Below are 121,896 nucleotides of genomic sequence, written 5' to 3' on the forward strand. Positions count from 1 at the left end.
TATGAACACACTGTCATACATCCCTGCAATGAGTCATTGAAGAGAAGTGAGACATGAAGTCCCATGTACTGACCACTGAGAAAATGGAGGAGAGGCACACAGCAGAGAACCTAAAAAACGTAATTTACTACCCTCGTTGCTGAGTGGGTGGGGGATAGTAATAAGGTAGCCGTATGGTAGCCAAGACTGCGGTAGATTGAACTGAATGGCCCCCTAGTGGTCATATGCAGCACCATATCTGCATTTGGAATTCACATGTAATTTTTTTGTTGTTATCGTTTAAACTGTAAAAAAAATTGCAGTTTAAACATTAAGAACATTTTTACATTTGTCACATCCCTAGTGTGCATGTGTGTGATGTATGATGCTGTGTGTGCTGACAGCACCTGGGGATGTATAACCCTGTACAAACACATGTGCACAACTAACATGGGAGTGAAATTCAATATGTCCACTTCGGCCTATGAGGTGAGTGATATGACACTGCATGAACACGTTAACATGTAAACACAGCTGGCACAAACACGGAATTAAACATGCCCAACTTGACCTGTGACCTGTGCCCTTTGCTTTGACCCAGGTGGCTTGTGAGTCCTTCATAGCTTTCCCATGTGTGTAATGCCATTGATGAAGGCACACAGGCTTGAAACATGCCCCCTCAGTAACCTCACACCTCTAGGTCTCTGCACTCTCCTTTCTTCTGCAGGAAGCACAGAGATCTGCCCCATCGTTTGATATTCAAGTAGGTCTATACTTAGAAAAAAAGGTGCTTCCTAGAACCATAAAGGGTTCTTGGACTGTCCCTGTAGGGAGAGCCCTGTTTGGTTCCAGGTAGAACTCTTTTTGGTTCCAAGTAGAACCTTTTATTTTAGGTTTCTTGACTGGGTGAAAGGGTTCTACATGGAACCAAAAAAGTGTTCTCCAACAAGGACAGTTTTCCTACAGGAACAGCCGTAGAACCCGTTATGAATCGTTTGTTTTTTAAGAATGTATGGCTCAAACAGCCAGCGTGCTTTAAGCATCCATCAGTGTACATTAATGTTTCTCTCAGTGTTGTACATCCTGAGAGTGAAGTGTCATTAATTACAAGGCCCACGCAAACCTCAGCAGCTTTTATAAATGTATGTCTAAGTTATTAATGAATACTCTGCTGGAGGATGGTGGCGATGAGCACATTTACTGTAAGCAGAACGGATACAGGGAAGCTGCAGATTGCAAGCAAAGGCACACACACACAAAGACACAGTAGGCACGCACATACACACGTGTACACACAGATGCGCGTGCACATACACACGCACACACAGTTAAGCACAAACACACATGCACACACACGCAAGGAGTTCATTTTGGCAGTAAAGGCGGGCCAGAGATAACAGACTCCTGAGCTGTAATTCTAAAGCCATAACTACGACTGTGTGTGTGTGGGTCTTTGTTTATGCACGCTATGATTTATAGTCCTTTGCAATGGGGAGGAAATTAATATGGCAAGTGAGAAATGAAAATGGAAATGAAGGGCGTAGAGAGATACTGTCCTACAGGGCTAATATTCCAATGTTCTACTGAAACAATATCAGCTTTTTTGGCCTTGCGTTTGGCCTTGGACTGGGTTGGGCCCTCTTGCTTGTTTCAAATTAGATTGATTTGTAACAAATCAAATCTGTGTCACAGACCAACATCTATGCGATGACCAAGATGGCTACTACGTCACGCACATACTGTAAATGTGTTTCAAAGTGACCTTCCTGCCAGCTGTCCCTTAGTGCCTTGAGTGTGTGTGTGTGTGTGTGTGTGTGTGTGTGTGTGTGTGTGTGTGTGTGTGTGTGTGTGTGTGTGTGTGTTTTTATGGGGTAAGGAGGGCTACAGAGGCCTCCTAAAGCCCATCTCTTAGTTTATCAATCGCTCCCTCTCTCACTCCTACCTCTTGACAACATATCTCCATGTCTCAAAACATGGCTCAGGTTCATATATAATTACATATAGAATCCCTATAAGCCTCCAGCTTATATGGCGTTTCCTGAGCAGTGTACTGCTTGTCTAATGAGTGTGTAAGGACTGTGTAATGATGTTAACAGTGACAGTATAGGAGAATGCCATGGAAACAGGCTGGTGCCACCCTCTGGTTACTGACAAGCCATTCAGTCTGACATTCTATCTTGGTGACATCCGGGACATGCCTATCTAGTCTATCCCATGCTCTACCTTACCTTGCCTCTATCTAGTCACCATCAGGCACCACTGTAATACCCCACCTTCTACTCTTCATACTAGTAACGCGTCTTAGTCATTCATTTGCGTGAGCATGCAATGGGGCTTCGTCAGTGAGCCATTTTATGCTGTGTCCAAAAAAGTCGTTACCACACATAAAAAGGAAATTGAACCCCTCTGACTGACTTTTCAATAAGTATAAAATGTATCCTCTGTGAAATGAAAGGAGCGCCATTGTGCCAATAAGATCAGCCACAATAAATATGTAACCCATTCTATTTAAAAACGATAGAGAATGGAGGCACATTTTCCAGAGGCTCAAAGGGTTTCCAGGGCTACTCCAGGACCCGGCTGGAAACTTTCCCATGCGGACTGACACCTGGTGGTGAATACGGATACTGCAGTCTGAAGGCTTTTGGGAGGGATGGAGAAAAGGGTCCACCGACACACTACAGGCCCCTGTCTAGATGCCTGAGATGTTTGGAGACAAATAAGACACATGCTGTACCACAGTGTGTAATGATAGACAGCCTGTTTTGTTTTTGTGATTCTACTGATGGAGGCCCTCGGGCATGGCTTCAACCCAAAGTCCCTCAGTGACTGAGGCAGTACCAATGCGTGTGAATGGTGGATTATTTATTACACTGACTGAAGAGACATTCTTTCACTCTGTTTACAGCACAGTGAACACACTCTGAGAGGAACAGAGAGGACTTATGACTCATCCAGTCATCAATACGCAGTCAGTGCAGAATCACACGGCCCTATGAATCAAATGGCTCTTTCCCACATTAAAATCTGCTCTCTGTGTGTGCGTGTGTGTGTATGCGCACGGCACCGTGACTTTGACAGCTTTAGATCATAGCAGCTCTGTTATGAATAATAGACAGCCACTCAGTAGGGATGTTAGCCGGGTAAGTAAAGCCTTACCCCAGGAGGGCTCTGTCAAAAACAGACACCATTCACACACATTGCAGCTCTGAACACAACAAGGCCGTCAAAGTGTGCAAGTACCATGGCACCAGATGTTGTAATACATTTTTGCATTTTTTTTTTTTATGTGTCATGAATATGTGTCAACAGTGTCAACATATCTATTCATGACTCCTGTCTGAGGTGAAATCATTGAATGATTTCCTTCAGCCCTCCAAAATCAAAGCTAGTATATCTAGCAGTGTTGGATGGCGTTCAAAACACGTATTGTATTGTAATCCACAGTGAATTCTCTGGCCGGGGTATACACTAGTTCTACCAAGGCTGTACACTGTGAATGGTGAATCTTCCCTTAACCACTGGGTGGCTGTCCTGAGTCTCTTCCTCTCCCTTGACCTTTGGTGTGAGTGACTGAAAAGCAGGGACACCGCTCTGGAGTTCAGGTCCCAGGGGACACATTAAGGATGACACACGTTCTTCTGCCCTGGCGCTTACACGACCTTTCACCTCCCTGTTCCCTAGTTTGACCTCACTTTCACCCTTTTCAAGAACACTGGTACGGGAGCTGAGAAGAACTCCCTCTGGGAGAATTGAGTTGAACTTAACAAGAGCCTTTTGACACTGGAGTGTAAATGAGACAGATTGAGCCATTCCCAACTGTTCCAAGTGTGCCAAAGGAGAGTGTTATATGACAAATAGCCATACCCCACACGTCACTGCTAGGTGATGCAGCTTCGTGGCATTTCATTAATAACCGAACACATGAAGGAGGAGCCCAACAACTCTCCCGCTCCTCTGAGCCAGAGAGCTCCCGTAAGTGATTCAAATCAGCCTCCATGAAGTAATTAGATACATAGTAGTACATTTTAAAAACCTGTCTGTCTAAGACTCAGAGGTTAGTGGATACATGTGTTTAAGAGAGAACTACGTGCAGGAGGCACCGTTCTCCGGGTTCCTGCCAGGATGCACATACACACCTGCCTCTAGGGAACACTGCTGCACTCAGAGCAAAGCCAGCTAATTAACGCCTGTCCCACACAGCACAGGAGGTTGGTGGCACCTTCATTGGGGAGGACGGGCTCGTGGTAACGACTGGAGCGGAATGGGCGGAATGGTATCAAATACATCAAACACATGGTTCCCATACACCTGTGACTGACAAACATGACTGATGTGGGTCCCAATTCTCCACACTTTCCCCAAAGTGAGCGTTAAGCACTAACTACCATCGTTAAATCCATGCTATGGAATGTGCAAGTGCACACTTTGGGAGAAGTATAGCAAATTCGGATGCACCCCAGCAAAGGATTCCCACATAATGTATACACATCCAAGTACCTGTGCAGTGCACACACAGATGCAGCCGCAGAGGCAGTCCACTTGCCATTTGAAATGTGCACACCACAGACCTATCTTAATGCCCCGGCTGGCTGTTGGAGAGCTGACGGCTGAGATATATGCATGATTCCCCGTACTGTCAGGGTTTATAGCCTACTCTGGGCAGCATGTCAGCAGAGAATAGAACAAAGGCTGCCCCATGTGTGCTGACACAGCCCCACCAGGTCCTATGACAGAGGAAGAGCATTGGAGATAGGAGACAACCCTCCCCCCCAAAAAAATCATACAGTATATAATGAAAAATATTAGGCTATTACTTAGACTTATTTTCAATCTCAGCAGTTGCAATGGATGTGTTTAGGCCTCAAAGCCTTCCTCTGCAAATGCTGGGTAGATCTAACCTTACTTTAACCAGAGAGGAGACCAGCAAAACACAGAATAGTTTCATTGAAATTAGCTAGATGTCGATAATGATCCTGATGTATTAATGTTGTTTGTGTTTGATGTCAAAAATGTTATAGTGGAGCAAAGGCACATTTTCACATGGTGTGTGGACAATGACGTTGTTCTTATTCTAATCATGCTACAGAATGAGGGGAAGGAACATGAATTTCCTCCAAGCTTCTAATGAAGACTATTTGTAATGAGGAGGGGTGATTTTAGCACTGTTAATTGCGACCAGATATGGGACTCAGGGGAAGGTGCTCACTCCAACGTGCACCTGAGGTCGTAAACTCACACTCCATTTTGCCATGGCAACACAATGGTGAAATGTAATCTGATTGGGCCCTTGATGCCAGGCCAATTTACTTACACGCGTGTCCATTACACTGCAATCAGGGACTTCAATAGTACAGACAGACTGAGTGAATATGGCGTCAGTATACGTTAGGGAATCTACAACCGTCCCCACGGTAGGATGTTCTCGACTACCAGTTGAGTGATGCAGTTGTCACAAATATGTAAAATAGATGATTTAATGTCTCTGAAACTGTTCTGTTTTCTCGCTGCACAACCACCCAACGAATTACAGTGTTATGGGTGGAGCAGCTAATAAGAAGGCAACACCAACGTTACGTGCTCCAACTATCTAAATAAATCATGTGAATTAGATATCTCTCTATTGATTGAGCCCTGTAAGGACAATCCCACCTAACACTTGGCTATAGCCCCACACTCTGTGGACGCACACATCCTGTTCAGTTGGTGAAACTTAGTCCAAAGGCACCTGCCCAACACAGCACTCGTACGCACACGCACACGCGCACGCACACGCACACGCACACACACACCCACACACACACACACACACACACACACACTGCCAATGAAAACAGTCAACAAAATTCTACAGAAATCAACTACTTCAATGGCTGGTATGATAAACACACTCATACACAGGACGTGTCATTCGCCCCATTCAGACAAAGCTAGTTCAGACCCAATTTTCTAGCATGAGGCCTGTTGGGAACAGTAGCATAGCAAAGTAGCATGTGTGAGAGGTGGCAGGAGGAGTGTCGCGGGGCTGCAGACAGCAGACTGCCTACCTGCGATGCGGATGACGGCCCTCTCAGCCGGGTCCAGGACGTCCCCAGCGCCTGAGGCAGACTTAGAGCGTTTGACCCTCTGGTGTTTAGCCAGGTTCCAGGGGAGTGTGTCCCCAGGGCAGGGGGCAGGGAAGCTCCTCTCTCCATAGCTGTCTAGCAGGGCCCTCTCCCTCTCCCTCTGCCGGTCCCTGTCCTTCTGTCTGTCCTTACGCCCCGACGCCATCACCTACAGTACAGTACTGTACAACGACATGGAGGAGAGCAGCAGTAAGACATGGCACGTGTATAGGCCTATGTATATTAGAAACATACAGTACCAGTCAAAAGTTTGGACAGACCTACTCATTCAAGGGTTTTACTTTATTTGTACTATTTTCTACATTGTAGAAAAATAGAGAAGACATCAAAACGACTGTATGTAATAACACATATGGAATCATATAGTAACCAAAAAAGTGTGTTAAACATATCAAAATATATTTTAGATTTGTCAAAGCAGCCACCCTTTTCCTTGATGACAGCTTTGCACACTCTTGGCATTCTCTCAACCAGCTTCATGAGGTAGTCACCATGAACGCATTTCAATTAACAGGTGTGCCTTGTTAAAAGTTAATTTGTGGAATATCTTTCCTTCTTAATGAATTTGAGCCAATCAGTTGTGTTGTGACAAGGTAGGGGTCCATATTATGACAAGAACAGCTCAAATAAGCAGAGAAACGACAGTCCATCAATACTTTAAGACATGAAGGTCAGTCAATGTGTAACATTTCAAGAACTTCGAAAGTTTCTTCAAGTGCAGTCGCTATGATGAAACTGGCTCTCATGAGGACCACCAGAGGAATGGAGGACCCAGAGTTACCTCTGCTGCAGAGGATAAGATCATTAGAGTTTCCAGCCTCAAAAATTGCAGCCCAAAAAAATGCTTCACAGAGTTCAAGTAACAGACACATCTCAACATCAACTGTTCATGGGGGCCTGCGTGAATCAGGCCTTTGTGGTCGAATTGCTGCAAAGAAACCACTACTAAAGGACACCAATAAGAAAAAGAGACTTGCTTGGGCCAAGAAACATGTGCAATGGACATTAGACCGGTGGAAATCTGCCCTTTGATCTGCTAAACAACACCAAATGTGAGATTCTTGGTTCCAACCGCTGTGTCTTTGTGAGACGCACTGTAGGTAAACGGATGAGCTCCACATGTGTGATTCCCACCGTGAAGCATGGAGGAGGTGTGATGGTGCTTTGCTGGTGACACTGTCTGTGATTTATTTAGAATTCAAGGCACACTTAACTAGCATGGCTCCCACAGCATTCTGCAGCGATTCGCCATCCCATCTGGTTTGTGCTTAGTGGGACTATCATTTGTTTTTCAACAAGACAATGACCAAACACACAGTGCCATCCGTTTTGTCACCAAAGCACCATACACTACCTACCATTGCAACCTGTACGCTCTCGTTGGTTGGCCCTCGCTTCATACTCATCACCAAACCCACTAGCTACAGGTTATCTACAAGTCTCTGCTAGGTAAAGCCCCGCCTTATCTCAGCTCACTGGTCACCATAGCAGCACCCACTCGTAGCACGCGCTCCAGCAGGTATATCTCACTGGTCACCCCCAAAGCCAATTCCTCCTTTGGTCATCTTTCCTTCCAGTTCTCTGCTGCCAATGACTGGAACGAACTGCAAAAATCTCTGAAGCTGGAGATTCATATCTCCCTCACTAACTTTAAGCATCAGCTGTCAGAGCAGCTCACAGATCACTGCACCTGTACATAGCCCATCTGTAAACAGCCCATCTATCTACCTATCTACCTACCTCATCCCTATACTGTATTTATGTATTTATCTTGCTCCTTTGAACCCCAGTATCCCAACTTGCACATTCATCTTCTGCACATCTACCATTCCAGTGTTTAATTGCTATATTGTAATTACTTCGCCACCATGGCCTATTTATTGCCTTAACTCCCTTATCCTACCTCATTTGCACTCACTGTATATAGACTTTTTGTTTTCTTCTGTTCTACTGTATTATTGACTGTATGTTTTGTTTATTCCAAGTGTAACTCTGTGTTGTTGTATGTGTCGAATTGCTATGCTTTATCTTGGCCAGGTCGCAGTTGCAAATGAGAACTTGTTCTCAACTAGCCTACCTGGTTAAATAAAGGTGGAATATATTTTTTTTTAAAGGGCTATTTGACCAATAAGGAGAGGGATGGAGTGCTGCATTAGATGACCTGGCCTCCACAATCACCCAACCCAATTGAGATGGTTTGGGATGAGTTGGACCGCAGAGTGAAGGAAAAGCAGCCAACAAGTGCGCATCATATGTGGGAACTCCTTCAAGACTGTTGGAAAAGCATTCCAGGTGAAGCTGGTTCAGAGAATGCCAAGAGTGTGCAAAGCTGTCACCAAGGCAAAGGGTGGCTACTTTGAAGAATATAGAATATATTTTGATTTGTTTCACACTGAATGCTATTTCAAAGTTTTGATGTCTTCACTATTATTCCACAATGCAGAAAATAGTAAAATAAAGAAAAACCCTTAAATGAGCAGGTGTGTCCAAACTTTTGACTAGTACTGTACATTGTTCATATTTGAACACTTTGAGCTCCACAATTGAATACTGGATACAGTCCACGGGATACAAATATACACCGCCACAGGTACACACACTGGCAATGTCTATAACATGTTCAGTTGGAAGCCTTGCCTAACATGGGTCAAGTGGATACACTGGAACTAATGTTGTTTTACAGTACATCTCTCTGGAATCGCCTGGCATGTCAGGCGGCATCGAAAAAATAGTTCACCAATGACAGAGCATGCATCCATGCTAGTTCAAAAGATAGTCCAGACTGGTATTCAGATATCAGTAGGATAATGACTACAACATTCTATGATCTACTTGCCACATGATGAATGGCAAGCCTTAGCCAACACAGTAGGATATCAACCAGCTGCTGCCAGCCAAGGTGTCTAATAAAACACCCAACATGTATAGCTCAGTTAGGGTCAGGCAGGCAATTCTCACGTGTTAAAGGAGGGACACTTTCGCTGTGACCCAACTCCCAGTTGATGATTAACCACCATGAAAATATGCAGCCCAGATAAATGTTAAGAAAAATATTTCCATATTACAGTCATACAGTGGAACAAAGTGCAAACTACCATTTGCATCCCTTACCGTCCGTAGACTTGGGCACTTGATAGGAAAAGGAGACGAGGCTGACTATGAACTATTGAGTTTCCTGGAAAAAGTCTGACTAAGTGGCCACTATCGGTAAGTGATGGACCTTCATCTCTGATCGGAACGCAAAAAACCCGCTCTGCTAATGTTACCCAATAACAATGCACTAATGTCTTTGTTTTTGGGGGGTAAAACATGTAAGCGGTACCAAATCTGTTAATATTTGGAATCAAATGAGTTGATTATACTGTAACTAGATGAAGACAAAAGCATAAGGCATTGTGCATCGATTTTTGGATGATACATTGGTCACACTTTCTTTGGATAGTCTGTAGATGCTCTACAGATGGTCATACTATCCGCAAACTATCTGTTGATAAGCAACTGCGTGCTAAGGTTACGGTTAGGGTTAGGTTTAGAATAAGGGTTAGGGTAACGGTTAGCATAAGGGTTAGCATCTAGAAATGGACTATCCACATAAAGTGTCCCCGATACATATGTTTGTTGTAAAGTAAATAAGAAACTAGCGTGATGTAAAGACTCTCGTCTTGAAGTTGTGTTGTTCTGACAACCAGGCTACGTGGGAGCACGTTTTGCGGCTTCAATTTATGATGTTTACAGGAAAACATAACTAATACACTATCTCTGCACTACACTATCTCTGCCTTGTGCATGGTAAGGATTTGTTTTAATTAACAGTCCCTGAAGTTATGACTTCCTGTTTTGTTGGGTGTGTTTATTTTGGTGGAACTAAAGTCATTCAACTTTCTTGTTTATGTCTAATACATTGTCACTGAGCCGACATTGTCTAGCAGTTCATCAAAGAAAAATGGCCATAATCTCAGCTCCCAACACCAAATCTCACATCTTTCAAAATCCAAAATCGATATGTATATGGTGAAACACAGAGCAAAGAAACCAGCCACATATACGCAAAGTCGTTAGGCTGTACGTTCCAATTAGCATTTTGAAGCTAGCCGTAAGGCAAACTGCCACACCATGAAGGCATGTGATGAACACACAGCGCATGAAATAGGTAGTTTCAGAATACTAGAGCAAATGTTCCTATCTCTTTACCAATCACCTTCAGTGCATAGTTTTATCAACTTGTTCAGATTTCGACCCCTCCTGACATATTTACTTGCCACGTAATCCTTGGTTGGCATGGTGACAGACAGAGAGGCTCCCTGGCAGTGGAATGTAGGTCTGACTGATACCAAACTCAAAGTCCTCCTGACTTCTGGAAAAGGCTGGAAAGGCTATTTTGATGTTGTCAGCACGATGTGTTGATAATGAAGGCGGATGTGCTTTTACTGGTTGGTTCTCTTCTGTGTCGTTCTCACTCAAACACTGCACAGCCCCAGAGCCATGCCCCCTTCAATTACAACTGTTGAATTTTCACATGCAAACAACCCCCCCAGAAAGAAAAAAAAACATTGGAGATAACCAATCAATGTGGCCACTCAATTGCTGAGCAAATATTGCATTAGCAAACGACCTCCTTTCCAGACCAGTGAGTCACAGCTCTTCCTCACTGTGTGGTCACTAGTAAAATGTCACACCATGCAACACATGATGTCATACCCAGCTAGACTAGACCCCTCCCCATCAGCCCCTAACCCTAACCCCCCACGCACACAGATGCACACACCCTCACATACTATGCATGCGCACACACACACACACACACAGTGTGGCTACTAGCTAGTATTGAAGACATGTTATGCCATTCCCACACACACACACACACTGGCGATACAGTGAAGCCAGTAAAATATATAGGGGTACAGTGAAATGAACCTCAGCTATGAGGATGTGGGTCAGACTAGGCCTCATTATAGCCAATGGAGCGAGAGTTATTTCTATTTATTCAACTGTGTTTCCTGAAAGGGTTACCAAAGAGATGGATAGGATGATAAGTTCACTAGTGTCTCATTGTCACCTAATGAAACGTGGCAATCAGCAATGTGGTGTGAGGTCAATGCCACAACTAAGACCAACTGTAGCTGATGTAGAGAAGAACCGTGGTATCTTAACAGGCATGCATATTGCATATTGCATATTTGAGTTGCAAATGATTGGTACCAATGGCACAGTGACACGCCTACTGTGACACATAGCACATGGGTGTAAAGCAGTCCTGTGGCTCCAAGGTCCTAGACAGTGAAGGACTATCCCAGAGACATGCTACTGTGATGTGTCAACCTGGACTGAGTGCAAATGAGTCCTTCATAGAGACACAGTGCATCTGGTGGCAGTAGATAGCCCAGGTGTTAGAAAAGCAGACCAGTAGCTGGAAGGTTGCTGGTTTAAGTTCCTCTGTACCATCTCTGGCCGTTAAGCCCTCGAGAAAGGAACTTAACACCTACATATCTCCAGGGGCACTGCACTGCGGATGCCCTGTGCTCCATTCAACGTGTGTTGTGTGTTGTCTGGTGGGCAGTTGGGGACAGAGTAGAAGAATTCCCATTTCTGATGGACTAATAAAGCACAATTCTATTCTTCTGTTCTATTCCATTCAGCCCAGTATGTCTAGGTTTCCTTGAGAAATATATACATTACTGTCACCTTCTTACTGTACCTTTGACACCTGGAAATGAGCATGGACAATGTACTGTACAGATGTTGGATCTAAATTTGACCCCTTTCGTCACAGTAGGAAAATAATCCTGCAGCAGGAGGATTTGAATATCTGGATAAATATTTAGAATCACCGCCAGGAGGGCAGCTGGAAGCGGTGTTTGTATACCATGCAGTACCGTACCTACATTGTAGGCTACCTTATGCAGGCATTTCTAGTACCTACACTATGTTGGCTGTGATGTTAGATAATATGGTGACAACGATGTAGACTGTGTGTAGCGGTTAGCGGTGAGCAGGAGCTCACCAGAGCTGAGTACTGGCACCTCAAGTTTTCTACTGCTTGAGCTCCTGTTCCGCTTATAGAATATTAGCTCAAAAGTATTGTGGAGCTCCTGTACCTAAATAGAATCAGTACCAGCACCCAAAATGAGTACTGGCACCTTTTTCAGTCAAGCACTGGCGGTTAGGGTATGTAGGTTTGGTTTGGAAAGTTTTTTTTTGCCATGTCACAGCTGTTGTGTTGTGCACCGAAGTCCACTAGCGAAGGGAAAAGGTGAGTGGAGTAGAGCGCGTAGATGCAAGAAGGAATTATACAACGAGCAAAGTGATGATGCTGTACAGTATGTGGCTGCTATGAAAGTGAACTGTGTGTGCGGGTGATCAGGGTGTTACGTTCGTTGAGGGAAGAATTAGACCAAGGTGCAGCGTGGTAAGCGTACATCTTTCTTTATTAGATGAAGACCGAAACAAAACCAAAATAAATACAAAACGAAAACATAACGTTCAGTAGGGCATACAGCACAGTACCAAAAACAAGATCCCACAAACAAAGGTGGGAAAAAAGGCTGCCTAAGTATGATCCCCAATCAGAGACAACGATAGATGTAACCGATGTGAAATGGCTAGTTAGTTAGCGGTGGTGCGCGCTAATGACATTTCAATCGGTGACGTCACTCGCTCTGAGACTTGAAGTAGGGTTTCCCCTTGCGTTGCAAGGGCCGTGGCTTTTGTGGCGCGATGGGTAACGATGCTTCGTGCGGTGTCAGTTGTTGATGTGTGCAAGGGTCCCTGGTTCGAGCCCGGGTTGGGGCGAAGAGAGGGACGGAACCTACACTGTTACATTGATGCTGTTGACCCGGATCATTGGTTGCTGCGGAAAAGGAGGAGGTCAAAGGGGGGGTGAGTGTAACCGATGTGAAATGGCTAGTTAGTTAGCGGTGGTGCGCGCTAATGACATTTCAATCGGTGACGTCACTCGCTCTGAGACTTGAAGTAGGGTTTCCCCTTGCGTTGCAAGGGTCGTGGCTTTTGTGGCGCGATGGGTAACGATGCTTCGTGGGGTGTCAGTTGTTGATGTGTGCAAGGGTCCCTGGTTCGAGCCCAGGTTGGGGCGAAGAGAGGGACGGAACCTACACTGTTACATAGACAGCTGCCTCTGATTGAGAACCATACCCGGGCCAACAAAGAAATAGAAAACATAGATTTCCCACCCTAGTCACACCCTGACCTAACCAAATAGAGAATAAAAGGGATCTCTAAGGTCAGGGGTGTATTAATTCCGCCGATTCTGTAGAAAAAAGTTTCTTAAAAGGAAGCAAACAGAACGATGCGGTCATGAATCTACCTGAATTTGTCCAATAGAAACTCCCATTTGGACTAATGATTACACCCTAGATCAGCTAGATGCAGACAAGAGTGCGCAAGGCGGTATTGAATGTGTCACTATTTGCCACCTCCAACTTGTCTCTCGACCTGTGCACCTACGTTATGAACTTTTATTCATAGGCTAGGTTGTAGCATGACGGGTGTAGGGAAAATGTGTGTACTATGTAGTGGTCTAAACCTATCGATGTTACATTGAGCTGGGTGAATGGAATATGAATGACAGTCCTCCAATATGCTTTAATAGAAATAAGGCCCCGCACCTTTAGGCCTAAGCTTCAAATTCTTGTGTTTATTTCATAGTGACTGAACATCTCATGGAACTACCACTTTACTATTGAAGAAAGTCAATGGTGTTGCATAATGAAAGTATTAAGCACCTGCTGCAAATGGAGCCCATAATTCCCCCCAGTGGATAAATCAATCGACCATGGAACCTACAGTATTGATAAGCTCTGTAGTCTAGGCTACTCGACATTGCATTAAATAGTGATACACAAACTGAATGTTAAAGTACAGTACTGTGTAGTTGTTGTGAGTGACGAAATAGCCTTACCGTAGCCTATTGTTGGTTCAGCTTGCTGCTTTACGGGCTCCTGTCAAATAGCCATGAATGCGGGTGTCCATACGACTTCGCTGCGATGGCTATGGCTGCAACAGAAACAAATAAACTTGCTCCCTGTCAACGACCGTGCTTGAATGTGTAACGTTTCAATAGCCACTCCTTTTCAGGAGGCAGGGTTTGAGAGACGAGCCGAATTGCAGAATCTGCAGTCCTCTAACGGTACTATGTACCCTCGGCGCATTTGTGAACGTGAACGTCTCCTTCGCTGTCTCACTCACCATCCCCTACCGCGTCTGTAGTTGGATCTAAACGTTAACCGATAGAGAACATTACAAATATTTAGCGATGGAGGCAGAAGATCAGACTTCATTGCGTGGTACAACACGCTCGGGAGCAATTGACTGTAACGGGCTGGGTCTGCTGGGAGAATCTGATGCAGTGAATTTAACCCGGAGCACGTGCTTCGTTGTTCGATTAGTTATCCTGGTCCTGAGGAGAGCTAGAGCCCAGTCGAGGTTAGAGAGATGCTCTTGACGCATGTTTCTGAAATCAGAAGACTAACCTGAAATACGGATTCATCTAATAGAGCGATAGCCCATTTGTCTTCGTCATTTACCATCATCATCTTCCTCAGCATCAGTAGCATGCCTGTTATTGCATGGCTGTTATTTTTATGTTATAAATTATTACATGCGAATGACGATCCCATATAATACTTACTTTTTATTTTTCTAATTCCAAAAAACAATTATTGTGGGGTAGGCTATGATTTAGAAGATTCGGGTGGAAACCATTCATAATGGAATGATTAATTTCTCTCTATTTCTGTGCTCAGGTCCTCTGCCATGGAAACACAGGAAAGTGAAAGTAGTGTACAGAAGAGAGCGTCGCTGCAAGAGCTGAGCCCACAAGCATCAACCACTAGGTCCCCCAAGCACATGTATCCTAATAGCCCCCTGCACAGCTGTGTAATGGAGAATAAATCTAGTGAACATGCCATCCTTTTAATGAAGCCGCTTGCCACTTCCCTTATTTGCACACACTGTTTATAGACTTTTTTTTCTATTGTGTTATTGACTGTATGTTTGTTTATTTCATGTGTAGCTCTGTGTTGTTGTATGTGTCGAAACTGCTTTGCTTTATCTTGGCCAGGTCGCAGTTGTAAATGAGAACTTTTTCTCATCTAGCCTACTTGGTTAAATAAAGGTGAACTAAAAATCAAATTAAAAATCAAATTCACATTTTTACTGTACCTAAAGTACAGTATTAAACTGGGAAAACCATAGGTCTGCAGTAGCATTTCACTGAATCCATGGCTGTGTTCTCATAGAGAAATTGAGACACGGGGGAGGAGAAGTCTGATGCTGCACTGCAGTGACGAATAGGTAGGCTCTGTGGGTAATAGGAGTGCTTGACAAAGCCGGATGTCTTCTGCCACTGAGTCATCCAGAGATAATGTAGAATGTATTGCTGACTAAATTATCTTGCTATCAAGGTGTTGGAGAGCTCTGAATTATTCCTCAAGAAAGCACCCTTTTAAACACACAGCCCGACCAGATTATACATCACTGTCACACACTGGCACAAACTTCACAAATCATTCTGTCTAACGAACAGGACAAAATGTGCTAGGCTACAACCTAGCCTAAGATGTACTGTTAAAGGGTCCAATGCAGCCATTTTTATCTCAATATCAAATCATTTCTGAGTAACAATTATGTACCGTACTGTGATTGTTTTCAATTAAAATGGCCAACAAGAAACAAAAACAGCTTCTCAAGCAAGCAATTTTGCTCGGATTGTCTGTGGGGAGTGGGAAATGCTAGCTGTTATTGGCAGAGAGGTTTGGAACTCTCTTTCTTATTTGTCTATTAACTCATTTACGACTGGTGGTGTCACCAAAACAGGCAGAAATTTCAGGCGGCCTTTTCAAACAGCTCTTCCACTAAAAAAGGCATTATCACATTTTTCACAATTTCACAGTATTATTCCAACCTCATTTTGTGTAAATATATACAAGACAAAGAAAAATCAAAATTTTCACTGCACTGGGCCTTTAAGAGACAATTTATGATTGATCCGAAAGGCTTTGTATGGGGAGGCCAAATTTAGCTCCGTTACGTATCGCCGTTTATAACAATGCCGAGGGCTCTGTATAGCTCAGCATTTACATGATTGACACGCTTGGTTGATGGTAGGTGGGGGCAGGAGGTCCTGTATAAACACAAAATCACTTCAGCTCTGCGCTTCTCCGCGAAGTTCTGGCTTCTGGATACGCCTTATCACGGTAAATGCTGCACGGCCAACGCAGATGTCGGATTGACCATGCAGGTCCTTTAAAGGAGTCTAGGCTAGCCAACAGATAGCTAATTAGAACAGGTCAATCAACAGGTCATCTCTCTCTTCTGTAAACAAGCTGTAACATGGAAATATGGCTGTGTCGAATCATGTTTAAAGGGTGTGTAATGATTGTACCTTTTTGTTTTATGAAATGTATTTCTCGATCATAAGAAAATACATTTCGAAATGTTTCCAAAACCTATCGCAAGCAAGCATTATTAACATGTAGACAGAGCGTTGGGACTGTTGTAAACATTCCTGTGCCTTCATTTATGCTTCAGCTGAGAACCAAAGACAAAGCCCACTTTGGTGAGCGAGAGCTAGGCTATACCCAACGAGACTGCACTTGATTTTCACTCACACTAACTCTCCGACACTGACAGGGTTGACTTTCTTTGTGTCTGACTATTATCACGTTGATTGACATTTTGTTTGACTCACTGCAATTGATATGATCCAAACTCACTCATAAACAGTGCACAGACATGATTCTGTCTTCTTAATAGACTTGGACACTTTTTTGTCACTTGGCCGGCTCACCTCTGCTTGACAAGAGGACAACTCGATTATGTTACATTTCCGTAGGCAGGATTTGCACCACTGTTTGGCCCAAATGTACAGTCATTTTTGTTTCCACTTCTACAGTATTGTAGCGACCCTGTGTATATAACCGCTTGATCTACTCATCCACATGAGCAGGCTTTTGTGGCACAGTCTATGGCACACTGGGCTACGGGCCAGAATGTTGGGGGTTCAAATACCGCTGTGGACGAGCACGCTTCCTAGCCTGGCTGACGCAACCCATGTGACTCAAAGCACAGGGAGAGTTGTGACCACACTGGTCTGTAAAGGAGGCTGTTAATGCTGTATTCGCTCCGAAATTCGTTGATTGGTTCTCTGTATTTGAAAATCCAACCGTTATAATGGCTCGGGGGCTGTGCGTATGAGTGTTTGAGTGAGAAAGACACGTCATTTAAATAAGAATTTGTTGTTGACTGACTTGCCTAGTTAAATAAAGGATAAATAAAAAGAGGTTCAGGCCCTCAAAGTTGTCATGTGTAGTGATGGGAAGCTTGATACCGGAGCTGCGATGCTCAGATGCAGTTTTCAAAGTACTACTGATCCGACACAATGTACCGATGAGCATTGTGACGCTAGCGGCATTAAGGTCAAATGATCATATGACTAATAAAAAATAAAAAAGTAAAAGTCCCCCTGAAATGTTTTTATTTGACCGTTACTGGATGTTTTTCTATTTAAAAATCACCAAAATTATAGTTTAAAGTTACTTATATTTAAGTAATATTTTTTTTTAACTGCCTAATGATGAAAATCATCATGATATGACAATGGATCTTATCAGTAGAGTGTCTGAGGATCCAACCCCTTCACTGGTGATAACTTCTATAGTTCAAATGGTACAGTGGCAAATACGTGTAGAGAGCTGTAAATAAGGCCTTTATTGAGAATGTCAATTATTGTCAGTGGTGACAGTTTTCTTAAAACGATACCAACAGGAGATTGCATGCCAGTGATTTAGCTGATCTTACGTTCATACCAGACAGCTGCAACTTTCACCGTCTAGGTTCTCTTTTCCCGGCCTCAATTAAATAACAATCTATCAAGAGCATAAGATACCATAAGGCTGATGTATGTAAAATAGTTATTATAAGAACCGTAGTAGGGCTATACTTCATTCAAACATTTCATCATAAATGTCAAAATATGTGCCATTTGAAAAAACTTTGATAATGATCATAGACATTCTGACAGATTAGTTCTGGACAAGAAAGGCCCTTGGCAACCTTTATACATTAAATCAAAAACAAAATCCTTATTAGTAGGATGTTTTTATTTGATAAGGATTCGGAGAACAATGACTTATGCGATAAGGATAACACAGCAACAATGAATGCCTGATGCAGATGTTTCCTGTAATAGAGGGGTTATGAAGAGGTGCAGCCTGTCATCCTGAAATGAAACTCACCCAGAGATATAATTATCTATGGCTGATGTTAATGATACTTATAGAGCCAGAGAGATTTCTGGGAACAACTAGTAATTAAAACAGGAAGTGAAAACAAGTTGAGTTTGCTCCTTGAAAAGATGAGCCCTGCTGGCTTCCAGCACTTGGCTTATGATGATGAAGATTTCATTGTGGCAAAAACACAACATAAATTATCTTGCATTTTAAAGCCTAAATTAATTGATTGCCTCTGATATCCTGACCGTGGTATACAAAAAGACTGCAAAGAACTAGCTGTGTTTCTGTGGGACTGAATTATAACCTTATCTCTGCGCTAAGGATCGGCCTTATATTTTTCTAAAGGAGGATGCCTTCTTTTTCAAACTAAAATTTGTGCAGTGTGGGTTGGTTGAAATCGCTCCACAGGACCATTTCTGGTATTTTCTATATTTCTAAGATGAGCGTAAGCTATTAGCCAGGGGCCTCAGTGGAACCCTATCACAAGTTACTGCAATAAATATATTTTGCCCATGTTTTAAAGATGAGGTGTTCTGTTGATAACCTCAGTTTTCCAATGATCTCTTCTCTGCCTTCTGCCCTATTGATTTGGAGTGAAACTGAGCGTTTGAGAGATCAAATAATGTACCTCTCAACCGATGTTTCATCACTATAGCTCCATGAAGCACAGCTTTTTGATCGGCTCTTGGATAATGTATCTTAGGGCAATGGTTTCAATAGTAACAGATTGCATGTATGCCATCATTCAGAGCAGATCTCAATGGAGCCCGTCCAGGCTAAAGTCATGGCAATCTGACTATATCCTCAGTAATTTCCACCAAACGTCTCTCTTTCTTTGGGCTAATCTAACATTCAGCTCACTCAGTCCTCTCATCAGTCTCTCTGAAGTCTTTGTATGGATCCAAACCATCACTATAAAACCCCTAGATTTGGCCATGCAGCCAAAAGCATCAGAATGACTGAACAAAGCTGTGCTCTGTGAGCGGTTAGGCTGCTGCCCTTCTGCTTGTGTGGTGGTGCTGCTATTGAGACAGTTCATTCAGAAGCACAGACCCTGTGTAACGGATTGTCTGGAGCCTCACTCATCCAGCCCTCTCACCCCACTCTGGCTGGGCTCTTCAGTGTGGGCTTCAGAGAAACAGCACTGACGCTAACTCTCTGTACCTAAGACCAATCTAGAAATAGCCCACTTGTCAGGAGTCCAAGCAGGCCCACTTTCACAGGGAGCTGAGTCATCGTAAAGTGCTTGGCTTGTCCAGCAAGGCTGCCCCAAGAGCCAAGAGGAGTCAGTCCAGTCCACAAGTCCCCAGACCTGGCCTAAATCCCCTCCATACCACTCTGAAATAGGTTGACTATTCAATATTCACTGAACATCATATTATGTAATTACTTAGCTAATCATTTGACATGGGTGTTTGATCTCATGCTTTTTTTCATTCACATATACTGTAATATTGATAGTTGTCTCTCACATATTTCCATAGGATATTTACATTTCGTAATCAAAAGTATAACATCAAATTTTGAGGAGACATTTTAGTGGTCAGGACAGGAGTGGTCATTTTCTTGGAGAGGGAAGGGTTAAGGCAGTGGGATACACACAAAGGAACTTGGGAACCAGCGGGGAGATGATCGCAGACCCATGGACATTGTTATTATCAGACTTACGCTGTCCTCCAGAGGACAGAAGAGGAAATACGTTACACAGAGCTATTCTGTGCTCTCTCGTCTATTTAATTGTCTAATATTCCACCTGTGTATCAAGTAATGATAACACATATGATAAATGTGATTGGACAAAGAGCTGTGACACCCTTGTTGTGGTCGTATTTTAGTCACGAAGATGGAGCCAAAAAGTGGCAGCAGTGGATGGTCATGGCCACAAGATAAAGCGGTAATGCGGCATTTTGCTCTAACATTCCCAAAGTCATCCCCAATCACAATTTACACATCAGCCAGAGCATTTTGAAATGAGATCTGTTTGACAAGTAGCACACTCTCAAGGCATTTACTTCCATAGCCAATACCTAATGTCAACCTTGCTTCTCAAAGTCCTTTTTATATTTAAAACATTATGAGTGCGTGTTGAAATATACTTATTGTAGCTTCAGAGAGTAATCCCGCCAACACGACCACATTATACATAATGCACGGATGGAAACCTGGCAAAATGGGGAAAAGAAGTGTTTTGGAATGGATAGTAACACTGATATGATAGGGTACATTAGCATGTGGGCCCTGGAGGGCAGCAGAGTGCTTTATTTTGATTCTATTCACTGAGAGGAATGTTTAGTTGGAGATACCCCTCCCACAATCACACACACATACTGTATACGTACACGCATAGAAAAAAAAGGTGTTATCTGGAACCTTCAAGGGTTCTTCGGCTGTTCCCATAGGATAACCGTTTGAATACACTTTTTTGTTTGCAGGTAGAACCTTTTGTGGTTCCATGTAGAACCCTTCCTACGGAGGGTTCTACTTGGAACCCAAAAGGGTCCTACCTAGAACCAAAAAGGGTTATCCTATGGAGACAGCCGAAGAACCCTTTTGGAATCCTTTTTACACAAACACACACATACACACACACACACACACACACACCAGAAACATCCTCCCTCTGTGTTGCAGATCCAGACACCGTGTGCCAGTGCACCTCACACAGGGAGCCACAGGCAGCAGGGGCAATAGCAGCAACAGATGGGCACCAGCTGTATGTATCAGAGCCCTAAGTACACAGCTACTGAATGACACACACACACACACACACACACACACACACACACACACACACACACACACACACACACACACACACACACACACACAAACACACGCATGCACACACACGTATATACGCACACACACATACGCATGCATCCCCCAACACACACAAACTTTTGTGAGCATAGTCCAGGGGTCCTGGAGGGCCAAAGTTCCGGTTCTTTATACCTTGTTAATTGATTGGCCAGAGAGTCCACTTACCTGGTGTCTCAGGTCTGAATCAGACCCTGATTAGATGGAATGAATGAAAGCCAGATAAGAAGTGTGTCTGCCCTCTAGGCCTGAAGTTGAATACCCCTTCGCACAAAAGTAGGTGTTCCCGTGTCACACTCACTGTGTACTAGCCACTGCTTTTGAGCTTATTTCCATCCAGGGGGATGAACTGATTACATACTATAGTACACTGACCAGAACAGGTCTCAGTTGGGATATCGTTAGATTTACCATACTTACTGTAAGTCACAGCTTAGGAAATTGATTTGTAATGACTAGTATAACTCTGTCTGGTGAAGAACGGTCAGCAAATACATTTTCACAGGTTTCCTCTCTAACCAAGGGCCTAGAGTACATCCCCTGATCCCTCAAACAACCCAGGCTTAGTGAGGGGGATGGATTCCGGAGGTGTTTTTCCCGGAGGTGTTTTTCTTGACTTGCCTTCACCAACCCTGTACTTTCTGATCCAACCAAAGCAGTCGACTTATCTACAATGTATCAGCTGAACTGGGTCCTTAACATATTTCTAAAACATGACCTTGTGAAAACCAATGCCCTCCTTTTCGTCTTCCTGCTAATGCCCCAAATTCTGCTGTGTCCCCCTGAATGTCATTAGCTCTGTGTCTCAGTTACACTGCCGTTCCTTCTTATTAGATTGACTTTGAACACAGTCTGTCTCGTTAAGTAGATATACGGCATTGTGTAAAGTACACTTAGGGTGCAATTCATCAGCGCTTAAGGTTCTGCTGTGACCACTGTGTCCTTCATCCCTGTGGGCTGCTCCGTTGCAATAAAACCTGACATTAAGGACGACAGGACGTCATGGGTTCTGACTGGTTGATGTCAACGTCATGGGTCCTACGGTTGCCTTGCGGTCGCAAGTGGTAAAGAGGACTGAGCACGAGTGGGAGGAAAAAAGAACAAAATGGAAACGGTATTGTGAGCGTGGCTGCCACGGTCGTCCTATGATTTCACCCCTCAGCCCCTGATGTGGTGGGCCCAGTGTGGGTTTAGAGGGTACTCTTCTGGAGCAGGAGTTTCATTGGGCCTGCCTCTCTGTGGTCACACAGGATGCCTTGTTGACCACAGTGTATTTGAACTGTCACATCTCACCATGTTACAGGTCAACCCGACTCACTGGCACATGCGCAACATGAAAAGGAATGTGCAGAGTTAAATGAGGAAAATATGAAAGCTTGAAATTAAATCCGGGAAATGTAGTCGCTGTTAAAAAGACCAACTGTCTAACAATAACAATAAAGAATGCCTTTAGTTGTATATTCTTAAACCTGGTTTAATTTCCAGACACAGGGATGAGGCCTTCCTAAATGTTATATCTAAATTTAGAGGCATCTAATCTAGAGAACCTTTCTCATCATACGGTAACTTTGATGTGACCTCAGACAAAGGTTATGGACCAAACAATAGTAACAGTTTATTCCTGTGGTACCTGTCTATATAAGGTCCCACAGTTTACAATGCATGTCAGAGCAAAAACCAAGCCATGAGGTTCGAAGGAATTTTCCGTAGAGCTCAGAGACAGGATTGTGTCAAGGCACAGATCTGGGGAAGGGTACCAACAAATGTCTGCAGCATTGAATGTCCCCGTTTTGTGTGCTGTTTGTTCTATACAAGACCAAGGTAATGTTGTTTAGAATTGTCTTTACTTAAGCATCGCTCGGTAGCATGCATACAGCTCCATTCAGTGCATAGTAAATAATGCCTAACTTGGCTAGCTAGTCCCAAAGAACACAGTGACCTCCATCATTCTTAAATGGAAGAAGTTTGGAACGACCAAGACTCTTACTAGAACTTGCCACCCGGCCAAACTGAGCAATCGCTGGAGAAGGGCCTTGGTCATGAGGTGACCAAGAACCCAGTGGTCATTCTGACAGAGCTCCAGAGTTCCTCAGTGGAGATGGGAGAACCTTCCAGAAGGACATCCCTACGGTGAAGCATGGTGGTGGCAGTATCATGCTGGGGGGGATGTTTTTCATGGACTGGGAGACTAGTCAGGATCGAGGGAAAGATGAACGGATGAAAGTACAGAGAGATCCTTGATGATAATCTGCTCTAGAGTCCTCAGGACCTCAGACTGGGGGCGAAGGTTCACCGTCCAACTGGACAACGACCGTAAGCATACAGCCAAGACAACACAGGAGTGGCTTCTGGACAAGTCCTAGAGTGGCCCAGCCAGAGCCCGGACTTGAACCCGATTGAACATCTCTGGAGACAGCTGTGAAGCGACGCTCCCCATTGAACCTGACAGAGCTTGAGAGGATCTGCAGAGAAGAATTGGAGAAACTCCACAAATACAGGTGTACCAAGCTTGTAGCATCATACCCAAGATGACTCAAGTCTGTAATCGCTGCCAACGGTGCTTCAACAAAGTACTTATGTAAATGTCATATTTCATTTTTTATTTGCAATAAATTAGCAAAAATGTCTAAACACCTGTTTTTGCTCTGTCATTATGGGGTATTGTGTGTAGATTGATGAGGGGAAAAAAACATTTTAATCAATTTTAGAATAATGCATGAACGTAACAAAATGTGGAAAAAGCCAAGGGGTCTCAATACTTTCCGAATGCACTGTAAATTCACATTTGTAGAGCATGAGGTTACCTACTACAGTATGTCCACAAGATGGGGTCACTGGTATGAGCATGTATGAGCATGAACCATAATGCCTGACTCTCGTGGCAGCCAGAAACAGAAAACAATATGACCCCATTATGTGGTGATGGTTCAGTGACCGCAAGTGTTGATATGGCACATACTGTTTCTATTTCTCCGAATTGTTGTTCAAGACCATGCGTTAGGAAACTCAAACCATTTTCTACCCATGTTTGATCTAGTGGGCTCTTGTGAAACTGGAAATGAACGGTGAATAGGTATGATTAACTACAGGGTGTACATGTGAAATGTTGAGTGCCAAAGAACAATTGTTCTCTCAATTGATATTACTGGTGATTACAACGTATTTCTAGGATATATACCAAACATTAGAAACACCTTCCTAATATTGAGTTGCACCCCCCCACCCCCCCCAACACAGCCTCAAACCCAGCAGCGTTGCAGTTCTTGACACAAACCGGGGGCGCCCGGCACCTACTACCATACCCTGTTCAAAGGAAATGAAATATTTTGTTATCCCCATTCACCCTCTGAATGGCACACAACCACAATAGATGTCTCAATTGTCTCAAGGCTTAAAAATCCTTCTTTAACCTGTCTCCTCATCGCTCTCACCTGGATTCACCTGGACAGTCTATGTCATGGAAAGAGCAGATGTTCCTAATGTTTTGTATACTCAGTGGATATGTTTCCATGTTGAAAGTATAGATGTTTTCAAGCACTTTGTGTATGTTGCGACGTCCACCGTGGGCCAAGGTGTATGCAGTCACATTACACAACGTTCTATTCTCTTACTGACAAATTCATGGCCATTTAGTACCTCTAACTTCCCAGTCTCCGTGGTGATGTGCGTTGCAGTGGGAGATTGCATTCTGGTGAGTGTTAGAGGGATATGGCTGTGATTAAAGCAGGCACTAAAGCAAAGGTGGTAATTGAGACCATAAACACTCACTTTCCATTCACCCCTCTAATGAAGCGTTCATGTTTATTTTGAGCGCGCAAATTCATCAAAAATACTGCTGCCACTTAAGTTCTCTTTAAGATTTTTTTTTTTACCACCAATAAGATTTGATCAGTGGAACTCGTAACACCTCTCACCTTACCGTTCCTGAACAGTTGCACACACACGCACATGCCAGGATGCGAATCACACACAATTCCCCCGTGCATGCAGGCAAACACATGCATGCAGGCACGCACGCACACACACACACACACACACACACAGAGTGTGAGAAGCAGACGAAGAAACACTGGGACCTAGATCAAAACATCTGCTGGCTGGGACTGCTCCTGAGTTTTTCACATGGGAAATTGAGACCATAAAACAGAGGTCTTTACAGCAGTGAGGATGAGATACAGTAGCACTGTGGCTCAGAAGGCACGAGGGGTCAAACCCCGGCCATAACTCCTCGGCATAGCACTCATTTTCACCCTTTTTCTCTCCTAACATCCAGAATGACTCTCTGTTTTCTCTCTCACTCTCTAGTTCTTCTCTGTCTTCTCTCTGTTGGAGGAGGACGGCAGCGTAGCTAACAGACGATGGAGCTGTCAAGTGTGACAGTGCAGAGTTAGTTTACTGCAGATGTGGGGCCTGGCTGGCCTTCTTGACACCCTGAGTGTGTAGCTGAGACACAGCCATTGGGGGAGATATAGGGCCTCTGGACAGACCAGGAACTGGGAGCTCATAATCATAAATATTAGGAGGATATTTACTTTGTTGCTTTTCTCATCAGTGCAGAAGTGCTTTCCATCAAGACAGAAGAGTAAAAGCCATAGCTTGTTCTATTGAGGCATTACACGGAAAGCTGTTGGATGGAGCCATAGTCACTGTCACTTTGCGTGATATTTACTTTAATAACGTACGTGTATTCCCGTCGCAGAATCAAGACATCCAAGATGTCAGAGAGGCTGAGTTAGGGACTTAGCTCGTCAACAAGAGTTTATGTTCACTGTTTTGACAGAAGCTTTATTATCATTGGACTTCTTTAACTAAATATCACTTTTGCCTCCTGGCTGATTGAAATCTATAAAACATGGTCTTTGCTTTACCCTTCACCGCAACATATATCTATTATGGATCATCTGCTGTTGAAGTTCAACTGAAAAAGTCAACCTGGCTTTTCCATTTTAACGTGATTCCTTTTGGACTTTACCGTGCGCCCAGAATCTAGGCACGTTAATTCATGGTAATCCTTTGAAGCTTCGACCTGGAGGAAGCTCACTCACAGTGTTCCCCTCGCTGTTCCAACTCTAAATGCTTTGTGGCATGTTTGACATTGGGAATGAAACAAATAACGCAGGTTGTCAGGTAGGAAGGAGCTGGGCGGCTACGAGGCCACAGCAATTAGGAAAACTCTGTCCTGCATTAGGCACGACTTCAATAAAATACCTCCAGCACCGCTTTTAAAAGCATTAGTCCAAGGCAAATTAAAAAGTAGAGGGCAATTAAAAGAAATCACTGTATAAATGTTAGCATGTGGAAGTTTTTATTTTCCTTTCTCTTCTCTTCTCTTTAGTGAAAAACAAAGAATGCCCTGGAGGCAGGGTTGCGCAGCTGTTGAATATTACTACGTACATGTGTATTAAATAAGGCGCCGTTATAATCAAAACATAAAGTTCATGTATTTGTGTTGATTTTTTAGTAGTTCATTGAATAACTTCCAGGAAAACAGCTTCAGCTGCAATCGTAAGTACAAGGTAATGTATATTCTACAGTACATAAAGGGTGACATTTTGTGAGCCTTATTCTTATCTGGGGACAGATGATTCTTGCACTTGAGTGCGCCTTGTTTTTGTGCTCAGTTTTCGCAGTTTAGATAGACCTTTTCCTAATCAAACCTTGAGATTTCAGAACATCATGTAACAAACAATTGGCAATAACATACTATGGAGAAAAGAAAACAATCCTGTGTTGGAAAGTGATCCCCACATGAGAAGTTCTTACAGAGGCTCTTATCCAGAACGGCTTTCTATCAGTAAATTCAACTTAAGTCTAGAAGTAGGGCCTTATTAAATCCAAACAGGTAACCAGATATACACTACATGGCCAAAAGTATGTGGATACCTGCTCGTCGAACATCTCACTCCAAAATCATGGGCATTAATATGGAGTTGGTCCACCCTTTGCTGCTATAACAGCCTCCACTCTTCTGGGAAGGCTTTCAAATAGATGTTTGAACATTGCTGCGGGGACTTGCTTCCATTCAGCCACAAGAGCGTTAGTGAGGTTGGGCACTGATGTTGGGCGATTAGGTCTGGCTCGCAGTCGGTGTTCCAATTCATCCCAAAGGGGTTCGATGGGGTTGAGGTCAAGGCTCTGTGCAGGCCATGCAGGCCATGTTCTTCCACACCAATCTCGGCAAACCATTTGTCATGCTGAAACAAGAAATGGCCTTGCCCAAACTGTTGCCACAAAGTTGGAAGCACAGAATCGTCTAGAATGTCAGTATGCTATAGAGTTAAGATTTCCCTTGACTGGAACTAAGGGACCTAGCCCGAACCATGAAAAACAGCTCCAGACCATTATTCCTCCTCCACCAAACTTTACAGTTGGCACTATGCATTCGGGCAGGTAGCATTCTCATGGCATCTGCCAAACCCAGAATCGTCCTTCCAACTGCCAGATGGTGAAGCGTGATTCATCACTCCAGAGAACTCGTTTTCACTGCTCCAGAGTCCAATGGCGGCGAGCTTTACACCACTGCAGCCAACGTTTGGCATTGCGCATAGTGATCAAGCTTGTGTGTGGCTGCTCGGCCATGGAAACCCATTTCATGAAGTTCCCGACGAACAGTTATTGTGCTGACGTTGCTTCCAGAGGCAGTTTGGAACTCTGTAGTGGGTGTTGCAACCGAGGACAGACAATTTTTACATGCTACGCGCTTCGGCACTCAGCGGTCCCATTCTGTGAGCTTGTGTGGCCTACCACTTCGTGGCTGAGCCCTTGTTGCTCCTAGACGTTTCCACTTCACAATAACAGCACTTACAGGTGACCGGGGCACCTCTAGCAGGGCAGAAATTTGACAAACTGACTTGTTGGAACGGTGGAATTCTATGAAGGTGCCACGTTGAAAGTCACTAAGCTCTTCAGTACGGGCCATTCTACTGCCAATGTTTGTCTATCGATTTTATACACCTGTCAGCAATGGTGCGGCTGAAATTAGCCAAATCCACTAATTTGAAGGGCTGTCCACATACTTTTGGCAATGTAGTGTAAATAGAACATTACATTTCACATCTGCATTCTTACAGTGTACAGATTTTAATCCCAGGAACTCAGGGTTTGATTAAATAAAGACCAGTATAGAGGGCAATACGCTTAGAAGATGCACATCAGAGCAGGACAGTGTACAATGCTGAAGGCTGTGAAAAGGCGAGCCACTCAAACCTTCCTCTCAAACCAATGTCTCCAGCTCCCTCTATGGCCTCTGACCCAGACCCTATATTACCAGACCTCAGAAGAACCTTCATTTAAGTGACATAACTCCGTGCTTGCCCGAATATGCTCTCCTCTCCCTAAAGTCACTGGGTGTCGCCTCACATCAGAGAGAGACGAGAGTCGGAACAGATGAGTTTCCACATGAAGAATGAAACTGTCTGGCCAAATCCACTTTTCCCCCATATTAAAATGGATATTTCCGAGCTGTCAGAGGGTCTGGGTTTTGAGAGTGTCTCTCCAGTGAAAGAGGACTTCGTTTCCCTATCGGTTCTCTCTATTCCTCGAAACTTCCTCCCTCTCATAACATGTGGGCAGCGGGTTCCCCACGGATCACAAACCAGCGCGGCGCTTGGCTGGCAAGCGGCTCACTTTTCACTTAACTGCACGCACTAATTTACTGAGACCCGACACTGCTCCGGGTCCGCGGTGCGATTCCCACGTTCCAGCTGAGAAAATATATCATTAGTCCCTTACCATGTAATACTTGCCACATTACGTTATAAAAGCTGGGTGTAAAGCAACATAGATAAAAAAGGAGCGATTTCCAATGTGCCTCATTTTGACAGCATGCTGGAAGAAATGGTGGGTGAGAAAACAACGAAAGGAGAACATAACGTGGTGTTGAAAAAGCCATTTTGCTTACTAAATAGTCCTGGGTGGCTACAAGACTAAGCATTTCCATTGCGAATGTCTCCATAATGTAATACAAGTGCTAGTGTATGTCTTTACGAGTATGTTTTCAGAGTTACTTCGCAAGCAAATTAAGATTTCAGGCTAATTGTAGTCTAGTCTAGTAGGTAGGCTAGGCTTACAAGTAGTAAGCTAATGAGATGTAGACATAGGATGGAGATTACACAACAAGCTATTTCCACCACTGGAGAGACATTGAATGATGTTAATTGGCTTGCCTGAGATTTAGCTTCTCACTTTACAGAACTGTTTTGTAGACATGGTTTTTAGGCACTTTAGTAGTGAAAAGGTTTAATACTTGTGTTCATTGACAGCTAAAATAAGAACAGGTTTGTGTGTAATTCCCTTGGGGTGATAGATAGCTGAACAAACTTGAGGGCTGCTCTGGCTTCACTTAGCTGACATCCATGGGACCTATGATGACTGACTGTGACCTGTGGATTAGTTTCGCTCTTTCATTACGCCCTACTATGTGTGTGAAGACCCTTTTCGGCATGAGCACCACAGCTCTGAGATGTTTTCACTTCACAAACATTTTTACAACTTCAACTGTAATCTACAACCGAGAAGGCCACGGCGCACAGCAACCTCCTCTAAACAACCACCCCGCGGTGCCACAGTAGACGGCTAAATATATCTGCCTCCATCAAGAAAGGAAGATGTAAAACAGTTGAGCCTGACGACAGTACAGGACCAGTGTTGGGGAAGCTACTCTCAAAATATAGTTTACAAGCTACCAATTACTTCACACTGAAAGAAGTGAAGCTATGGTAAAGCTACCCATAATAAAAATGCAGTTTACTTAACTAAAGCTACTTTTATCAAGTAGTTCACTACATCCAAACTACTTCATGAAAAATAATCATAGAAATCAGAAATGTCATAGAATACAATTTGCAAGAACAGATCACTATGTCGTCAGATGATAATATAATGTGTCATTTCTCCCATTAAACACAAAAACAATGTTTCAAGTGAGAATTAGGCAGGTCTGATGCCGAAAAGGAAAGGAATTTCAGTCCTACTTCACTCATATTTTATTTTATGTTTGCAAAAAAAGTAGTGTTGTTCCAGTAGCATGGTAAAAAGAAAATATGAACTACTGAAAACACTACCAATATTTGAATGTAGTTCAACTACCTCCAAGCTACTGCAAAATGTAGTTAAATTACTAGTTGAACTACATGTAGTTCACTACTCCCAACTACTACTACTACTACTACTACTACTACTACTACCACTACTCCCAACACTGCACAGGACATAGTAAATAAGAGACCAACACAACTTGAGTAACTGGATGGATCCATATGGTGGCCATGATGTGATCAGCTCCTCTCACATCCCTCACCCTCCCTCTACCACGCTCAGAGCCCCTTGCTTAGATGATTGTGTTGTGTCTACACACTGTTCATCCCTCAAGCTTGGATTGTGTAGATGCTAAAGATACGTTCAAGTTTGGCCGTGTCCCTTTAAGGCTCAATTATGCACCATAGGAACCTATTTTCAACCTTTTTCTTCCTTCGTTTCCCAATCACAAGTGCAGAAGGCGTTCATGTGGCAGCAATTTGGCCGGCTGACACCCAGTGGAGAGCGAGCCTGACCCCCTCTCTGCCCCCTCCAAACCCCCCGACACCCTCTGAAAAGCCACATCTATAGGGCAGGAACCAGCAAAGCACTAACTGGCAGCCCCAGCCCATTAAAGGAGGGCCGTCTGGTGTGTGCGCAGGTCCTAACCAGAGGCTCTGGGCAAGCTGTTCCTAACCAGTACAGCCGTCTCCTCAGTAATGAGCATGGCAGCCTATTGTAACAGTATTAAACCAGAAACATGTCACCCTGCTCAGTACCTCAGTAACTCTATAAACCACTGTTCATACAGTTTCTCATGGCTGTTTTAATGGATGCTCCAAACAAGCATCCATGTTACTTTGCACATAATTAAAAAACAGAATCAAATCAGCATGCTCTCCTTATGTAATCCCCCGTGCACGTTTGTTCATATATCTTTTATCGGGGTTAATGCGATCATAAAAAAAGGTCTTGAATTAAAACAAAATCCATACACTCATTTTTATTACATCCTCATATTATTAAAAAAAAAGGAGAGCAGTTCCACATTTTGCTTCCTCGGTAGTAGAAAACCGGTTTTGTTAGCGCAAGTGCTCCCGTTAACTAGTTTCATTGCCACCGAATGAGAGAGCCCTTTGACTCGGAGCAGAAGACATCATCCGCTTACAAGGTCTCACAATAAAAGGCATGCGTGCAGCAATAAGCTCTGCTTTGTTTCCAATACATCCGCGTTAAAACATTTATTAGGCTAATTACACCGGTCTCCCATAGAATTTTCTTCCTGTGTTACAGTTGCCTTGGCAGAGTTCCCATGTCACAATGTATTTTTATTCGTTTTGCTGTGGACATTGCCAGAGGAAGGAGGGAAAGAAGCACATTAGCCTAAATGTGAATTATGGAGCGACGTTTGCCCTGGTTGCCCTTTGTTCACCTTCACTCTGATGTGACGTCACCTGCCATAAGTGACATACCGTAGCAATTTTTTTTTAAATTTAACTAGGCAAGTCAGTTAAGAACAAATTCTTATATCCAATGACAGCCTAGGAACAGTGGGTTAACTGCCTTGTTCAGGGGCAGAACGACAGATTTTTACCTTGTCAGCTCAGGGATTCGATCTAGCAACCTTTCAGTTACTGGCCCAACGCTCTAACCACTAGGCTACCTGCCACCCCAGATAGGTCAGCTTGGGTGTCACTATATATATTAAATGTCACTATATTTGAGGAAATATAGTATGCCATACGTGCGTGTATGCATGCATGTGTGTGAGTGAGAGAGTGACCATTGTAACAAGGAAGAAGGCTCAGTGTTGCCAACTCCTCAGTAAGGAAAGCAGCTATTGGCTGTCCTAAAAGTTGCTAGAAGTTGCTAAATGACGTTGTCGCCTAATTTGCATAATTGGCCATGTGCATGTAATTGTGATGGACGCTGTAGGAGAGAGGAATAACGTTGTGGGAGAGACAGAAAGTGAGTAAAAAAAACACCTAAATATGTTTACAACTACAAATGAGCACGCTGCAGAGAGTGGCACACACAGCGAATAAGAACCAGATATTTGAGGCCGTACTCCTCCTTCAGCACTTTATGGACCCCATTGTTAATCCCCGTCATAACAGAGGCATTGTCAGTCCCTATCCCCAGGAGTTTCTCTTTTTTAAGACAACACTTCTTGAGGAAAGGCCACAACAGCACGGGATATAGATTTGGCATCTCCTCCCTCCAACTCAACAAGCCCCAGAAATGTTGATACAATTGTCTGCTTGGTGTCACTAAAGTACCTTATCACAACCCCCAGGTACTTAGAAACACTTACATCCATGGACTCATCGAGGAGGAGGCTGAAACGCTGGTCACCCACATCTGCGACCAAGTTTTTCAGAAAGTATGGTGCTAGAACACCATTAATAATTTCTGTGCAGTTTGTCCTGTGCGTTTTGAACTAGGTAGCAGCAGTGGGGTCTGAGAAAGCAGCTCTACATGCTTCTCCAATGTGATCACATGCCAGCATGGAACAGTGTTCGGCGATAGCTAATGCCATGTTGGCCTCAGCCTTTTTTGCAGAGTCAATTTTTTTAACCATAAATGGCAGCTTGTTCTGGGTGGAACTGTTATAAGGCTTTGCCTTTTGAGTATGTTTTTGAGTTGTCATGTGTTTTTTTACATCACTAAGTTTGGCGTAGAAATCAGCCTTACAATACAGGCAGTATGCCCGTGTATCATCTCCAGTAAACGGCTTCAACCGGCCTTTGAATTCAGGGTTTGATTCCCACTCCTTTCTGTATTTTTGAGTGTACAATTTAGACTGAGACATGATGAGCTAGCCAGCTAGATGTTTAGCTTATGTCACAGAGAGGCACACACACAGTGGACAAGGTGAGTAAGTGACTGAGGTTGTGTGAGTCAAATGCAGTGATTTATTTTTGTGCAGTGATTTATTTTAGACAAAGAACATTTTACATTTCCCGCCCTGGCTTACATTCAGGGCAGGATCAGCCAGCGGCGGCTTCCCGCACTTGGATGGAAGACCATTTGCAGTCTGGACGCGGAAGGGTGAACATCTCCTGCTCTGACTGCAGCTGGGAGGGACTGCTGCGCGAGGACTGGGCCGCCTGCGAGTGCTTTGGGACGAGGGTGGGGCCCACGGCAGCACCCGCTGCTCGTTGAGAAGAGTAAGAACGATACGTGCTTTCATGTCAGAGTCTCCAAAAGTCTCCAATAACACCAGAAAAAATCGCTAGATTTGTCGCTAGTCGATTTTTTGAAAATGTGTCGCCAGAGGGGTCTGAATACTCGTGTCACATCCTGACCATAGAGTAGGTATGTCCTGACCATGGTAGAGTAGGTCAGGGCGTGACAGGGGTTTTTGTCTAGTTTACATTTTCTATGTTGGGTGGTTCTAGTTTCTGTATTTCTATGTTGATGTTTTTTGGGATGATCTCCAATTAGAGGCAGCTGGTCATCGTTGTCTCTAATTGGGGATCATATTTAAATTGTTGTTTTTCCCACTAGATTTTGTGGGAGATTATTTTGAGTTAGTGTATGTTGCACCTCTTCGTCACGGTTTGTTGTTTTGTTTATTAGTTTATTTGTATGTCTTGCATAGTTTCACAGTTATAATAAAATGTGGAACGATACACACGCTGCGCCTTGGTCCCATTCTTCAGAAGAACGTGAGAACTCGCTAAATATAGCGACAAAGTTGCTAAGTTAGCAACACTGAGAAGGCTGCTTCAGCCAAGAAAAAACATAGATGAGAGCGAAATAACCATGCCCCCTCTTCCAAGATTACTTTGACTTGCACATCCTCTAATGCAGGAATCATCAACTATATGTAGATTCAGTCGCGGGCCAATTTTTCTCTTGATCGGATGGTTGGGGGGGGGCGGATCATAATTACAAATAATATAATTTATAGACTAAGAAGTTGTTGACTAAAATTATTTCAAATCATTTCAAACCTTGCTTACATTTGTAAACGATCACTTGTCTCTATATTATGCGTGGGAATAGAGATTTCCAAAAATGTTATCACTTGAATCGGATTTTTACAGTCTTTTATGTTCAACAATGAAAATGATAAATCATTTTTAACAAATATTTTTTGGGGGGGCTCAGAAAACTTGGGGGCCGTATAAAACCATCCGTGGGCCAAATTTGTCCCTTGTGCTGCCAGTTGGGGAGCCCTGCCCTAATGGTTAGCAGTTTGCAAATTCTCCAAAAAACGAAATAATCCCTGGAGATATGTATTCCTGGTAGCAAGACCTCATGCCTCAAGATTACATATTCTAATGAGACCATGTTGGATGTGAGGAGTAACTGTCACAGGTGTGACTGATGGCCCCTTTTCATTCAGCTAATGCAGCAAACATTGTCATTGGACAATTGAACTGATTATGTGACTTGTGTATTTAAACCATACTCTTTTTATGTTCTAGATGCCTGTCCACAGGAAGTGAATGCAGTCCGCAGGTATGGCAGGTCCTTGTGTGCTGAGAGCTAATGGCGGGTCCTTGTGTGCAGAGAGGTAATTGCGGGTCCTTGTGTGCAGAGAGCTAATTGCGGGTCCTTGTGTGCAGAGAGCTAATGGCGGTTCCTTGTGTGCAGAGAGCTAATGGCGGTTCCTTGTGTGCAGAGAGCTAATGACGGTTCCTTGTGTGCAGAGAGCTAATGACGGTTCCTTGTGTGCAGAGAGCTAATGGCGGTTCCTCGTGTGCAGAGAGCTAATGGCAGTTCCTTGTGTGTAGAGAGCTAATGACGGTTCCTTGTGTGCAGAGAGCTAATGGCGGTTCCTTGTGTGCAGAGAGCTAATGGCGTCATTTGTTTAGTGCACATGGATAATGGAGTTGTTTGAGCTATGGAGAACTTGGAAATTGGATGCCTGCCTCCTGGGCTGCATCCCTTCCTGTGCCCCTTTGTGTTTGGTTTGTTTTCGGTATTTTAAACTATGTATTGGCTAAAAGCAAAACTGTGGAATGACACGTGAGATGTACCCTACCTGAGCCACATGTTCTATTAAATATTCAGTGTTTTTTTTGTTGTTGGTATATTTCATTTTTACATTGTTAGGTCTCTACTTCACTCTGCCTGCTCAACCCAGATCCAAAAGAACCTGTCACTTTTCTACCACTTGACATACCTTCAGTCAGCTGTTTGTCTAGAACTCATTACTGGTGGACTCAGGTCTGGAAACGGTAGACAGTTTGAGCTGTGTTACCCAGCTGTGTTGTGCCTATAACCATGAGTTAATTCAGCCCTGCATTGACCTAGTGCTTTGTCGAATCTCTTAATAGCCTGTTGGTGACTTACCGTATCAACCATCGTCAATGATTTGCTCCTACCTTCTAGAACCATTTTGAGTTGTTTCAGGGAGAAAAACTTTTAGTCGTTGTGGGAATTGAATGGTTGTGTTTTTTTTTTTTACCAGGACATCAAATGAAATTGTATTGGTCACATGCACATATTTAGCAGATGTTACTGCGGGTGTAGCGAAATGCTTGTGTTCCTAGCTCCAACAGTGCAGTAGTATCTAACAATTCACAACAATACACACAAATCTAAAAGTAAAAGAATGGAATTAAGAAAATAAAATAATTATTTAATAATATAAATATTATGACGAGCAATGTTAAAGTGGCAGGATGTAAACATTATTAAAGTGACTAGTTAAAGTGGCCAGTGATTCCATGTCTGTGTATATAGGGCAGCAGCCTCTATGGTACAGGGTTGAGTAACCGGGTGGTAGCCGGCTAGTGACGGCTATTTAACGGTCTGATGGCCTTGAGATAGAAGATGTTTTTCAGTCTCTCGTTCCCAGCTTTGATGCACCTGTACTGACCTGGCATTCTGGAGGATACCGGGGTGAACAGGCAGTGGCCTTGATGATCATTTTGGCCTTCCTGTGACATTGGGTGCTGAAGGTGTCCTGGAGGGGTTAACACTCCAATATTTGTGGTCAAGTTGCATGTAAATGTTTGTTGTTCATACTATCCTTCTGACCTCTTGTCAGGTCAGCCTTTACCAAAGAGGTTTCTAACCTCGGGTCTTTCCTGGTTAAATATAGGTTCAAGAATGATCACAGGGAAACAGAACCTGTACAAAACAGTTAAGACTTTGAGCCTACCTCTTTCCAGCCTAGAATTTCCACTAGCGTACCACACCGGGGAATGGAGAGCCACATAGGAAAAACCTTGTCTACTGGCTCAACAAACAGGGGCAACTTGATTTTCCTAGGGTGGTCTTCCATCCAAGTGCTAACCAAGCACAGCCCCACTCTGCTTCATTTCTTCACCAACAGTGGAGGTGTGGCTGTTGGCCAGGGTGGCATGTGTGCTATTGTATTATGTTAAGCGTGGATGGATCGCACCTCGCCGTTATAAATGACCACTAAGTTTGTTAATGGCACCGTGTTAATTGAGTGTGAAAAAATGTATAGAAAAACACAGACTGAGATTCGGTGGCATGGCCACACGGACGGATGCGTTGGAACGGACGTAGGCCAGAGAGGTCAAGGCATTGTGTGCTCACACATTGTAATCTGCTGTCAGTTGCTGTGGCATATGTGTGATCTGTCTGATTGTGAGTGGATGTCAATGGTGTATGTGTGTGGGCACTAGTAAACCCATGGTCTCCAATAAGCCTGTTAGATTGGGGCTTTAACCCCACCACAGAGACTGGAGCCTGCCTGCTAGACTCCCACAGAGACTGGAGCCTGCCTGCTAGACCTCCGAGCAGCCAACCATTGCAGGGGGTTGAGGAGTACACTGCCATGCTTCGCGCCCAGACAAATGCCCGCTGTACACCCCCGTACCAGCACAAAACCGCTGCCAAGCCGAGCCACACAGGGAGACAGACAATGAAGGCAGAGAGCTAGGTCCGGCAGCTGTCTCGCGCACACACACACACACACACACACACACACACACACACACACACACACACACACACACACACACACACACACACACACACACACACACACACACACACACACACACACACACACACACACACACACACACACACACACACGGGAATGCACAAACAGGCATGCACGCAGACACACACAGCCCATGTGGTTTATTTTACTTCACACAATGCATACAAGCCAGGCAGGCAACAGCAATTAAATGTCTGTCTCATTGGTTTGCTCCGGTATACTGGCTCTATAAATCTTCACTGTAGTGTTTTAAAGTGAAGACATTTCCACGCAGGGCGGTAAAACTGAGGATCCCACAGGATGCTACCATTGTTGGTCATTTGATTAGCAGACACTCTTCGCTGGATGCTTTACAAAACAGTTAAGACTTAAATGCTACTGGGGGTCCCGCTGAAGTACTTTAGTGAGGATTTGATAGTACAGCCTGAATACGGCGTTACTGTATATTCTCTGCTCCAATGGCTTAACTGCTTACTCCTCGGCTCTCCCAGCTAATAAGTACATGCTATGGATATATATCCCAGAACGTCTACTGTATGTTTGTTTGGTAATGTGAGACTTGGTAGGAGGTGGATTTGTTCAGCCTACTGTAAAAACAAATCGCGGTGATAATGAGACAACCACCTTAAAACGCACACACACACACGCACACACATTAACACATACACACACACACACACACCCCAGAGGGAAGTAGCTTGTGCATGTACTGAATCATTGCCTGTTTCCGTTTACACACACACACACACTTATAGATTAAAGTTTTACAAGCATCTGCAATCTTTCACTGTTCTGGAAGCAGAGGAACGACAGTGCCTTGAGATAACCGATGCCTTGAGATAATTGTTAGCATTTCATTTAAACTGATTGTTGTGGATAATGTGCAGCTATATGGATTGCCCTGTCTGTCAGGCTACCTCCCATTAGTCATGACTTTCTTACAATTGATCACTTTTACCAACGAAGAGTCCTGAGTGTGAACTAGTGGCTGAACCACAGATCACACTTCACACCAAGGCCTGGGAACCATTGACATGAGGTCACGACCTCCCCTATGGTTAGTTGATTAAACCCATTTCTGAGACACACCGCACAATGCAGCCAATAAAAGCTGGCGCTGGCTGCTGAGGAGGAATGACGGGCAGGCGGGAGTCTGATGGAGTGGAAGGTGTTCTATGGCTGGCTCCATGGCTCCAGACAACAGAGGAGTCAGGAGAGACAGCAGCCATGACACCCTGCTGCAGCCTGGCTCGGCTCCAGCCCAGCCCAGACCCACACCTACCACCTCTAAGACGAGACCGCCATCGCTGTCTGGAAGCAGGAAACAACAGGCTCCTTATTGTGGTGTAGATTATGTGTGGTGTGTGTGTGTTTGTGTGCGCACACGCGCGTGCGTATGTGTGTGCATGCGTGCATGTGTGTGAGTGTGTGTGTGTGTGTGTGTTGTGTGTGTCTGGATGAAGATTTCCACTCAAGACCCTCCAAGTCGAGGCAGAGGTTGACTATGAAGCATGGCGCTGCATAATCCCCCCCTCAATGAAGACATGGGGGAAGGTGAGGTGAACATTCCAGGACAATGAGACCCTCTTACCCCCTACTTTCCTTATACCTTCCTAACCACCCTTACCCCCCCCCCATGAATGCAGGACTCTTGGCTCTAATGCCTAAATGGCCCCCCCTGGAACCTGTGCTCCCCTACATGATAGCGGACAGCTCCTTCTTCAGGGGCCACTTGAGCCAGCTCCATGGAACAGATATGGCCCTTTTGGGGCCTTTGCTGGTCACATTATATCCAACACGAGTGGTCTTAATATGGTTTAATAAGAGCTGTTTTTGATTAATTCTCCCTTGAAACCAGTGGTAATGTGGCTACTAGGCACATATGAAAAGTCAATGAATGGAGAAGGGCTGCCAAAAAAGGGGGGAAAATAGTAGTCTTGGTGGACGTCCTTACCAGCTGGCTCCCGAGGTAAATACAGTTATGCCCATGGCTCTATGTCTGCCAGTAAGGGGAATTGTTTGCTCCGCTAGGTAATCACTAATGTTTTTTAAGTGCTCAGTATGATTCAGCTGGGGTCATAAAGACCATGTGTGTCACATCCTGAATGGAAGGACAGGGTCCCTGTGCTTATTTCCCTCAGGTGGGGGTAAGGGACAATGCTTGTGTGTTTTCATTGTTTGGGCCTCACTGTTGATTTATTGAACCTGAGAAAAAAGCAGCACTGTCTCCGGGGTGCTGCTGGTGGTGGTTCGCCATCAGTAAAATGAGTCATTGGAAAGGAGAAGAGGAATGTTAGGTGAAACAGACCCGAAAACGACTGCCAAGCCCCTAAGGAAACCTCATACCAGGTCAGGAATATAATATAGATTTTCCCTTCTGGGTAGTGTACTATGGAACCGCATGGCCCCATTTCTGCACCTGTTGAAATGTAACCAAAGAAACACAGCCCAAGGAAATGAGTCATAAATGTCCCCCTGCTTGACAAAGTCGAAGGCTGGACATCATAAATGTCCCCCTGCTTGACAAAGTCGAAGGCTGGACATTTGAAAGAATCGAACAGAGCATGATGATGGCAATGTAAACAGGAAACAATTGACTTCAGTAAGAGTCATTAGGTTGGTGCATCTCTCTCCAGCAGGTGGGACAGATGTATAAGAGGTCAGACGGCTATAATCACGAGCACTGCCTAAGATAGCCACCTTCAAAGCCTCACTTCAGCTGCACTCAGGCAGAACACACCAGCATTAGCTATGGAGTCCCATTACCGGGCCTGGTCCCTTTCAATTTCCCGTCCGATTTGTCTCCCAAGAACGCAGAGAGGGTCACAGACAATTACCTTTTATTGACGTATTTATTTATGCCTGTAATAAACGTGTTACTTAGCAACTTTTTCTTAATGAAGCCAATCTGCTTTTCAAAAGGAAGTGGATACCGGATACCATTTTGCAATTATGAGGGAATTTGTCCGAATTTGGTGGATGAAAGACATGGTGTTTATGCCTCCACTCAGTACCCCTGCATATGATAGCTGACATATGGTAAACTTGTAGAAAGTCTTAGACTGGTTTCATTGTACCTACTCTGTGCTGCCTGCAATAGGCCGTGCCAAGCGTCATCATAACCCATGTGAATGCTAATAGTTCCAGATTTCCTTCAGCTCAAAGGGCAACCAATGCCCAATTATATAGTTATTAAACACAGCAAATGATTTCAACGTTTATTTTCCCGGGCAATGTTATTAACCCGCCAATGTCATAACTTCCACTTCTGCCATCTGGGGTTGGAACGAATGTGTCACTCACAAAGTGCAGCACATTTGAAGTAGCTGAAGAGAGGGACTGCAATATATGTATGCTGAAAACCTTAACATGATTTGGGCATTTTGGTAACCTGTCAAAACTGGATGTTAGTATACAATTTAGGTGAACTATCCCTTTAGCAGTACTTCACTGTGCTCCTCCTGTATTACAGTATGGATCTCTAGTGTGCAGAGGCCACTGGGACATTTCCTGTTTGTGGTTTCACTTGTTGGGCCTTTGAAGTGGGCTTTAATAATAGGACGAAACTGAACTAATGAAAATGCACCCAGTCACATTAAAAGGGAGCGTCAGCCTCAACCACCTAACTATGTCCTTCAACCATATAAAGTACACACACACACACACACACACACACACGCACGCACGCACGCACGCACGCACGCACGCACGCACGCACGCACACACACACACACACACACACACACGGTGAGAAACACAGACGCTTCCTTTAAGCTGCCTCGAAGTTTACAGAAGTGGTTTCACTAATAAAAGGGGATTAGCAGGGCTACCTTCTGATGTCTGGGTGAACGTTGATGCCCTAACCAACATTAAAGAAACCCTGAATGCAGTTTCTCACCGACGACCCAAATACACCCAGAATGGATGACAGACAGAGGAATAAGGTAAGGGAAACAAGACATTTAGAATGATGTATTGTGGGGATTCTCCAGTGTGCACTTGGGTTTCCCCCCCACTAGACATTGTGTAGTGTTTCAGTGGTGTTGGTGGTCTTCTCCTTAATGAATCCACTTCGGTGCAGTTAATTCCCAGTCTGAAGCAGTGACAGTCTGGCCCTGGGGATGACATCTGTAAACCGTTCATTAACTTTTAACCAGCAGCAGATGTCTTTTAAAACACTTAGTACTTTTACATTTCCATTCACTCTTCACTCACTGTTCTGCACTCTAGGCTTTATGGATATCTCTAATTGCTATAAGGCGCATCAAAGAGGATATTCCCCTTTCATGACAATGAGTACTGGTACATTTCATCAAGGGGAAAGGTTAAGGGAAGTGTTAAGCTGTAAAAATGAAGAGTACGTCAAGCATCCTTCTCCGTGATCCTTTCCAACACCTGTGAAAGACCTTACTGTACGTTGAGCCATTCGCCGTTCCTAGCGGGGGCTACTGTTTCGCTGTAAGAGGTTGGTTTCACTCCTTTTCAGAGAAGGCTACATGGACAAACCGGGTATTATGGGTTATTTGAGCATCAACACCGTCGCCTCTTTCCCTCTGGAAATATCATGTGTGACTTCAGAGGATTACTAGGAACAGGAAGCCTGCGGTCGGTGTCTCCCAGGATGATATAGGACACAACGTTGATTCATTCGCTACTGTGTGTCCATAAGCTGTCTGGCAGATACGGCCTCACATTTTCTAACGGGCAATGATTATACAGTATGCATCACTAGGTTAATTAGCCGTGACTGGCGTTAAACCTTTCTTGGCAAGCCAGCACATTTTGGATTTATATATTTATTTATCTGATGTTTTGAAACCCACGAAAATGAAAGAGATCTGATGAGTGCTCAAATAAAGAGGGGGTGAATGGGTGTCTGTATATGTGCATGCTCGTGGTGTGTGTGTGTGTGTGTGTGTGTGTGTGTGTGTGTGTGTGTGTGTGTGTGTGTGTGTGTGTGTATGAAGGAAGCACAGTAGGCAGTTGTATGGCCAAATCATGTGTAAGATAATGAGGATGGAAATGAATGATACGGGGGTGACATCGCAATGTGGCATTGCACCATCCGTGAGGACACGTCAAGTCAAGATGACTTACAGGCCGTTCACAGTGACGTCATGGTCAACTGACCACATCGAATCTCCCTGGCTCGAAGGCAGCTTGTGTCATGCAGTGCACAGTTCATGATTGATATCACAAATGTTTTTCAAATGACATAATTGTATACTAAGGTGGGAGGGACAAGCTAAAGCTAGCGCTCTCAGCTGTTCATGAACAATGATACTGAAAAGCTACATCGACAGTCACATGAAATGTATTTTAATAAAACAATGTACAGATGTCGTCCCATGACCATATATTTGTTGAATCCTGAATATCAAACCTAAAGAAAGTCAAACAAAGTACGCATTTTATTTTGCCGTTTTTGAAACATTGAAATCAGTAGATGAGACCAAATGAATACGATACAACACTCAAACTGTTTCGCATGACCAGACACAAACAAGAGGCTCTTTTAAAGATATCTGTATTGCGGGATTCAAATCATATTTCAGCACAGAGGAGTAACAGTACGAGACAAAAATTGTCACCGAACACAAAAGTACAAAATAGAATCAATAAATAAATCAAATATATACCATATAAATGTAATAGCTATGTGGTGGCTATGTTTATTATTTCGTTTTCAATCTTTTTGAAACTGTAACTTGATATTACAACCTTTTCACTAAAACATTTAGTACGCTGAAGGAGTCAATACTGAAAATACAGTAATAGGTTTTATAATTAGATAAACTCATCAACTATGTACAGATGAGTTTTTTTGCCATGCTAAGTCAAACAACTACATTTATTTATCCACACCATACAGTTAGAGCGTTAAAGCGGTTCTGGACGTAAACATTTTGTGCCGAGAATAAAATACATTGCAACTATGCATGGTATTTCTTAACATGACTCTCAAAAATGTACATAATGAACAAACAGGCCGTACATGGAACACACTGCCTCCAATGGGGGAAAATAAGAGTTTGCTTTAAAATAAATACAAAAAAAGTCTCAATTATTTCAAGATGTCACTTATAGCCGTCACCCTCGTTGCTCCTGCCAAATCTCTCCTCTTCTCTTGATCATCCTCTCATTCTATCTCTTTGCACGTTCTTCCTCTCTCCGTCAGAATCATCGTCGTGACGTCTTCCATTGCCCCCCCTCAGCTGGACCGTCATCACTATTATCAACATCCGTCTCATTCCTCATTCTCCTTCTGCTCTTTCGCGTCCTCAGTCTGTCAGTCTGTGTGTGTCGGTCGCCCCTCGTTGGTTTGTTCTAACCAGACGTACATGACGTGTGAGCAAAGGGAACAAATGTTTCTATGAGTTCTATGATGTCACAGTGGGCTCAAAGGGGGAAGCTGATTGGCTGAACTGTCAGCGGTACACTACGATGCGGTACTCTACGGTACGAGGGAAGCAGCAGAAGGCAGAGAGAGACAGGGACAGAGGGCATATGTGTACTTTACTACAACCATAGACATGTGTAGGGTCATTAATAGGGTGTAGTGTGACTGTATGCTGGGGTAGGGGGGTGGGTTAACGGGGGGGGAGATTTGTGGAGCAGCAGCTAGCAGCTTTGTGTTGTTTAGGTTCCAAGGGGTGGGGGGGGGGGACTCAGTCCTCTACTGGCTGGAGCTCATGGAGGCCAGGTGGTCACTGTGCTGGTTCTGGGCCTGGAACCGGAGCCTCTGCTTGTTGGACTTCTTCTTTGGTTCTTTGGGTCGGTGCTTCCCTGATTCTCCTGAAACAGAAAGACAAGAAGGAAAAGAGAGCCTGTTAGAAAAGCAGTGCATCAATGTCAAAAAGGAACACATCCCTTAGGGGTCCTTGTTTTCTCAGAACAAGAATAGACTGACGAGTTTCAGAAGAAAGTCTTTTGTTTCTGGCCATTTTGAGCCTGTAATCAAACCCACAAATGCTGATGCTCCAGATACTCAACTAGTCTAAAGAAGGACAGTTTTATTGAGTCTTTAATCAGAACGACAGTTTTCAGCTGTGCTAACATAATTGCAAAAGGGTTCTCTAATGATCAATTAGCCTTTTAAAATGATAAACTTGGATTAGCTAACACAACATGCCATTGGAACACAGGAGTGATGGTTGCTGATAATGGGCCTCTGTACACCTATGTAGATATTCCATAAAAAATATGCCATTTCCAGCTACAATAGTCATTCACTAACGGTAGTGTATATACCATATATCTTGGTCCCCTCTTTACCCACTCAAAACCAGTAGAGCTATGTCACTGGGCAGAGGGGTTGGCAGCAAGATCTTGCCTTTATTCAGCCTCATCACTTCTCCCTCTCTCTTTATTTCTCTCTCTCTTTCTTTCTTTCTCTCTCTCCATCACTTCCACTCACTCTGCTAGGGTACACAGAGGGGAGAGAAACTGGGGAAATTGCATAACACTCTTTCCGAACTGGAAAGGTCCTCGTTCGCAAGCCCAGGATTAATGTATCCCAGGTGCCATTGGTGTGGGCAAAGCATGTTGGCAACCTGCGCTATTGGAACCGTGTGTTGCGATACCTCGGTACCCATGGTTCACTATGACAGAGGCTACTGAACCAAAAGGCAACAGTTTGGCTGCCAAAAGACACAAATAATATAACGAGGTGTTTGTGTGTGAGAAAGACAGACAGAGAGAGAAATAAAGAGAGAGAGAAGTGATGGGGCTGGATAAAGGTTGGCTTTGGGTGGTGGTGGGGGGGGGGCACAATCCTGCTGCCAACCCCTCTGCCCAGTGGCATAGCTCTGCTGGTTTTGAGTGGGTAAGTGATCTGAGAAAAAAATTAAATCTGATGGGGGGGGTAAACTAGAGTCAGGCTTGGATGATGAGATGCTATCTGGATCCTGATTTGGCACAGCAAGAAACAAGGCATGCTATGGTTCGCCGAGGGGGGAAAAATACTGAAAAATGCTACATAAATGGATGTCTCAACGGTAGGTTTGCAAAACCTGGCTCCGTGTCCTATTATTGCACTTGTTCATGCCATTTCACTCAGGAAAATAAGGCTAAAGTGTGTAATATGTGGCAGAATTACCTCTAATTACCTTCTCATATGGCCTGGCCAAACGCCGGCCATTTAAAGCCACCCCAAAAAAGTCTGGTTCAATTGAACATCTCAGCACCACACTGTAAAATATATTAGAAAATATTATTTCCAAGAAATGGGGACGTATAAAATTCGGAAAAAAATTCTGTTTTCGCTCTGTTAACGAGAGTAATGTTACAGTTGCACAAATATCAAACAATTTCACTTCCACATTTCAGAGCCATTTCCTGCAATTAATTCAATCTAGCTAGCTATTTTTGGTCATATTGGCCATTCCGAGGGCGAAAAATGTTGCCTGCACGCAATATCTTATTAAAAAAATCCCCTCTTCAGAGCATAAAGGCTTTAAAATCACATCTCATGAGGAAAACATACATCTTGCTCTAAACTTTCCATGACCTCCAATTGAAAAACATTAACAGCAAAGTTGTTATGCTTGTTTAGTAAATGTCGCTTTCGATTCTTTGGGTAAGTTACTGTATGGTTAGTTAGTACAGGCATAACGCTCAAGTCAATTTGGACCACAGCCTTCAATACGATCAACTCCAGACGAATTACATTTGGTGGCTATAAAGCACACCTTGCTGTATTAAAAATACCTCTGTAGCTGGGCTAGGCCCATACGGGCCATTCCTTGGAGCCATTAGGCTGTTTGCGTGTCGTGCAAATAAATGCGTGAGAGCTCACTTAAAGACCTACAGTATAGCTTTCCTGGATAGTTACGAACACAGAAAGGCTATAATCCACATGGCTTTATGATGTTTGTGAACTGCATAACACTTGTCTTACACCACACACAAACATGATTACAGAATGTTCTTGGAAAAACAAGGCGCTACACATCTCCATGGCATTATATAGACCGTGATTCGATGTCACAGTACTGCTCATCTCATAAGATGTAAGTAAGTTGTGTGAGTAAGTCAAGGCTGCCTGCAGACATGGGTGAAATATACACACTTTGTCAAACCCTTTCGAAAGCTTGAGCTGTGCATCATTTGGTTTTCCCCAGTCCAACGTAACCAATGGATTAAAACGTATCACCTTGACATATTATGTATTTGTCCCAGGTCTGAGGTCTGTTTGCCCCACGTCATTATTACGCTTCTCATATCTCAAAATATCTCATTTATTCCAGGACAATGTGAAGTGTAAAAACCAAAACGTCCGGGAATGTCATCAGAGCTGTCCAAGTGAGCTGATGAACTGTTTGACCACTGTGTCCATGAAAACAATGACTACGCTGGGTTATATTTCATAACCAGACAGAGTTCTCTAGGCTGACAGCTAGAGGGCAACCAATACCAAGAGAACTTAGATCTTCCCCCCTGTGCATCTGATTTAAGGCTCGTGAGATGGTACATCATATCAGGGTCTGTCTCGTTCATTTTTAGCATTTACCAGGGCGTAACACAGAGTGAATACACAACGCTTTTATGATGTCATATTTACAACCAATGTAATCACTGAAGATGATTATACAAGCCAGAGTTTCCATAAGAAAAACAAATGTTTAATTTACCAGGAAATAAATCATTAAGAAGTCAAGTCGATTACTTTCCAAACAAGGAACAAATTCATAAATCTTAGAGCGAGTAAAGATAATTTGTCTTGGAAGTTAAATAAATCTTCCATTTTTTTTTGCTATTTTTATTTTACCCCACACTGACCCCGAATTTAAACTTGCTGCCAAAATTGAAGAATGGCTTGCATTTCAGAAAATACTTCTACAAATGTTTCCCCATTTTCTTTTCAGTTTTGGTCACAATCCTTAATTGCATAACGTTTGTTTGTTTTTTGTAGATTCAATCTGCCAACTAAAGCTTTGTATGTGGACGAGTTCGTAGTCAGAGTAAATTGAACAAACAAACAAAACATTTATAAGCAAATCAAAATGTTTTGTAGTTTTGAATCAAAAGCAGAAGCTGCTGTGGTGGCAGAGGATGACCCCACCATTATCACTGTGTGTGTGTGTATTATAGACATGGTGTGTGTGTGTGTGTGTGTGTGTGTGTGTGTGTGTGTGTGTGTGTGTGTGTGTGTGTGTGTGTGTGTGTGTGTGTGTGTGTGTGTGTGTGTACATTAGTATTTGTGCCTGTGTGTGAGTAAGCCCAATCTTGGTCTCACTGCATGAGACAGGTCTGGTTCTGGTAAAGTTCTTGCTACCTGAAGAAAGCCCTGGAATGCACTCCAAGCCTGCTTTGTATCTGTGTGTTTGTCTAAGACTAGGCTATGTACATGTGTGCCTGGGTAGGTACGCTCTTCCATATCAACTCAAGGTCTTTAAGAAATGTGTCTTGGACCCTCTAATGTCACATACAATCATATCAGCTGCCAAAGCACCTGGCAGAGGCAGATTAGACTTCCCTACATGCACTGGGGTGGGAGTTCTACCCTGACCTCTGCTGACTGGGATATTCCAGGACCAGTCCGGTTGACATCCATCACTTTCCATTTCTCTTTCACATCTCTCTCTCTCGTTTTCTCTCATTCGCATCCCTCTCTTTCTCTCTCTGTCCATCTCTGATGGTGGTTGAGACATAGCCAGATATCCCAACAGGAATGCTGTTCTGTAGGCTTGTTGTATAGTAACAATAACACTATGCTATCTCTCAGGATGTCACGCCCTGACCATAGAGAGCCCTTGGTTCTCTATGGTGTAGTAGGTCAGGGCGTGACTAGGGGTGATCTAGTATGTCTATTTCTATGTTGGTGCTATTATGGTTCCCAATTTAGAGGCAGCTGTTTATCGTTGCCTCTGATTGGGGATCATATTTAGGTAGCTATTTCCCACCTGTGTTTTGTGGGATATTGATTGATTGTTAATGTTTTTGGGCACTACGTCCTCACGGTCTTTGTAAGTTTTGCTATTTTGTTTTGTTAGTTTCACTTAAATAAATATGTGGAACTATACTCACGCTGCGACTTGGTCCGATCATTTTCAATAACGTGACAGAATATCCCACCAAACCAGGACCAAGCAGCGTGTTCACCAGGTAAAGGAGTTTTGGACATGGGAAGAAGTGATGGGTGGGTGCAAAACCCTTCCTTGGCGGCAGACGGAAGGTAATAATGGAGGACATCGACGACGCCAGGGTTTGCGGCCACAGAAAGCCCAAGGACAACCCCAAGTTTTTTGGGGGGGGGCACAAGGGGTGGCTGGTCGAGCCGAGGAGAGTGCCAGAGCCTGAATGGCAAACTCTGGAGGAGCGTGTCGTCAGACCACGGTCACAAAAACCCCAAGATTATTTTTTTGGGGGGGCACATGGAGCTGGCGGCTGAGCAGCGGGAAGAGCCATAGACTGTCAGGGAGGCAATGGAGAAGTTGGGAGAGAGAGAGATGTTGTGCAAGTGTGTTCTGCTCAACATTCGACCAGAAGATCCGGTTAGCAGTCTGGTGAAACCTGTGTTGGTTCCACGCAACTGGCCTCCAGTGCACCTCCCCAGTTCGGTACGTCCTGTGCCTGCTCCTCACACTCACCCTGAAGAGCGTGTCACCAGACCGGTGCAACCTGTGCCGGCCCCACGCATCAGGCCTCCAGTGCGTGTCCCCAGTCCGGTACGTCCTGTGCCTGCTCCTCGCACTCGTCCTGAAGTGCGTGTCACCAATCCGGTGCCAGCTGTACCGGCTCCACACATCAGGCCTCCAGTGCGCCTCCCCAGTCCGGTACGTTCTGTGCCTATTCCCCGCACTCGCCCTTAAGTGTGTGTCACCAGTCCGGTGCCACCTGTACCGGCTCCACGCACTAGGCCTCCAGTGCGCATTCACAGTCCAGAGCTTCCGGCGACGGTTCACAGTCCAGAGCTTCCGGTGACGGTTCACAGTCCAGAGCTTCCGGCGAAGGTTCCCTGTTCAGAGCTTCCGGCGACGTTTCCCGTTCCGGCGCTTCCTGCGACGGTCCACGGCCTGGAACCTCCTGCGACGGTCCATGGCCCGGAACCTCCAGCGACGGTCCACGGTCCGGAACCTCCAGCGACGGTCCACGGTCCGGAACCTCCAGCGACGGTCCACGGTCCGGAGCTTCCAGGCACGGTGTCCAGTCCAGCTCCAAGGCCGGATCCGGGGTCTGGGCGGGGCTACGACCTGCACCGGAGCCGCCACCGACACTAATTACCCCCCCTACCCTCCCCATTTGGTTTCAGGTTTTGTGGCCGGAGTCCGCACCTTTGGGGGGGGGGGTACTGTCATGCCCTGACCATAGAGAGCCCTTGGTTTTCTATGGTGTAGTAGGTCAGGGCATGACTAGGGGGTGATCTAGTATGTCTAGTTCTATGTTGGTGCTAATATCGTTCCCAATTAGAGGCAGCTGTTTATCGTTGCCTCTGATTGGGGATCATATTTAGGTAGCTATTTCCCCACCTGTGTTTTGTGGGATATTGATTGTTAGTGTGTTTGGGCACTACGTCCTCACGGTTTTTGTAAGTTTTGTTATTTTGTTTTGTTAGTTTCACTTAAATAAATATGTGGAACTATACTCACGCTGCGCCTTGGTCCGATCATTTTCAAGAACGTGACACAGGAGATATGGCACTCTGAGTTGCAGTCCATTCAACTTGTCTAATTGAATCACAATAACATTTTATACAGGGGAGAAAGACGGAGCCAAAATTCCCTTCACCTATCTCCAAATCCAATAACTTTGTTTTGGAGAACCAAATAAACCGGAGAAAATGTATTCTTTACGATGAGTGAGTATTTGAATTATGTAAAAAATAACGTTTTTTTGTTGCATCATTAGGTCAATGTTGTGTTCTTCATGCTGCCAAGAATGGGCTCAGTTCAATGAGGACATTGACAAAAACAGACCTCGATAGAGACAGAAAAGGAAAGGGATGATTATTTAGATACGGACCTGGTGGCTGCCACTGTGGGAGTGTGTACCTGCATGCAAATCTATAATCACTGAGGCCATGACCACTGTGTGTGTGTGTGTGTGTGTGTGTGTGTGTACTGACTGACTGGCGGCATGGCCAAGTGACTTCATCCACCCAGTGCTCGGGCTCCAGCAGGCAATGCACCAATCGAAGGCCTAATCTTATCTGCTCCGCTTGCGGTTGGAGGAAATCGATGGGACCAACCTTGAGAAGGCATTAAGACGAACGGTAAATGGGTTCCTCCTCTGAAGTAAACCCTCTCCTCTCCTTTTTGTTACCTCATCCCGCCAGTAAACGCCGCAATCATCCTGAGACCATCAATTAATATGTTTCTTAAGAGAAGGGAGGTTGAGGGTAGGGGATCAAAACAATTCCGAAGAAGATTCTGGTGGATTTAGTACGGTAAAAGCTGGAATTTTTGGCGGCTCATCTTCTTCATAAACATGCCAAAGCGAAAGCCATTATTTGTGAGGGAAGGAGGGGACTACTGGCGCCAGCGAGATTTGATTTCAGTGGCAGAAATTGGATTAGCAGCCATTAAAGGCCTCCTCACACATACATTTATAATGCCGTGAAGGGGAACGTATCTGTAGCCAGCTCCTCTCACTCACACCGATGAGCTCTACTGTCTGGAATAAGATACACTCCATGGACAATGTGGGGTTGTGGATATGTAAAATGGTAAGGACATATGGTGAGCCAAGGTCTACAGATGTTCACATGAAAAGATATGATCTAAAAGTGACAGAGAGTTTAGAGAGTGAGTAATAGAGAAGAGGGGAAGGAGGAGGAGGATGAAGAAGAAAAGGAAGAAATGTAGTGGGGGCTTTTGAGTGACAGTGTATGAGAGAGAGAAAGGTAGGAAAGAGGGCGAGAGAGGGGAGAGAGACAGAGATGGAGGGAAATTGGGGGAAAAAAAGGGAAATAGTTGAGAACAGGGAAAGATACACCGGTGAAAAAGAGACAGAAAAAAAACACCCTCTTTGTCCAGAGAGGACAATATTTTATGAGAACAAGTCCATCTTGCCAACAGGATGACAAGAGCCTCTCTGCACAGTGTCATTTAGCCTAACAAGATTACTCTGAATCGTACTTTCTCTTCTCACTCTTCTCTTTCTCATTCTCATTCTCTTTCCCCAGTGCTCTGCTTACAATCACCCATCCTGCTTAGCAGGGATGATTTAAAACATATGCATTCCGATTTAAAAAGCTAATGTTGGGATTAGGTGGGTCATTATTTTCTCATCTACGCGATGGAGGCTCTGTCAGGAGATTAAGCAGCAGGTTAGTCCACCGGTCCTGCCTTTGAAGCTCCATTTCGCTGACAATAAGTCAAATCGAAAACCCAACAAGGAGATTAGCGTCTTTTGCAGGGAGAAGCCCCGGCAAATAATGCATGACTGACACAGTGATTAATCTGCCCGATGGGCAATATGGAGTTGGGTTTTTTCTCCTTTGAGCTGCTGAATGACTGTGACAAAGACAATGGAACGATCCCCAGGAACGGTGTCCAGGAATGGTCCGGTATTGAGGAATGGTCCAGTGTTGAGGGAAGGACACTGTCTGACGATGAAACCGTTCAACTTTCAGTCAACGCTCGGTCAGTTTCTGATCTGTCAACACTGAGTATGTATGCTTAGACTTTGCTAATGAGAGAGCTACCTGTAAATATTTGGTCAATATTTGGCTAACCGCTAACACCACACCGCTAACAACCTTAACATAGGCAAGCCAGCAGACCAGGCGTCCAATGTGGAAATCAAAACTGAAACCTCTGCAGAGTCACTCACAACTCTGCTCCCCTGAACGGTACCCCTCTCCGGGTTAAAATCGGCGCTTGCTCACCACCTCTGGCTCTACTTTACGGGTGGTGTCACCACGGCAACGGAAGAGGGCCACGCAGAGTGCAGGCGTGATGACTAGGCTACTGTGTCTGATACGCCTGAAACTCAAATTCATCTGTAGTCTGCTATCACCCCCCCCCCCCCGACTGTCTCACACACACACATCTGGGCCTAAATATATGGAGCTGCTGAAAAGGAGGAATAATTAGCTTTAGTTAACTATAATGAATGGCTAAATGTTGCGTTTCATTTCTGACGGGCAAAATAGCTCTGTCGATGTGTGTGTGTGTGTGTGTGTGTGTGTGTGTGTGTGTGTGTGTGTGTGTGTGTGCGTGCGTGCTTGCATGCATGCGTGCGTATGTGTTCACGTGTTTCAGTGTGTGTGTGGCTCTGCTAGTGTGTGTGCTGGTGCGAGCGGGTGTGTGTAGGTGTGTGTGTGTGAGTGTTAGCGAGCTGTGGATAGCTGTAGCAAACCAGGGGGTGGTGTAAAAGTGGGCCGGGGGTCCAATTATAAGATCAAGGGGACTATGAGTGGAATATTACGCATTTATCATCATGGCTGGAATAATAGGGGAGATGTCAATTACGTTCCACTTCGGTCACATAGCAGAGGAGAGGGTGGGGCTCTCATTCTCATGCTTTCATTGTGGGGCGTCTTCCATTTCCAGATCACAATAAATTATTTGATCTCACTCATTCATTTAATTGAATCTATTTTATGTAAATATTTCCTGCGTCCCTTAGAAAAGGTGCCTTGGGGGGTAGAAACAGAATCATTGATCTTCGTTCCGTCGCACAGTTTACATATCAATTGATAGATGCAGGGTAATTCCCTAATGAAATGAACCGTTTTAAAACGGGGAAACGTGGAGCCGACTTGGTTGCATTCCTGACTCTCCCTTTGTTTGGAGTAGAAGTACAATGATTGCCTCTGCGATTCATTATCTTACGCCATGCCATTAAACAGTAAAAGCTAATAAAAACAGGACTTGGCAGTGCACTTTTACACACTCTGCCTTTGCCTTTTAAAACCAACTGAAGAGAATGAAGAACTCCCACTCCAGAGCACCCCGACTCTCTCCCTCCGTAAAAACCCCACCTACCCAGTCTTAACTGTACACTTTGAAAAGCACGCTCGCTAGCACCGAGAGACAAAACGTACGTAGTCCTGCCAAGGAGGTGACCTCCTCACACCAAGGATTAAACATTGGATGGAACATTTGTTTTTCATTTCAGGGTGGTGAAGATGCATTTCCTGCTGCCTGCTAGGGGGTGTGGAGTGGGCCTGGTGGGCAGCAGAACAGGGAGGGGGCAGGCAATACGTGGTCTGGGTGGTGGGAGCTTCTCTGAATCTCTGGACCCTTTTGTGGGGCCACAAGGAGGAGGGTTCTTCTGCTTACGCTCACGGCGCTGTCTGGAAGACCCTTCCTAACACGCACACGCAAATACATTGTGTAATATATACCGTACTTACACTGTCATGAGCCCTGCTGAGTACGCATGTATTATAATGCACACACACAAGCGTGCACGCACGCACCCACACACGATGGAGTGTATCCTCTTCCAGACAGAGGGGTTCACATTCACTGAAATATCAAGGCTGTGTCAACAGCGCATCATACATACATAAAGAACATCATGTCTGCATTGTGAGGACGCCAAGGGGGCATAAGGGGCGACTCAGAGTCTGTCACACAGGCTGTCTGCTGTCTGGGGCACGTGTGTGTGCTCTCCTCTCCCTGGCCTGCAACAGCCCCTCTGGTCAACCCCCCCCCACCACTTACACACACACACACACACACACACACACACACACACACACACACACACACACACACACACACACACACACACACAACATCCCCCCGTGGCCTGGGGGGCTTGGGGGGGATCAAGGAGGAAATTGTCCGGCATGATTCACTGCTTTACACCTAATTTCTCCACCAAGTCCCTTCATCCCCCTATCCTCCACTTCATCCCCTTCTCCTCTGGGAAAATGAATGGGAGGGGAGGAAATCCCCTCCCCCCCATGTCTGGACACGGAGCACAACTGTCCCGTGAAGAGGAACTAGGCCCTAACGAAGAGGGAGCCATGCTAAATCAGACGGGCTTAGACGCTAAACCAGAGAGAGGGGCTGTGGAAATCATGGCACAGTCCCCGTGCTATAGCGGATGACAAGGGACTCAAGGACATAACCTTGTTTTTTGTGTTTTTATCTTCATGGATTGTTTGGGTAACTCTGGACGGTTTCCACCCCATCTCCTTGCACTCACAAAGCGTGAAAACCCTACAAAAACACTACAAACACGACAAAATTTTTGACTAGACAAAGTCTAATTTGAGCCTTGAAGTCTCAGTCTGTTTGATGTCCTTGCAGAGCTCCTGTTGTGTGTGTTTTCGTTAGAGACCCAGATCAGTCCGTTCTCAGTAGTCCCTGATCCTCACTAAGGCCTGAGCTCTATCAGAAGCCTGTCAAGCGCCAGTCAAGCAGACAGCTGAGTGAAGCTGACAGATCTCACAGATCCCGTATCGTCCAGCTAATAGGCCGCTGCTGTAGTCTTCTCTCCTCTCCTCCCCAGGCACCAGCCGACTCCCTGTCTGTCAATAATACTCCCAATACCCCTCCACTCACTCAAACGCAAACAAGGGGGCTTTCCTGACGTCTTGACATATGGAAAACATTTGACGAGTTTGTTCTTTAGCCTCCTTTGATTACAGCGCAATGTCCATTTCGACGGCCGTTTCAGGGTCTCACCTCGAATAAAGAGAGAGTTGAGTATTTCAGGCAACAACATCCTTCCAGAGAGGTATGACGGTAAGGAGATTTGTATGATGCTCATTGAGTGACTCGTGATTCCAATACCCAGCCTCAAGGCCTATTGGGGCGGGGTTATGATCCCAAAGCCTGACACCAATGAAGCAAACTAGGTGCACTTTACAGGGGATTTAAAACATCAATGATAGGGGATTGGTCAAACTCCCTTTTGAGTAATTCACATAGAAGTCTGACAGGTTGGATGAGCCATGGGAGAATCTATGGTTTCTCAAGATTTCCATTTTGTATATACAAATCAAATCAAATGTTATTTGTCACATGCGCCGAATACAACAGGTATACAACCTTACCGTGAAATGCTTACTTACAAGCCCTTAACCAACAATCCAGTTTTAAGAAAATAAGAGTTAAGAAAATATTTACTAAATAAATGAAAGTAAAAAAAGTAACTCAATTAAATGACAATAACGAGGCTCTTATACAGCTCTTTTCGGTCATAAGAGATGGTAGCAGAAACATTATGTAAAAAATAACACACAAAATAGCACAATTGGTTAGGAGCCTGTAAACGGCAGCCATCCCCTCACCTCAGCCATGTAATAAAACACGTATTACAGTTACAGACAGTCCAAATGGTTGCAGTCTCCTCAGAGCCCATGGTGTATTGCCTTCGTGTGTTGAGCTGAGTACAACCTTTATGAGCGGGCCTCTACTTAAGTGCTCTGCTTCTCCTTCCCTGTATTTGTCTGTGTTCACAAACACTGACGCACGCACGCACGCACGCACGCACGCACGCACGCACGCACGCACGCACGCACGCACACACACACACACACACACACACACACACACACACACACACACACACACACACACACACACACACAGAGCAGCAGCTGGTAGGCCTGTACTTGTTGCTTTGTTGTGTCTGTGTGTCTGTTCCCTGGGTCCAAGCTCCTGGACATGAGTGGGTCAAAAGCCGCAGCCTCTCTCTGTGAATCATCAGGCTCTAATTAAAAGCTGTGATGTCTCTATGAAGACCAGGCCCGCCAGAGATGGATAGAGAGAGGGAGGGGGGAAGAGAGAGATAGAGGGGGGAGTGAGAGAGAGAGAGAAAGAAAGAGGGGAGAGAGTGGGAGGGGGAGAGAGATAGAGGGGGAGTAAGAGAGAGAGAGAGAGAGAACGAGGGGAGAGAGTGGGAGGGGGGAGGTAGAGGGGCTTCTGGTGGCTGAGCCGGTGCAACTGTGCACCAGATGTTCCCAGCCGGCCCCCTTCCCTTCTCCTTACAGCCAGCACACTCAAGGGGGCGGACGCGGGCACGACGATGTTCCCCTAGAAGATGTGCACAACTACCAACACGCTAAAATGTTCTCCTGTGTTGTGTGCACTGCACATTGTCTGTCATTCCGATTGTCTTTGTCATATAGTGCTTGCATGTCTGAAAGATGTGTGTATGTTTGAGTGTAAGAGAGAGAGAAAGAGAGAGAGAGAGGGAGAGAAAGAGAGAGAGAAGACAAGAGTAGGGTAGAGTAGAGTAGATAAACATAAGTTACACTATATCCTTTTCTGCTTGAGGTCTGTTTGTCTGATTGTGTCTGTGTACGTCGGCAAGTGTGTGTGTTTGTGTGTGTGTGTTTGCACGTGTGTGTGTGTGTATATGTGTGTGTGCTAGTACGTGTGTGTGTGTTGGTATGCTATGTGTGGTCTGTGTGTGGTGATGGAAGCGTGTGCGGGACACAGAGAGCTGGAGGTCTGGCAGGCAGAGATGCATCCCGGGCAGGGGCCACACTGGGGCCTTTAGGGCCCTCACAGGGGCCATGGAGAACACATCCCCTCAATGCGAGTCTGTTGAAGCACCGAAGACTCCCTCCGATCTCATCTCTAGATACAGAAACCACTGACAAACCATCAATTCCCTAAAACCTCCAATGAACCCTCAGCAGAGAACCTGGCTTTACAGCAGTAACCATGTCATGGACAATATCACACTGTGACAGTACATTTCTCCCACTTGTGAAACATGTCGATGGGGACTTGAAACGTTTTCCTTCTGCTCTGCTCCCCCTCCAGTGTGCTGCCACTTTGTTTGTTTGTGTACGTCTGTTTTTGATGGGGCTGTTGCTGTTTAGGCATGTGCCGCCTCATTTCCTCCCAGCCAGAACCTCAGACAGGGAGGCTTTCCTGATCTGTGTTATCTCGCACTCTACGCATACTGCCATAGACAGACACACATACTCGCTTACATACACACGGTCAAAAACAGACAGTCAGACATCTGGACGGGCTACTTCGTGACACACAAATCATCTTGATTAAGCCCATTAATAGTCCGTTGTTCCATGGATGTTTCATCATAATAACGTGTCAGATTTCGTCTTAACACGTACCCTAAAACGTCATCGCCTTACGTCCGAAAATCAAGCAATAATTAATATGGTCATCGCCGTTAAAATGAATGAAAGAAATGCCTGGGATTTCCATGGTGTAATGTGACTACATGCGTCTAGCGAGGCCGTTCGGTGAAACGACTAGTTTGTCGGGCCAAAGAGTGGGAGAAAAAAGCCCCACCCCCTCGTTCTTCCTGCTTGGAACCGACCAGATGACAATAACGTGGAGTGTGGAGCCCCAGTGAGCACTAATGCACCCCCTCCTCCTCCCTCCTCCTCCTCCACCCCCCCTGGTCTTTGAAAGGCCTCCACATGTTTATGGCTCATGCCTGTGGTATGACGATGGATTCTCCATATAAAAGCCAGCAAGGATCATGGGGTGTTTCAAATATTGCTCTCCGAAGACAGTCGCTGACAAAATGTCAGCGGCCATATTTATTTTGGTCAGGGAGCAGGGCACTTTGTGGGGAGTTAATCAGAGACTCCCTCTTCCCACCCTCCTTTGAGGAATGCAACCACGGCAGAGAAGGACCGGAGACTACTGGTAATGACTTTCTCCTCCTGTGGAAGATTTAACACCGCGAAAACGCTCGAGAGGCAGAAAAATAAACCCAAAGTTTGGTCAGGGAACCGTCAGTATAAATCAAGTGTTGATTGGCTGTGCGCTTGGATAATCAATTCCCATCCGGTTAGGAGATGCAAGAAATAATTTTAATAAGTGCTTATAGGAAAAGGAATGATCTACGGCAGCGACTGGTGGGGACTGAGGAAGACTGAAAGCAGAACTTGTGTGTTCATTTGTGAATGCGACCGCAGCGTTGGCTATAACTGCCATTGGCTCAGGGCTGCAGGCCAATCCAATGGCAGGTTGATGTCTTTCCTTCTGACCCGTGATCCTCTATCTGAGTCTCAGAAACACGGCAGTAAACACTCTCTAACCTCCCCTACCTCGGCATTATAATATATTTCAAATCTCAAGCGCAGAGGTGAAATGAATGTCACACAGCGCTCAGCGACGGCCTCGTGATCACCGAGAGCTACCTGTTCCTGAATATCCTGACGTCTTAATGAATAATCTTAATGAATCATTTCAGATACATTACATAGTTAATGCATGTCACCGTGTCACCAGCTCTGGAGAACAGCGGTGAATGGTAGATGTCAGAGGGGGACAGAGCTGCCCCTGTGGCCGCGAGGACAGGGTGAGGCGGGAAGCGTCAGGGCGCGGCACTTCTGAAGGCCCCACTTAGTGGCTACCGTGTCGGCCGTGCCGTGCGGGCTAATTAAATGAAGATTAGGCCGTGGCTCTCGCAGTCACAACAGGCTGTCGCGTGGGGCGTGCATAATCACTCTGACAGGCCAGCAGCCAATTAGTGCTCTCCGTCTGCCCTGGGAAAGCACTTGGCGGCTCACATTTATCTGGATTTTCCGTGATATTACCCGGGCCGGAGTTTGCCTGTTAATCATCGGCCCCATTCCGGATTTGCCACGGAATCATCAGGACTCAGGAATCTTCATCTACAAAATCATCTCCTTTTTGTTTCACGAGAGCATTTAAGTGGTTTGGTTGAGTGTGGTGGCAGAGGCATATCACTTGCTGTTTGGTTTGGACGAGGCCTGTCCCATGAACTTCTCTGTGGAGGAAAAGGAGCGCGCTCCATAAGAGAGGAGGTAGCTCTTCAGTAAAAGTCTGTCAGCCTGTGTTCCACAAACTGGCATGATGATGGCAGCAGGAGAGGGAGCGGGGTATGTCTGACAGGCACACAAACATCCAGAAATTTGTTGGGGGATATTGGTTCTCCAAACCAATAAACACGGGCCAGAGTCAGATGCGATCAGAGGATAGCCTTTGCCAGCACATAAATCTCTTGGCTTTCTGACCGTAAACAGGCAAATTCTGTGTGACACAGTACACAGTCACATACACACACACACACACACACACACACACACACACACACACACACACACACACACACACACACACACACACACACACACACACACACACAAGCTCTAGTGTGTGTGTGTGTGTAAGTAAGAACTTGTATGTAAGCATTTCACTGTATGGCTTACACCCGTTGTATTCTGTCATGTGAATCAACTTTGATTTGATTTGACACACACACAAACACATCAAGCGAATCCTGGCTTGAGCGTGTTGGTGTCACGGACGGTGTGTGTTACAGACAGGCGGCCGCGCTTCCTCCCAAACGGATTTGGGGCAGTCCCACTTCTCAGTGCATCGTTTTACAGGAGGACCAAACCGACCGCCACACATGGTACCCAGACGGAGACGTCCAGGAGGTCCACAGAGCTGTGTGTTCCCTACAGAACCACACTGCAGAACCACACTGGGGTAGACAAAATCTACAGACCCACACTTAAGAGTTAGACAGAACCTGGTCCACAGCCCTGCGTGTTCACTTCACAACCACACCGGGTTAGACAGAACCTGGTCCACAGAGGTGGCTGCTGAGCACAAAGCTGCTGCCTATCACTCTCTGTCCGGTTCCATAGCTATTTAACGGCTGACGAATACCTCACAGGCCTTCTAGCTTTCATCTAGCCATGTTACTTTATATGGACACTGAAATACTGAAATACTACTAATACTGAAATACTAATAGTGTATAACAAGTTACATGATACCAATACTTTCAACTTTTTTCCTAGGCTGTGATGATTTCTCTACAGAAAAAAGGTACGGAACACATACAGTATGCATTGTACAGTTGTACAGACATGGGAACACACACACAAGTGGTTTTCCAATGAGAAGCATTTGCTGCCTGGCTAAGGCAAGGCAAGTGCTCGGGGCCTGTTCTGAGAAGTTTAGCTAAGTGTATGATTGATGATAGTGCGATGGAGGGCTTGGCCTCAGATGAGCTCTACAGCAGAGAAGGTTTCTCCTCTTACACACAGGGGAGATCATTAGCCCCCACCACACTGGCCTACTACTGCTGCTCCTCTCCGCTTCCAGCACAGGTACCTAACCCAATGACCATAGATAATCATTATGGGGTCTCTCTTTCTCTAACAGTCTACCTTACACTCTCCCTCTCCACCCTGTCGCCACGGTGCCTGGGAGTCTTGCTCATCTCATGTCTCCGTCTTTCTGTGGCTAGAAATGATCCACTCTGGGCTTACTAATCATTATTTTGCGTAGTTACACAGAAAATGCAAACAAGAGTTACACAAATGTCACGCTTGTCAATGACAACTAGTGACTTTGGAGCCGTCTGTGAATCTGAAAGCGGATTTGCAGAGCAGTAGAAAATTAGCCAATGAGTTTCAATGGTGTGTTTGTGTAAGACCTTACTACTCAGCCTAAATCCAAAAACCAGGGATTACAGAAAGATTAAGTAGGCGTTTTTAGAGCTTAAATATTTTAAGTTGTTTACACAGCATCTAATACTATTAAAATGGAATAACCCATCACTTGGAGGTTAGGAGAAAAGGGGGGGGGGCTGTCTGCAATGAATTTAAGCAGAAAGAGGAAGTTACAGTGTGTGAGAGAGAGAGAGAGGGGGGATAGAGAGAGAGATAGAGGGAGAGAGAGGGAGGTAGAGAGGGAGAGAGAGGGAGGTAGAGAGAGAGTGGGAGAGAAGTAGAGAGAGATAGAGCGAGAGCGCGAGAGCGAGAGATGTATGTGTTACATCTCTGTTTGTAAACCAGAGTCTGATGACAGGATTAATGTTTCTATATTTTTAGGATTGTGGTGAAATCTCCTGAGGGAGAATATTATGGCGTCAATACTGAGCAGCTTAAGACTCCAGAGAGAGAGAGGCCCCATGAGCAGAATTTAGACAGCTGGAGGTGAATAATAAGAACACATACATTGAGTATTGGCAGAGTGAGGTCAAAGGTCAGAGAAAGACGGAACGCTATCAAGCATTGGAACGAGACTTCACTGAATACTTAACCCGTTTAAAAGACCCCAAACAAAGCAAAACCTTAAAGCCAAAATCCTTAATGGTGAAACTGTCACGCCCATTTGCAATATTACAACAAGGAAGAAGTTACTGCAAACAACAAATACTGTCCCCCCCCCCTCCGACATCATTGCAAGAGCACAATATGTACTGCAATTGTTTTGACTATGCTGCGCGACGTCTCTTCAGCTTGGCAACAAAAACAATAACAACGGTGGTGGGGTGGACGTTGCGCTGTTTCCACCTAATGCAGATTTAATCTTTAACTAAATAGATAATTAGTAATCGTAGCCTGGCAATTGAAACAGGACGCCATAACAAACACATGGCTGGCCAGAGCGACTATGTCATTACTGTGGGTCGGGAGAAATAGAAATTGAAGAACACTTTCTAATCTTTTGGCCCGTACATATTGGTTAGAGATTCCTTCTTCCCCAAATGAAAATTTTAAATGTTCCCATTCACAGAACAATCAAACAAAGAGACACTTATACTCTTGGGGAAAGGTCTGATGTGTATTAGTTGGCAGCATAATATGTCACAGCTTGCCACAAGCTAAGGAAAGAAAGTACTTTTTTTGTTGTAATTTCTCCATGTACTGAATTAGATTTCTGAACGTTGACCATTATTACATTTTTTGTATTAGATATATATATATATATATTTCAGTTCTTATTGCTGTTGCTGTTGCTTTCCTAATTGTTGTGTATCACTGTGCTTTGGCAACATTGACCTTGTCATCATGCCATTAAAGCATATTGAAGTTGAAGAGAGAGAGAGAGAGAGAGAGAGAGGAGAGAGAGAGAGAGAGAGAGAGAAGTCAGCGTGTCATTGCAGAGGCCAATGGAACAGCTATTAATAAGGCCCTGTTTATGGCCCTTTCAGCGGACCACCCTGGGGAGAGAGGAGAGGATGGAAGCAACAGAACAGCAGTCTGTCTACCTACCCTGAGGGAGGGAAGAGGTGAGGAGAAGAAGACTGGCACCCAACAGCAGTGGTGGAAAAAGTACCCAACGGTCATACTTGAGTAAAAGTAAAGATACCTTAATAGAAAATGACTCAAGTAAAAGTGAAATTCACCAAGTTAAAAACAACTTGAGTAAGTCTAAAAGTACTTGATTTTAAATATACTTAAGTATCAAAAGTAAATGTAATTGCTAAAATATACTTAAATATCAAAAGTAAAAGTATAAATAATAAAAAATTCCTTATATTAAGCAAACCAAATGCCACAATTTTCGTGATTTTTTTTAATGTGAATCCAGGACACTGAAATGAGTATGATAAGTTATCTTTGGTAGGGTTACATAAGACACAGTGTTACAGGAGGATGTCACATCTACCCCTGAGTCCAGGTTACAGAGACGCCATGCTAGCTGAGTCAGAATATACCCACTCATATCAACGTGGATAACTGGCTAATATTTGGTTGACGTTGATCAATGAGATTACAACCTATATTCACCCACTCAAAAAGACAAAAGTTAGTTGAATTTCCTATGTCGTATCACTATGATTTCAACCATCTATAAAAGCACAACCAAATTCCAATTACATTTTTTTTTTATTAAAATAAATTAAAAATCACCCAATGTTTATCACAGTGCTTTCAATCACTTTAAAAGCATGGCAAGGTTCAAATAGGAATACAATGTCAGATATTATGTTTATTTATACAACAACTTAATGTGTAACCACAGTGCTTCATCTAATAGCATAACCAAATGACCTGGATTGCAGATTCTGCACAGATTATTACAGTGATTGTGAAGATCTCACAAACCTGCGACAACCTATTCATGCTATCTTGAACATGCACACTTCACATGAACACATATGACGACATGTATAGTTACAGTAACCTCAAAATGTGACCATGGATGTGTTACTACTTCTGAGGTTGAATGTTACATTAGTTTGTACGATAGCCTTAACTTTAGGCTATTTACTGTAAAAGTAATATTGAATTGTGTTTGGTTGACAACGCAACAAATGATCTACGTTTAAAAGAGCCGTATCTACAGTACTGCTGGAATAGTTCCATCTGAGCCTCTGGCTTAATCCCATTCTTCAACTTTTATTTTTGGTTGAGTTGGAGACGTGAATCCAACATGTCATTTGTTATTAATTGTCGACAAGTTAATAGGCAATTTATTTTACTTCAAAAGTGATATTGAATTGTTTGGTTGTCAACGCAACCAAATATCAACATTTGAAGGAGAGTTATTTTCTGTTTGGATAGTTCCATCTGTGCACTGACTTAGTCTGGCTTTAATTCCAGTTTGTCTACAAATGAATAATTGTGATGTTGGATTCACGTCTCCATCTCAACAACAAAAACATCTAAGTTAAAGAATAAGTTATAGGACTAAATCAAATCAAATCCAACTTTAAATGCACTTTAATCAAATGAAGTTTGATTTTATACAGTCCTATTCTTTTGGTAAACAAACATACATACTGTACTCAGCCAGACGCGACACTACAGGTTTCTTCATGGTTCCCAAACCAAAAACAGATTTAATGCGTTGATCAGGTATGTATAGAGCCATGTCATCGTGGGATGCTCTGTCACCAGAGGTTACTCATGCAAAATGTAAGTTTAGCTTTAAATAACAGATTAAAAAAAGAATATTGTATCACAGCACCTCCTTTTTCTAAAGCTCTAATTTAACTGGACTGGGTATAAGAATATGTATATGTGAATAGTGTGTAAATAGTATGTTTGTTGTCTCTTGGTGTCGTAGCAAAGCAGGGCTGTGCTTGGTTAAAATCCTGGTTGGGAGACCAAAGGGTAGCTGCAGATAGATCAATTCTCCATAAGAGGTGCTGCTGAGCCTATTGTTTTTTCTGATACTGGATATAACGTTGAAGATGTTGTTTTAATGGTACAAATTCAACATATTTTATACAAGCTTTGTCTATGTTGAAATGTGGTTACTATGATCACATAATCCTGTGGTTGAAGTTTCACCCTCAAGACAACAGTTTACTTTGATGACTTTTTTCAAATCCAATGTATACTGCTCAAAAAAATAAAGGGAACACTAAAATAACACATCCTAGATCTGAATGAATGAAATAATCTTACTAAATACTTTTTTCTTTACATAGTTGAATGTGCTGACAACAAAATCACACAAAAATAATCAATGGAAATCCAATGTATCAACCCATGGAGGTCTGGATTTGGAGTCACACTCAAAATTAAAGTGGAAAACCACACTACAGGCTGATCCTACTTTGATGTAATGTCCTTAAAACAAGTCAAAATGAGGCTCAGTAGTGTGTGTGGCCTCCACGTGCCTGTATGACCTCCCTACAATGCCTGGGCATGCTCCTGATGAGGTGGCGGATGGTCTCCTGAGGGATCTCCTCCCAGACCTGGACTAAAGCATCCGCCAACTTCTGGACAGTCTGTGGTGCAACGTGGCGTTGGTGGATGGAGCGAGACATGATGTCCCAGATGTGCTCAATTGGATTCAGGTCTGGGGAACGGGCGGGCCAGTCCATAGCATCAATGCCTTCCTCTTGCAGGAACTGCTGACACACTCCAGCCACATGAGGTCTAGCATTGTCTTGCATTAGAAGGAACCCAGGGCCAACCGCACCAGCATTTGGTCTCACAAGGGGTCTGAGGATCTCATCTCGGTACCTAATGGCAGTCAGGCTACCTCTGGCGAGCACATGGCCCCTCAAAGAAATGCCACCCCACACCATGACTGAACCACCGCCAAACCGGTCATGCTGGAGGATGTTGCAAGCAGCAGAACGTTCTCCACGGCGTCTCCAGACTCTGTCACGTCTGTCACGTGCTCAGTGTGATCCTGCTTTCATCTGTGAAGAGCACAGGGCGCCAGTGGCGAATTTGCCAATCTTGGTGTTCTCTGGCAAATGCCAAACGTCCTGCACGGTGTTGGGCTGTAAGCACAACCCCCACCTGTGGACGTCGGGCCCTCATACCACCCTCATGGAGTCTGTTTCTGACCGTTTGAGCAGACACATGCACATTTGTGGCCTGCTGGAGGTCATTTTGCAGGGCTCTGGCAGTGCTCCTCCTGCTCCTCCTTGCACAAAGGCGGAGGTAGCGGTCCTGCTGCTGGGTTGTTGCCCTCCTACGGCCTCCTCCACGTCTCCTGATGTACTGGCCTGTCTCCTGGTAGCGCCTCCATGCTCTGGACACTACGCTGACAGACACAGCAAACCTTCTTGCCACAGCTCGCATTGATGTGCCATCCTGGATGATCTGCACTACCTGAGCCACTTGTGTGGGTTGTAGACTCCGTCTCATGCTACCACTAGAGTGAAAGCACCGCCAGCATTCAAAAGTGACCAAAACATCAGCCAGGAAGGATAGGAACTGAGAGGTGGTCTGTGGTCCCCACCTGCAGAACCACTCCTTTATTGGGGGTGTCTTGCTAATTGCCTATAATTTCCACCTGTTGTCTATTCCATTTGCACAACAGCATGTTACATTTATTGTCAATCAGTGTTGCTTCCTAAGTGGACAGTTTGAGTTCACAGAAGTGTGATTGACTTGGAGTTACATTGTGTTGTTTAAGTGTTCCCTTTATTTTTTTGGTCAGTCATGGTGTGGGGTGGCATTTCTTTGGGGGGCCGCACAGCCCTCCATGTGCTCGCCAGAGGTACCCTGACTGCCATTAGGTACCAAGATGAGATCCTCAGACCCCTTGTGAGACCAAATGCTGGTGCGGTTGGCCCTGGGTTCCTCCTAATGCAAGACAATGCTAGACCTCATGTGGCTGGAGTGTGTCAGCAGTTCCTGCAAGAGGAACGCAATGATGCTATGGACCGGCCCGCCCGTTCCCCAGACCTGAATCCAATTGAGCACATCTGGGACATCATGTCTCGCTCCATCCACCAACGCCACGTTGCACCACAGACTGTCCAGGAGTTGGCGGATGCTTTAGTCCAGGTCTGGGAGGAGATCCCTCAGGAGACCATCCGCCACCTCATCAGGAGCATGCCCAGGCGTTGTAGGGAGGTCATACAGGCACATGGAGGCCACACACACTACTGAGCCTCATTTTGACTTGTTTTAAGGACATTACATCAAAGTAGGATCAGCCTGTAGTGTGTTTTTCCACTTTAATTTTGAGTGTGACTCCAAATCCAGACCTCCATGGGTTGATAAATTGGATTTCCATGGATTATTTTTGTGTAATTTTGTTGTCAGCACATTCAACTATGTAAAGAAAAAAGTATTTAATAAGATTATTTCTTTCATTCAGATCTAGGATGTGTTGTTTAAGTGTTCCCTTTATTTTTTTGAGCAGTATATATATATACACACACAGTTGAAGTCGGAAGTTTACATACACCTTAGCCAAATACATTTAAACTCAGTTTTTCACAATTCCTGACATTTAATCCAAGTAAAAATTCCCTGTCTTTAGGTCAGTTAGGATCACCACTTTATTTTAATAATGTGAAATATCAGAATAATAGTAGAGAGAATGATTTATTCCAGCTTTTATTTCTTTCATCACATTCCCAGTGGGTCAGACGTTTACATACACTCAATTAGTATTTGGTAGCATTGCCTTTAAATTGTTTAACTTAGGTTAAATGTTTCGGGTAGCCTTCTACAAGCTTCACACAGTAAGTTGGGTGAATTTTCACCCATTCCTCCTGACAGAGCTGGTGTAACTGAGTCAGGTTTGTAGGCCTCCTTGCTTACACATGCTTTTTCAGTTCTTCCCACACATTTTCAATAGGGTTGAGGTCAGGGCTTTGGGATGGCCACTCCAAAACCTTGACTTTGTTGTCCTTAAGCCATTTTGCCACAACTTTGGAAGTATGCTTGGGGTGATTGTCCATGTGGAAGACCCATTTGCGACCAAGCTTTAACTTCCTGACTGATGTCTTGAGATGTTGCTTCAATATATCCACATAATTTTCCTACCTCATGATGCCATCTATTTTGGGAAGTGCACCAGTCTCTCCTGCAGCAAAGCACCCCCACAACAATGTGCTGCCACCCCCATGCTTCACGGTTGGGATGGTGTTCTTCGGCTTGCAAGCCTCCCCCTTTTTCCTCCAAACATAACGATGGTCATTATGGCCAAACAGTTCTATTTTTGTTTCATCAGACCAGAGGACATTTTTCCAAAAAGTACCATCTTTATTCCCATGTGCAGTTGCAAACCGTAGTCTGTTTTGTTAAAGGCGGTTTTGGAACAGTGGCTTCTTCCTTGCTGAGCGGCCTTTCAGGTTATGTCGATATAGGGCTCGTTTTACTGTGGATATAGATACTTTTGTACCTGTTTCCTCCAGCATCTTCACAAGGTCCTTTGCTGTTGTTCTGGGATTGATTTGCACTTTTCGCACCAAAGAACGTTCATCTCTAGAAGAGACAGAACGCATCTCCTTCCTGAGCGGTATGATGGCTGCGTGGTCCCATGGTGTTTATACTTGTGTACTATTGTTTGTACAGACGAACGTGATACCTTCAGACATTTTGAAATTGCTCCCAAGGATGAACCAGACTTGTGGAGGTCTACAATGTTTTTTCTGAGGTCTTGGCTGATTTCTTTTGATTTTCCCATTTTCCCAAAAGACAAGGTGAGCGCTACCATTAGTCCTGTGTCATGTCAACAGTAAAGCATTCATGTGTGGGGTTGCTTCTCAGCCAAGGGAATGGGCTCACTCACAATTTTGCCTAAGAACACAGCCATGAATAAAGAATGGTACCAACACATCCTCTGAGAGCAACTTCTCCCAACCATCCAGGAACAGTTTGGTGACGAACAATGCCTTTTCAGCATGATGGAGCACCTTGCCATAAGGCAAAAGTGATAACTAAGTGGCTCGGGGAACAAACATCGATATTTTGGGTCCATGGCCAGGAAACTCCCCAGACCTTAATCCCATTGAGAACTTGTGGTCAATCCTCAAGAGGCAGGTAGACATACAAAAACCCACAAATTCTGACAAACTCCAAGCATTGATTATGCAAGAATGGACTGCCATCAGTCATGATGTGGCCCAGAAATTAATTGACAGCATGCCAGGGCAGATTGCAGAGGTCTTGAAAAAGAAGGGTCAACACTGCAAATATTGACTCTTTGCATCAACTTCATGTAATTGTAAGTGCCTTTGACACTTATGAAATGCTTGTAATTATACTTCAGTATTCCATAGTAACATCTGACAAAAATATCTAAAGACACTGAAGCAGCAAACTTTGTGGAAATTAATATTTGTGTCATTCTCAATACTTTTGGCCACGACTGTATATATATTTCTTGTCTCATTTTAATCCATAGAAATCTAACCCAATATGTATCCCAAATACTGGTGTTCAGTGGGAAGAAATTACATGCACCCTAAATTATATTTTCTTAACCCAGCCTTTCTTCCATCACTCTGGATTCTATTCTAGTTCACACTCTAACTGATTTTCGCTTTGGGTTGTATTGTTGTAAAGGTATATTTAGAAGACAAAAACATACATTGTGGTTATAGCCTGGGAATAATCCTATTTACATCTTGAGATGTAATTTGTTATATTGCGGAGCAAAGACATGGTGTATTAGATAGCATTGGAGGGCCTTACTGCCCAAAGTCCCTGGAATCTGTTGTAATTTAAAAGGTCAACTCGAAGGTATTTAATAATGAACCCGGGCGTAATGAGGCCTTTCCATGAACCTCTTGATCTTCATCCACCGGCTTGGACCACTTCCTGGTCACCTGCACACCAAAGGGAAAGACAGACATTCCTCCCATTGGATTACTCTTCATTATCACTTATGGGAAGTGATTATTTTACAATGTCAGTTGGTCTGGAACTGGGACTGGGTCCATGCTGCCTGCCTGAAAGGATCCCTGAGTATTTCTTCTTCTTTTCTTTCTTGGCATTCCCTTATCCCGCTCGACTTAAATGGCTTCCATTTTACATAGTATTTATTTAAACAGCTTGACATGGACGAGTCTTTCGTTTCACAGGCTTAGTTTTGGGGGATAGGATTTTTCACTACCACTTGAGCGGCGTGAGGGTCGGGGAGTTAACAGTTCCCTTTAAGTACAAAACTCAACTTTATGATACGAGCCACCTCTGCCATTCTTGTAACCAAAAAGAGCACACAGCAACGACTACAGACAACTTTAACTACACATCTAAATTGAAGCCATGGACCATTCCCAGAAACATTGAATGGGGTGAAGACACTAATAGATGACCGTATCAACCATGAGACAGGAGTGATAAGCGAGGTCGACGTTAGAGGCCCCCACACTTGGTTTCTACAGGCTAGCAGAAAAATAGCTTGTTATGCATTCAATTGAGACTTTTCACAATAACTCCCCATCACTGACCTCATACTAGATAATTGATGCCAGTAACACAGGCCCAACAATGCCAGGTTTTAATTAAAGAAGACCATAAAATACTTTGGAAAAGGTCAAGCAAGCAGTGCTAAATTAGGGGGAGGGAAATTCCTAAAGAAAAAAAACAGGACAGGGGATAGAAACACATAATCACCCCACTGGGCACACACTATTTGAATCAATGTTGTTTATACATCATTTCAATGTTTCCACGTCAGTTTCACTGGGCACAGATGTTAATTCAACGTATTTTCAACGTTGGTTCCACGCACATGGCCCAGCTAGAGTCAAGAAACTGCCCAGTGGGACAGTTTCCAAGCCAGAAAGCACTGCCTGCCTCAATATTGCTGCAATAGGAGAGACAATCATGGTTTATTTCATGTTTATTTACGCTCTCACCACCTCACTAAATGGTACTCGGATTTAACATGCAATACCAAAAATGGAGGAAAATCCTGGAGAGAGTAGGATATTTTCCAGCTTTTTTTAAACAATGTTCTTTTTCATCATTTTTCGGAAGGCTTGAACCCAATTTGCCATTCTGCCACTATAACTCCTATATCTCCATGTTTTGCCTAAGGAAGTGTATGCACAGCACATCCTAATCCGAAATCACATTGACTGAGTTAGGGACATATTTGAGTTAGGGACAACTTTTCTGTCATCAACTCGTCAATAAGCACACTTGAATGAGGCCATCGCTCTAAATGGTGTGTTTGGATCATCTGTGAAGAACTGAATAACTTCAGGAAAAATATTTTCCTAGCTGTATTTACACAAAAAATATTTCCAGATCTGACTTCTCATTTAATGGTCGACGTACATGCTGTGCGTACCGCAAATAACTTTCAAATGGACGGGAGGAAACAGAGAGTGCCATTGAGGAAACCTGCAGTTCATACTTTGAAGAATTCCACAGAAGAGAGAGAGAGAGAGAGAGAAAAATATATATACCCAGAAAAACCTGGTGAGCTGGCTTGAATGGGGCGGCCATGGAAAAATACTGATACTTCATGCATGAAAACACCACTGTGCACCTAAAAACCAAAAGGTAAAAAAAAAAAAGGCAGAACGTGGTGGGTTTGTGTTTGAGGGACACGCAGGGTTAATGTGGGCTAGAGCAGCAGACATACCTGGTGGGACTCTGAGACCAGAAAGGGGAAATGGTTTCTCCCAAGAGGGAGTTCTGGCCCCTTACCCTAGATACAAGTCTCTAAAACACAGGTGTCAAACTCATTCCACGGAGGGCCGAGTGTCTGCAGGTTTTCGCTCCTCCCTTGTACTTGATTGATGAATTAAGGTCACTAATTAGTAAAGAACTCCCCATACCTGGTTATCTAGGCCTTAATTGAAAGGAAAAAAACTAAAACCTGCAGACACTAGGCCCTCCATGAAATGAGTTTGACACCGCTGCTCTAAAGCACTATAATCCTTGAGGAGAGGCTAGACTTGCACATGACAGACACACCACAGACCAAAAACACCCTAAAGATAGAGATGGATGACACAGACGCGCACACACACACACACACACACACACACACATTATCCATCTACCCACCCAAACAGCTGTCTGCCAATATGGCATTACGTCTTACCTCTCCTGCAGTGCCTAATGGCCATTTTGCATCTCTTGGACTCGGCGATGGTGGGGCAGGGTATAGTGTCCTTGGGCGGCTTCTTCACGATGTGCCGCGTCCGGGTCTCCAGACCCCACTTGAAGCCGCAGGTTTTGTTTCTCCTGGTGCAAGACCCCCACTCGCTCCACTGGCCCACCTCACAGCCTTCTGTGTGGGGAGAGACATGAGTCATTAAAGGGTAGCGCCAGGGAGACTCGATAGAGGGTCCAAATCAAGGTTTACTACAGTACATAGTGAAAAGACTCGGATGGCCATAACCTCTTGGTGTGTGGTCCTTTCCATCCTTCTACTGTTTCATTCAAAAACATATACAAGAGGTTAGATTGGTTAAAGACTGTTGGGTAAAGTCAATCAGTTCTAGGAGATCCTGCCTCAATGTGATCCACATTGTCGACTTTCCACATTTCAAACACAGTATGAATTACTCCAAAAAGACACCCTATTCCCTATATAGTGCACTACTTTGAACCAGAGCCCAGTAGCGCACCACATAGAGAATACGGAGCTATTTCAGACACACATATGTCTTTGCTGTTTCCCGTCTTACCTCCACACTCCATGGTGTCCTCCAGGGGCGCAAAGCCCTCTGGGCACTTCTCGGAGCAGCGCCCTTTGTGCAGGTAAAACCCTGCCTTGCACTTGGTGCAGAAGTCTTTACTGAAGCAGGACTCACAGTTATCTATCCTGCACCCTGTGGGAGGAAGAGGAGACGAGATGAGAGGCGACGCGGGGAGAGGAGGGGAAGTGAAGAGAGGAGAGGTCTCGGCAAGGCCAGGGCTAGGCAGCGGTACAGTACAGTTTACACTCATACCATCTGGAGTTGATAGAAGACTAAGGGGGTTTGGGGAAGGAGATGGAGTTCTTGAAAGGATTACCGCCCCCCTCCAAAAGAAAGCCTCTGTGTTGATGTCCTGTGAATCATATAATCATATATCTCCAGGGCTGTGCTGTATTTCAGCACACTCGGTTTTCAGTGTGAGCGGGTGAAGAGTGCGAACTGTGAAATAACAACAGCAAAGTTAGTGAAACATTACCTCACTGTGACCCCTTTCAACACAGGCAAGAAAACAGACCACTAGCCTGACATCCAACAGTCTGGAGACAACACAGAGGTCTGGGCCTGGTTCTCATGTCCTAGCCATGAATGGGTTTGAGGGATTCCATTTTGTTTTGGTGGGGGGGGGATTCTATTTTGTTTTGGTTTTCAATATATTTTTTAAGAAAGTTAGTGTTACCCATGCCTCCAATTTATGTTTGATATGGCTTATTCTAAGCTTCGTGCTATCAGACATTGCATCATTGATGGGGGTAAGAATGAACTTTTTGTGATTAGGAAGCTGGCATACAGCTGCGATAGAATCCTCGGTTTTGTGTTAGTTTGGGTTGGGGAACAAAAACATTGCGAGCCCCTGCCAAACTAACTAACCAACGCTGATGTCGTTGGTGAGAAACACAACGCCACACTTATCGTCCCACGCCCCACCCTGCCGGGCTGAAACACAGCACTGTGCGGCGAGGGCGACGTGTCATCAAGCCTTTTACTCTGCAAATAGCACGTTCAGGCAGGGGCCCAAATTACACGAGCCGCACCGACGGGGCGACGCGCTGGGCTGCATGATTAAAAGGAAGCCCTCACACGAGCTGTCTAATTGATGACACTCCTCAGAATCCTTAAGTCGCCTGATTGGTTGGCTAACCCCAATCTATATTAGAGGAGGCTGGTGGGAGGACCTATAGGAGGATGGGCTAATTGTAATGGCTGGAATGGAATAAATGGAACGTATCAAGCATATCAAACATATAGAAACCACATGTTTGACTTTGTTCCATTAATTCCATTTCAGCCATGTCAATGAGCCCATCCTCCTATAGCTCCTCCCACCAGGCTCCACTGACCTATAGGCTAGCCATCTAGCAGCAGTCATCTCTATCACTCGCTCAACTAGGCTTTCTCAGGTATGGTGGTGACATCTGTTCTTCTCTGTGTCTCCCGGAGAGTCACCATGTGTGCATGTGATTGTGTGTTGAAGTAATTATCCACATGTAACAGATACAGAGTACAAGGCCCAAGACTCTTTTATCTAGGACCCTATTGCGGGCCCAGAGAAGGTTCTCACAATCACGCCCCTTAATTACACCATCTCCAGCTAACCATCAGGCCTCCTCTGCTCACTCTGCATTCCTCCGCAACGACGGAGGTCCCTCCCCTTTTCACTTTGAACCCCTAAGTATGGCCTCTACCCACTCACTCTGTCTCTCACGCTTTTCCAATCCTGACCAGTCTAAACAAACCTGCCGCAAACACACACATATACACACAAACGTACACACACAAACGTACACACAGACACACACATATAATGGAAACACACACACACACACACACACACACACACACACACACACACACACACACACACACACACACACACACACACACACACACACACACACACACACACACACACACACACACCTCTCTCTCTCTCTCTCTCTCTCTCTCAAATCAAAGTTGGTTGGGGACACACCCATCGTCCTGTCCCCCCTGTTGCCTACCTTATGAAAAGATGACAGGATGACAAGATGTTTGAATACCAGCCTCCACACTGTTCTTGATTCTTTACCTAGATACAGTATCTATTGGCTCTCTGGCTGGTCATTGGCATAATGCTTGATTATCACCCTCATCAAAGTTTAATGAATGATGTTCCTGACGCGATATGTATAGGTCTACTGTAGGCCTATATCCAGAGGTTCAACGGATATATATATATACAGATGAAGTTGGAAGTTTACATACACCTTTGCCAAATACATTTAAACTCACAATTCCTGACATTTAATCCTAGTAAAAATCCCCTGTCTTAGGTCAGTTAGGATAACCACTTTATTTTAAGAATGTGAAATGTCAGAATAATAGTAGAGAGAATGATTTATTTCAGATTTGATTTCTTTCATCACATTCCCTGTGGGTCAGAAGTTTACATACACTCAATTAGTATTTGGTAGCATTGCCTTTAAATTGTTTAACTTGGGTCAAACGTTTCAGGTAGCCTTCCACAAGCTTCCCACAATAAGTTGGGTGAATTGTCCCCATGTGCAGTTGCAAACGGTTTTGGAGCAGTGGCTTCTTCCTCGCTGAGCGGCCTTTCAGGTTATGTCGATATAGGACTCGTTTTACTGTGGATATATTTTGTGCCTGTTTCCTCCAGCATCTTCACAAGGTTCTTTGCTGTTGTTCTGGGATTGATTTGCACTTTTCGCACCAAAGTACGTTCATCTCTAGGAGACAGAACGCGACTCCTTCCTGAGCAGTATGATGGTTGCGTGGTCCCATGGGGTTTATACTTGCGTACTATTGCTTGTACAGATGAACGTGGCACCTTCAGGTGTTTGGAAATTGCTCCCAAGGATGAACCAGACTTGTGGAGGTCTACAATGTTTTTTTTGAGGTCTTGGCTGATTACTTCTGATTTTCCCATGATGTCAAGCAAAGAGGCAGTGAGTTTGAAGGTAGGCCTTGAAATACATCCAGAGGTACACCTCCAATTGACTCAAATGATGTCAATTAGCCTATCAGAAGCTTCTAAAGCCATGACATCATTTTCTGGAATTTTCCAAGCTGTTTAAAGGCACAGTCAACTTAGTGTTTGTAAACTTCTGACCCACTGGAATTGTGATACAATGAATTATAAGTGAAATAATCTGTCTGTAAACAATTGTTGTAAACATTACTTGTGTCATGCACAAAGTAGATGTCCTAACCGACTTGCCAAACTATTAGTTTGTTAACAAGAAATGTGTGAAGTGGTTGAAAAATGAGTTTTAATGACTCCAACCTAAATGTATGTAAACTTCCGACTTTAACTATATATATATATATATATATATATATATATATATATATATATATATATATATATATATATATATATATATATATATATATATATATATATATATGTGTGTATGTATGTGTGTATGTATCCATGTGTATATGTATGTATATATGTACTGTATGTATACATAATATATTTGTCATGTGAATGCTGTATATAAAAGTACCATGTCTGTAGTATGTAAAATGTAATATATAAAATGTATGTTCGTGAAGAAAAAAGCTGGAAAAGAAGTTACAAAAAAATAAGTTTCATCTTTGGGACATGAATAAAACCAGCTACAGCCTAAGTGATCTAATGGTAAAAGCGCAGTGCAACCTAGGGCAATATAATGGCATTTAATATACGCTTTTATCCAAAGGAAAAGAGAGAAACTCTCTCGGAGGTGACAACCATATGTGACAACCAGCTGGGATTTGCAGAAACGGGATGTTGGGGTAGGAACAGTGTAAATTCAGTGCTACTGGAACGGATGTGCGGATGTGGTACATGCAACAGACACTCTCAGATTCAAGAGGTGGTCTGAGGCAGCCTGTAAGACCTCACTGCACTCCTGGGTCGTCTTCATTAGGGCACACTGTAGGGCAATTCCACGGTAACAGAGTGATGCTGAGACTCAGATTTTTTACTTTAAAATGCATATCCAACAAAAACCAATGACTGCAAAGTTAAAACAGACAATACAACTCTATGCACAAGGACTACTTTTAGCAATTTCCACTGAACATTTTACAAAAACACATTTACATGAAGAACAGTGCTGATGCAAAGTTTGGTAACAGAATGACGCCACAAACAGCACAAACCGTCATTCTGTGTGTTTAACTTTGCAATCATTGGTTTGTGTTGGATATCCTGTACATTTTAAAGTGAAAAATCTGAGTCTCAGCATCACTCCGTTACAGTGGAATTGCCCTACACTGGATAAGTACAAATAGTTTTATTCCGTTTGGTACCAATTGAAGACTACCTAGATAGAACAAAACAAACTAAACATGGAAGGCAGCCAACATTTACGATTGAGACATTTCTGCCATCTCACTATCTCATCCCTGGTCCAACATATCACACACACACGTGCTTATCTCTTGCTTGATAAACACACTGGGCCAATAGAGTTACGCAGTGCTGTAGAGATTTTGGCATGGAATGAGTGAAACGGGAGGTAAGGCAGAGGCCCACACAAATGCAGGATGCGCTCGCTCTCCTCTCCCTCCTCCCTACTTTTTTTTTTTTTTTTAGCTCTCATCCCTCTCTCCTCTCCTCTTTGTTCCCGCTGAAATTAGATATTGGTGGGGCTCGGTGTCAATACACGTCAGGCCCAAGACAGGAACCCAACAGCCAATAAATCAAAGGAGTAGATTGGAAAGCAGCGCTCCTCTTTACCCCTCAAACACAAGACAAAAGAACATCTGGCACTACTACACTCTCAAGCACTGGCATATTGCGCAACCTGCTGTTATTGACAACAAACAGGAGTGGAGACGCTGGTACACCGAAACACACATGACTAACGAGTGCCACAACGTTAAAGTTCATCTCACAATATAGATGTCAAAAACAAGCTTATAGTCAAATTTATTAGCAAACACCGGTGATAGCGATTCCTGTCTTACTTTTTATCAGATATAATAGAAGATACGGCATTCCTTTACAGATATATCACATGCATATACAGTTGAAGTGGGAAGTTTACATACATTTAGGCTGGAGTCATTAAAACTCGTTTTTCAACCACTCCACAAACGTATTGCTAACAAACTATAGTTTTGGCAAGTCGGTTAGGACATCTACTTTGTGCATGACACAAGTAATTTTTCCAACAATTGTTTGCAGACAGATTATTTCACTTATAATTCACTGTATCACAATTCCAGTGGGTCAGAAGTTAACATACACTAAGTTGACTGTGCCTTTAAACGGCTTGGAAGATTCCAGAAATGATGTCATGGCTTTAGAAGCTTCTGATAGGCTAATTGACATCATGAGTCAATTGGAGGTGTACCTGTGGATCTATTTCAAGGCCTACCTTCAAACTCAGTGCCTATTTGCTTGACATCATGGGAAAATCAAAAGAAATGTCCCAACGCCTGAAGGTACCACGTTCATCTGTACAAACAATAGTACACAAGTATAAACCCCATGGGACCACGCAGCCGTCATACCGCTCAGGAAGGAGACGCATTCTGTCTCCTAGAGATGAACGTACTTTAGTGCAAAAAGTGCAAATCAATCCCAGAACAACAGCAAAGGACCTTGTGAAGATGCTGGAGGAAACAGGTACAAAAGTATCTATATCCACAGTAAAACGAGTCCTATATCGACATAACCTGAAAGGCCGCTCAGCAAGGAAGAAGCCACTGCTCCAAAACCTCAATGTGAGCTGTAGCAAGAAGGTTTGCTGTGTCTGTCAGCGTAGTGTCCAGAGCATGGAGGCGCTACCAGGAGACAGGCCAGTACATCAGGAGACGTGGAGGAGGCCGTAGGAGGGCAACAACCCAGCAGCAGGACCGCTACCTCCGCCTTTCTGCAAGGAGGAGCAGGAGGAGCACTGCCAGAGCCCTGCAAAATGGCCTCCAGCAGGCCACAAATGTGCGTGTGTCTGCTCAAACGGTCAGAAACCGACTCCATGAGGGTGGTATGAGGGCCCGACATCCACAGGTGGGGGTTGTGCTTACAGCCCAACACCGTGCAGGATGTTTGGCATTTTCCAGAGAACACCAAGATTGGCAAATTCGCCACTGGCGCCCTGTGCTCTTCACAGATGAAAGCAGGTTCACACTGAGCACGTGACAGACGTGACAGAGTCTGGAGACGCCGTGGAGAACATTCTGCTGCCTGCAACATCCTTCAGCATGACCGGTTTGGCGGTGGGTCACTCATGGTGTGGGGTGGCATTTCTTTGGGGGGCCATGTGCTCGCCAGAGGTGTGCTCGCCTCCATGTGCTCGCCAGAGGTAGCCTGACTGCCATTAGGTACCGAGATGACATCCTCAGACCCTTTGTGAGACCATATGATGGTGTGGTTGGCCCTGGGTTCCTCCTAATGCAAGACAATGCTAGACCTCATGTGGCTGGAGTGTGTCAGCAGTTCCTGCAAGAGGAAGGCATTGATGCTATGGACTGGCCCGCCCGTTCCCCAGGCCTGAATCCAATTGAGCACATCTGGGACATCATGTCTCGCTCCATCCACCAACGCCACGTTGCACCACAGACTGTCCAGGAGTTGGCGGATGCTTTAGTCCAGGTCTGGGAGGAGATCCCTCAGGAGACCATCCGCCACCTCATCAGGAGCATGCCCAGGCGTTGTAGGGAGGTCATACAGGCACGTGGAGGCCACACACACTACTGAGCCTCATTTTGACCTGTTTTAAGGACATTACATCAAAGTTGGATCAGCCTGTAGTGTGGTTTTCCACTTTAATTTTGAGTGTGACTCCAAATCCAGACCTCCATGGGTTGATTGGATTTCCATTGATTCTTTTTGAGTGATTTTGTTGTCAGCACATTCAACTATGTAAAGAAATAAGTATTTCATAAGATTATTTCTTTCATTCAGATCTAGGATGTGTTTTTTAAGTGTTCCCTTTATTTTTTTGAGCAGTGTATATATGTATGTATGTATGTCTGGGGTCAGAGTTGGATGGATATGAGGGAAGTTCCCACAGGGTGCTGCAACTGCCCGGCTGCTTGACTGCCTCTGCGGTGGCCAGGGGCCCAACGGAGAGCGCCAGACGAGGCCCATGGCCCTCAGATGCATAGGAGCAGGTTATAGCCCTCTTTGGGATTAACCTCTGTGCCACCTCCAATGTCTCTTCTAGGTGCCTCTGGGAGACTAATAAGAAATAATGAGGTCATCAGATCTGGCAGGAATCTGATGAAAGGAAGGCTCAATGTTCTTCTTTGAGGCTTAAAACACATTATCTCCTCTTAGCCTTGTTTCTCCGTTTTTAACTCAATATCAAATCTTTTCTGGGTAAAAATTAAGTACTGTACTGTGATTGTTTTCAATTAAAATCGTCAAAAAGAAAAAGAAATAGCTTCTTAGTAAAGTGCAATTTCTCAAGCAAGAATTGCGGTAGGACTGTCTGGGAGTGGGGAGGGGAAAACTGAAAACTAGTTGTTATTGGCAGACAGGTTTGGAACTCTCTTTCTTATTGTTCTATTAGGCCAAAACGCCAACCCGCCAAAACAGGCTGAAATTTCAGATGGTCAACATCTTTTAAAGGAAAGTCATGGTTGCACTTGTATGAATGTGACTGTTTCCATTTTTTTGTTTTTTCAGTTTGTGGTTTTCATGTCAACTACATTTGGAGTTGAATCATGGAGCTTTAAAAGCGTGATCTAACCCTGCGAGTCTAGCTGGCAGCGACTCTCCCCATCTCTCTGCTGTGGTCTGGATTGAAAATCAGCAAATTTGATCAGGGACACTCAAAGCAATTGTCAATTTCAGAGGTGTTCTGTCTGAGATTGGGTTGACATGGGACATATGCCATCACTTGATTTATTTCAATGAATATTCGTGTTAAAAAAACTGTAAATCATTTTTCAAAAGATGGAGAATCTGTTGGGAGCCCAGAGAGGGCCTTTCTTGTAAGCTATGGGGGTTAGGTTGTCAAGCCAATCATCAGTCTAATGAAAAGTCACAAAGTCTTCCAGGATGCTAACCAGGACTGCTGTTGAACAGGCAGGCAGTGGCAGTGTCCATGTCCATGATCAGACAGAAAGAAGCTCTGGCACTGAAGCGGGGGAAAACAAACCCCATTTTTCCAGCCTTCCTCTCCAAGTGGGTCTGAGTGAAGCAGCTAGCCTTGTGCTAGCCTAATAGCGCTTTGACCTACTCTCTAAATCAGAAGGTTTGGCTGACATTTAACCCTTGGCTTGCTAGCTGCCACCCAGCCATGTCATGTGGATTGATGGATGGCAGGAGTTCATGTCACAGGGAAAGGCTGCATGTTCTTCCCTCTAAAATTCTCTTTTCTTTCCACGTGGATGCTCTTCAACACACTGGCATGGGGCTGCTGGGCGAGACAGTGCCGGTGTTCCTGTCAGTCAGAATGGGCCAGTGGAGAGGAGACACGACAGGCCTGTCAGTTCGTTGTGTCCATTGTGTTGTCTGGCAGTGTGTCTAAACTGTGGTTTGTAAAAGCTGTGATGATTAACTGTCCCTTGGTAAGGCGCAAAGGCCAAAAGCAACTGGTATTTTTCTGGTTAAAATGTGCAATGGAAATACCCACAGGAAGACAGAGATGCAGAGTAGCCTATTTCTGCCTGTGCTGCCAACGTAGCTCATGGTATTATGAGTTAGTTCCTTTACAGAGCTTCATACTTCGGTACTCAATTGGCCCGGAGAACTGACGTGTGTCTACTGTCCACCTCAGAATCGACCAAGCTCCCATGATGCACTTTAAAAATGAACTATCTTACAAAGGTGTAACCAGTCATCCAAAACTCATAAAACGGGACAAACCAGAAACAAAATGCGAGAGAGGCAATAAAATAAAATCAGAAATGGGGTTTTAAAAATCACCTCGGACAAGGGGAATCTCGAGTGGCATATATACTGGCACTGGACGCGCTGTGATATTTGAACCACACTTCCAGAATATTGGCCATATCTATGAGCTCAGCTTGACAGGGTTTCCATCCTGGCAGGGGGGTGCTCGTTGCTGGGGTTTCTGTGAGCATTACAGCATGCTGTGACTGAGGGAGAGCTGTGGCTGAGGGAGAGCTGTGTGTGTGTTTGTTAAATGGAGGTGCATATAGGGACAATCTATCCCAGACTTAAAGCCTTGTCCACCAGGATACCCTCCAAACCTCTTCCCCCCACCACCTCAGCAGTGTTTAAAACCATTATACAGCCCCTGGGAGGAAGTTTTGCTCAGAGTATTACTCTCATGCTGCCCCTGTCAACACTTTCCCTACCGTTAAACTCAGCACACTGTTATCCACCACTCACCCCCTCCTAATATTTTAAACCCATGTGAAAATACAGTTGATGCCTGATACAGTCTATGCCATAGCTTGGGAATTAAATAATGTCATAAAAGCCTGCGTTAAACCTAAATCATGCCGATAGATGTCCCTTGCAAGTAGACAGACTAGTTTGTATTAGCACTGGTGCAACTGCAACGAACTAACTTACACATCCCTTACTGTATATATGTGCACCTATCAGGACTGGGCTGTATATAAACCATATGTGAATCTCTATCCTTAGAAATGTCCCTGGTAGAGATGGAGGTTGACATAGAGACAGATGAGCATAGAGCAGTATTAGTCTGTTGAGCTGATAAGCTCCTCCATGACTGCAGCTGGACTTACAAATCATATCAAACTCTTCACCATTAGCTGTTGAAAGGTGTGTGTGTGTGTGTGTGTGTGTGTGTGTGTGTGTGTGTGTGTGTGTGTGTGTGTGTGTGTGTGTGTGTGTGTGTGTGTGTGTGTGTGTGTGTGTGTACTTATGTATGTGTGTGAGAGAGAGAAAGATGAGGAAAACACGGACCGAATCACGTATGCCAGACATTAAAACGGAATTCAGCAATATTCAAACATTTATTGAACTTAGTAGGAAATGAACTACATTTATTGGACTTGTAGAAAATCCATGAACAAAATGCATCAGTGACTTGTATTTTCCTGCAACTTTCTGAAAAGGCACAGGAATGCCCTCGTCTGTGTTGTGTACAGCGCACTTTTATCTAGTCTACACTTTGTGTAGCCGTTAGCATGAATGCTAATGATAATCGTCTGCTGGTACTGTAGATGGAAAGGTTTTCACCAAAACCTTCTGAACGAAATGTTAACTACAAAGTAGCCTATGCCTACCAGGCAGAATGATATGATGGTGATTTGCATCAATCCAGTAGCCATTTGTTTTGCTAACTCTGCAATCACATGAGCGCTACAGAAACACAGCTAACCAAACAAAAGTCTCTGGCTGGTGCACACTTGCATTAATGGGTAACTACACCAATATTTCTTAGATTTTTCCCAGACCTCAAAAGTGAACATACAGTTGTGTGTGTTTTCTATTAAAAAAGTGTGATTTTGAGAGAGAAAACCAAAAAAACACAAAAAAAAAACATTTAAATGAAACCTGGAAAAACTACCCAGAGAAAACTGAATTTGAGAAAAAAATATGCGGAATCAGGCATCTTCCTCCCCTCCCATTTCCCAACCTTTAACTTCCCCCTCTCTCTTCTAAATTCAGCCACTGGCTGGTTCAGTTGCCTGGTTAGCTTCAGTCACCTAGTCTTACTGCACATTGGCACACAGGTTAAAGTGTGTGGCTACACTCTTTCTTCTCCTAATGCCAAGCTGTCAAGCGGCGGCTGAAAGAGAGTGAGGAACTTAGCCACGGGGTTCCAGCCTCATCACGGCTGGTCCTGGGAGTGAGTGTGTAAACCTCTCTCTCTATCGTGTGGCTTTGGTTTTCCTTTACCCAGGCAGTCCACAAAACAATCTTGAATGAGATAAGATCACACAGACAAACTCTGGTGTAATAATAAGCAGCTGCTCCTTAAGTGATTTCAGAGGCTGCTTTGAAAGACCATGATAACAGAGACGTAATTCCACCTTCCCGGCCTCTTAGAGAACAGGGGCAGGCACTGGTTCTGGGTCACCGGTGGCGGGGAGGAACCCCGGTGTCTTTGAGCTCAGAGGAGAATCCGGCTGCCTTGTCAGCCCACAAATCGTTCCCAGTGACCCGACAATTAGCTTCGTAGAGCCGAGCTGATAGAACGGCCCGTTATGGCCGACAGACCCAAACTGTTTAGTGGAAATTACATGAAGAGTGCAACTTAAGGAGGAAGGTCAAATGCGAAGTGGGATTACATAGTTACGACTCCAGTAGCGATCACATCAAAGAAGACCTGGCCGCCGAGATTTGATGATACTTGACAATGGTAAGATTTTGGTTCTGAAAAGAGCAAACTGCCACAAGATTAACTTGCCACACGTTGGTGCAGCACGTCGGTACCGCTTAAAATCAAACTTCGCGCAGGACAGAGAGACAGTGTGGGGAGGGATGGGGAAGAATTACTATCCGCTGAAGAACACAATGTCTTTCTCCTCTGATTTTCCCTGACTTGTGAAGATAGGGTGAAATGACTGCAGGCCCGTCCTTCTCCTCTTTTATTGTGGGGAATGGAGAGATGAGAATGTGTGTGCAGGGGGAGCGGGTGTCTCGGGGAGGGGAGAATCCAATTGATACCAGCAGTTTACGACAAGCCAGGCATTTCAGTCGTCAATCTGCTCTATTTTTCTGACTGACAAAACCAGCGGACGTATTTGCATGGAGGTTTGGAGAGAGAGAGCGAGTCAGTGAGTAAGCAGCAAAATGGTTTCTCCTCCAGTGTCTGCTGCGCGTCTGGATTATTGGGCGTAGAGGTCCTGACACGCTCCTCTGGGGCCTCATTTCAGCATGTCTGTCAGGAGTTTGGCTAACAGAACCCAATGGGTTCAAGTTCTTTCTCAGTTTTCACATGAAACACTCAGCCAACGCCTCGGGCTCTCTATAAACCTATAAAGCCGGCCTCTCTCAAGCCAGACTCCATGTTAAAATAAGGTTATGAGATGGGGGCGCAGCCTGGTCCAATAGGAGTGGAGAGGGACACATTTAATTAATTTGATATTGTATTATTATTATTTATTTTTAGCTGAGAACCATTGTTGGGTTTTAGTTCTTCCCCTTTCAGTTTTTAATATAGACAACATAATGAAAAAGATCTGTGTCTAAAGGTGTCTGTTTTAGGTTGTCATGAGACCAAAACAATCCTGATATCGAATACAGCTGACTACACACAGAAAACACGTTGAACACGAGTACATAAATCCCACAAAAAATGATATACATTTATACTATTAACATGGATGAATAGAAATATCTAATATGATTGATGTTTTTTCCTCACATCATCATCATCAGGATAGTTTTTCCTCAGAATGACATCGTCCAGCCCTCTGCGAGTGCCTTAACCTATTCCACTCGCTTTAATCTGCACATGGCAGCGTTCCGTTTGTGCAAAGTCTACAAACTATTGGTAAGCGTCGCTAATCTTCCAGTGTTTTAATTGCTATATTGTATTTACGTTGCCACCATGGCCTTTTTTGCCTTTACCTCCCTTATCTCACCTCATTTGCTCACATTGTATATAGACTTATTTTTCTACTGTATTATTGACTGTATGTTTGTTTTACTCCATGTGTAACTCTGTGTTGTTGTATGTGTCGAACTGCTTTGCTTTATCTTGGCCAGGTCGCAGTTGTAAATGAGAACTTGTTCTCAACTTGCCTACCTGGTTAAATAAAGGTGAAATATTTTTCTTTTAAATTAAACAAAGCACCAAGATATGCCTAGAACTTGAATAACAGCCCATTTAAGTACGTCTGAATAGCCTTTGTTCTGAAGCCCATCCACAACACCCTCTAACAAGCCTCTAAATGTTCACCAAGTGGGACTGTTGGTTGAGAAGCCGGATTAATCAGACATCTACAGCCTCAGATCCCACATCCAGGCCTATACTGGTCGCCCCTGGAGGAAAGGCCCTTCTTAATAAAGTCTCGGCACTAACATCCACCTATGCTCTTGGTTCAGCCGTGTGAAGCATGTGCGTCTCCCTCTTCCCTGCATAAGGAGCATGTGACGAGACAATAAATCATGTGACGAGAGGAGAGAGGAGATAGAAAAGAGAGATCAGGGGATGGAGGGATGGAGGGATGAAGGAGGGAGGCCTTACGGGAGCAGGTGTTGATCTCCGGAGCTCGAATGCCATAGTATCCCGTCGGACATGCGTGGAGACACTCGCCGTACTGCCTCATCCTCTCCCTCCGCAGGAACAAGAAGAGCTTGGGCTGGCAGTTCACGCAGCCATTGTCCTTGGAGCACACTGAGCAGCCCTTGCAGATAGGGTACACGCCATAGCTAGCTGCAGGAGAGAGACGAGAAACAGAGGGCACAAACAGAAAGTGTGATTAGTTTCAACTACATGTAAAGCAATCCAATCAAGCAATCAATCAATCAGTCGATCAAATGAACTTATAAAATCTTTTTACATCAGCAGTGGTCACAAGTGCCTCGGTTTAGATCCCAAAAAGCAGGGAGAAGCACAGTGGCAAGGGAAAAAAACTTGGTTTAGATCCCAAAAAGCAGGGAGAAAGGAAAAAAGGAAAAACCCCCTGGAACAACGCTTGAGTTTGAGAGTGTGTAATACAGGCACCGTCAGTATGAATGATAACTGCCTTTGATAGTATATTCCACTGTAACTACTGTAACTAACATGTGATACTGCAGCTGAGTTCACTGGGCCTAACAACAACATGTTCCTGTCACGGTGGTAAGACAAAACTGCGGATGGCCTCAGAGCTGAGGACAAAGGTACACTTGAGGCAACAGAGGAAAAAGTCAGCAGTTGAAAAGTCCATCACACAGTATAAGCCAAACAATAGTTACAGATATGTAACAAAGATATTTTCAAATTTGTAGGAAATCCGTCTAATTCAGCAATTTGTCATTCATGCAAACTTTGGTTGCCCTCTGCAACTTTGAATACTGATTGGTTTTGAATGTGAATATTGCATTAATTCTGGTCAGAACTGGCCCTCCTGAGCGCTGTGTTGATGCTGTGTTGAGACAGCCGATGAACGCCCCAAACCACATTGACTCTGGGCCCGGATCGAGTTGCCGGCGGAGGACAAAGGAGCCAGTAACAGCCAGTCCATTCCACAATAAGCGTCTCTTAATATAAACTCCTTAGCGATCCTGTTTACAAGAAAATGTCCTTGGGCGAACACAATAGCTGCAAACGAGAGACACTGCTATCGATCGGAGCCAAGTTTTAAATATCACAGGCAGATATAGGGTAACAGCTTCCACCGAATAGGCAACTTACCACAGTTCTTAATAAAACAATCATAGAGAAGTCAACTGACTGAACAGAGCATGTTTCTCCATTGGCCATGAATTCGCATATTACATTTCTCCAACCCGTTTAAAGACGACAATAAATTGCTAAGTGGAACTATAACAGCAGTTTGTAATCATGTGAGAAGCAGCAGCAAGGAGATGTCAGTGTTTGACATGGGGTTCACTCTTCCCCGCAGTGTTGAAGACTGAAGCAGAGTACCCTGGATTTACGGAGGAGAAGACCCGCCTGGCAGACTACACGCAAACACACAAAATCTGTGTTGGGGAGTGATGAGATGGAGCGAGAGCGGAGACACTGAGATTTAGTGTTAATCAGAGTGTGTCTGTGATCGTCTCCAGGGATTAAGTTCACCCCTCGTCGATCACGTTCAGATTAGCACCCACTGTAATCCGTGGCCTATTCATCACTGATTGCTCATCTCCTTACTGCACGACTACTCACTCAGCAACGAGCAGAGACCTCAATACGTCAGACACATAACACATTTCAAGATATTTCCGAACTGTGAGAAGATTGGATTCATTGCAGCCACGTACTGTAACATCCAAATCTAAACAGACCGTCCTCTTTTTCTTCTTTCGCTTCAGGACGTCAAACCCAACCTGCTACTGTCTACTCTGATAGAGAAATTATACGGGGAGTTGATGTCATTTTCAAAGATAACGACGTAACAAAGTAATGATATTCTTGGACAATATACAGCGAGCTCCAAAAGTCTTGGGACAGTGACAATTTTGCTGTTTATTTGACTCTGTACTTTAACACTTTGGATTTGAAATAACGCAATGACTATGAGGTTAAAGTGCAGACTATCAGCTTTAATTTGAAGGTATTCATCCATATTAGGTGAACCGTTTAGAAATTACAGCACTTTTTGTACATAGTCCCCCCATTTTAGGGGACCAAAAGTATTGGGATGAATTCACTTATATGTGTATTAAAGTAGTCAAAAATACAATACATTACTTACCATTAATTTCTATTGGCCACAAAATAATCTGAAACACAACCAAAAAAGAAAGAAAATGCATCCAACAAGTTTGTAGAGTCACAAGCTTGCTGTAATCATTGCGTGCTAGAAATATGGAACCAAATACAAAACTTTTCACCTACTTTAATACATATATAAGTGAATTTGTCCCAATACTTTTGGTCACCTAAAATGGGGGGGTACTACGTGCAAAAAGTGCTGCAATTTCTAAACGGACCCGATATGGATGAAAAATACCCTTAAATTAAAGTTGACAGTCTGCACTTTGACCTCATAGTCATTGTATCATTTCAAATCCAAAGTGCTGGAGTACAAAGACAAAAAATATTTACAGTTGAAGTCAGTAGTTTACATACACTTAGGTTGGAGTCATTAAAATGCGTTTTTCAACCACTCCACACATTTCTTGTTAATAAACTATAGTTTTGGCAAGTCGGTTAGTACTTTGTGCATGACACAAGTAATTTTTCCAACAATTGTTTACAGACAGATTATTTAACTTATAATTCACTGTATCACAATTCCAGTGGGTCAGAAGTTTACATACACTAAGTTGACTGTGCCTTTAAACAGCTTGGAAAATTCCAGAAAATGATGTCATGGCTTTAGAAGCTTCTGATAGGCTAATTGACATCATTTGAGTCAATTGGAGGTGTACCTGTGGATGTATTTCAAGGCCTACCTTCAAACTCACTGCCTCTTTGCTTGACATCATGGGAAAATCAAAAGAAATCAGACAAGACCTCAGAAAAAAAATGTAGACCTCCACAAGTCTGGTTCATCCTTGGGAGCAATTTCCAAATGCCTGAAGGTACCACGTTCATCTGTACAAACAATAGTACGCAAGTATAAACACCATGGGACTACGCAGCCCTCACACCGCTCAGGAAGGAGACGCATTCTGTCTCTTAGAGATGAATGTACTTTGGTGCGAAAAGTGCAAATCAATCCCAGAACAACAGCAAAGGACCTTGTGAAGATGCTGGAGGAAACAGGTACAAAAGTATCCACAGTAAAACGAGTTCTACATCGAAAGGCCGCTCAGCAAGGAAGAAGCCACTGCTCCAAAACCTCCATAAAAAAGCCAGAGTACGTTTTGCAGCTGCACATGGGGACAAAGATTGTACTTTTTGGAGAAATGTCCTCTGGTCTGATGAAACAAAAATAGAACTGTTTGGCCATAATGACCATCGTTATGTTTGGAGGAAAAAGGGAAGGAAGGAAAATTATGTGGATATATTGAAGCAACATCTCAAGACATCAGTCAGGAAGTTAAAGCCTGCTCGCAAATGGGTCTTCCAAATGGATAATGAACCCCCAAGCATACTTCCAAAGGTGTGCAAAATGGCTTAAGGACAACAAAGTCAAGGTATTGGAGTGGCCATCACAAAGCCCTGACCTCAATCTTATAGAAAATTTGTGGGCAGAACTGAAAAAGTGTGTGCGATCAAGGAGGCCTACAAACCTGACTTACATCAGCACTGTCAGGAGGAATGGGCCAAAATTCACCCAACTTATTGTGGGAAGCTTGTGGAAGGCTACCCAAAATGTTTGACCCAAGTTAAACAATTTAAAGGCAATGCTACCAAATACTAATTGAGTGTATGTAAACCTCTGACCCACTGGGAATGTGAGGAAAGAAATAAAGGCTGAAATAAATCATTCTCTATACTATTGTTCTGACATTTCACATTCTTAAAATAAAGCAGTGATCCTAACTGACCTAAGACAAGGAATTTTTACAAGGACTCAAATGTCAGAATTGTGAAAAACTGAGTAAATGTATTTGCCTAAGGTGTATGTAAACGTCCGACTTCAACTGTATGTGTCACTGTCCCAATACTTTTGAAGCTCACTGTATATCTGGCTTCATGCTGTCAATCTCTCTATATGGAGGGAAAATAAACGGGAGTATTTTTCTTCCTCATCGCCTCACACAGCCATACATTAATGTAGAATATACACTCTGGGCATGTTTACATTGACCTGACATCCACTGTAAATTGGCCAAATGTACTCCCCTTTCCCAAACCCCATCCACACATGATTGCTAACACACAACGTTGAGAGCAGGGGAAACCGGGCATGGAATGAAGATGGAAATTGTGAGAAGTTAGCGAGTTCTTTTCCCACCCATTGGGAGAGAAGGGGTTCTGGGTTCTAACAGCTTCGAAGGCGGATCACTACTATCGCAAAGCATGTCCCTTTCTTTCGTCATATGGGCGGGTTAGTTACTCACTTGATCTGACCAGCGGCGCCTCTGGCTCACCTCTTTTTAGTGGTTGAATGCCTACTGCCTTCTATTAGCAGCCATTTAACTGTGTGTTCATTATGCCTGATCACCTCAGCCCACTGGTCAATCAATCAGCGAGAACGTTGTCAGTGAATCGCTTCATCACATCTCTGGCTCACACTCCATGCCTTTCCTCTTTGATCCTGTTGAAAAAAATGTTTTGCTCGTTGCTAATCTTGCAACACATGCTGATTAAGGATAACAACAACCATGCATGCACTGTTTGGACCCGATGCAGATCCCACATCCTACAGTTAGAAATGGAAAGAAGGAAGGAAACACTCTACAGGCGAGTGAGAATTCTTTTTGGTAACTGTTCTTTGGATACTTCTTTGGATCAGGTCGAAGTCTGGAGCGCATTCGAAGCACAGCTTCTGTCTGTCTGTCTGTCTGTCTGTCTGTCTGTCTGTCTGTCTGTCTGTCTGTCTGTCTGTCTGTCTGTCTGTCTGTCTGTCTGTCTGTCTGTCTGTCTGTCCGTCTGCCTGTTTGGAGTGGCCCTGTCCAACTCAACTAGACCTACTGGAACGGTGTCAAGCACATTCAAACATCAACATTGCCAGCTGGTTTCAGTCATTCATCAATTCTCAGACACATCGATGTGAACCAAACATGAAACAAGCTCAAAAAAGGAAAACAGTTTTGCTTTCTATGGACGACAAGGTGTCCAAACGAGTTCTCTCCAATTCCATGCCTACATAAGACATGGATATTTAGCAGGAACATATGTTCAAGATACAAACCTCTCGCAATATTCGTGCAGAAAACCAACAATATCCTTGAAAAATCCCAATAAACAAAGTTTCGAAAATCAACAGTTTGGGGGTTTTCTAGAGGAATATAGCATCCGCCACCACCACCAGTCCAGTGCATTGTAGAGAGAGACACCGTGCCAATGGGGAGATAGATCCAATGGCGAAGCGATCAGATAGATATCAAAAGAGAAGCCTCTACTCCCTTAGCTCGCATGCTACAGGGCCTCCAACCGAAACAGTGAAAGCCATTGGGCTCTGATGTGTAAACAGCATCTATAGCCATGTTTTCAAGTCACAGTAGAGAGGAGACGATCAAAGTGCATCGGTCTGGAGGAATTTCGGGCTCTCTGAAAATTACAGCATCGTAACCTAATTTGGCAACCCATGTGAGCTTTTAAACACACAGCGATGGTATGTTGCGTGAACTTGCAACGCACATCGTACATAAATAGTTTTTCCGAACAGCAGATAGATTTGAAACCAACAAATCAACTATGCAAACTGTATTTTGACATGTTCACATGCTAGACTTTTTCAAGGCGTCTGTAGTAGCTCAGGTCTTTTCTTTCATGTCATCTTTCATCACCAGAACATAGGCCTAGCCGAAATGTTCATCGTGAGATTTTGGATGCCTAGGAACAGCCTGTTTTTTGTAACTGTGGAGAGAGAGAATGCATGCAGTGAACACACCATTACAAATGCCACTCCCTCTCCATGATCAGCCAACATAGTTTACAGTTTCAACCACAGAATAAATAGGACTTAAAACAAAACATCTCTGCAGTCCTCACTTCTGATTGTTATCTAATGATCCCTCTGTGCCTCAAGTATTGTATTTACAAAAACCAGGGCCCTTTTGAACATCACTGGAGAAGACACCACCACGATGGTTCCTTAGCACAGCAAGCTAACCAAGCAGACAAGACAAATATTACAAATCATTTGGAGTGTGACGGTTGTATAGTGAAATGGGACTGACATATAGCTGCTAGTTAATATTGGTCTTCTACTGGCACCACATACAGTAGATCATGTGAGAAACCCCTCCCCTGCCACAGACATCTAACTGTTTGCGGTAGTGGGTTTGAGGGTTCTCCTTGTATGTGCCTGTGTGAGATATGCAGGGAGCAATTTTACATATATCTGAAGTCCACCACTCTATTGGCAGACACAATTCTACTACACTAAGTTTCTCAACTGAACCAATACGTGCTGTGTTTTTGTGTTGCTGGGAAGTCCTGATAAGTTTCTACGAATCAACTGCCTGGGTTGAGTAATAATCATTCTTCATCTGACTCTCTCTTTGGGCTTCAATGAGACTCCATTTTACAAGCAGTTCTGGTAGATCAAACTGTGCAATTTGATCTATGAATGAGAACAATATCTACGACATCCAACAATGATTTCAGGCTCCAGACTATGAAATCAAATCTAATTTAAACTGAGAGGCAACATGTTCCTCCAACAGAGTTCCAGTTGCACTGCCCAGTTTGGAGAGAGATATTCCAGTTCATTCAGGTGAACAAAGTTTTGGTCCTCCATTCATGCAAAACACAGGCCCATAATGTGAGTTATGACAACATGTTTGGAGGGTAGCAGTTTCATTCAGCAGGGCAGCGGTGCTGTTGTTGGGAGGTTTGTTTTGAACGCAGCTCAGGAGCAATTAGGCCCACTGTGAGATCCAGCAGGAACACAGTCTGTCTCAGGTACGTTTAACGACTCTGAAACAAGCGTAATGGGCATCACTGGCAGTTGCCAAAGCCCCACATGCAGGCAGGGGAGTTAGCCGGGCCTGGTCTGAGCCAACCACCTCCTGCCTCTCACGCACCTACCGCTCTCCATGACATCATCAACCACACTGACTCATTATAACTTTCTGCAACTTATGAACCATAAAAAGGCAAATTGCAGATCCGTTTTTGGTGTTTCTTTTATGTGAAAACTTTGATTGTTCCCTGTAGGAATCACACACTGACTCACCCCTCGATCCATCCAGTGCCCGGGATGGAAATGTAAAAGGGAGCATCCCGCCCACATTAATAAGGCTCATTTACTGTTGATCCCATTTGTTGAAGTTGTGTGAGGCAGGGATAGATGGGATGACATGAGAGGGCAGAGGAAGAGGGTTGCTGGGGCCAGGGTCCATTCTCTCTCATCATTGGGCTTTCCCTAAGTGAGTAAGTAAAGCTGCTACGCATCAAAACCCACTCAGGGTCTGATTAATGACTAATGTTTCTCTGTAGAGGGGGAAAACTCTTACTCGAACTGTTGTGACTGGGAAACTTGTGCTAATGATACAGTACAGGGGATTCAGGGTCAAACGCACCAAACACAACACAAGAGGTTATATCCTTATACGTCTCCTTAGCTACTCAGAAGGGCCCTGGTATGTCAATCTAATAACTCTAGGATAGCTATATCCCTAGTAGCTAACCAGAGTTTTGGAAGAGTTCTACTCAACATTAATGTATGGATCCATTCATATTGGATGCAAACGGCGAGGGAGGACACAGTGCAGGGAAACCTCAGGCCTCATATGTCACAAAGCCGCAGCCTGGTTAGGAGGTTCACTCTTCTTATGTGGTGAGAAGAACATTCCCCAACAGAACTATATATGTGGACTTTTCTTCATAGCATCTAGGCGATTATTGTTTTTTTGTTTTTTTTACCCTCAATGATAGTATAAGCTTACTGTTATTCAGTCAAAAAGAGAGAGAGAGAAGCCGTATCCCTCTCATTTCAGTGGGTCTGGATGTGCTACCCCTGGGCGAGAGACGTGCGGGACACCATCACAACCACCAACAGGCTGGCCTCGTATCGAACTTGGAGACACGACCGCTCGCTGTATCCCTCTTCAAACCACGTAACCCTTGAGGCTTACGCTGTAGCAGCGAGAGGCTGAACAGCCAATTCTACACTGTAAAACTCTCAGACTGTCCACCCAATGTTAACCAGCCCCCGGAACGGCTACACATTGTTCTAGCTTGTTAAAGTCGGTACATGGAAAAGGACATCAAATCACCCACATTTTAAGCATATGACTTTATTTGTCACGGTTCTGGAAATCACACTTCGCTCAAAATTAGGGGGAAAATATGAAGGGTGGGGGGGAACACCAGCCATATGCGCTGAAGGCATATTTCTGTTCCAATTTAGTAGAAAATATGTTGGACTCGGCTCCGACTCCTTTCCAGCTGGAAACAGTCAGGATTTAGGATCTATGTTTTTTTCTGAGTTTACTTTAACAGATCGTACTGTATGCACATGTTTATAATTTAGGACAATTCTGCTGCTTATAATGATTTTGCAGCATGTGTCTGAGCAAACACATTTGTTTTCAGACAATATTATAGCCAAAGTGTTCCTGTGACACAGACCCACCAGGCAAGGCAAGACAAGGCAGGCAGGCAAGCAGGCACGGAGAGATTTGATCACATCACTTGAAAGGAGTTAGAGATCTCCAAAGCAATGGGGAAAACAGGCAGCTATATGAGTAGGAACCTGCAGCTTATAATAGGGAATAGGGTAGGCAAAAAGAGCTGTGGCACAGCCTGTACCTAGCACATGTTCTCATTTCTATGCAGAGAAAAATGACCCAGACAGAATCACTGACTCAATGTCAGGTGGATACACATCCTTGGCAGGCCACATTAAATTGGCTTGTGGGGCAGATTTGGCCTGCAGGCCACAAGTTGAAGACTCCTGGTCTACAGTAGGCCTCAGCACAGCTTATTTCTGGCTTTGGCCTCCCTCACTCAATCAATCAATCAATTACTCAAACAAACCATGACTCATTCATATACTCTCCTCTCTCTGAAGCCACTCCCTTGACCAAGTCCAATCAGTCGTTAAAAGCCCTTTTAGAATTCAAACTGTGTCACAGCACAACTGTCAAGATTCTATTCACATACTCTTCATAAAAAGGCCCTTGGTCTTCCTTAACGAAAAGCACATTTTACTCAAGGCCTGACTATTATTCAATTCTATACTTTAATTTGTTTTAACTATTGTATACAGGCAAGTCATTTAACAACAGATTGTTATAAGCAATGACGACCTGTCGAGAGGCGAGCATGGCAGAGATGTAGTAAAAACAGACTGCTCCGTTACACAGGCAGTTGGTTCCTCAGATTGAAAAGAGCGCCACGGCGGTTTCTACATGGCTTCGTGAAGACGCGTTCCGAGGCCTCTCCACAAAGGGTTGACACTTATGTTTGAACCGTTTACCTATCAAAACGAGAACACACTTTGCACACCTACTGGCTCTAGTAACATTTGGGTGGCAACCAGGAAAATGAGACGAAACGGTAAACAAGGAGACATGATGAAAACTAGCGACACGATGTTACGGAGACGCTTGTCACCATCCGCGCAGAAATGGCTAGACTATGCTCTGATTTCATGTCCCAGCTTTGTTCCTCTGTGTCAAGTCTATGAGCTGGAACTATGACAAATAACTATCGCGACCCAAACCCCAAAAATAAAGGACATGGAAACGTTGTTGACCGACATCAATAAGCGGCTTACCGAATTGGAGACCAAAAACGACGAGCTTACCTCCGAGAACGTGACGCTAAAGGTTAGTCTAGATGAACAGGGAAACCATTCCCAGAGAAACAACATACGTGTGGTCAGAATCCCAGAAGGGACGGAAGGGCGCAATCTTACCGAGTTCATGGCCTCTTTCCTGCAAGGCGTCCTCGGCAGAGAGACGTTTGACAGAAGAACCACAGCCCGGTTGCCCTACCAGAGCAATGCTGGTCCGCCTACATTACCTCCAGACCAAAGATAAAAAATTATTCGGACCTCCCGAGAAAAAGGACAATGGCAAGCGGATCCATATCTTCACAGATTACTCGGCAGATCTGGCAAGACGCAAAGCTGCATACAAAGACGCGAAAGCCCACCTTCACAAGGCAGGAGTCAAATTTGGCCTGACACACCCGGCTAAACTGAGGATTCTTTTCCAGGGGGCTAGCCACACATTTGACGACCCCCAGTCTGTGCTCACCTTCTACTGGGACAATATCCACTCAACAGCGGCACAGAACCCAGATCCGTGAAGGCTGCTAGTTATGTTATTAGGGTGCACACATGGTCAGTTTATGGACGTGAATGTGAGTAACTTTTATTTGGGCAGTCCATGCACCGCATATAGACGGCTGACGTCCTCGGGATGGAACAGTCTACCATGGTTTATAAAGTAATAGCTAATAAGCTTCTCATTTATAGAACTGAGGTTCTTATTAATTTAATAAGCCGAAGCCCTATGACGTTCCTGTTAATCTGCTCCTTTAGTTGGGCCTCAAGGTAGGCGAAGGGGTGTAATTACCAGGCTATTTACTTCAGGCCCGCAATTTGTATTTTTTTTATTTAATATATAGGCTAGGCTACATGGTGTGTGTGTTCGGGCACGTGCATGTGAATACAATAGCGTTAACGCTTAGGACAATTTAAAAGACTAGGCTATTCATTTTTCATCCACATGTCCATAGATTGATGTTAATTCCCCTTTACTCAACATAGGACATGGTGAAACACTTAGTGGGCTTTTTAGTAATGTGACAGAAAACAGGGTGGGTACTGATTTTGGGGTCTGTCGTTTCATTTGGGGACTCGGCAGTGAGGGTTTTCTAAATTTTATTTTTATGTTTTATTTTAGTTTAGGGTTACGCAAATGTTTTATTAATTGTTTTGTTTTTGTGATGCACTACTCAGTCTGGTTGAAGTTATTCTTTAATACTACTGTAACATAAACAGTTCATTTAAACCAGTCTCCTGGAATGTTCAGGGCAGTGAGCATGTGGTCAAGAGGAAGAAAATTCTTACATTCTTAAAAAAGGAAAGGGTTTCAATTGCTATGCTACAGGAGACCCATTTATCTTCAACAGAACATGCTAAGCTGAAGTGGGACTGGGTGGGCCAGGTGTAATTTTCTTCTTTAGTTCAAACCAAAAAATGTCCCATTTTATATTTGAGCACCAAGATACAGACCATGAAGGACAATTTATTTTGATTCCAGGTAATATACTTGGTCAACATATTACTATACTAAACGTATATGGCCCGAACACAGACTCCCCCGAATGTAAACTCAGCAAAAAAAGAAATGTCCTCTCACTGTCAACTGCGTTTATTTTCAGCAAACTTAACATGTGCAAATATTTGTATGAACATAACAAGATTCAACAACTGAGAAATAAACGGAAGAAGTTCCACACACAAATTGAATAATGTGTCCCTGAACAAAGGGGGGGTCAAAATCAAAAGTAACAGTCAGTATCTGGTGTGGCCACCAGCTCCATTAAGTACTGCAGTGCACCTCCTCTTCATGGACTGCACCAGATTTGCCTGTTCTTGCTATGAGATGTTACCCCACTCTTCCACCAAGGCACCTGCAAGTTCCCAGACATTTCTGGGGGGAATGGCCCTAGCCCTCACCCTTCGATCCAACAGGTCCCAGACGTGCTCAAAGGCATTGAGATCCAGGCTCTTCGCTGGCCATGGCAGAACACTGACATTCCTGTCTTGCAGGAAATCACGCACAGAACGAGCAGTATGGCTGGAGGCATTGTCATGCTGGAGGGTCATGTCAGGATGAGCCTGCAGGACGGGTACCACATGAGGGAGGAGGATGTCTTCCCTGTAATGCACAGCATTGAGATTGCCTGCAATGACAACAAGCTCAGTCTGATGATGCTGTGACACACCGCCCCAGACCATGATGGACCCTCCACCTCCAAGTCGATCCCGCTCCAGAGTACAGGCCTTGGTGTAACGCTCATTCCTTTGACGATAAATGCAAATCTGACCATCACCCCTGGTGAGACAAAACCGCGAGTCGTCAGTGAAGAGCACTTTTTGCCAGTCCTGTCTGGTCCAGCGACGGTGGGTTTGTGCCTATAGGCGACGTTGTTGCCGGTGATGTCTGGTGAGGACCTGCCTTACAACAGGCCTACAAGCCCTCAGTCCAGCCTCTCTCAGCCTATTGCGGACAGTCTGAGTACTGATGGAGGGATTGTGCGTTCCTGGTGTAACTCGGGCAGTTGTTGTTGCCATCCTGTACCTGTCCCGCAGGTGTGATGTTCGGATGTACCGATCCTGTGCAGTTGTTGTTACACGTGGTCTGCCACTGCGAGGACGATCAGCTGTCTGTCCTGTCTCCCTGTAGCGCTGTCTTAGGCATCTCACAGTACGGACATTGCAATGTATTGCCCTGGCCACATCTGCAGATGAGCAGGGATCCTGGGCATCTTTCTTTTGGTGTTTTTCAGAATTAGTAGAAAGGCCTCTTTAGTGTCCTAAGTTTTCATAACTGTGACCTTAATTGCCTAACGTCTGTAAGCTGTTAGTGTCTTAACAACCGTTCCACAGGTGCATGTTCATTAATTGTTTATGTTTCATTGAACAAGCATGGGAAACAGTGTTTAAACCCTTTTACAATGAAGATCTGTGAAGTTATTTTGATTTTTACAAATTATCTTTGAAAGACAGGGTCCTGAAAAAGGGCCTTCTTTTTTTGCTGACTTTATGTTGGACATATTTTTATTATTTAATCAACACTGCAAGGGACTTGGGTTTATTTCAGGAGATTTTAATTGTACTTTGGGTAAATTGGATAAATCATCATCTGCTCCAGTCTGGAATGCTCTCAGAAGCGTTTGTGATTCATCTGGTTTAGTAGATGTATGGAGAGAGCTAAATCCTAATGTCAAGAGACCATACTTTTACTCAAGACCCCATAACACATATTCTAGATTTGACTATTTTTTTATGCCCTCTACTTACATGCATGTTGTCCAGTCATATGCTATTGGTTCTATAGTAAGTTCTGATCATGCCCCAGTGTATATAGATATTGAAATTGGCAAAACAATTCCCAAAACAAGATATTGGAGAATTAATACGTCTCTGGTTAACAATTAAGAATTCTGCTCTGGGATAAAAGATAAATTATCACATTACTGGCTCGACAATCTACTCTCTCCTGTCTCAGCTGCAACTATCTGGGATACTGCTAAAGCAACCATAAGGGGTTATATCATTTCCCAAGCCTCTCTGATCAAGAAGCTTAGAATGGAAAACAGGGAAAAATTGGAGGCTGAAGCAAAGCATTTAGAATTTTTTCATAAACAACAACCAACCCAGGCAAACTGGAATTCACTAGCTTGTGCTAAGGCCAAACTCAATTTAGATCATACAAAGCACGTAAGCATTTTCACCAAGCAAAAATATTATGAGTTCAGTAACCGTCCAAGCCGTCTACTTGCACACCAACTTAACAAAGAACAGAATGAAAGATCGATTAAGTCTAGAAGGATGGCAGATGGCTCCACTTCTTATGATCCATTGCTTGTCTATAATACGTTTTGCGGCTTCTATAAATCTCTTTATACTTCACAATGTACAAGATCGAATGACAAAATTACTAAATATCTGAATAAGATCATCTTGCCCATTATATCAGATGAGCAAAGAAATAGACTAAATGCGCCCCTTTATTCCTGAAGAGGTTTGAGAAACTATATATAAAACACATTTTTTAAAATGTATTTAACTAGGCAAGTCAGTTAAGAACAAATTCTTATTTACAATGACGGCCTACAGGGGAACAGCGGGTTAACTGCCTTGTCACACCCTGATCTGATTCACCTGTCTTGTGTTTGTCTCTACCCCCCCCACCAGCTGTCTCCCATTTCTGCCCATTATCTCCTGCGTTTTCTGTTTGTCTGTTGCCAGTTCGTCTTGTCCTGTCAAGTCCTACCAGCGTGTTTTTGAGTTTCTATAGTTGCTGTTTTCTAGTCCTCCTGGTTTTGACCATTCTGCCCTGAGCCTGCCTGCCGTTCTGTACCTTTCTGACACTTTCTGACCTCTGCCTGACCTGACCCTGAGCCTGCCCGCCGTTCTGTACCTTTCTGACACTGCCCTGGATTACTGACCTCTGCCTGCCCTGACCCTGAGCCTGCCCGCCGTTCTGTACCTTACTGACAATGCCCTGGATTACTGAACTCTGCCTGCCCTTGACCTGTCGTTTGCATACCCCGTTTTGTAAATAAACATCTGTGATTTGTACTGTCTGGGTCTTATCCTGAGTCCTGATAGGCTGAGGCAATAAGGTCTAGTAATAACATCAAGGGCATCTCTATGGGTGACGAAGAGCACAGAATTTCATTATTTGCTGATGATGTGCTTTTATACATGTCTGAACCAGAGACCTCTGTCACTGCAGTAATGGACATCATATCTGTAACCTGTCAGGGTACAAAATGAATGTGGAAAAATTAATGGTTTTACCTTTTGTGTATCCCCTCTACAATCAACATAGAAACGATATCTCCACAATCACCCGACCTCAACCCAATTGAGATGGTTTGGGATGAATTGGACCGCAGAGTGAAGGAAAAGCAGCCAACAAGTTCTCAGCATATGTGGGAACTTCTTCAAGATTGTTTTAAAAGCATTCCAGGTGAAGCTGGTTGAGAGAAGCCAAGAGTCGTGCAAAGGGTGGCTACTTTGAAGAATCTCAAATTTAATGTCTTCACTATTATTCTAAAATAGTGAAAATAAAGAAAAACCCTTGAATGAGTAGGTGTGTCCAAACTTTTGACTGGTACTGTATATCTGGAACAATAAGAAACCTAGAACCAAATTTACCAAACAAATTAAGCCTAAGGATTTAGGAGGAGTCTCTTTGACAAATCTGCAATAATAATACTGGTCTGCTCAGATCAAGCACATGATTAGTTGGTGCCTAGACAGACGCCACTCACTTTCGGTTGAGATGGAATCAATAGCATGTCATCCAAGAGCATTAGCTTCCTTACCATTTATTAATAGCCTTGAAAAGATCCCGGCCTTATCTGACAATTTTACACAACATAATACACTCTTAGCTTGGAAAGACGCAAGGAGGTACTTGCAGATTCCAGACCATATTTTCCCCCAAAATAAGGAGTATTGGACTTCTGGACTGGAAGACGAAGGGTATTGCTGACCTTACACTTTTATTTACTCAGGACACTCTTAAATCGTTCCAACAGGTAGAAACTGAGTTTAACTTACCCGACAAAGATTTATTTTAAGTACCTACAACTTAGACACTTCATAGAGGGTCAGAAGAAAGTCGATAAACTATGTTTTCAAATGACTGAAGTTGAAAAACTATTTATGAATACTACTGTTCGGTGAGATTTAATCTCAAACATATATTCTATTTTATTGAACAGAAGTGCCTCATCCTATGATGTGTTGAGACATGTTTGGGAGAGAGACATTGGACATGCATTTGTGAGGAAGAATGGGCTTCTATCTGCGAAAGGGTCTACCCCAAATGCACCTCCGTAAGCATACAATAACTACATTTCAAATGTTTTCATAGAACCTACTTTACACCTCTCCGCCTTCACTAAATGTTTCCCAATGCATCACATTTATGGTTCAAATGTAAATAGGATACTGGCACCTTCATGCACGTTTTTTGGTACTGTCTTATTGGAATGCTATTCATTTACAGATCCAGAAGATCTTAGGTAGACAATTTGCCTTTTCACTGAATTTATATTAGCTCTGCTTTGATTGTAACGTTGTGTTTGGCCCTGACTGAACGTCTGTTCATTGTTTGCTTAGCCAAAAAATTCATATTGTTATTATGGTCCACACCTGAAGTACCATCTGTGAGAATGTGGCTTTCTTAAGCTTCTGCTATTCTACCCCTAGAGAAACTTACCATTGATTTACATCACACGTCTGATACATTTTGGAAAATCTGGTCTCCAAACCTCCCATAAATGACCCATGTTATAATTGTGATGTTTGTATCTCTTTTTTTTCTCTCCGTTTTATGACCACCTTTTTGTGTAATGTTTTGCCCTATCCTTATTCCTTTTATTGTACTTAGTCTGTATGGTGCGCTTTGTTTGGTTGTCTATGGAACCCTTGTTAAAATAAAATAAGATTCTAATAAAAAATATCCTAGATTCAATACAAAAAAATAACTCCTCACCTGGAAATGAGAACCCAGTCAGTCTATGACCATAATACCAAGGTTTCTCTCTCTCTCTGCAATCCGGGTCCATATTATTGCATCAGGTTGTAGTGAAACGTAGCGCGTTTCAGACACAATCTGGAAACACTCTGAGAACCTTTCACCCATCTGTCTAACTCAGTGAGGGGCTTCTCTTAGCTCTCGCCCTATGCATTCATTACACATCTATATGAAGAATCCAGGTTGGTTCACATTCTTATTCATTTCTTTATGATGGATTCTGACTAAAGTCCCATGTACCCGGGTGACATCCGGCATCTGGATTTTCTCACGTGAAAGAAACCTCATTATTTTGCTTTTATGAAAATTGAAAAGGTGACTGACCCAATGGTATGGTAGTATGTGTTGCGGTCTGTTCCCACGTTTCATCCAAGTTGTGGAAAACCAAATGAGAATAAGCTTGGCCATTAATATATATATATATATATATACACACACACACACACACACACACACAATAAATATATTTTCTATTGTGCACATTAGCAGCTAAAAAAGCTGAATTGCAGCATACATAGGCCTACATAAGTAAATAAAATAGAAAAATATGAGCTGTACTATAGCACTGGATGGACAAAGCAGGTGTAGATTGTCAGAAGGTCTTCGGGGGAAGGTTGAAGTGGCGAAGACGGTTCAGCATGAAGAGCCTTCGGATCCCTTTGGTGGTAATGTTGGAGATGTGTGTTTCCCATTTTAGGTTGGCTTGGAATGTCACACCGAGCGCTTTGGCACTGGACACCACCTCAAGTGTGTGGTCGGAGATGGATAATGGCGGAGGTGGGTCAGGATTATGGCTGAAACAGGTATTTTTGACTTTGCACTTTGTTGGGTTGAGCTTCATCTTGTTTTGTTCTGAACAGTCGGCTAGTTGGTTGAGATCTTGCTGTATGGTGGAAATGTCACATTCAAGGTACAATTTGCAAAATCCTACAGTTGTGGTCATTTCAATTAATTAATAATATACACCCATTGATTCTATAAGAATATTACTTATAAAGCCCCATGAACTTAGTACAATTGTCTTACCCCAACATGCACTTGTTTTTACTCAATAGTTAACAATAGTCGTTGTAAACGCAAAACGTATTGCCTCAAAATACCTCTAGTATAATACCTCTGGCATAATAAAAATACCTCTAGCATAATAAAGAAAATGAATGAAGGATTGTGCTTTTAAAGAACTGGAAAGGACTGGAAAGACTCATAGCCCCATTTGAACTGAATTGCACAGGAAAAGCCGTGGGAACTTCCTTGACGTTCAGCTGACAAGTCGGTGTCATCTCCACATCAGGAAAGTAGAAACAACAGCAATCCTATTTAACGTCATTAATCACATTACCTAAACGTGCCATTAAAAAGCATGACTATTTTAATAGCATCATTTACTAACGCGATTAAACTAATTTCATTACTTGATGCATTTATAACCGTGTACAGTTGTCCCTCTGTGGAACATCTCTAGAGCATGCTCTGTGATCTACTCCTACTATCTGAATGATCTCCCAGCTACTGACTGGCACGGCGCTCTTGTCTATACAGCATCTGCCTCTGGTTTTCATGTTGCTATGCTGTTTAGATGCCAGTATGGCCAATAGGTCTGTGCAGGTGCTACGGGGTTTACTACTCTCCAGTGAAGGATAACAGAAAGAGTTAATGGGTGACTCAACACAATGGATCTTATCACTCTCTGGCCATGCTCGAAGACACAAACATGTGGTTTATGTTTCTGCCCTGTGGTTTATATTTCTCTCTCTTTTCGCCCTTCTTTTTTGGGGGGAATTTTTTATATTTGGTATTTTCCACTCCCCGAATTCCTCTCAGTCTGCGAGAGTGAAATGTGTTTTCCTCTCTCTGAAAAGGGGTTGAAATGGAGAAGGGGTGGATGGAGGTGAAGTGGCTTAAATTAGCACACCTGTTGGTAATTTATCACACATAAACCTCACACCTAATTTTCACACCTGTACCGCAATGTGCTGCGAGTCCCAGTAATTCACTCCCACATGGTGTTTGAGTCCTGGGTTTCTCCGCAACGCCTGGCTCGGAATGAGAGGAGAGGGGACATGACAGCCTATGAAGAGTGGACATGCATGCTTGGCATTTTTGCACCACATGTAGCATGGAAGAGTCTGGCCTCTTCAATCCCCTCCCCACCCCTTCCTTTGCTCGTACTGCTTTTACTCTACCAGCCGTGGATACTTCAGGTTCTTCACATCTGAAGGAAAAGGTGGATGGATACCAAGCTTCTTCCTGCTGTGTAGCACGAAAATAAACAACCCTGAGGGCTCGGTTCTATTTGAGGCATGCCAAACAAACAAACACACACACACACACACACACACACACACACACACACACACACACACACACACACACACACACACACACACACACACACACACACACACACACACACACACACACACACACACACACACAGGGCACTAAATTAAAAATGTAAATGTTTAATGGGTAGCACTGATGCTTCCAAACCTAAAAAAAAATGTAGGAGCACAACATAAAACTTAGGAGCACCAGAAAAGCAGATTTTTTTATTGATTGGGATAGCCTATATTGGGTCTATATGAATTATAGCTACTTCTGAGGCACAATGATGTGCCCTAGACACTAATAAAGAAATTGTTTATTATAAAAAGCTAAAACCTTTATACAAATACCTGTAAGCCGAGATTTACAGCAGATTCTTTTTTTAACAGAACAGCTTCAATGCACCTCGGCATAGATTCTACAAGTGTCTGGAACTCTATTGGAGGGATGCGACGTCATTCTTCCATGACAAATTCCATAATTTGGTGTTTTGTTGATGGTGGTAGAAAACACTCCAGAACTCTTCAATTTCATTTATACAAGTGTTTCCTTTATTTGGGCAGTTACCGTATATGATCAGACTGGTAATAGATCAGGTGTTGTATTACTCGTGAGGCACAGCTGAGTGAGCCTACATTTAAATAATTCATTTTTTTTTATTTTACTGGACTGATGTTGTCTGCATCTGATGGTCAGTTTCAGCAGAGGGAGGAAGCAGCAGACGGAGGGAGCAGCAGAGGGTCCGCCTCTCACCATCCCTCCGCCGGGACTGACCGTGACCAAAAAGGGGACGCCCACTGGACACACACTGGTTGAATCAACGTTGTTTCAACGTTGTTTTTTTATGGCGGTTTTGGAGCAGTGGCTTCTTCCTTGCTGAGCGGCCTTTCAGGTTATGTCTATGTAGGACTTGTTTTACTGTGGATATAGATACTTTTGTACCTGTTTCCTCCAGCATCTTCACAAGGTCTTTTGCTGTTGTTCTTTTCGCACCAAAGTACGTTAATCTCTAGGAGACAGAATGCTTCTCCTTCCTGAGCAGTATAACGGCTGCGTGGTCCCATGGTGTTTATACTTTCGTACTATTGTTTGTACAGATGAACGTGGTACCTTCAGGAGTTTGGAAATTGCTCCCAAGGATGAACCAGACTTGTGGAAGTCTACAATTCTTTTTCTGAGGTCTGGCTGATTTCTTTTGATTTTCCCATGATGTCAAGCAAAGAGGCACTGAGTTTGAAGGTAGACCTCTAAATACGTCCACAGGTACACCTCCAATTGACTCAAATGATGTCAATTAGCCGATCAGAACTATAGTTTGTTAACAAGAAATTTGTGGAGTGGTTGAAAAACAAATTTTAATGGCGAAATGTTCACTTCCGTTTTACCGGTCAGGAAACGTATGGCTTCGTTCCCAGAACCACTGGTAAACCAAAAATTTCCAAGGAACCTAATGTACTAGCTGGGTCTCTAGTCATGTTTTTAAAACTTTTGAAATCTCATAGTATCAGCGCTCGAGGAAGCTGCAGACACGGTAATCTGAGCAAACCGATTAGCCAGCCGTAGGCCTATAGGTGCACTTGATTTGCTCTCCGGACCCGAGGGGTATGGCACTTGGAGGCAGCGGTACAGCAAAGCCTAATCATAACAACAATTATTCAAAATATTTAGGAGCATATGCGACCAAAATGGTTGCACTTTAGAGCCCTGCACACACACTGTATACATAGTCACACTGACTATCACTACGGCCCTCTCTCCACTGGGTGAACATGAACCGTGCCACACAGTTCTACCTCATTAACCCTTTAACAAGATACAACCTCACACCCCTGCTCGGCCCTGCGGCCTGGAGGGAGATCTGAGGTGATCCACAGGGTCAAAAGTGGAGCGCTCCACAGGGGGGCCGATGGCTGAGACACGGTCTTACTTTCACACATGGTCCACGCCACAAAAAGACAACTTCAAAGCATCATTCCCTGGCTCCAATATCTCCGATCCCACCGCCACCTTTCACTTGAGAGTGAGAATTGCACTGCCATGGGTTTTCAAACTTTAGTAATTAAGGACTGTTTCTTACCCTTTACAGATAGACTTCATGGTATGTTGCCTGTAAAAAAAATATATACCCATTTTTTGAGCCCAATTCATACAGTCCCATTTTTACCATATTCTTGTTGCAATAAGCCTTTTATATCTCCGTGCACATGAATTTGAGTGGACATGGGCCAATGTGGATGGACTTCTGTTTTAATAAATCCATTATTCATTTGTTTTAGGCAGGTCCTAAGAAACATAAGACTAATCATTTTGTTTTCAAAATAATAGAATGTCATATTTTGAGTGTAATGACGTTCCTGGTCTGTGCAGGGGCGGTTCTGGGGGGGAGGGGAAGGGGGCAGTGCCCCTGTGACAACAATTTTGGACCCCCTTGTGGCCCCCCTAAATGTGGAGTATGAAATCATTTTTACATAACTAATTTTTGCAATCGTTCTTTTTTTACATCCGTTATTAGACAGTGGCAACGATGATGATTATGAACATGGTCTTTTGCCTGCAATGCAGTGAAGAAAACGATATGACAACAATAACGTCTAATGTAACTGGCCCCTCTAACAGTACAACTGGCCCCAGCTTGGCCCCCCCAGTTGAAATGGTCTAGAACCGCCACTGGGTCTGTGCAGCCTATATGCTACATGGCCTTGCCATGCCATGCACCTGAAATCAATAGTTATTGTGTTCATTAAACAGACAAGACACTTAGGCTACCCTGATCACAGTCAACACAGACGGAGATTCCATGAAACAAAATCACATTGATTGATTAAGACGAGTCATAGGCTTTTTGGTCGGGAGTAGGCCAGGGCTACTAATTGACTGCGAGTGAAGAGCAACATTATCCACTTGTTAAGCTACATAACATGCTGACAAATGTTCTGTTCACCCGTGCTAATACATGAGCCAACTAGACAAGATGATCATGAGCAGCACTCACCTCAACTTAGCTAACGTTTCTACAGCCTAATTGTAACCAATATTCAAATGTGGATTCAGTGAAGAAAATCAAATCTGACATTGATTGATTTATCAAGACGAGTCCCCACTCTTGTTTCAATGAAGCGTGAAACGGTGCTGAAATAGTTGACCACACGCGGGTAGGCTATTGCTTCAAATATATCATAACTATTTGATGACTTTCATCCTGCCTTCAATTGCATTAGCTTACTTTATTACAATATTTTCGTAATTCAGTGATATTTACTGGAACAGTAATTCTTTATGGATACGCCAGTTGTGGTTAAGAAAACAGTGCATGTGGTGAGCTATGAGAAAAAAAAGATGGGTGAAGTGACATGCCTCGCAAAGTTTAGAACTGGCAGGAGAATGGTAGTAATGGGCGCGGCATCGCAACCATTAAGAGCTTAAGAGAGTAGTCCGTGTCAATGCCGCCTCAGCATTATGGCTACATTTCATACCGTAGGCAGAACTTTACTGCAATCATGACTAGGTCGGTTGACGGAAAATAAAAGTAGAGGCTTTATCGCTGGCAATACCCTTCATATATAAAGAAAATTTTGCAAATGTTGGCGGGATGTTAAAGTTGCCGAAAAAACGTACTGGTTTGAAAGGTGTATAAGTGTCACGTCTGCCCCCGTTCCCCTCCCGGCGCTCGAAGGTGCCAGGCTCCCCAGCATTACGCACTCCTGCCACCATCATTACGCACACCTGTCTTTCCCTGTCACGCGCATCAGTAATTATTGGACTCACATAGACTCAATCACCTGTTTATTACCTCCCCTATATTTGTCAGTTCCCCATCTCTGTTCCCTGCTGCTGCAATGATTGTCGAATCCCGGTGTTTTGCCCATGTGCTGATGCTGTGCCTGTCTTGTTTCATGTCTGTTCCTTATTAAATGTTGACTCCCCGTACCTGCTTCTCATCTCCGGCGTCAGTCCGTACAGAATGCAGCAGCCATCTAACGAAACATCGGGGAGTGCTGGCGTTCTGGTTGGTGGTGACGTCGTGTCCGGGGGCCGCCACTGATGGAACCGGGGGTGCCTAAGCCAGCTCGTCGGGCTTCCACGCACTAGCTGGCTCGAGAGGTTTTCTTGTCCCGGTTGGCTCGGTAGGCCCATCCCACGTCAGGCCTCAGCCGGATCGCCAGGGTTTTACGCCTTAGCCGGCTTGCCAGGCATCTACGCTTCAGCCGGCTCATCAGGCTCCCACGTGCCAGCAGGATCATCAGGCTCCCACGCCTCAGCCGGTTTGCCAGGCTCCCACGCCCCTACCGGTTCGTCGGGATTTTATGCCTAGCAGGTTTGTCCTGCGCCCGTGCCTCGGCCAGCCCATTAGGCTCGCCCAGGTGGGACACCGGGTGGTGCCCCTAGAGGGGGGCACTGTCACGCCTGCTCCACTCCCCCTCCCGGCGCTCGAAGGCGCCAGGCTCCCCAGTATTACGTACTCTTGCCACCATCAGTACGCACACCTGCCTTTCCCCGTCACACGCATCAACGTATTATTGGACTCACCTGGACTCAATCACCTGTTTATTACATCCCCTGTATTTGTCAGTTCCCCATCTCTGTTCCCTGCTGCTGCATTGATTGTCAAATGTCGTGTTTTTCCTGTGTGCTGACGCTGTGCCTGTCTTGTTTCATGTCTGTTCCTTATTAAATGTTGACTCCCCGTACCTGCTTCTCACCTCCGGCGTCGGTCCGTACAATAAGAGTCCTATTAATGAAATTGGATGGCAAGTACAGAATTTTTTTTAAACACTCCACACCTCTAGGGGCAGTATGGTATGTGCAATAGGTGTTGACATTAGGATGGTGAACTGTATGTCTAATTCACATGGATGGTTGACATACTAGAGTAGGGATGGGCAATTTTGATGGGGGTGGGGGCCACATTAAATCTGAACTCATCATGAGGGGCCGCAGTGGCTTGCAGGTCTGCATTCCCACACATGCAGTCATGCCTTTTGAGGGACCTAAGTGAAAAAAAAATGTTTGAAATTTGAAACATTTGCAGTTTTACAGCTAATTTCCTGCAATTTTTCACATTTTGCCATAGTTGGGAGAAAACTATTTGCAGCTTTGAATATGACATCTGAGTGAGAGTGACTAACAAAACCAATGGGGTCCACTCGGTCAGTAATTCAACCATGATTACTACAAGTTTAGATAGTTGGCTAGACTAACTTATCGATCAAATTATTTTTTGCTGTCAGGCTAATTGAGTGACTGTCAGTGACTGACATAACAAGACCAAACTGCTGATGCACAACCAAATTTCGAAATTGCACCTTGTGTGTTCTACTCTTCTAACTCAACAGTAAGTTGAGACCCCGGCCGAGTTCCTAAAAAAACAAACAAACAAAACAAATCAAGACGTGTTCGATAGGATGGATAATGCGATACGTGTGAATTAGGGGGTGGCTTCCATCCAAAGACATGGGTGGTAACGTAAGCCCCGAGTGTCTCATTACAAAGAGGTCATCAGAATAGAGTAGGCTAAGTCCCTACCTTGCAGGTGTCAACATGCAACACTACTTACTGTTATAAATGAGCAGCAAATTGTTTTTTTATGCAAGAACCGCTGCTAATACCCAAGCCCCCGAGGCACTGGACGTGCTAAGGAGTTATGATAACTCAAACCACAGGAGTCTCTTCTCTTGTCTAAACAATCCTGCCTGATGGAATTCCTAGCCCTGCTGTGGTAGGGTTACCATACAGCGTCAGAAAACTACACTCTTAAAAAGAAGGGTTCCAAAAGGGTTCTTCTGCTGACCCCATAGGAGAACCCTTTGTGGTTCCAGTTAGAACCCTTTCTGTTTCCATATTTTCCTTGAGTTTCAAGTAGAAAGACCATGTAAACCCTCTGTATGGGATCTACATGGAACCCAACAGGGGTTCTACCTGGAACCAAAAATGATTTCTACCTGGAATAGAGTTGCAAAGGGGGGGTATATTACTGGAAACTTTCTAGGTTTACCAGTAAACTACTAGAATTTTGGTATCTTTCAAGGACTTTATGTACTTCAGATTATCACAGGTGTCTGTAATTATCTCTGTCCCTCTGTGTGGCCTTACCACATGTAAAACATATGAAATAAGATAATTTTACAATAATAAAATATAATGACAAATATGAACAAATATTCTCCTAAATACAAACCATCAATTTAGTGAATACCATTGATGTTTAATATGAGGGTTTCAGCATGAAATATCCTTTATATTTTATTTAAAAAATGTATTATCTCGAAGTTAATTGAAAGTAATGTCATTTGATTAGATGCTTTTTTCATTAATTGGACAATTTTCTCTTGAACCATATGGTCTATCTACTAGAAACTCATGGAAAATATGGGCACAGATATAATAAATGAATATGGTATATGAATACATTTTTATAAATTACCAAAGTTACTCAACATTGCCATAGATTTTCTGTTAATTACCAAAATTACTCAAGATTCCATTAACTTGCCGGTAGGTTTGCAACCCTAACCTGGAACCAAAAAGGGTTCTTCAAAGGGTTTTCAGCCGAAGAACCCTTTTAGGTCCCGGATACACTCTTGCTATCTTCTCTATATCCTAAAAAAGCTGATGGGTTTTTAGGTATAATCTTTCCTCGGGCTCTTACATTTAAATTGTGTTGTTTTCAACCAAACACTGCTTGCTATAACCATACACATACTGTATAGTGTGTGCGTATGTACAAGCGACTGTGCTTTGATGATATCCAGCCCTAAAATGTCCATTATGCTTCGCTACTGTCCATTACGGCATCATGGCCGTGTCATCCCGAAACCCATTAGTGCGTAAACATGTACACTACATGTGACCCCTGCCTACTTACACCTATTAGTTAGGGCTCCTGTCTGTGAAAGTTGTTTATACAGTGTGCTCATGAGACCTGGCTGCCGTTCAAAGAAATCATATTGAGTTAAGGAGAAGTCGGCCAAGATGTAATACAAATAGCTGTAAGAAAAAGCAAGAAAGGAATTTGAAAAACGTTAATGGGTTTTTTCTTTTTTTTTTCTCCTTTCACTTTTTCTTCACCAATCTTCCCTATGCAATTTTGTTCCATTGTCTGGTCCCTAAACCAAGTTAGCAAAAAAACATTTTTTTTTAAAATGAATGTAGTTCAGTACCGCAACAAAGAATATTCAGTAACCGAACAAGCTGAAAATGTGGGGTAGCCACACGCGACATTAAAATCATAATGCAGCTTGTAAATTTCCCTACACTCTTTCTCTCTCTCTCTCTCTCTCTCTCTCTCTCTCTCTCTCTCTCTCTCTCTCTCTGTCTGTCTGTCTGTCTGTCTGTCTGTCTGTCTGTCTGTCTGTCTGTCTGTCTGTCTGTCTGTCTGTCTGTCTGTCTGTCTGTCTGTCTGTCTGTCTGTCTGTCTGTTCTGTGTATCCTGGCTGTGTGGCATGCAGCCAGAGCAGAGCACACAAACAAGAATGGCTTTGAGTCAACACAGACAACAACAAGACAAACAACAACAATGACCACAACCACACACTGACCAAAACCCAACCATGCAGTAAGCTATATTACAGACAGTCTTATGTCTGGGCCCATGTGGAATGACTTGGGATGCATTCCATCTCTGACAAGGTCTGAGGAAGAGGAGAATGCTTGTTCTGATGCCGTCCACTCAGCGGAATGCATCAGAAGTCCCAAATACACAAGACTAGGAACCATGGTTTTAACGAGCTCTGCCTTCCCTGTATTTGGGTCTTGCCAGGATAATCATCCAGAGAAAGTATCTTGGTGCATCTAAATGGGACATTTCATATTCAGCACTTGGTGAGAATATCTCACTGTTCACTCTCTATCTACAACTCTGTAACTACATACTGTGTGTAATGCCAGTGCCACCCATATGGTTTTGTGCATGGCATGATTAGAGGGCTCTGTTCACTTCTGTTAGAGCAGAGTGACGGTGCTGTGTTGACAGTCCTTTTCAGTATGGGACTGTCAACTGTCCACATTGTTAATAGCAGCAACATAGTGAGCCGAATTAGATGATTGACGAGGCATCTCATTTGTTCGTCTGGACAATCTCTCTCTCTCTCTCTCTCTCTCTCGCACTCTCTTTCTCTCTCTTTCTCTCTCTAAGCTCAGCTTCAGGGCCCTGTAATGACTACCAGCACTTGGCCCCAGACCGAGACCTAATCCTAGATCCAACCTTGTGCCCAGATCCTTAATAAATACAAATACTGCCCTGGTTCCAGCCTCGGACCCAGCTGAGTAGTCCCAGCCTACATCCAGCCCCATACAGCACAAGCCCAATATCCCATCCTAAGCTTCAGCCCAAGTCAAGCCCCTATCCAAGTCCTAAAGCTCTAGCCTCAGATCGAACCCATGCCCTACTCCCAGCCCAGCCTCAGTCAAGCCACAGGTCCAGCCCCAGCCCTACCCCCAGCCCAGCCTCAGTCAAGCCACAGGTCCAGCCCCAGCCCTACCCCCAGCCCAGCCTCAGTCAAGCCGCAAGTCCAGCCCCAGCCCTACCCCCAGCCCAGCCTCAGTCAAGCCGCAAGTCCAGCCCCAGCCCTACCCCCAGCCCAGCCTCAGTCAAGCCGCAAGTCCAGCCCCAGCCCTACCCCCAGCCCAGCCTCAGTCAAGCCACAGGTCCAGCCCCAGCCCTACCCCCAGCCCAGCCTCAGTCAAGCCACAAGTCCAGCCCCAGCCCTACCCCCAGCCCAGCCTCAGTCAAGCCACAGGTCCAGCCCCAGCCCTACCCCCAGCCCAGCCTCAGTCAAGCCACAAGTCCAGCCCCAGCCCTACCCCCAGCCCAGCCTCAGTCAAGCCGCAAGTCCAGCCCCAGCCCTATCCACAGCTGCACTCATCAATCCAGCAGCCTCACTCAGTGGGTAAGGTGGGTTCGGGAGCACCACCACCACCATCACCTCCTGTACAGTACATCCATGTCCGGCGGATTCCTAAATTACAGGCAAGTTCCACACAGTGAGATGGTTTATTGCATCTGACCGGCTCACTTCCTCCCCATACCAAAGGCATTGCACGCTGGGCCTTATTTTGATGTGGCGTGTAAGCATAATTAGAGGTCCAATAAAAGCAGAGAGGAGGGAAAAAAGAGGCATGTCCATCTGTCGAGTGTTAAAGGCTGGGGAGGGGGTAGAGAGAGCCCTGCTCTGCACTCCGGATCACACAGCTCCACCACGCCTCCCTGTCTGTTGTTGTAGCAGCCATTAGAGCAGGCGTGGATGTAAATACTCTGCAGAGCCTAAGACCAACCCCACACACTTGTCTGCCTGCCTGCCTCTGTGTGTGTGTGTGTGTGTGTGTGTGTGTGTGTGTGTGTGTGTGTGTGTGTGTGTGTGTGTGTGTGTCGGGGGGGGGGGCCTCCTGATCTCAAGTTACCAGGGCCTTGCAGAGATCGATCCAAAGTAGGTACTAGTCTGCACGCGCACGGAGAAGAACACACACAGACATGGCAAACAAGAGTCAGACATGTGGCTCACTGCAGTAGTACAACACTGGACGATCCCTATTCCCTGCCTGCCCTTGTGTCTCTAGCTATGTCCCTAGGAGTGGTGATGTGAATCACCTGCAGCCCACGACTGCTAAACTGCTGGTCATTGAGTTCCAGCTTTTAACATATGCCCTGATTTTTTTATACTGATCCCCATTGGTATAGTATTCCTTAAGAATCACACCAGTTGTGACCATGTTATTGTCAATACACTGCACTGAGTAAATGCTGAGTAAATGCTTGAGTGTTGTTCTTCACATGAGTATAGTGAGAGGTTAGTTGACGAGGGCCTCCGTCTCTCTGTCTCTGGTCCGCTCTCCTACCTCTGAAGCCCTCGCATGACTCACTTTCGTGTTGAAATGCTTCTTTTGTGTTGTTGTTTTATGCACGCCACTTAGAAACGACCCCCACATGATGACTTTTACGGCCTAATAAACTCAAGAGTATCGAACCAAACTGGCTGGCCATATTTAGTAGCTTTATACGAAAACGTATTACGGTGTAATTGCTGTAGGCAGGCGCGCTATCGAGAGAATAACATAGGTGAGGGTTACAAAATTTCCCCTCGCACTCGAAAGGGACACTGGACCTTTTGTCTGCAGCTCTGGAGTTTCCAATCACCACTGGGAAATATGGAGTGTATTATAAGATTTATATAATAAGTCCATTTTATTTCACATTTCCGAAAATGAACTTTTACAGTGTGGTAAAATGTAGCCGGAAAGAAAAACATCTGTTCGGCATTTAGCGTTGCCAACATAATGGAATCCTCTGATGACAATGATTGAGGGTGGAAGAGAAGATCCCCCTTGTACATTGCCCTGAGAAAAAGAAAAAACAGGGACCAAATCTACACACAACGACTGTTTCTCTGCAGTGACGTGATAAATGGAAACGTGTAGAAGTGATACAAAGCTAGCCTTCTCCTCTGTGTGAAATGGATCTTCCTCGGTCATTGCTCAGACACGAAACAGCGCACAGAAAAAAGGGAGAAAGCGGAAAAACCTAAACCCTCTAGTTTGTGAACCGACTGGAACGCCATCGAATCAGAAATCTATGTGTTGGTGCCAATTGAAATGAATTAGGGCGAATTGAGTTTATAGGGTGAAGGGGGCTAGCCAGAGGGTGATTAGGCAGAGGGTGAACAGACATTGTTTTTTCCTGGTGAGAGAAAACGAAGACAAAACAGAAACAGATAACACAGCTTGTCACGTGGGTCCTGAGGAATCTCTCCGAGCCTGACTACAAGTTCATGACACCTGTGTTGTTTTTTCCTTCAGGGGGGATTTCCACCAGTGTAGCATGGCATCGGTGCACTGAGGACTGAGGACCCTTTCACTGGCTTCATTTGATACGGCTGTGACTGAGACCTAGTAGGTCTGCTACACTACAGACAGACAGGATGGACATGCTTGGGTTAGTGGGTCCCACCAGACTGACCTCGCCGCAACAGTTACTGTAGTTCACAGGTTTTGTTTTTGTTACTGAATTTATTTGTCAATGCAGCTGAAAACTTGAATTATCTGCCGATGATTTTCCACAAAACTGTCCAGACACAAAAACACACCTGCATAAAGACTTGCACGCACGCACAAACATATCCGCACACACGCGCACATTAACGGCTTGGCTGATGGGGCCTGGGAAGAGAAAGGGAACACGGTTCCTTTTAGACGCTGCAGCCGGGGCTCAGGTCAGGACTTGGCGAGCAGTAATCCCTCTCAGGTGATGCTGCTCACATTCAGCCACATCCAGCTGATCTGCTTAAATATGTTCTCTCCCGGCCCCGTCCCTCCACTCCCTCTCATCCCTCTCATCTTTAAAAGCCCCCTCGGCAAGGAGCAGAACTTGGGAGGATGGGGGGAGGGGCTACTGCTATTCCACACCACGAACCACGGATCGCTTTTCAGCGTTTCCGTAAAGCGATCGTTCCATGTGCCGCTTGGCGCGCTGACACAACGTACAGAGCTCCTTCATAACCAGCCAGGAGAAACGCACTGCTGCTGTGGAATAAAAAAAAAGTCACACAGTCCCTCCTGGTTTAGGAGAGAGAGACGCAGGATACAGGGCGCCCGTCCCGTGGATTAGAGTGGCATTATGTGAAAAAGCCTTGTTAAAAGACATGCCATCTGCGGTCCCTCTTCACTTTTTCCAAAGGCAGAGTGGCAAAGCTGGTTTAAGAGAGGCCCCGTGGAGCATTCCCTCTCCATGTCGGGGAGGGGCGGGTAATCACTCAAACACACATTCATTCTCTCCAAATCATCTCCAACTTAAATTACAAACCTTCTGACTCACTCCTTCACATCTCTCTCGCTCACACACAGTCAGATGAAATGGCTTCGTGTCCACCAAACAATAAGAGGGACAATAAGCTATTTAATAGACAGTCATAAACTATCAATATATAATAATATATGCCATTTAGCAGACGCTTTTATCCAAATTGACTTACAGTCATGCTATTTGTATCCATTTCTCTCACAGAAAAGTCAGAGTATTAGCAAGTGCGGTCTGAGTGCTTTCAGGGCGGCAGGTAGTCTGGCGATTAAGAGCGTTGGGCCAGTACCAGGCTAGGTGAAAAATCTGCTGATGTGCCCTTGAGCAAGGCACTTAACCCTAATTGCTCCTATAAGTAGCTCTGAATGAGTGTCTGCTAAATGACTAAAACGTAAATGTAAGGCATATCCTTCTGTGTTACCTACACTGTCAAAGAGGTGCTCTTGTCTGTCTCCCCCTTTGAATGTGTGTGTTCATTCTACAAGCAACAGAAAACAGGGAAACAAAAATGAGTGTCTCTTATTGGTAGTCCCTCCGCTGTTTCAGTCTGTTTTCTTCTGTTTGGTGACTAATGAATACAACTTTAGCAGGTACAGTACTAACAAATCTGATTCTTGGATGTTCTACATAACTTTTTCCATTAGATGCATCATCACCGTGTTTCATCTTATCTCACATTAATTGAGTCCGTTTCCTCAAATAAGCCCAAACTGCATATTCAAGTAGACTTTGACACAATCAAGATAATTTATTATCACTTAGTGGTTACAAAGTTACTTAGAGATGCAATCTCGAAGTTTTGTATAATTTCAGACAGTAGTTTTGAAAGTAGTGCCCGTTTTCTGTGTACTATGCCATCAAATTATGTACATTTTACATTCTCATTTTAGTCATTTAGCAGACGCTAAATCCAGAGCGATTTACAGGAGCAATTAGGGTTAAGTGCCTTGCTTAAGAGCACATCGACAGATTCTTCACCTAGTCGACTTGGGGATTCGAACCAGTTACGTCCTGCAAATACTATTACTATTATATTTTTTTGCAATTGGTATGGATGATATATTACGAATTTGTTCTGCTTAAGATCCTGGAGTACATCTTTAAGTATCTTAATCTCAAAATCTGTTTCATATCATTTTGAGAAAGAAGAAGAGTAGGCGGCCAGTACGTTGCAAATAACTTTAGTAAACTATTAACAGAATATATTTACAAATACTACATATAGGAGCAGTCAGCATAGTACATCACAACGGGAAAACGCACTTTGACTACTAGAATCTTCCTCAGGCAACGTTGGAAAAATAGCTGAAGATTATTATTTGAATTAATCTGATTCTGATTATTTTATTATCGTAAAAGATCAGATTGTGGGGACATTCAAAACCGTATAATTTCTATGATCTTTTGAAACAGCTGACCTACAAAATCAAAGTTCACCTTGGAGTGATTACAGAACACTAAGGGTACATTTTTCTTCAGTACTGTACACAGTCTTTCACTACTATAGCCATTTCCTAGTAGTGAATTTACAAACTCCCCTGACCCATGGTGCATCTCTTCCTCCAGGCAACATTGGTACTTGAGTCTGTTTTTATGTAGTCAGCAGGTGGCATCATTAGCCAGAGAATAAAAATGAAAACCAATATCCTTGAGTCTAGCAATGATATCATAGCAGGCTTCATTGGCATGATTTCCTCTTTTTTTAGTGGGCAGGGTGGGGGAGTAAGGAGGTGGAAATCATCGGTTTTATATGAAGAGAAAAAAAAACAATAACTACAGTGGAACAGAGGATTGAGTCATGTAGTAGATTATGGGAGCTGCTTGCAAGACATGATCAAACCATTTACACCACAGATTCCCTTCATTTAGCCTTAGCCTGACTCTCTTACAGTTTGCCTTTGAACCCAGACTGTTGCCGACTAGAACAGCCCTGCTTTTCACTCTTGCATCCTCTTATTATACACCCGTCTCCTTCCCATACACTTCACTAGCTAATCCAATCATTTCCTGCGTGTTAACGGCAAAGGCTCTACTACTTATATCAGCCAATTTCTTTGAATTTATTTCAGCCTGAAAGGTAAAGAAATTTGGTCCTCCACACACAGGATATTTTTCTTTACGCATAAAATATATATGCCTGGGGAGCTTAACGTGACCAATTCCATATTCCGTTTTTAAAATGTGTCTGGGACTCATCACTCCAGACTGATTTGGAAACCTCACTGCGTTACTGCTGCGTTCCAGAGCTGTCATGGTGAACCTTCGGGGCAAGGCACAAATATTCAGCCCTCTCAGAGCATATTGAACAGTGATCTCTCTCTCACATGCTTCTCTCAATAACCATAAAAAAATAAAGGAAGGAAGTGAAAACCTAAAGCTTGGCTGCCTGCCAGTGTGTGCTAAATGTCGCTTTTGGCCTCAGTTGGACCATTCCAATCCAAAACAACAGGAACCAATCCTCCACCTTCCCTCAAAAAACAATCTGTACAAAACCCATACATTGCTGAGGGCTGGAGCATCCAGTTCGAGATGTTCAGAGAGTTTACGGTGATGTGTGTACAGCTCAGCCTAATCCCATCCTCAGGGTCAAATGTATGAGTTAACCTTTTGCTCTCACCCCCACCTCCAGCCCCCACCCCTCCCTCCCTCCCACACACACACACACACACGGGTTATACCTCTCTAGCCTGTTAGCCAAAAGCATTTCAACCACTTCTATCAACAACAAACACAGAAACACAGACAAACACACACATCTATGCCATTATCAATTGGCCTCTCTCCCTATAACATCTCAAACTTAAACTTAACCAGTTCCACTCTGTGCCAAAAAGTTTGATCCCATTAAGAACATTATATTACGGAGCATCTGAGATCACCCCAATCCTAAGAGAAAAATAGAGGAGCAGAGAAAAGTGTGTCTGTGCAAGTACCCCACAGTGACTGCTTGATTATTTGCAGATGGGCAGTGGAAGGCTTGCAGCCAGAAGTGGAGGTTCCCCCTGGCATGCCTTGCATATGATTCAATCTGTGATTGCCTTACAATTTACAACCCTCCCCCCCCAAAAAAAACTTGCATTGAGAAGAGGATCATCCTACTGTACTCCACACCACACTGTAACATGTTCTGTTTAGGGTATTGGTGCTATAAGCAGGCTACCATGGGATCAATAAGGAATAGCACACGCACTTCAGATTAAGCAGTGTTCCCTCTCTCCCTTGCCACCACCGGAGTAAGGACCTTTCTTATGTCACAGATCCAGAGAGGTGCTGCTAACAGCAGACGCACTGATGGTCACAGTCTGCTCATTCATTTCACATTGCTGTTTTTACCAATGGGCCAAATCCCCAGAGGCGATTGTTATGCATGTACCAACTGTTCAAAGATAACTCTGCGGTTATGAGATCAATTAAAACCAGCTTATGAGGTTGGAGAGGTCGAATTCATATGGCAGGGGAAGGGGATTCAGCATCTATTCATTAAAACTCCCACAATACGCCCCCCTAAGCCGCTGCGCTCCACAATAGATAGACAGAGCCGCACTACCAGCTTTTTACCGTCTAGTCGCTGTAGCCTACTAAGCAGTACCACATTTAATTAAAGACACAGACCTCTCTTTGTTGGCAAGGACAGGCGGACAGGTAAGAGCACAGAGAGCCCGAAGCAATTTGGGGTAACCTAGGCTATTTGACCAAAGGACTCACCAACAGCAACTACGTAAGAAATATGAAGCAGATAACAATATCACAAATCTTATCAGGCATTTTTTTTGCGTTGGCAAACCATGACCGCTATGTGTCCAAGACGCACATTTTGCGCATTTGTCAAAATGTCCCCAAAACAGAACTTCAAGAATTACCTGTAATCTAGTAATACAACTAACAACGTCTTTGAGTGGTGAAGTCTCACCAATTTGTTACAATTTAGAAAAATAGTTTCCACGTTGAACTCATGAAGTTCCGAACAGTTGCCTCGTGAAACATACCCACAGTCTGGACAGACTCGGCTACTGCTTTACAGCGCTGTGGGACTTTTCGTTTTGGCGGGATGGATATATTAGGTGGATCGAATACATTTTTTTCACTGCGCTTTTAATCTTATACCGGGAGTCGGGTGATAATTGCAGAGCGCATAAAACTCATCCAGGAACTCACGAGCGCATTTACCAGATATGCATCACCTCAAATAGCCTAACCCTAGACCTCAGGATGCTGGACGGTCACTGTATCCTGATCAATATACCGTGCTCAGGGCGATGATAGTCAGTGTGTAGGAGACATGCCAACGAGTTATGTTTGAATACATTGGCAAGGTAATTATCTAATCATGGTTATGATGACATCATCATAAGCAGAACCGGATATACAATGGCAACAAATGTTGATTAAACTCGTGGTCTCAAAATGTTCAATATTATCTGTCCGACCATGTCTATTTTTATTTTTCTAACGTTGCTGTCTCAGAAACTATCCAAAACTTCTCGCTCTCAACTGTCACATTGGCAAGGATGATGTATGCATAGATAGACGATTTTTTTCACGTACCTCTTTTGTTCCTCCTCCAGCGATTTGACTGCGTTTGACAGTTGCTGTACTCCATACAGTTCAACACGATTAAAGCCAATGAGAAAAGTCGAAACTGCATCTGGACGGCTGGTGTTCCGACTCGAATAAGAAGTGCCAATGGTGTTTGGGATGAATTATCTGGTTCGTTTCCTCCAGTTTCTTGAATGATTCCAATTTGTCACACATTAAACGAGCAGCGACAACATAGTATCTCACCACGGAATAATATCATTTTATGAAGATCACCGTTCCTTCATTCACAAGTGTCCCTTTGAGTGCTGTAAAAAGAAAGATATGGGTTATTATGATAACACATGTGACGATATCCACATCTATCCAAACATGGGGAAAATACTTTATCTAAAGAGTTTAGGAGGCTAAGCCTACTGTATTTAAATACACTGCAACAATGAAACATTTTTTTTTCTGCCACACGTGTTAATTTACTCTCCATTCTCGACAAAAGAGCTTGGCATTAAATAATTCCAACGCCTCTCAAACAAGCAATAACCTTCCAATATAATGAGCGCAAGAAGCTGTGTTTAACAATGAACACAATATGAAACATACCTGCATATGTGACAGTCTAAATCCACTTCAGAAAGCCACAGTGGGTCTGGAGCATACAGCATCCCTCTTGCATGAAAAGTTATTCTGGAAGAGAACAGAGGTCCGAGTGATCTCCCTTCTCCTTGAGACGCACACGAGTTTTATTCCGATAATACCTATTTCCCCGCTGAAAGCGTGTCCTTTTTCACTCCAGCAAACTTGTCTACACTATTCGGGCGTCCCGTTTTACGTTGGGGTTTAAAGCAAAGGATATGAAGCCAGTAGATTCTCCTCTAGATTGTCTGCATTTTGCGCTTCGAGCAGAGGTGAAGTGGTAGGCTACTACTGGTCCTGATGCTTGGGCTGCTTTCTCATATAGCTGCTCCTGTCACGTGGAGATTTCTAGATCTTTGGGGCTGCTCAGAATTAGAAGCCCCTTGACCAGAGTGAAGTGTTTTTTTTCTTATTATTTTAGATAATGAAGATGACACATGTTATTTAGCTGCCTAGGTCCTCACGCTACACCGAGGCTCCCTCAGGGTCCTAGTGCATGAAACAAATCAATCGCAGCCGTTTTGGTTCTCGTGTGAAATTACGCACAACCCGTGACGTTTGTGTGGGGTATTGTTGAAGGCTATCACCCCTAGTTTGGATGTTGAATGACCTTTTGTCTCTCAAATTCCAAATTATAACAAATATTACGGTACTTTACGTTTTTTAAGTCGTTTTCTATGGGGTTTGGAAACGGAGTTTGTTTGGTCCTCCAATTATTCCCATTTGACCAATGAGAAGTGGTCTTGCTAGTACCTGCATGGTTATACTGTTAATTCCACTATATGACAAATAGACCTACTCATGTCTCGAAAAGCTAGTGAATTGTAGTGCCAGTTAGTCTCATTTTAGGATTTCAAAGAAAACATATAGTTGTATGGCTTCGATGGTCGAATTTTAATGGATAAATTGGGAAGACAATGATCATAACCACCATCAACGTTTTACCTTCATCGTTGCCGTCATTCTTGCTCTCAAGAAACAAGAATGCATGCAACTTCAAAGATGTAAAGCCTTACTCTAGGAGAATGTAATATGATTGGACAACTATTTGCTCCATTAATGGATGTGATATAAAGTTGGTAACTTTAACAGTTAAACAATCTACCTAATCAAGTGACACAAAACTAGACATACTTGCATGACCTCAAAACTAACTGAAAGGTAAGTCAAAAGCAATACCAGAGAATAGGCCTAGTACCGGTCCTGAAAAAAAGACCAGAAAAACCCCAGGTTATACCCTACTTGAGATTTCCTGATACCCACCTAGGTCCACCATAGTGTTCACCTCCTGTTCTGGTAGAAATAGACTGTAAATGCTGTACCCCCTTTGACCACTAGGTGTGGCACTTAATCTTTTATTTATTTTAGGAAATTAGTTTGTGTCGGGCACTTATCAGGACACAACTGTCTGCCCCCAATCGGGAAGCAATATTCTACTCAAAATAAACAGGAGGCAGAGTTTCAGGAAATGACTGAGGCCCAGAGGTTACAGATTGGTGTAATGCATATGTTACGCTCCATACGTAGTCCTTGTATATAAAGCAAACATCTAAACCTTGGATGATTTCTTTTGAAAAGCCAGAGGTCAATTCAGCCTGACGTCAAAAAGATGAAAAAAAGACCGTAAATAGAAAATATTTTTGTAATGAATGTTAACTCACTAACAAAGG

At 44.0% G+C, this 121,896-nt stretch overlaps 2 protein-coding genes across 5 annotated transcripts in view; both read right to left on the reverse strand.

The window, feature by feature from the left end:
• plecb (plectin b) overlaps positions 1-6,265 on the reverse strand; it is a 189,204-nt gene extending 182,939 nt beyond the window's left edge. For all 4 annotated transcript variants that reach the window (XM_014168120.2, XM_014168101.2, XM_045704595.1 and 1 more), the window contains exon 1: positions 6,027-6,265. In XM_014168120.2, coding sequence (XP_014023595.1) covers positions 6,027-6,249 — 223 coding nt within the window. In that variant the 5' untranslated portion in view covers positions 6,250-6,265. The remainder of the gene's footprint in view (positions 1-6,026) is intronic.
• Positions 6,266-42,419: 36,154 nt separating this feature from the next.
• Positions 42,420-120,688, reverse strand: LOC106583742 (R-spondin-2). The gene is made up of 6 exons (XM_014168289.2): positions 120,194-120,688; positions 119,603-119,901; positions 84,680-84,868; positions 71,589-71,732; positions 71,000-71,188; positions 42,420-43,916 (listed from the first exon to the last, which is right to left on the reverse strand). The coding sequence occupies exons 2-6, from the start codon at positions 119,700-119,702 to the stop codon at positions 43,798-43,800; spliced, it is 741 nt and encodes a 246-aa protein (XP_014023764.1). The 5' UTR covers positions 119,703-119,901; positions 120,194-120,688; the 3' UTR covers positions 42,420-43,797.
• Between the last annotated feature and the right edge of the window lie 1,208 nt (positions 120,689-121,896).

This window comes from Salmo salar, chromosome ssa02, assembly GCF_905237065.1.
Source record: "Salmo salar chromosome ssa02, Ssal_v3.1, whole genome shotgun sequence".
Lineage (NCBI taxonomy): Eukaryota > Metazoa > Chordata > Actinopteri > Salmoniformes > Salmonidae > Salmo > Salmo salar.

Excerpts from the sequence above, each read along its gene's own strand:
- LOC106583742 (XM_014168289.2), bottom strand. The coding sequence starts at position 119,702 with ATGCAGTTTCGACTTTTCTCATTGGCTTTAATCGTGTTGAACTGTATG. Across the intron at positions 71,733-84,679 it reads GGAGATCAACACCTGCTCCC|GGTGCAGGATAGATAACTGT; the intron begins GTAAGGCCTCCC and ends TTCCTCCCACAG. Across the intron at positions 43,917-70,999 it reads CATTAGGCACTGCAGGAGAG|GAGAATCAGGGAAGCACCGA; the intron begins GTAAGACGTAAT and ends TTTCTGTTTCAG.